We start from the raw sequence: 144,179 nt of genomic DNA on the forward strand, positions 1-144,179 counted from the left end.
CTTTATTAGTAAGTGTACTGAGACGATGGCGGAGCACTCAGCAAATTTCTTTTCCTGTGAATTCTGGTGGCGAGGCTGTGGCCAAGGCACAAAGGCAAAGGCATGAGAGCTTTCGGTTGGCCTAGTCTCGTGCACTGTGAGAAGGAACAGGAAAGCTAATTCATATTCAGGCAACATTAGTAGCGATAATGATGAGTGACCTTGACCATGGTTCACAAAGTCAGCTGACCCATGCAAGGCCAGTCAGAACACTTCACTAACACTTTTCAAATTGACACTGGGAAAGAGAGTGAGGCTTCATTAAGATGGAAGCCTTGGGGCTGGAGATATAGCTCAGTTGGTAAAGTGCTTGCCTCGCATGCACAAGGCCCTGGGTTCAATTCCCAGGACCAAAAAAAAAAAAAAAGATGGAAGCCTTGGGAAGCGAGGCAGGAAAACAGAGGGCAGGCTTGTTTCCCACCTGGTGGAGCAAGGTTCCACTGCAGGGACAGAATGGAGCTCACTGGCAAAAGACATGGAGCAGAGGAGAGGCTCAATGGTGTTGAGGCACCTGGATCCTGCTCTTCCTGCAGCCATGATGTGCCCACAGGAAGGGGTGGTCCAGCCCAACCTGAAGCCATGGGTCAGGTCATGTTCGGAGTGAATCTGACCAAATGGAAATGCAAAAGAAAGGAAATGCAGCCTAGGTCAGAAGGGCCAGTGGGCAGGAGCCTGAGCAGAGTTGGCAGTGAGGAGAGTCAGATGAATGGGGACAATGAGGAGAGTCAGGTGAATGGGGACAATGGCCGGGGAGGCGGGCCCAGGTCTGGCAGGAACCTGTAACTGGGCTAGGGAGTTTGAGTTTCATTCTGTAAGAACCGGGACCCATTGGTGAGTCCCAAATAGTGTTGCTGAGGACAAATCGAAGCATGGAAAGGTGGGAGCTGGGCACACAGATGGAAGGTGTGCAAAGGTCCATGGAGAGGGCAGGAGGCTCAAATGGTCAGGAAAAGTGACAGGAGGGTGCTGTCAAGTCCCTGTACTACCCACTCCAACCCTTCCCACCTCTGCATGGGCCAAACTTCTGGGTGGGGGGAGTGGCAATGCTAGACCCCTACCCGTCATGGTGGTCTCAGGCACAGCAGACTCCTGCATACGTATTCCAAGACCTCGGCAGAGCCGACAGGAACACCTCAGGCCTGTGGCTCCCAGGTCAGGACTCTCCATTCTGGACAGAGGCACAAAACCTATTGATCCCTGTCTGGACACATTCTTTGTCTATAGCATAAGCCATCCCGAATTCCTGTCCCCAGGGAGTCCCCCAAAGTGGAGGTGCTCACACCACATGGGGACCTGCCCCTAATTAAGGTTTGCTTTCTTGGTTTATCTCTATTTCGGAGCCATGGTGGGGAAATGAGGATCTGTTGCCAGGACAATGAAGAATGGCAGCCTTGAGCTGACCTGTTAACTCTGCACTTGGTCTGACTGACGCCATGTCCGTGGCCACCAGCAGAATGCAAACCATTGCCTTTGTCCAGCAATGTGGGTCAGCTTTTCATCGGTGTGACCAAAATACCTCACAAGAACAAGAAAGGATGAGGATTGTGGGGGCTCCCAGTTTCAGAGGTCTGGGTCCTGATTGGCGACTCCATCGCTGTGTGAGGTGGGGCAGAGCCTCAGGTGCAAGGGCACAGTGGAGGCAAGCTGTCTGCTCATGGCAGGAAGGAGGCAGAAGTAGAGCAAGGAGCCAAGGACTTAATCCCCCAGGAAACACCCCCACCTCCAGCCATGCCCACCTGCCTACGATGACCACCCAGTGTCCATTCAGATTACTAATCCACCAAATGGATTAACCCACTGACTCGGTTACAGCTCCCATTGTCCAATCATTTCACCTCTGTACATTCCTGTATTGCCTAACATGAGGTTTTCAGGGGACACCTCATATCCAAACCACAGCACCAGCCCACGCTGCCTCCTCTGGCTTCTTCCCCTTCATCTCATCCTCTCTCTCTGCTCCTCAAGGTCTCCCAGGTCAATATTTTTCTCCTGAATTTGCTCATTTAGCTTCTGGATCTCTAGCAAAATCGAGTGCACTCCTCCTCTTCCTCCTAATCCTAAGACCAATGTGCCCTGGACCGAAACCCTTCTGCCCAGATCTCCTACACGTCTGATAAGAGGCATTCTATGCTCTATGCCTGTCTAGAAAAGGAGTCAGATGTGATTTCCCCCCACCCACCCACCCCTTTGGTTACATTCTTCCCTCATATTGCTCTGGGCTAAAATATAATACCAATGAAACAGTGGTAGCTCTGCTAATGTGATTTTCTTTCTTTCTTACATTCTTTCTAATATTTTTTAGTTATCAATGGCCCTTTATTTTATTTATTTATTTGGTATTTTATTCATTTTTATTTGGTGCTGAGAACTGAACCCAGTGCCTCATACATGCGAGGCAAGCGCTCTGCCACTGAGCCACAACCCCAGTCCCTGATCTTCTTTATGATGCTATATAATCAACTCTGAGCCTCTTCTGGAGGGCAACCTCTCCTCTCCTCCAATTGCTTTAATGCAGAAACTTCTTTCTTTTCCACCACTGCAGGGAGAGGGCTTTGACTGGCTTCTTTGTCCCTTTGATCCATGTAGCTCATAACATCTGCCATTTGCCATAATGGTTTTTAAAGTGCTGTGTTGTCCATTGTAACTGTCGGCTGCTTTCCAGATGAGAAAGCAAGTTCCTGTTTTCCCTTGCATTTTCGGGGCCTTCTGGGATGTGAAGAGTGCAGTGCTTGAAAGCTCCTGTTCTGAGGGACAGGAACACATACCAGCCGCTTCAGAACACTCTGTGACTAGTGGCACCCTGGACAAAACTCTCCATAGAGAAGCTCCTCACACACCCATCCCCTAGTGACCTACCCTGGGGTCACCCTGGGATGGGGCACATGTTCTCCAACAGGGCCGGTGACAAACAGGCCTCTGGACTAAGGGGTTTCCACACAGCATCTTAGGACAAGCCTGTTGGGCCTTCCCACAGGTATCTTAGTTCTTCCCAGGGCCATTGCTTTAAGTCCCAGCTGAGAAGCGAGATGGGCTTTCATTTCCCTGCAGGGAAATGGGAAATGACCTTACTTCCTTTACCACTCTGTGCAGAACTGAGTGGGATCCAGCCCCACACCTGCTTCTGGCCCAGCTCTGCTATAGCATCCCAGATGATTGGTGGGACCCCTGTGACCTGGTGACTTTTTGCAATTGACACCAGCACTGCTCACCAGTGAGCTCACACGAGCCCCAGACACATTACTCAACGACCCTCCTCCTTTTACATGTTGTCTGCCCACAATGCAGCATCCTGTTGAAAACCACCCACCGGCCCCTGGAGTGTGGTCCAGTAGTCTCCTAGGTAAACGAGCAGAACTCAGGGGTCACACTTTTCCAAGGACTTCCTTGCCTGTTGTGACTCTTGGCTCAGTTTGCTGAGGTTGACTTCAGAGTGTGCCTTCCAGTGTCCCCTATCTGCAAAGAGACGTCCAAATCTCTCCCTAGGGCCCTTGGTACAGAGCCCAGGGGACTTGGCAAAAGATAAAAATGAAAGGGAAGAGCTTAGGAGATTATCAGCTCCTGAAGTTTTGCTTAAAACTCCTCTAATTTCCCACTTTGGCTCCATATTTGAATGTTTTCTCTTCTTTAAATCTGTTTTTTGCTTTTGCCAATCATTCCTTCCCATCCCTGTTCTGTGATCTAGTTTCCCTAAGGAACATGGAAATACCCATCCTACCTTAGTGCTCTTGGCCCATAATTCCTTAAATTCACCAAAATTTGGGGATAGCCCCCCCAAAAGGGAATCAAAGTAATATCCAAAGTCGTCTAAGAAATGTGACATGGCCGAGACTGTCCTGTGCTGCCCAAACTCCATCTCCTTTTTTCTCCTGCACACAAACTGGACCACATTTCCCAGGCTTTTGTGCAGTTTGGTGAGACGTGTGAACAGGCCTTGATAATTGGAATATGAGTGGAATAGTTGACCATGGCTTCTAAGTCTGCCCCTAAAATGCCTCTTTATGATCTTTCTTTCGCTATCTGCTGGCAGGGTGCAGAGGACCAGAACATAAAAGTTGAAAGGCCCACTTCTTGGAGGAAGCCTGGGTTCCTGAGTAACAGTATAGAGTCCGCTAAGCCCTGTCCTCTACCTCCCAATGACCATTACCGACCCACATTGGCCTGTGGCATGACCAAGAAATAAAATTCCACCGTACTAAGCCATGGCCACTTGGGAAATTTGTTACATCATTTAGTCGACCCCAAATTATACGTGTGCCAGCCAAAATAATATTGAGTCCTCCACCCAGAAAATGTGCACAGAACAACCTCCATAGCTCGTATCTTCCACCATATTGACTATGTCACATTCCTCAAGAATCAGCCCCCAAAAGGCAAAGATACAATTTGATTTTGACATGTCAGTTTCAATTCCATAGTCACCTTACATTTACATATTTCCCACTACCGTTATAAATAATTACGATATTTTTATGCCACACTAAAAAATTAAGTAAAAATTTAACATCACAATCACAGGAAGTTTGGGTGCAAATATCTAAAAATTTGGCTGAATGAACATGTGCCAGGTTCACACCCGTGATGCACCATGGCTCAGAGGCCTCTTTGTGAGCGGCTCTTGGTGAAGACATTTCTGCACGCTGACTCAGTGCTTGTCCAAGCCCAGCCCTCCCCCATCCTCTCTGGCCCATAGAGACAGGGCTCCTCAGCACAGTTAGGTCCCCCACAGTTAGTGTACCACCCTCGCCCAGTGCCAATCTGTGGGCAACTGGTACCTTTCTCCCAGGGACTTCTTGCTTACACAGGCACAGTAAGAAAATGCACTTTTGGATGTCACTTTCAGTTTGGTCTTGTCCTAAGTGACCACCTTAACTGCTGGCAGGTCCATGGTTGCCAACTTCACTGCTGGAGATTCCCCAGTGACTCCCACTCAAGAAATCCCTGAAATAAATGCATCCAGTTCAGATGCGTGGTCTAATACCCAGTTCTGACATTTTCCCGTCTCCCCTGGGTTTTGTTTCCTTTCCTCCTCCACTTCTTTCTCTCCTCAAGTTCAAGCTGAAATGCTGCATTTCTTCTGATTTTGTCAATCAAGGAAACTGTCAACTAATGTTTGACGTCTTTCCTACTGTCCTACTCGTGGATACCCTGCTCATCGACAGTTATCCTCATTCATGTTGAGAAAATAGGTTGTGTCAGAGAGGGACAGAAGAGGGACATCACCAGAGACCCAGCTAGAGGTAGTGCAGCCTTGTGCCCTCCCACACCTGGGCCTCCCTGGGCTTTGGCAAGGTAGGTCAGGGAGACTGTTCTGACCAGCTTGCTCCCACAGTCATCTCAAGAACACAGTGGGAGCAGCTCTGGAAAGGCCGGGATCCATGCCAGAGCTGCTGGGACTTGCCCAACCTCCTTGACCCTCTATTTTCTGATGCCCCCTAAAACTAGGAAGCCCCTCTCCAAGATATCATAGAAGGATCCTTGAGCCAAAGAGAACTGGAAGTGGTTGCCACATCATCTGCCCTTCTCCGGGTCTAACTTTCTTCACAAGATGCTTCAAAAACTGCTGGTGCAGTGACAGCCTCAGCTGTGACATTAACTATTTTGATGTTGATGTGACAATGGCAATGTTAATTAGGGCCTTTGGACTGACCCATTTCCAAGGTCTGTTCCTGTCTTGTAGCTGAACATGTTTTTAGCAAGCCAGGCGCTGTGGTCACATCATTTATTTCTCATTGAAATAATCTTATTAAAGTAGATAATATGAACACTTATTTGGTATATTACATAATTGGGGCCGAGAGAGATGAAGGAATGTGCCAAGTTAATACACGGCAGAGCCCGAATTGGAACCAAATCTTTTCATTATGCCACAGAGGCCTCCTACATAAAAGGAGAGAAGCCCTGAAGCCCTGTCCCCAAGGTTAGCACATGACTCACACTGTAGCCAAACCAGAACATTCCATGGCCTGACCAACCAGCCTGCTTTGCTCACAGTAAGGGGTTTCTGAAGACAAGGGACTTGCAGTAACAAGACTGCATGGCCCTGGGCAGGCAGGAATGGTTGGCCACATCCCTCCTGAGAGGGCCACTTTTGTCACCGATTTTGGATACTTTCTGATTCCCCTGTGATTTCTTCTCTAACTGATGCATTATTGAAAACTGTTGCTTCATTTTCAAACATTCGGAGACCCTCTGGGTTTCTTATTTCAAGTGTAATTCCATTTGGATTAGGGGATGTACTTCATATGATTTTAACCTTTCAAAAGTGATTAAGCTTTGTTTTGTGGCCCAGCATTTGGTGTGTCTTGGCAAATATCCCATTTGCATGGAAAAATGACAGTATGCGCTGCTGCCCCTAGCACAGGGCTCCCTGATGTCCGTGGGGTCAAGCTGGTTGCTAGCATGTGCACATCTTCCCACCGCTTTTGTCTACCAAAGATCCTTCGCTCTATCAACTGCTAAGAGAAATTTCCTATGAGAGTACATTCATCTCTACAATGTTGTTGTTTTTTGTTGTTGTTGTTGTTTGTTTCTTATTTCTCGGAGCTCTGTTATTAGGTACATGCACAGTTACAAATAATATGTCTCTTGATGGATTGGCTTTTTAAAAAAAATCATTATCAAGGGTCCCTCTATCTCTGCCAATATTCATTATTTTGAAGTCTAGGCTAAATCATAGGCTTCCTTATGACTCCAAAGAGATAAAGAAAAGGAAGCTTGTTTGTCCTGACTCATTGACAGTCACAGACATTTGTTGTCACTGTTCCCTTTCGCCAGGATTGATCTGGATGTTTAGAGCATCCTTTTGTGCAGAAACAAAGGGTCCATGTGGTTACAACCGTCCAGATGTGACTCCAGCTCTGCTGCCGGGGAAGCAGCTGCCGTTTCTGTCCCCAGGGCTGATGAGGCACTTTGTCTTGGGAGGAAGCAACAGCTCCTCAGACCTCTGATGCCCAGATCCCAGGGCTCCTGGATGACCGCACTGGTAAGGCAGATGCTCATGCTGCCCTTTGGAAGCCACAAGTGACCCTCTCGGGTAATGCCCTCCTTCCTCTGGGCTTGTATCAATCACCTACTTACCGAGGATGCTCACTATGATGCTAGGAGTTCAGAGGGGCCTCGGGATGTGAGTTGAAAAATAGAGATGGAACTCAGGGCCTCAGGCACACCAGGCAAATGCTCTACCACTGAGCCACACCCCCAGCCCTGGTGTGAGCGATTTATTTCACTACGGTACACTTCATGAACCGCGCAATGGTAATAAGCACCTAGTAGATGCTTAATACATATTTTTGGATGGTGCAATAAATGATGGAATGTAATTGCAGTCAGAGTGTGCTCTCAGAGAAAGGAAGAGAGGGAATAAATCAGAAGTCAAGGACTCCTCTCATTCAGGGATTCTATTGGCCTGGGTGCCCTTGCAGAGAATAGCAACCACCCTAGCTGGTTGAAGCAGAAGTGAATTTAATGCGGGTGTTTACAGAGTTATCAGAAGCGACAGAGGAAAAAGTCATCTCTAGGCTGAGAAGAGATTCCAGAGACACCCACAGAACTGGGCCACCAAAGGAGGGAGTTGCCACTTCTGCCCTAGTGCAGAAGCCAAGGACACAGGAAGCAGCAGAAGGCTCCAGGTCTGAGCCTCTGGTGGCCAGGGATCAGGAAGTGGACCCAAGGGCTGTTGGCTCCAGACCCATGTGGCATCTGCTGGAATCCACCAAAGAAGGCCAGTGATGTGATGCTCCCTACTTAACTCTCTTGAGAAGAGAGTCCCAAGCAGGCACATCTGCAGTGGCTCTGAAGCTCATCCAGAGCCACACCTGTGGGCTTGGGGAATCTCAGCTCTCCAGCCACCTCCAGACAGGAAGGGATCGTGTGAGGAGATTGGGACAGACGTGGAGGGAGCCAAACTACATTTCCACTTCAGACGCCAAGGAGGCATCAATGTGATTGGTGTAAGACAATGGGGTGGCACATGGTTCAAAATGCCTCAAGGACATCACTCTGGCCAGGTAAGACCCATCTCTGTCACATCTACCTCACAGTGAACATGAGGCTCCTAGTATAAACCAAGGTCAGAGAGACTGGGGCAGAACCTTTGGGGGAGCACACCAAGAGGGAAGGATGCAAGGAAGAGAGGCCCGGATGGGGAGCGGGAAAGGCCAGAGCATGGGATAGAAAACCCAGGGGTGTGGGAGTGAGGTCCATCAGCAGTGGGCCAGAAGGACCCCTGTGAGACGGAGAGCAGCACAGGAAGAGCTAGAGGGAGGGGGTAGAACAGAGGCAGCCACTGTAGCCGTGGTGTAGTGTGGCTCTTCCCTCCAAAGGTCCATATGCTCAAAGCTTTGTCCCTAGCCAGTGGCACTATGGGGAGTGCCGCAGTCCGGCTGCAGCAAAACAACCGGGGGGGTGAAGAACAACTTGTGTAGATTGATACAGCAGGAGTGGAAGCCGTTTATTGCAGGACAGGAGCGGTATTTATACATTCCACACAGCTTATCTAATTAACATAAAATAGATACATCAGTCAACCAATCAGGAATCTCCACACTTAATGGCTCGCTTTTGTTACTTCTCAAACCACTCCCTCTGGCATTTTGCCAGGCACCATCCAGACTTGTTTACGAACTCTAACATTCCCCTGGCAAAATGCCAGGTGTTATTTTGACTTGTTTACAGACTCTAACAGGGGAGGGAGGTGGTAGCACCTTTGAGAGGCAGAGCCTAGTGGAAGGAACCTGGGTCACTGAGACCCACCCCTTTCCCATCTCTCTCCTTGCTTCCCAGTCATCATGGGGTAAAGTCGGCCACAATGCACTGCCCACTGCAGGTCAAAGCGACGTGGTAAGTGACCGTGGGCTGACACCTCTAGGACAGTGAGCCACCATAAGCCTTATCTCAGGTATTTTTTCACAGCGATGGGGAACTAACAATCAAGGAGACTCAGGGAGACAGGTACAGACACAGCCTCACAGAATTGGGAGAAACAACCATCCGGCTGTCCACATGAGTCCTCCAAAGCAGAGCCTTCATGGAGGGACACTTGACAAGTCCAGGGAAGCATAAGCTGGTCCCTTATCCAAAATACTTGGGACCAGGAGGGTTTGGGAGTTGAACTTTTTCAGATTTGTGGATTTTTGTATATGTCTATATAAAAAGATATTGGGTTTTTGTTTGTTTGTTTTGTTTTGTTGTTTGGTAGTGCTGGAGATTGAACCCCAGGGCCTTGTGCATGCAAGGCAAGCATTCTACCAACTGAGCTATATTCCCAGCAAGAGATATTGTGAGAATGGGACCCAAGTCTAAACACAAAATTCACATGTTGCATATACACCTTATGCACATAGCTTGAAAGTCATTTTACACAATATTTTAAATAATTTTATGCACGAAACTGGATGCAGTGGTGCACGCCTGTAATCCCAGTGGTTCAGAAGGCTGAGGCAGGAGGTTCAAAAGTTCAAAGCCAACCTCAGCAACTTAGCAAGGCCCTAAGCAACTTAGTGAGGCCCTGCCTCAAAATGAAAAGGGCTGGGGATGTGGCCCAGTGGTTAAGCATCCCTAGGTTCAATCCTCAGTAGCAGTAATAATAATAATAATAATATTTTGTGAATGAAACAAAGTTTGTTGCAACTGAAAGGGGTCTGGAGGGATTTTCCCCTTGGGGATGCTGAACAAACCATGCTATGGTCTCTATTTTGACTGCAATCTATTGCAGGAGGACAGGTGTGGGATTTTCACATTAGTGCTCAAAAACTTTCAGATTTGGAAGCATTTCAAATACTTGGCTTAGGGATGCTCCACCTGCATGTGTGTGTATATCCCCAGCCTGTATATCAACATAGATTTCAAAAAACAAGATTGAGGGTCTGGGCTAGTGGCTCAGTGGTAGAGTACTCACCTAGCATGCATGAGGCACTGAGTTTGATCCTCAGCACCACATATAAATAAATTAAATAAATATATATTTTAAAAATGGGTGAAAAAAGCAAGATAATAGATGATACACATAGAATAATACAATTTGTGTCTTTTTTCCCCCTGGCAGTGCTGGGGATTGAACCAGTGCCTTGTGCATGTGAGGCACGCACTCTACCAACTGAGCTCTATATCCCTAGGCCCCTAGGGTGTCATTTTTAAAGCATGCACACAGACGTGAACCCTCCTAGTGGACACCTTGCATGTGTGTGCACGTGCGTGCGGGAGGCATGCTCAGTGCAGACGGGACGTGTCCACGGCAACCTCCTGAGGTTAACTGGCTCAGGGGCATTAGGGAACAAATGGAACTGGGCAACACGGCCTAAAAGGACTTTATCCCCATGGATAATAATTTTTTTTAAGCTTGTAGAAGAAAATAGGAATAAGATGTTAACAGCTATTAATTTAAGTGGCAACAATGATTATTGGTTAAATACTTTTTTGCGCTTTTCTATGAAATTTGATTTCTCATGATTTTTTTTTTTTAAAGAAAAGAGGATGAGTGCTTTTTCTTAAGAAAAGAGGATGAAGTGGTTTTGCACATTTAATGCAACTCAATGACCATCAGTTTCTTGCCGACACGTTTGCATCTGCTGTTCAGTAGGGCCCGGCCCAGCAAACGCTGCTCTCTTGAGGTCTAGCAAATTGACGCGGCTTCAGGCAGCTCATTCCGCAGACAGAGATGCAATTTTAAATCATCATGGCTCTGCTCTTATGGAGGAGAGCAGGTGGCCAGACTTGGCAGCTGAGGCAGGTGGGTGGGCACCACCCCGGTCCCTCAAGCCCAGCTACACCTCCCTAGCAGAAGGGAGGGACACCCTCAGGATCAGTGCCCCCTAAACTTTCCCCTCACCCTGCAAACTCAGAAGGAAGTGAAAATGGATCCCTAAGGAAAGGCAGTTGTGGTCTCCCAAGGAAGAGGTTAACCCAGGCAGGAGGTGGACAGTATCCACTATGGACAGGCCTCAGCTCACTAGGGAATGCCCACCGCACTTTGGTTGCTTGTCCATGTTCATGAATGCTGCTCTCCTGGGCAGAAATGGAGACAACCTGTTGCCTGGGTTCCCTCACATTCTGGGCTCTGAGTCAGGGTGTTATCCATGAAAAGGTTCCTCACTTTCCTGTCCCCCAGCAAGCCTGTGGGTGACTCAGGACTCTTGGTTGCAAGCAAGAGAAACATCCCAGAGAATGTAAGCAAGAGGAGTCTAGCCAAAGGAGACCAGGTAGCTCATGGAAGACAAGGTGGCAGGAGAAGTGCCATCAGAGGAGGCAGGAACTGGGCAGACCCCAGGCTCTGAAGAGCAGCCTCTCTAGAGTCTCAGCAGTGGGTGGCTGCCAGAATGAGGAGCCCTGATCATCCTAAGAATGTCTCTGGAATCACTCTGATGGGCCCAGTTTGGTTATGTGCTCACCTTGGCACCTGAGGGCAGGACACCTTGATTTCTACCCCTCAGGTTGTAAACAGTGAAGAAGGTGATTTCCCAAAAGATAATTAAGGAGCTGTTACCAAAAGAGGAAGAAAATATGTTGAACAGCCAATATCTTCCAAACATAGGAATATAATCGAACCCATTTTACAGATAAAGAAAACTAGTCATAGAGAGCTTAAATAATTTTCTTAGTGTCACAGAGTGCACAACTGAGATTCCAGCTCCATTTTGGATTCATCCCATTCACCATCCCCAAGTTTCCTCAGCCTGTGAGTAGGGCCAAGGAAAGAAACATCACCAACAGGGTGAAGGCCCGCCTGAGTTTTGCTTCGGTACACTGGTCATCTGAAAGCTGTAGCTTCCCAAATGTCTGTGTTTTTTCAACCCAGATGGAAATCAAGGTGTGACCAAGCTCAGGACTTGCCGCTGTGCTATGGGACACTGCTGGAATAATTGTCTTATTAGAGCAGGCCCAGAGACATTATTTCTCAAACTGTCTGAATGGAAACGTGCCTGGGAAGGACAAATGAAGATGCCCTTGGAGAGACTAATCAGATAATAAATGGCAGACACACTCCCAAGAGTCCTGGCTCCTGGGGAAGGAGCACTGGGTACAGTCAAGGACTCTGAGTCCTAGACACTGCCCTCAAGGCCGCCCTTCACAGGAGAGAAACCTCAGGACTGGGGGAGAGTATGGGGGTTATGGAGGCAGGAAATTGGGTTCTAAATGGGGAGCTTTCAGCATAAATAAAATGAGCTTGTTTGTTTCTTTCCTGAAGAGCCCCATTGATCATACTTGGAATAAAACATTTTAGATAAAATCCCCTGGTAATCTTGTCACCATGATAATAACTAATATTTAGGCTGCACTTTTCTCCCAGAAAGACTGGGAACAAGCAGGAAGGGTGGGCAGAGAGGAGGCAGTACTTGTAAAAACATCTCTGATTTGAGAATTACCTTGGGAACAGGAGGAGGCAGTTCAGAACTGGCCAGAATGTGTTTTGGGTGAAGTGGTGGCACCCGCTACACATTAAGTGACAATCTCATACTGAATCACTCTGGGTTAAGAGTGCAGGGGTACATGTGCACACATTCTGTAAGGTACTGGACAATCTCAAACAGGCAGGAAGCACCCAGCCTGGCAGGGAAGAACTCCCCACCCTCGGCACCATTGACAGTCTGTGCTGATGGCTCTCTGTTGGGGGCTGTCCTATGCATTGGAGGATGTTTGGTGGCATATTTCTTGTTCCTTTATCCTTCGGAAGCCACAGTCTGCCCATCTCACCAGCAACCCTGACAGCCTTGGTCCAAAACTGTGGGGCTATGTGCCAAATCAGGCCTGTTTCTTCTGGTTTGCTAATATTTTAAATTATTTAATTAGCATCTGGCAGAACAATTCTGATGTCCATCTCATCCTGATAATTCAGAAACATGGAAGAAGCTGAGCTGACTTCTCCTGTTGGGGCAGGTTAGAGCTTCCCAACACTGGTATCTGGTCACCATAGCAACCTCTCATCCCCCGCCCCACCCCCACACACCCACTCCCCTGACTGATGGGACCACCTCACCTCTTTGTCAATGCTGGGCCTGAAACCTCAAGCCCGGAGCCCCTCTGGAAGCCCCCCTCTAGACTAGAGGTGATCCTGAGGGTTTCACATGCTCCATAGCATTGTCTCCAACTCCCCTTTCTCCTATGGGGCCACTCTGGGCAGGGCACCTCACAACTTATGAAACTATTTCTTCATCTTTCTCATCTTCAGAATGGCCCTAGAAGGTGGCATGATCCTTCCTAGAGTACAGAAGGGGAAATTTTAGACCTCAAAGAAGTCATATCATTTACCCAAATGACTCAACTTATCAATGAAGGAGCTGGCAAGAGGCAGGGTCCTGGTGCAGGACTTGCTTCTGTTATGGGGTAAATTCATATGTTCAAACTCTAACTTCTAATATGGCCACGTTAGGAATGGAGTCCTCTAAGGAAATAAAGCAAATGAGGGCCTAAAGGTGGAGTCCTGGTGCAATAGGATTAGTGTCTTTACAAGAAAGTACAACAGAGAGCTCAAAATGTCCCTCTCAGCGCATGCACACGCAGCAGGGATGGCCACATGAACACATAGTCAGAGGCAGTGCCTGCAAGCCTGGATGAGAGCTTTCACCAGAATCCTCCATCTTGGATTTCCAGCCTCCCAAATTGTGCAAATGTTTATTGTTGAAGCCACCTGGTCTGTTGCAGGAAACTCCTACAGGCTAAGCTGTCCCTGAACACCCCTTGATGGAACATGTCTCTGCACTGCATTATAGAACAAATGCGCTTGCTTGCTGTCTGCCTTGCCCATTAGAATGTAAGATGAGGGAAGTTGCCCATCTGGTTGATCCCTGCATCCACAACAGTGTCCAGCACATAGTGGGTGCTTAACAGCTGACCTACTATGCTGTGTGGCTCATTAACTACAGAAATGTGTTTCTCACGGTCCTGGAGACTAGGAAGTCCAAGATCACCTGCAGATTCAGTGTCTGTGACAGCCTGCTTCCTCATCCTTACGTGTCCCCACATGGTGGAGGAGACAAGAGAGCTGTTTGGGGCCTCATGTATAAGGGCATTAATCCCGTCCATGAAGGCTTCACCCCCCCTGAGCTAATCACTAAATAAAAGCCTGACTTCCTAATGCCATCACTTCAGGGTTAGGCTGGTGTCTTCATGAGAAGAGGCAGAGATATCAGAGGTCTCACTCCCCTTGCACAGAGAAAAGGCCACAAGGGCACAGCAGAAAGTGGCTTCTGCAAGCTAGGAGGGAGGGCACTGTGATGCTGGATGTCCAGCCTCCAGAACTGTGAGAAAATAAACATCTGCTGTGCCAGTCTGTGGGATTCTGTTACAGCAGCCTGAGCAGACTAAATCACACTCTATGCATTATTTTACATTATAAACTGGATTTTTACTCACTAATAGTAGATGGCAGACATCCATTCCTATATGACTACATTTTCGTGTGTGTGTGTGTGTGTGTGTGTGTGTGTGTTAGTTACTGGGATTGTACCAGGGGCACTTTACCACTGAGCTACAACCCCAGCCCTTTTATATTTTATTTTGAGGCAAAGCCTTGCCAACTTGCCCAGGCTGGCCTCGAACTTGTGGTCCTTCTGCCTCAGTCTCCCGCATAAGTGGAATGACGGGCGCGCCCAGCTGCACCTGGCTAGGGTGCCCACCTTTAGCCGGATGCTAAATGTTTCTGAAATTGGGGCTTTTTGTGTGTCCAAGTGGACCTGTTCCGCCCTCGAGCACACACTCCCCGCAGCGGGCCCATCCTGACAGCTACATGGGCTGAGAAGTGAAGGCACCGCCGGCTGGGGACAGGTCTGGCACGCGACCCACCTGCGGTGCAAGCAGGTGCTGGCAGCGCCCTGGCCCCTCCGCGCTGGCGCTGCCGTGGGAGGTCGGCGCCTCCTCGGTGCGATCAGGGATAATGGCGCTGAGTCAGAGGAGGTCTGTTTTTCAGCTGTTTTTCAAATTAGGGTTGAGAAACCATTTCCACCCGCCCCCTCCCCGGGCTGGCTGCTAGCAGCCGCAGCCGCCTCTCAAAAATAGAGAACCCCAGCTCCAATTAGAGGGCAGGAGGCGCGACACCACCAGAGCCGCGGACGCCCGCTGGTGGCGAGACTGGCGTCCAAAGCCCTGCTCTGAGGATCTGAAGAAAACGTGATGCCAGCCACCTGCCACCCTGCTGGGCACCGCCTGCACCCCTGGCAGAGGTCCTCAGTCTTTGTCCTGTAGAATAGACAGGACTTCCCATAGAGACCGGCTCCCTGCCTGGGCTTCCTCCTCCCTGCAGTCTGGGGCCCTCGGATCTCCCCCACTTCCCCAGCACCATCCCTCCCGGCCCTGGAGGAGGAACCCCACCAAGCTCCTCCTCCTCTCCACTCCCAAAGGCAACCACAAAGACTGAACAGCTGTACCCCTCCCAAGCCTTTCAGACGCGTGGTCTCACTGAGGCTCAGCTTGTCTGGTTGCCTCGAGGCACCAGGCCGTGCTCCACAGAGAGGGGCAATGAGAAGCAGAGTCCCAGTAAACCGCCCACCAGGAAGTTGGAGCTGGGTTTGAGCCCAGATGGCCAGATCCTGAGCATGAGGCTAGTGTCTCATGGAGTGGTGTGGCCTGGACCCAGAGGGTGAAGGAGGAGCACCCCACCAGGGTGGGAGTGTGGTGCTCCAACCTCACCCTGTTGGACACTTGATTGGGTCAGTGGTTAGAACAGAGGGAGGTGCCCACACTCATCTGCTCTTGGGAGCACAGCAGTGACATACATCTGCCATGGGTCTCTGTACATCCACCTTGAGGCCTCATGCCAAGACACTACCTACAGAAAAGCTGGGAGGCTGTGACTACTCCCCCTGCCTATGCCCCCTTAGGGTTCTGGGCCCACAGTCTCATCATCACAAGCCTCCCCACCTAGGGAGCTGGGCTCTGAGGTGGGGGTAACGCCCAGCCCATGCCCTACAGCCTAGCAGTTGCTGCATTCCCCAAATTCCCAGCAGAAAGTTCCTGGTCATTTCCACTCTTAGCCCTCTCTCCTGCCTGTTCCTCATGTGGGGAGCAGGGGAGAGGAAAGGATGGTAAGATGGGAAGGACGCCTGGAGACAGTGGCCCAGCCCTGGCTCTCCAGCCCAATCATAAACCAGGCCAGTCTCCTCCTATAAAGCACTCACCTCCTGGGGCTGTTGCCTTCTCTCTGCAAGGACCATGAGTTCCTACCTGCCTGAAGGCAGAGGCCAGGACCAGATGACTTTCTGAATGTCCTGCCTGGGCTGGTTGCCAGGGCAGAGGCCCACAGGTGCACAGAGAAGGCTGCAGTCAATCCCACCTCCCCAAGTTCCTAGACAGGGCCTGGTGCTATCAGATAGTGAAGACACCTGTGCACCCTCCGCCCCCAGCTGCAGCAGGTCTGTGCCAGCTAAGAAAACTTCCCCAGGATGGGGGGCAGCCCCACCCACAGGATGGGTGCTGGTCCTCCCTGTGGCGCTCCTGGCTTCTCAACTCCTGCTTGTAGTGCTGCCGGGTGTTAGCACGGCTCAGGCTCAGTGGCCACTCACAGCTGCAGGCACATCGTCCGTCCCCTTTTGGAAACAGGGAAGCAGGGGAATGGCAGACTCTGGCATCTGTTCTCTGGCCTCTGAAGCCCTTGATGGTCCAAGTTTAAGAAGCACCCTTTTTTTGCCCCTGCCATGGAGGGAGATGGGGCTGGGGACTCCTTAGAGGAAGGCAGGGTTGTGGGGATTAAAAGGGAATGAATCCCCCCTCAGTCGGGGCTGCTTCTGGACTGTCAGCCAAGTGATCCCTCCCTGAGGAAGGTGAGCCTTGGGCATCAGAGGTTGCTGAGCCAGGGACCTGGCTCTGCCCCTGAGTTACCACTGCAGGACATAAAGCATCTATCTGGGCTGATTGACTGGGCTGTGCAATCTTGGGCAAATTGCTTAACTCACTGAGCTTCCTGTTTCTTGAATGTCAAATGCAACATTTTGATTAAAAAAAAAAAAGATCCAGCTTTCAAACACTTCTCATTGCAAATCACTCAATGTAAAAGAGGCGGAGGCAGAGCCTGATGGGTTTGAGAGGTTCTGAGAGAGTTGGGGGGCTCACCCAAAGAACTCCCTCTGTGGTCCTATTCCCTCAGCCCCCAAGCTGTGTGAGACTCCTCTATGGACTCCTTAAGCAGCGCATCATCGAGAATCATTCTGCCAAGTACCAAATTATTCAGATGAACTGAAAAATCTTACATACAAATTTTCATGCAAATATCTTACGTGAAAAGTTAGCATAAAGTCTATGCTGGTGAGAAAGTGGATGAGGGTTCCTCCTGTCTCTGGGCAAGAAGCTCCATCTGGCCCCACCGTCTGTGCCAGGTCAGTAGTGTGTCTTCAGTGAGGATTCTGGGCAGCTGTGAAGTGGCTTGGAGACTACTTGGGGTCTGCTGGCCAGAGGTCCTCCTCCTGGTCCCCTGCCCCACCTCCATAGAGTATCATCTCTCCTCCCCAGCTCTTGCTGTCCTCTGCTCTCACAAGCCAGTTGGGACCCTGAGTGCAGGCAGCGTGGAGAGTGCTGCATGGCAAGGCCCTCCCCAAAAGGTCCCAAGAACCTCATCAGGTTCTCCTGCCTCTCCTCCATGCCCTCCTAGCCCTTGAGCCCTCTTAGCAGGACACCGCCCAGGTCAATGGTCCATGCCTGGTCCTTGTATAACTGAGAATCACTGCTTCTAGCATGCAAGGCCCCTGAGGATGAGCCCTGCCCTCCTGTCCGGCCCACTGGCCTGGAGTCAGTGGCCTGGGATGCCCAGTCACACCTAAGTGCCCACCTGAACTGCTGTACTTTTTATCACGGTTTGACTTCATGCTGAGGGGCCAATAGAACCTTTAAAGTGACAACTCTCCTCAACCCACTTACCAGACTCACAGATTGCAAATATAAGGGCAAAACCAGAGATCCTACCAAGCTAAGCCTCCCTCCTCTGGATAACAAACAGGCCAGTCCTGGTTGCCAGAGTAACCATTCAAAATCCATCCATCTGAGGAAATCAAGAATCTTCTTTATGCCCATTAATCTAAGCCCTCAACTGTAGAGGGCACTGGGTGGGGGGCCCCATTGCAAAGCATACAGCCCATCATCAGCTAGCTGGACCCACCACCCTGGCTGAGCCAAAAGGCATCAGGATCCCAGGGCTGAGCAGCATCCGGATATGGCCACCCTACCTGAGCTCTGTGCAGCTCACTGAGGGAGAGGAGGCAGCCCTGACCAGGACTGCCTTGGGATCCCTGTCAGAGGTTGACATGCTCAGGCAGAGGGACAGCATGAATTCTGGCAGGGACCTGCATGCCCTGCCCTCTGGATCCCTGTCCATCAGAGCACTCAGCTTCTCGTGGCTGCTGCCAAGGGACAGGGACTATTCTGTGTCCATATCAGCCCTGCTCAAGTCCTCCACCACGTGCTCAGAGCACAGTGTCAGATCTGAATCAAAAGGTCACCCAAATCACGGTTCTAATTTTAGTCCAAGATCAGAAAACATGAAAGATAACTTAGGAATTAGCCTTCAACTACACGATATGGAAATTGGAAACTTGAGACCTGATCCAGTCTACATGTCCCTTGCATGACAGGTGACTGGGACATGAGGCTGAATGTGTGTGTCTGGGTCCTGCTGTAGATCTGCACAATCAGAATCTTGGGAGAGGGATCAGCAGGGCAGGAGAAACTGCATTACTGACAAGCCCCCTTAGTGCGAGTCCTGCACTCTGGGATCCCTTTTCTTGCCAGAGAGGAAATGGGGCGGCCAGGTGGCTAGGACCCAGGCAGGTAATGCCAAGACCTGGGGCCCAGCTCTAGCAGATGCTATTGGGGCTGGTCCAGCCCTTGATTTGTTTAAGAGGTGACACAAGGCCCTGGATTTTAGCGACAGATAATCTGTTGTCCCTCAGGGGACCTGGGCTCCTGGCAGGAAGCTCTTTTAATTAATGATGCAGTTGCCGAGCAGCAGAGCATCAGCAGGGTGGGGTCCTCAGGGAGAAACTTGGTCACTGTCTGGGGACTGGTTTCAGGTCCTGATTTGGATCTAGCCAACTCAACTCTGCTGCTGTGTGGGCCTGAGCATGTCCCTGAGCTCAGCTCCTTCTGGGAGGGCAGAGTAACCAGGGGTCTACTTCCCGAGGGATGGGCTGAGATGTGCAGGTTGCTGTTTGCCTCCCTCGTTCTCCCCAACTCTCTGGAGCTACATTCAAGGTCCCCACCCTCACCACTCCCTTTCTGAGCAGATAAGGGAGAGGGGGGTGGAACTCGTCCTCCTGCTCCACTCTCAGACCTAAGCATTGCACCCCATCCCGGGGACACAGCCCTCCCATCCCCTAGTTCACCAGCCTGACTCCTTGCTCTGGAAGGAGCAAGGTCAGGGGCTAACTTGTTCTCTGCTTTATTTGGCACATCTTTAACTGCCCACCAGGGCTACTTCAACCAGCATGAGACTCCCAGGGTTGCCACTTCCAGTGACCAGCACTTCAGCTCCAGCCAGAGGAAGCCACTGATTGGTAACCTTTACGGGTAAATGTCTGTTCCTGTGAAGTGTCCTGAAGTGCTGGGGGCTGGGGCTCAGCCCTTCTTCCAACTCGGACACTCTCTAGGTCTGTAACGGCCCAGGACCATGAGTACAAAACCTAGGAGGGTCAGACCCAAGTGGGATGCAGCTCTATCCCCTGGTAGTTGCGGTTACTGGCTTTCTCTGAATCACTCACCCAAGTGTAAACCGGGATTGCAAATGTTAGCGGGTCCCCCAGTGAGACCATCTTGGCAATCAGATGCCAGGCGTCTGCAGGACCGTAGCGCACAGCCTGACAACGGATGCGCTCAATAATTGAAAGCTATCGCTTCCACCCAAGGGCATCCTTTCAGGGACGCAGCTTGGACACAGGCCTAGGTATGGATTTAATAAGATGTGGGTGCTTTGAATTACCATGGAGATCGCCTAATACACGGAGGATGCCCAGTGGCTGTTGATTGAGTTAAAAGAAAACAAGAATCTAATTTTTGCCCCCAAAAGAGCAAGTTAAAAGACAACTTGAATAACGGGCTTTGGCTAGACAACATGTTAATAATTGCTGCTGTTTTTTCAATACTTACTAAGAACCGCTTTCCAGAAAACAGTCATTTCAACTCACTGTGCTTGTAGCTACCATCATTTTCCCCAGTGCTAGTCTAGCCGGGCTCCTACTAGGATGTGTCCTCAGGGTACTGTTGTAGTGGCAGAGCTTGGACACCCATGCTCCTAACTAGCACCTGCACCGAATGCTAGGAACATGATCCGAGAGCCTCTGGCTCCCACCCGTCAGCTCACTGATGAAGGGGAACAGACCCTTTCAGCTCTATCCTCTGGTAGTTGGGCTCTTTCTTTCAACACAGCCCCCCCAGGAGGTAGTCTCCCATGGCACCACCTGGGCCCAGATGTATGCAGGTGACAGCCCTGGGGAGCTGGGGGGGGACTGGAAATACATGTTGGGCCCCCAGTGCCACGGGTACCAGAAGCCTTATTAGGACCCAATAGCAGAACCTTGTAGAAAATGGAGCCGAGGAGCAAAGCACCTAGTTCCATTGCTCTGCGGGGCAACAGTGTGAAAAGGGCCCAGCACAGAGCAAGGGCTGCCTTGGTGGGGCCCCATCTGCAGAACCAATCTAGGCCTGCAGTTCAGTGTCTGCAGGACACTGAGGCTGCTGTGGCTCCCACCCGTCAAGGACTCATTCCAGCATTCCATGTGTCTGGTGGCAAACAGGCCACCTCTGTCATCACTAGCCTGCTGTGGGGGCAAGTGAGGCCTGATGCCCACCTACTCCCTCCCGGGACTGGCCTGGCTCCTGCCCTCCCAGGACATTCAGGCCAGGCTTGGGAGCACCTGCTGCTGCCTGGAGATGGCAAATGCATTTTTCACCCCATGGGGCTCCAGGGCAAAGGAAATTTACAGATGGTCAGCGGAGGAGAGACACAGCTGGAAGTGTTTGGCGGCTCATTAAACAGCGAAGAGCAGGGCTTCGAGACACCTGCCCAAACTGAGCAGAAGCATTTGCTCCCTCAGAGCCTGCTGGGAGGCTCAGCTTGGATGGGCAAGGGCCCTAGTGATGCCACGGCAGGGGCTGGTGACAGGGCTCTTGGATTTCTCTGCCAGTGGCTGATTAAGGCTCACTCTCAGGGACAGTATTGCTGGGTTCTCCACCCTGGGAATCCTGGACTGGGAACTGTTATTGTCTCCATCATAACTATGTTAGGGTTTAATTCCTCAGTGTGGCGGTGTTGGAAGATGGGCCCTTGAAAAGGTGATTAAGCCATGTCATTACAGGGGATTGATGCCCCTCTCATTCTCTCATGGAAATGGATTAGTTCTTGTGAGTGGGTTGCTGTAAAGAGGCTATCCCCACTTGATTGGTCCCTTCTACTTCTCTGCCATGAGCCAGTGGGTGCTAACACCAGAAGCCAAGCAGATGCTTGGGCCCTGGTCTTGAACTTCCCTTTCTCTGTACCTATGGATTAACTAAACCTCTTTTCTTGATACCTTTGCATTCTCTGGTATTTTGTTGTAGCAACACAGAATGGACAAAACCAGAAATCAACCTAGATAGTCTCTTCTTTCTTCCCAGAAAGGAGTGCAGAGGAAGGAATAAACTGTGTCACTGTCTTTTAAATATATTCATCTGTTAATATCTAGTTTAAAAAATGCCCCAAAGTGGCTAACAAAAACCCCACTTACAGGAAAAGGGTTACATGGAAAGCAAGAGCCCCCCGGAGATTCTTGGGGAGGGTGGCGAGTTCTTAAGGCAAGTGGCCTGAAAGCAACAAACACTGACCCTCACCCCTTAAGGTGAAGAAGGAAAGGTTGTGGTTGGTGGAACAATGCAGAGCTAAAGCCTTTGGGAGGGCAGGCGTCAGGCAGAACCATACCACAGCAGCAAGAGCCCCAGCAGCCTTGTGGAGTCTCTGCTCTTGGGAAGGCTGCTCCCACCTTCTGCAGACTGTGAGCTGCCTAGACACTTCCAGCTCCAGCAGAGGGCCTCATTGGCTTGGGTTACTCTCCTCTGGTGGTGTGAAGCAGGATCCCTTCACCAGCAGTCTCCCTAAGACCCTGTTGAACACAGGGACACTCTCCCAAGCAAAGTGAAGGAGAGCAAGTGAAGTTAAGCAGATCCAAACACCATGGGCCAGTTCCTTTTATTAAAAGACTGGAGGTTAAGAGCAGCTCACTGACTTGCTTGGTAAATGAATGGCAGAACTCAAAGTCCCAGTGATCCAGATTCTAGAATTCTCCCTGCCACAGTGTTCAGCCACCCCCAAGTATATCGGACTTTGGCTGGCATCCCTCCCTCTGATCAGCAAACAATGGTGCTTTCTTGTCTCATTGGTAGGACAGTCACTGTAGCTTAGGGATCTCTGGCCCTTCCTCTCCACGTGCCCTAGAAATATGGTCTTGCTCCTCCCACGTATTGGGGCACTTGGGCCATCTGTGGGCCCAAAGCTTAGGGCTCCTGTCCACCAAGGTGTGCTGCTGACATGGGGACAGCCACCAGAGCAAAGGGTCCGTCACTGCTGCCCCATGATGCCAGCAGCTAAGCGGTTGTGAAGCACACTCTGATGAAGTGTGACAAATTGTGACAAGTGTGTACTTCCTGGCACCTGCTCTGTGCTGGGCCATTGTGGCTGCATCCTGAAGCCTGACACCAACCCTTGACAGTGTGAGACTGTTAAGGACCAGCTGCTGCTACAGTTGGGTGATCTCAGGCAGGCCCCTTCACATCTGAGAGCTCTGGCTTTCACTGGAATGCAGGGCTGCTGTCAGGTTCACTGTGACAACAGGCAGAATGCTCTGCCAAGTTGCAGGGCATGCCGTGAGCAAGCAGTAAGGGTGTAAATAGGACCAGAAGCAGTGGTGGTGGCAATTCTGACACATGAAGGATGAGCAACCAGAAGGCAGTAAGCAGGAGTACTCTAGCTTTACAGTGGAGGAAAACTGGCATAGAAAGCTGAAGTGAGCTGCAGAGGGACCCATGCAGGACCAGGTGCCAGCTGGCCCCAAGATAGTTGAGTCTGAGGCTGGCATTTTTGCATTGCAGCGTGCTTCCACCCAGGAGTCCTGGTCAGCTAAACATGGCCAGGGCCTAATCTGACCCGCAGTCTGATCTCTTGAAATGCATTTACATCCAATCTTCCCCAGAGCACCTGTCCCTCATCCCTCCCAAGGACCTGCACTCTGACAGACTGGGACCCCACAGGGGAAAGCCTTCCTGCTTTTCATGTCATTCCCTGCATTAGCAGACAGATTCAGCACCTTTAATCTTCTCCTTGCCATTCTTGCAGTTTGGAAGCAATTCCTCACTTTCATGGCCACCAAGGATTAGCTTAATTGAGCATGGTTTTCAGTAGACTCAGGAACTTCATTTGTGAGGAGTGACTGTAACCAGGTCATTGTTGAAAAGTCTGAGCACAGAGAGTCCACTGTCAGAAGAGAACATTTTCCACGCCCAGAGAAGACTCCCAGCTGCAGGAAATCAGCTAACAAGGACTTCAAATGACCCTCTTCCAAGCTTCACCTGAATGACTGTGAGGACATTTTAGCTGAAGCTATACTAATTCAGTTAAATTCTCCAGTCCCTAACTGGAAGCCAAAAATGTACTGTGAAAGTTGGCAAGACAACGCTGTAAATAAAACACAGCTGAGTTCCTACACCAGGCTGAGTTCAACAGCTCAGACCCTTGATTTTAAGATAAACATTTAAATCTTCTCAAAACAAATGGCCCCATTCTCCTTCACAGTTACTAGTTTGGGGGTGTTCATGTATTCTGACTTCCCCAAATGGAAAGGGAAGGGAACAGTAGTGGGTGTCTGGGTAGTTTCACTGCTCCTTGAGGGATGCTGGGCAAGAGTGGCCCTCTTCTTCAACTGGCCTGACAAATGTAGCAATTAGGTGAAGGCCCAGGGGGAAGAAGCAACACAAGGACCGAGACAGAAGCTGGCCAGGCGGAAAGCTGCAAGAAACATGTTTCCAATGATGCCAATAATCTGGAGTTGCCCAATTCTTGGGACTTTCTCCTTATATTTTAAGTCAGCAGTCTCTGTAGTGAACAAGATGACCCACAGGAAGAAGCCACGAGTTACCTGTTTGAGTAAAGAAGCTTTACCAACACTGAATACCCTCTCAGTTCCCGTGCAGAGCGGCCAGGGGACACACACAGGTGAGGGATCCTCAGAAGACTGGGAGAGCTCTGCAGGACACTGTTCTCTTGCAGAATGCTGCGATCCCTGTGTCCACTGGACTTACAGATGTCATCATCTTACCTAAGAGCATATGGCAGTTCATGAGACAAGGATGTTTAAACCCCTGAAGAGGCAGGCTGCTTTTCTCACAGCAACATTCTTAAAATACTGTCAACCTAAAGATGTTCTGGGCAGGTTTTTACAGATTCAAAAAAGAGGCTTTATCTGACCCTTCAAGAAAAAGAAGGAAAAACTAAAAAGAAGAAAAAAAACCTTGTTCCAAAACAAATTTGCCTTAGGAGCCCTGTGAAAGGTTGGTTAAGTGTGTATTCTGCTTTATAAAAATATTTTGCCCCAAACTATCCCCCCAAAAAAGTATACTCTCTAACCTGGAAAACGAAATCTAAAAAACGTTTCAGTAGGTTTTCATCCCATTGATGGAGATGTTGAGAGCCACAGCCGAAGAGGCCCCAGCAAACTTCCAGCTGCCGGCTGATGATTGGCTCACAGCGGCCCCAGCAACATCTCTAGCTGATTGTTTGGGTACTAAAAATGTAAAAGTTTGATCAGGGGTAACTACTGCTGCTGTACCATTATTTGACCCATCAGTGAATATATTTGGAGCATTCATGATAGGTGTTTTTCTTGTCATTTTTGGAAAAATTACAGGATGCAATGACCAAAAAGACAATAAAGGATTAGATGGTAAGTGGTTATCAAATGAAACATTAGATTTGCACATGATTATTGCCCAAGTATTTAACTCATTAGCTAACTCATCAATTTGATTCATAGTATATGGAGTAATAATTTTATTGGGAGAAATTCCAAACACTCCCTTTGCTGCTTTTATTCCTTTGAGTATTAATTGTCCTACAGCCTCAGGATACCTAGTAAGAATAGTGTTAGGAGAATAAGATAAATGTATCCATAATAATGGACCTTCTTGCCAAAATACTCCTGTAGGAATATTTTTTGTTGGTAGTTCAATAAATAATAAAGGCAAACTTATATCAATTCTATCCAAATGCATATTTTCCATATATGTTTCAATGATTTTTAATGCCTTTCTTGCTTCAGGCGTTAACATTCGGGGTGAATTTGGATCTGATGGACCTTTTAGGATATCAAATAAAGGTCCCAACTCTCCTGTTGGTATACCTAAATAAGGCCTTATCCAATTTATGTCTCCTAATAACTTTTGAAAGTCATTAAGTGATTTGAGTTGATCTACTCGTATTTGAATTTTTGGTGGACGGACCATGGTTGAGGATAATAGAACTCCTAAATAATTAGTTGGAAAATTTAATTGTACTTTATCTATTGCTATCTCTAGATTATAATTTTTTAATAAGTTTGTAAGTGTGGCATAACATTCTAGCAATGTGTTTTTATCTTTGTGTGCTAATAATACATCATCCATATAGTGAAATATTTGTAGTTCAGGATTTTGATTTCTAAGTGGCTGGATTACTTTGTTAACATAAATTTGACACATAGTTGGGCTGTTAGCCATTCCTTGAGGGAGTACTTTCCATTCATATCTCTGATCAGGACCTTCACGATTCAGTGCAGGGATAGTAAATGCAAAACGTGGACTATCCTCAGGATGAATTGGAATTGAAAAAAAACAATCTTTAATATCTATAACTAAAACATACCAGGTTTTTGGCAAAGCAGACAACTGAGGAATCCCTGATTGAGCAGGTCCCATAATAACCATCTCATTATTAATGGCTCTTAAATCTTGCAATAATCTCCATTTACCAGATTTCTTTTTGATGACAAAAATGGGAGTATTATGGGGAGATACAGAAGGTTGTATATGTCCTTCTGCTAATTGTTGTTTGACCAGGTCATGGGCTGCTTGTATCTTTTCTTTAGTCAGGGGCCACTGAGGAACCCATACTGGTCTTTCTGATTTCCAAGTAATTTTTATTGTCTCAGTGGCCCTTTCTGAAAATCCAACCCATGTCTGTCTGTTCCTTGATCTATTTGTATTGGTGCTGCTATACCTTGTTCTTGTTTTTCTAATCTTTTTCCTTTCCTAAAACCTTGTCTAGTCATAATAGTGGGTGCATTTTGGTTGATGTTATTTGTTAATGTCAAACCTAATTGATCTAGGACATCTCGTCCCCATAAATTTATAGGAAGATGATCCAATACATATGGCTGTATAGTTCCTTCACATCCTTCAGGATCCTTCCAATCTAATACCATTGCACTTCTATGGGGATTAGTCGCCACTCCTAGGCCTCGAAGCGTTTGAGTGGCTTGTTTTAATGGCCAATGTTTTGGCCATTCTTGACGAGAGATGATGCTAAGGTCTGCACCTGTATCCAGTAGCCCATTAAATTCATGTCCTTGAATATTTAGTTTTAGCATGGGGCGAGAATCTAAATTTAAAGAAAGCATAGCCCAATCTACACCTGTGGAGCCTAATCCCTTGGAACCTCTTTCTACAGTACGACTGGAAAATTTATCATGTAGGCTGGGTATTATTAGTAACTGTGCTATTCTATCTCCTGGTGAAATTACTGATATACCCTTTGGAGAACTGGCTATAATTTTTATTTCACCTTCATAATCGGGATCAATTACCCCAGGACTTATCATAAGTCCTTTTAGAGTAGAAGAGCTGCGTCCCAATAATAAGCCTACTGTTCCTTTGGGAAGAGGTCCTTTCACCCCTGTGGGAATGATTTGAACTCCCATCTCTGGAGTTAGTACTGCTCTGGCGGAGGCGCAGATGTCCAACCCTGCGCTCCCTCTGGTTTGTCTGATGAGGGATCTGATGGACAATGTGTCCTGGGCACTACCCTGATGGGGTTGCTGGGTTCCTCCAGTGCTCCGTATATTTGTGGTTTTGGGCCCCGGAGCATTGGGCCCCCCTGTCCATTTTTTGGCAATGGAGCCCGATGCCTTTCTCCACGATATCGTGGATAAACACCTGGTCCTTGTTCGTTTTTTGATAATGGAGTACCCTCTATGGTGGTTTGAGAACGGCATTCATTAGCCCAATGTCTCCCTCTACGGCATCGTGGGCAAATACCTGGTATTCTACTCCTTTGATACCTAGTTTTGTTAAACCCTCCTCCAATGGGGCAATTCCTTTTAAAATGTCCTGTTTGTTCACAATTGTAGCATGTTCTTGGCCTGGCATCTAAAGCCTGTTTTACTGCAGCTGCCACAATTTGCCCTTGTTCATTAATGTCTCTGGCATCTAAAGCCTGTTTTACTGCAGCTGCCACGACTTGCTCTTGTTCATTAATGTCTCTACATAATTTAATATATGTGTTTAAATCTTCATGTTTCCATGGTCTAATGATATCTCTGCACCAACGATTCGCTTGCTCATAAGCCAGGTGTTTTAGTAATGGCATTGCTTGTTCTGTATTCCCAAAAACTCTGGTAGCTGTTTGAATAAGCCTATCTACAAATTCAGCATAAGGTTCATTAGCTCCTTGTATTACCTTAGATAACTGACCTTGTAAACCTCCATGTCCTTGTAAAGTCTTCCATGCCTTAATTGCATCTGCAGCAATTTGTGCGTATACACCAGGATCATATGCAATTTGTTGCTGCTGATCCTCATAAGGTCCCTTTCCTAACAACATATCTAGATTTCTCTGAGGATAACCAGCTGCTGCATTTCGCCTAGCCGTCTCCTTGCAAAATTCCTCATTGGCAACCTTCCATAACAGGTATTGTCCTCCATTTAGCACAGCTTTACACATATTAGCCCAATCTGCTGGCGTCATGTTCAAGTTGTTAATGGATTCGACCATGCTTACAGTGAAGGGTGCTTGAGGACCATAGGTTGTTACAGCCTCTTTTAGCTGCTTCACTGTTTTGAAATTTAAAACTTGGTAAAATCGCTGCCCTCCTGCCTCAAATACAGGGCATGTTAATATTTGAGATCTTGTCTCAGGATCCCAACTATCAACTGCGGGGGTTGGGGGCCTCCCAGCATATGGAGGTGGCGCTGTTGGTTGGACACTTACGCCCTCTGGTGATAGAAAGGTGTTAGTAGCAGTCTCCTGTAGAGGTGGTGCTGTTGGTTGGACACTTACACCCTCTGGTGATAGAAAGGTGTTAGTAGCAGTCTCCTGATGTAACTTTCCCCCTGATGGCTTTTTCTGTTTTACACTTTCTTTCTCTGTCTGACTAGCTTGAGAGGCCTTCTCTTTTACTTGAATCTTTTCCTCTGTCTGACTAACTTGAGAGACCTTCTCTTTTACTTGAATCATTATGTCTTCTTCTTCCTCTACCATTGTCTGAACTGAAGGCTTTGGACTAAGCAAACAAGATATGAACGTCCACAATGGCAATGTGCCATCTGGCAGAGTCCCTGGGCTTTTCTTTTCTATTCTTTTTAAATCTTCACCATGATGGTTCCATTGTGATATATTTAACAACTCCTCCTTAAAAAGCCATGGGCTACATTTTTGTATTGTATCAACGTATGCCCTGATTGTTCTTGATTTTACTGAGATGCCTCCTTCCTCTAACAATTTACTTAACACTCTTTCAGTTTGTTTTTTACTAATTTCTGATCCCGTATTTCTACTATAATACAACCCAACAAGATGACGCCAAACAAAACCGAAACAGAATGAAATAAAAAGGGAACAACAAAAAGTCATTATAGCCTTTCTATCCTCCTGACATGTGCATCCGTCCTTTCTCCCTATCTGTTCCTCAGACGTAAATAGTTTTTCCTCAGATGTGAGCGGTTTTTCTTCCGTCTCACTCATCTCCAGAGACAGGCAACTTAAAACAAAAGTGAAACAAAATAAAAGAGGAATCTTAAAATGGCTACCCATCCTCTCGCCCTGCCCTCAGGGGCGAGCAGTTTCACTTACCCTCAGTCGCTCCCCGTGCGAGCCACCAAATGCCACAGTCTGGCTGGGCACAATCAGGAGCCACTTGTCAAAAGAAACTAACTTTATTTTTAGAACCACACATGCCAAACAAAACAGCCTCTCAGGAAAAACCCTCAGAGCCTCAACTGCCAACACCGGCTTTCCACAAGCCTCTCTCTCCCACCCAAGCTTCTCTCCACCTCCCACAATCCTCCTGCTCTTGAGGCCGATTGGCTGGGTCACGTGGGCGGAGCCAAAAAAGTCCCCCAATGAGCAGCTCCGTGGTCTGAAAGGGCAGGGAAACAGCCCAATGAGCATCACCGCAGAGGAGCCAATCAGCTAGATGTTGCTGGGGCCGAGGAGCCAATCAGCTAGATGTTGCTGGGGCCGCTGTGAGCCAATCATCAGCCGGCAGCTGGAAGTTTGCTGGGGCCCCTTCGGCTGTGGCTCTCAACACAGTAGGTTTTCATCCCATTGATACCAATAGTAAAAATGCAACTCTGCTAATTATTCACCAAGAACAGTTACTGACACTGGGTAAGATGAAGCTCAAAAGATTTCTACATCTTTGTAAAACTGGCAGATGGAATAGAATAATTCTATTTAGAATTTAGAACACAAATATCAATGAAGTGGCCTTTTAAGTTACAATAGCCACTAAAATCAAGCAATAAAGTAAACCTACCTTAGGACCAACAAGAACTTGAGGTGTTCTCATACAGTGTTTAAACTAGGAGTTTCAAAAACAGAGAATATTTATAATCATGTGGCTTTAACGAAAGAAAAAACCTTTAGAAAGAAAAAGCAGGTTTAAATACAAAAATACCACCAACAGTATTGTAAAACATTTTAAACTCATTTAAAAAATGTTCTATTTCTTCTGTGAATTAGTAAGAGCATATATTCCAATTTAAGCATGAATTTTAAACACACATGTGGCCAGTATACACACACACACACACACACACACACACACACACATGCATGTTGGGGCGAGTGCTCCATGGATTTCAAAGGCAGGTGACTGTGCACAGGGTTGGGTCTCAGGCCATTGTTTGAGTTCTTAGAACAAACTTCTCTAACCCCAACAAAGAACTGTATTGTTTTCTATTTTTTATAATGCTTTTAAACTTAATTTTCTCCAGCAGTACCAGAACCTTTCATTGAATCACCATGGTCAGAATGATTTTTAAAAGATATCTTTAATGTACTCTAAATACTTAAAAGTAATTGAGTTCATTTCTATTTTTAAAACTGTTTTCCATTAACTTGCTATTTATACCAGTGTAGCCATTTTAATTGCGCTTTTAAAGAATGGGATGTTTGGTTCAGCAAGTTCCTTCTATTTTTTTCTTCTTTCAAGGAAGAGTTTCCTATTTTCATGTTTATACTTCTAGTAAATTTTTAAATTATATTTAAAAGTAGTCTTTGGTTTGGTTTTGTACTGAATTTATACAGTAACTCAAGGGGAACTGACATGCTAATAGGGTCAAAAGGTTATTATCAAGTTCTCATGAGCTTCTGGGCTCCTCTCTGAACTCATTCCCTCTACCGCCCCTTCCCCTAAGGAAATCATGATTCTGAATGATGTTAGTCATTTTCTTAGTAAATTTACTATTTGTGAATGAGTCCCTTAGTGATAATTCTGTTTTCTGATTTTGAACATTTGTATAAAGGTGCCCATGCTGGTTCTCCTTGGGCTTGCTTCCCTTACAGCTGTCTGATGCCCATCCTGCTCCACAGAGCTCCACTGCACAGAGACCTCTTTACCCACTGTATGGCAGGTGGGCACTGGATTCTTCCTTCCCTTCCTTCTTTTGTGGTGCTGGGGATGGAGCACAGGGCCCTGTGCATACCAGGCAAGCGCTTTACCACATATCTCTGGCCCCTGTGTAGCTCAGTTAACACTGATAGAGTTGCTCCTGCACATCTCCGGCACACATGTGCATGAGTTCTGAAGTGCAGAGGGGCTATCAGATGAACTGTGCAATTTCACCAGGCCACACTGTTCCTAAGTGGTGATCCAACTGTCACACCAATAGTAACAGAAGGTAGTCACTGTTGCCAAAATGTCTCTGAATGTTGGTATTTTCTGACGTTTTATAGTTTCTGTTAATTGGATGGCTAGAAAAATTTATGGTTTTAATGTGTTTCCTGAAGACTAAATAAGGCCAAACAGCTTTTCATGTTTATAAGCCACTTCTTCTTCTTCCTTGAAATTCCTGCCTGTTTGGTTCCATTTCTCCAGGGTGTTTTCAGTATGAATTTGCATCCAGGTGTTCTTTACCAGGGATGTATGTAAGTTTTCACTCTATGGCCTGTTTGGAAACAAAACTATTCACTATCAATGAAGCCAAATTTTTTCTGTTGACTGAGGCTTGTACTATCTTGTGCAGGAGATCCTTCCCCAACCCTAAGTCATTGTTTCAATCACTGCATTTACACTAAGTTTTACATTCCTACAGTGCTAGTTTATATTCCCCTCACACATCATTCTTTCTTAGAAACGTCTTGAGCATCCTTGGCCCTTTGGTCTTTCATTAAAATTTAAAATTGGTTTGTCAAGTTTTACAATGAAGACCACTGGGATTTCTTATTGAACTCCACAGAATCTATTGGCCAATTTGGAGAAAGAATTGGGATCTTGGTTAAGGTTAAATCAAGTCTTCTCATCCACCACTTTTTATCCATTTATGAAGATCCATAAAATTTTGCATTTGTTTAAATTGTCCCCTCATTAACACCATATACTTAAGATTTATGCTTAGGTACGAAATATTTTTTTGTTCCTCGTATGAATTGTACATAATTATGTCTTAAAAATTTTAAAACCATCCCTGTTTGTACCTGGTACCCGAAAATGAAACTGACACTTGCCTATTGATTTTGTCCCAGAAACCCTGATAAGCTTCAACGGGGGGGAAAAAAATCTACTTGCTTAGAAGCATTCACGTTTTCAATAAAAAAAGTTGTATTTACTTAGCACTCAGACTGTATTTTTTATAAAAAATTATATCTACTTAGAAGCAGTCAAGATTTTTAATTAAAAATAACTATAATCCTGATAAACTATTAACTATTCTATTTGCCTCATAGATTTCTTTTCTTTTGGTTTTTCTCTGGTTACTGGGGAAAGAACAGGAGCACTTTACCATTCAGCTATATCCCCAGTCCTTTTTCTTTCTAATTTTGAGACAGAGTCTTGCTAAATTGCTGAGGCTACCCTTGAATCACAATCCCTCCAACCTCAGACTTCCTGAGTTGCTGGGATTACAGGTTTGCAACATCATGCCTGGCCGCCTTGTGCATTCTTTAGATTTTCATAAACAATCTGATCTCATAACTACTACTACTACTTTTTTTTTTTTTTTGGTGATACTGGAAACAGAACTCAGGGGTGCTTTACCACTAAGCTACACCTCCAATCCTTTTTGAGACAAGATCTAAATTGCTGAGGCTGGACTTGAACTTTGCGATCCTCCTGTCTCAGCCCTGAGTTGCTAGGACTACAGGCATGTGCCGTATCCATGCCTGGCTTGATCATACAACTCTAATCTAGTAAATATCAACCACATTGATTTTCTAATATTAATCAAACTTGCATCCCTGAGATAAACCCAATTTGGTGACCAATTGTTGTACACTGTTAGATGTGGTTTACAAACAGTGCTTCCAATTAAAGGGTGCAATGTGTTTTACACAAACACCCCCCCCCCCCATAGGTCAAGTTATTAGCTGTGCTATTTGGTTTTCTGTGTCCTTACGTAATCTTAGTCACTGGGTCTTCTGCACCATCTGTTAGCTGCTGAGGGCAATGTACTGACATACCCACTGTGTTGGTAGCTTCGTCCACTTCCTGTAGTTGCATTCATTTTGAGGTATTTTATTAAAACATTTCAGTAACTAAGAAGTTTTAAATTGCTATACTCTCTAGGATATCACTAGCAATTTGGGGAGGTGAGGACTTAATATGGGGAAACGAAGATTCAAAATAATAACCCACCAGGAACACACAGAAGGGAGTGTTTAAATAGTTCCCTACTGGCTACAAGGAAATCAAAGGTAGCTGTCAGGCGATTCCAATGCAAAGAAAGAAAAAGTCAATGAAACCTGCTGTACCTGGTAACCAAAACATAAGATACTATCACAACAGGGCTTACATTAAAAAAAAAAAGGAGTGGTGGTGGTGGTGGTTTGGTGATGGTGAGAACTGGCATTCTTAGAACACTGTAGGAAAGGATACTTCTAAAGAAACAGCAAGAAAAACTACAATTGTGAAGTAAGGCTAAAAAACCTTCTACTGATTTCACAGCAGGAAAACAAAGCATTATACAGAAAGCATGGTAGAATCCATGCAAAAATTCCCAAGCCAGAGAGCCCTAAGGTCTACAAAAGAAACTTTTTTTTTTTAAAACTTGCTAGATATATACCTCTGCATGTACTCCATATGTCTACAGAATCTCCCCACCCCCACCCCCACCCCCCCAACATATTCACACAGAGTTTCCATCACTGGTGCAGGGAGAGTCAGGACTGACACCCTGTAGGCTGAGTAACTGTGGAAACAATGTGTGCAAAGTATGTGTCAGTCCTGATCTCTATACCAGAATTATTTTTTATAAGCAAAGATCAAATATCTATATTATAATAAAGTTCTAGTGACCCAGGTATCAAGGCTGGGGACCTCTGTACAAGATTTATAACATAACAAGGCCAAGGACATCTATACAAGATTTATTTCATTAACTACAATAGTATAGTATATACCCTAATACAGAAGGAGTGATTCAAAATCCACCAAGGGTTAAAGGTCAAAACCAAAGTCAATGACTTTGTATCAAGGTCAGTTAAGTATTTCACCCACTGTTTGGTTTTTCTTGGACTAATGAATGAGTTCACATGCACAGCACCTGCTCTGGCCTTGCCATGCCTTCTGACAACTAGCACCACCAGGGACAAGCCTTCATTGCCACATCCTTGTCCTGGCTGTCCTGGTAGGTGGCAAAGACCTTTTGCCTGCATTTCATCTCCAAATTACATAGACACATTTCTGTTTCTAGCCACAGCTCCCCCACAACTTCACCTGAATTGCATGGTTGTAATACTGACAAATAGGGCTCTTAAGTGAGTAAACTGCTGTCTTCTAAGTGACTATCCACAGACTTATTGCACAGGTACCCAGTCACAACACTGAAATGACTTATGAGATTCAATACAAAATATTTATTTTTTTCCAAACCACAGAATTCTCAGCCCCAAAGTCATCCTATAAATTTTCCAGATTTGTAATCCATTAACATTTTTCTGAACAATGCAGTCCAATCTGAAAGGAAGATAATTTCCAACTAGCAGGGGTGCAATGTATACTGGAGTCCCATGAGAAAAGATCTATGATTAGCATTTTCTTGACTTCTCCCCCAGCCGCCCCAGCAACACGAGCAGAAACAGCACCTATACTTGTGCCACTCGACTCTGGAGAGATGTTCAAAATAGGGTCTTGGAGAGTGGAGGAGGGAGGTGCCAGGGACTAGTTAATCAATACAGGGGAAGAAGAGGAATCATTTCCCTTGAGAAGAACAGAGCTCCTTTCATATATTATGGTGGCCAGAAACTCAGGCAAATTTTGACAGAGTAATGAAAGTAACAGGAAAGCTATTTCTCCACCAACTCCTATGACTTCCATTTTAGCTTCTGATAAAAATAAACTTCATCTTATACAAACTTATTGAAAACAATAATCACACCCAAAAAGGTCCTCTAAATCTGTTATAGGTTTCAAAGGATTCACATTCTGACCTTGAATTTCAAAGTCCCCTTAAGAGGTCTAGAATTGGATTAAAGTAAACATAATATCCCAAGCTTAAAGTTCAATGACACACACACAAAAATCAACTCAAAACATCCAAACAATGGCTAGATAGCTAAAGAAGGCTTTTTTGTTTTACTTTTTAATTGTAAATTTTTTGTTATCTCAGATTAGTGTATATCCATAAAACAATGCTCAGTTAGTTTAATAATAGCTGCTTATTGAACAATTGAATTTTAGCTCAAGGGCAATGCCTCTTTCTTAATAATCACAGAAATAATTAACTGCTATAAGACGGGGTGGGATGGGGGGAGAAAACACAGGCTGCCTCAATAAGAAGACAAAATATGGAAGGGCTATTTACTGTATACAGGGAGATTCAAGAGGATTATTTAAATACTACGGTACAAATGCTCCTGCTTACTTTATAACTGCAGAAACCAATTGGGTTTGCCAGATCACCATTACCTTTGCCAATAGGTGTACAGACCACTCTGAAGTTACCCTTTTGTGTTGAAAACCTTCAAATTCCTTGTTTGGTCAGTACAGAATATTGCGAGGTGATGCACGTGCAAACTCTTCCTGAGGAATTATTTATGTGTGCAAATTTGCAACCCAACAGAATGCCTGGTATACATACAGCAAGGGGAGTGGGGCTGCTGGGCAAGTCTGAGCACTGGAGACGTGTGCACTGTTCCTGGTCATGGGCATCCATTCCTTTGTAATCCCACCACCCACAAATTAGCTTCCATTCTAATGAAAGGGAGGAAAACTGCTATAATTTTTTAACAGGAACAGGAAAAAATGTGACTTTGCCATGAAAGTTATAAAGCAGGAGTCATACAACAGTTTGGTGCTTCTTTTCACTGATTCTGCCTAGGAACTATTGGGCTAAGAGTCACGACATCAGGTTTTGCTTTCTACCCCCAAAGAAAATGAAGCAGTACTTCCTGTCGGGTTAGGGTGCAGCAGTGACAACAGAATTCAAGAGATAGGACACTGTTACTGAGGCTTAAGGCTAACCTTTAAAATACGTACCATCTCTCTAATTATCACCCATTTACTTTTACATGTTATTAACTCAAGATGACTGACCCAGCTTTTTTGTTAAGGATCTAGTTTCAGGTTGCACATACATACTAGTCAGTTTTGCCAAATCAACTGCATGTGTTGTCTAACCAATCAACCAGCATGTACAATATTCTATCTTCAATGATTTGATACAAAAGCCAGTATTTAGCTGGCATGGAAAAACTATACACTGTGCTGGCAAGAAGAATACAAGGAAACATGAGAAGAACATACTTCCTGGCAAACCGTACACAGTCAATACAAAATGGAAGGGGCCAAGTTGTATTTCTTCATGCTGCAAACTAAAAAAAAAAAAAAATGTCAAGAATTTCAATTAATAAGCAAGGTCACTTTCAACTTAAAGTAATTTTTTTTTGTTTGTTTTTTTTTTTTTTACACTGCAACATACTTCAAGGGGCTAAAGATGTGTTCACCACCAAGACACATGCCTTGGGGAATGTGCACAGCCTTCCTGTATGCCTTCCAATAATGGCTTTGTGGTACCAAACCTTAACCCACAGCTGGCTGCAGCCATTGTGCAAAAATTAGAGAAACTAAATTCTGCAGACATTCCTTCACCTACTTTTTTGTTAACACATACACAACAATAAAAGGAATTAAAGTATTTTCCATTAACTTATAATGCAAAAACATCGTACATAAGATATTAATGCCAATTCCCATCATAATACAGTGCTGTCATAGGGAAAGTTCTGATCTTGGCCAAAAATGAATGCTCTCTCCCAGAAAAAAGCACTTGGTTATATTATCAGGATACTGAAGAATTCACCCATGTATAAAGAAATGCTTCAATTTTATTCCTTTGAGAAATATCATTAAAGCCACTCAGGAGAGACTTCAGTTCCAGGTATATTTATAAGCCTACGGAAAGCACTCGATTGAGAAAAGTAAAATTTGGGCTTCATGATAAAATGGAATTCTTTCTTGACACTAGAATGTTACTGGTGTAGCAAATCAAGCTATACAGGTCATAGTGAAGGCCTGTATGTGTTCTTACAGTAATTCAGTGTTCATTACACAATCTAAGATGCAAACAGAATGAAATGAGTCCAATTAAAGCCCTCCACAAAATCCACCCATTCTGGATGATAAGTACTTAAAAATATATCTGAGAACCTTCGCTTAATTTTACCCCTCTGCAGAATAATTTTTTACAAATCAAGGACTTTCTATTAGATAACATACCATGCGCCCAGTATGGCACTTCTAGCTCTTCCACCCATGACACTCCCCAAAAAAGGACATGCTGAACTGGCAGAGGCAGCTCTATGAAAAATTTGCAGATCAGGTGTGTCTTCTTTCCCTGCCAAGTTTTCTGGATAGATCAGGACCAGTGTGACTAGTCTGATAAGGCCCAGGAAAGTGAAGGCTACGTTTAATCTACATTTAAGAAAAACTGAGTAGAAAAATATTCTCCCCTTGCCACACTTTCTATTTTTATTTGACTTTCAAAGCCAAACAGAATTAGCTTCAGAGACTTTTATGAAGAACTAAACAGCCTTGCAGGTATGGTGAAACAGAGAACACGGCTTTGCTACAGCTGGAAGGGGACCTTAAAAAAGAGCAGAACTTCTTCCCTACTAAGCTCAAATGTCAAATATAATATTTAAAAGATGCAGAGCACAGATTCTACCTTTTTAAAGTACTTATCACCCATTAAAATGAAATGGTTCAGGAACTCCACACCATGGATTATATTTGGTTTTAATAACTATCACTTCCCAGAATGTCGTAGGAAGTAGCTCTTGCTGTTGGACAATCTCCACAATATTAAAAGGGGGCAGGGGCATTAGTACTGCAGGGCTGCCCACCCTTGAATTACGGCTGCCCATGCTAGAGCGGCTGGTGAAACAGGTAAGGTGATGGCAGGAATGCAAATGCTCTACAAGAGTTGGTCCCCACACAAACATGAACACGCCTGGTGCAGCAGGGGAAATCTGACCAATGTGCAACACGTTTCCATTCTCCCACTTAATTAGCATCCTATAAGTCACCCACCATCTTAGTGGGTTGGTTTGGAATACCATCACCTTCTCCAGGAAGTACTTGTGAGTTTGACAACACTGCCACACAGTTGCAAAGTGCACAAAGCTCAAGGCACAGAGTAGAAAGTTGTGAACTGATGAGGGAAAAGTTCTAATGAAAGTAGTTAGCATTCTCCTTGAACAAGACTTCCTAATACTAAACAAAGATCAACTCTTATTTTTAAAGGAGCTGTTTGGGTTATGGGTGAAAATACTGTATTGTAACCATTTGCTTGGTTTTAAAGCAAAAGATATCTTGACATGTGAAACCAATATGCTGTTAAGTCCCAAGTCCACAAATGAACAAAACAAGTGCTTAAAAAAAAAAAAAAAAGATTCTTCTGCCCTTATATTTTTGGAGGAAGCTGCTGATTTTGGCTGTCAGATTTCACTCAGCAATAGTCAATTTCCCCGAAGCTTGTTCCTCATAGAATCTGTAGATAAACTCATTAAAAGATTGTCCCATTTCAAAATCACCCCCAAGTCTAGCAGCAACTGTTTTCGTTTTTGTTTCTTGTTAGTTTTTTGTTTTTTTAAAATTACAAACCAAAGTAAGAAGTCCAGCATTCTCTCCCAAGAACAGCCTTGTGACAGAGCTCCTGAGTGTCGAAGGCCCCGCTGTGCTCAGAACACAGTCTCTGCAGCTCCAGTGTGTCCTCTCCTCGGGAGGAAAGTACATTCAACACATTCACTATCTGTATCCCCTGGAACTTGCACATGAAGATGAGCTGTCTGAAAAAAGGTCAGAACAGAAAAATGCATGAGGAGCAGACAGCATATGACGATGGCAGGAGTCTGTTTATCCAACTTATATGTCTTAATCCTCTCCCCCAAGAGGTCTTAGGAAAAATTCCCCATAAAATCATGGGGTTCTGAGTAAAGTCAAAAGGGGGCCAAGAGCATCAGAAACTGACCCTGGGTCATTGCCCCATCCTTGCAGATATTAAGGAATCCAGTGGCCTCCTGACAGCTGCCTCAATAGCCTGACCCTGGTCACACATGGCACCTTAGCACCCACCATTAAGAACACAAGGGACATGACACACTGTGTGGGTATCCTACTGGCTGCCCTAGCACAAGACCACCCAAAAAGGGAAGGAACTTTGCCACTTACTGTAAGCCAATTCATCCCCAGCTCTCTTCCGGGACTGGTCACCTCTGGGGAAAGGAAAAAGAAGGCAGTCAGCAGACCTGACTGATTTCTTGACACACCACAAGAGAATACACAAATCAGCACAATTCATAGCAAATATTTCAATTCTAACCCAACTACCTGTTATAAATAGACATTAGGGGCTGAAGGCCATAGCTCAGTGGCAGAGAGCTTGCAAAGCGCATATGGACCACTGGGTTCCATCCCCAGCAGCACCACATAATTAATACATAAATGTATTCTGTCCATCTACAACAAAAAATTATTTAAAAACAAAAACTAAACTAAAATATACATTAAACATAAGCTGATTTGTACCCTGAATGTTCTTAACTAAGGGTATAGTCTTTTAAATATGAAGAATCATCTATAAGAATGGTTTACACTGAGTTCTAAAAATAAGTTCATATTAAAATATCTTTGAAGGCAAATCTGGGTTCTGCTATCAACCTCCCTAGTGACGTGCATATACTAGGGCAAATTTCAAATATGAAATTTAAAATTTTAGCTATTCCCCATAAGCCCCACTGAACCAAAAACTCCTAAAGCCTTTGAAAACTCTCAGAACCCATGACTTTAAATCTTTCACAAGCCAGTGGCTTCCAGATTTAATATAAAGCACTGATCTCTGTTATTGTGTGGATATAAGGTATCCCTCAAAAGCTTGTGGGTCAGACAATGTAAAAATATTCCAGAAGTGAAATGATCAATCAGTGAATTAATCCCCTTGATGGGATTAACTGGTAGCTGGAGGCTGGGAGGGTGTGGCTGGATGAGGTGGGTCATTGGGATACATATTTTGTATCTAGAGAGTGGGTATCTCTCTCTCTCTCTCTCTCACTCACTCACTCACTCTCCTCCTTGATCATCATTTGAGCTGCTTCTCTTTGCCACACTCTTCATTTGTAAGCCCAACTGCCTCATCACCAGTATCTATGCACTGTAAATTGACCATGGCAGAAAACAGTGCCATTTCCACTCCATCCCCACCTCTTTCTCAGTTTCCATCTCAATAACACTACCATCCATCCCAGTTTCTCAGGCCAACAGTCGAGGTCATCCCTGATTTCTCTCTTCCCTTTACCCTGGGGTATTTTGCTCCACATACAATCCCAAGTCAAACACTGTCTCCAAGTCCACCGCTATAGCCTCAATCCAAGCCACTATCACCTCTCCTCCCCTCTGCAATTGCATGAGACTTACTAAGTTTAGACAAAAGCCACACTGGTCTTAGGTAAAAGCAAACCTAAGATTAGTTCACACCTTTGATTAAAGTCCTTTATGACTTCCCATTACAGTGAAAAATCAATTCCAATTCATTTTCCCAGCCTGGTGACATGGCTCCTGCCTGATTCTCCAACCTCATTTTTTACCTCTGTTCATTACATTACAGCCACCCTGGCTCTCTGTCCCTTTGGACATGTCAACACTTTTGTCCTTAGGATTTTCTCTATCTGCAACACTGCCCCCCTCAGGCAGTCACACAGCTGTCTCCTTTCTGCCCAGCTCCAACATCTCCCCTTCAGAGGACATTCCATTAGGTCAGTTGGAACAGCCTCTCATACTATCTCATTCCCTGTTTAATTTTCTTCACAGCACCTATTAGTACTTATATTTTATTATTTGCCTATAACATTAGAACAGAAATTCCAGAAAAGCTGGTACTTTTCCTATCTTATACACTCTAGTACCTAGAAGAATTATAGCACACAGAGACACTTAATATTTGTTGAACTAACAAATTAGTGAATGACATGAGCTCACAGATGGGACTATTAAAATGCTAGCCTGAGTATGTCTTACACCATCACTTCAATTACCCAAACAACGAAGCCTAATATTCCTAACACAAAGCCACTGCTACCAATTACTCTGAAAGACCACAGTAATGGAAGATTTCAAAGAATCTAAAAAGTATCCAAAGCCCCCCGCCCACACACACACACCCCTTCTTTCTCTGGTTGTTTTGGACAAGGGCAGACACCTCTTGGTAGGCTGGGTGAGGAGCCTTCATGATTGGCAAAGACCACACCACCTGATACCCAGAAGGTTCTCCTGCTGATCATTCAAGGAAAATCATGACCACCTTGGGCTAGCAGAGTTCTGAGCAGTCTGCCCTCACACCACTTTCTAAATAGTTTTGTTGCTAACCTAACACCTTGCCAAAGTCAGTAGAGTGACTTACACTGTTATTTATACTGGTAGCATTTGAGTACCATTCAACAAATATTCTAAAATAAATAAATTAATGCTAACTAAAAATGAAAACAAGTGATTTTATATATGGAAACTTAACTTCTACATGCAACCTTTATCACTACCCCTCAACAGTTAAATAAAAGCCAAACGTGCACAAACAACAGGAGAAAAATACAGATGTGAAAACAACAGCAGGCGGGAAGAAAGAACGTGAATTAATGTATGCCATCAATGTTATCTACTCCCATGAGTCTTCAAAGCTGTAAGATGCCCTCAAATCCAGATCCCTGCTACTAAACAAAAAGCCCAAATTTGGGGTGACCCTCTCAGCTAAAAGACGAGCAATACCTTTATAAGGTTCTACTTTGTTCCAGAAATGTGGGTAACCATGTCTCAGAATGAACATCTTATTTGCCTTTATAAACTCCCTGGAACACTCTCAGTAGGGGCTCATAGGTTGGTCTGGATGAGAATGCTCCTGCTGGGACCTGCATTTTTTAATATGTTCCCAAATAAGCCTATCTTCATGTGATTTTTGTTTGATAAGAGACACTGAATTTCTGCTTTTCCCCAATCAATTCAATTATTCATGTAAGAGAAAACTATTGCTTTGAGCTTATGTTAGTTCTAGCTTTGAAATAAGTATATCCTATAGTTCTTTTTTTAATATTTATTTTTTAGTTGTAGTTGGACACAATACCTTTATTTATTTTTATGTGGTGCTGAGGATGGAACTCAGGACCTCACATGTGCTAGGTGAGCGCTCTATACTGCTGAGCCACAAACCCAGCTAAACACCCTATATCATATTTCACAACAACTCCTGGTCAAATGAGAATCTGACCACTAACTGCAGAGGAGGATGTTTGACAACATTCTCATATTACTTCATGACATTTCAAAGACTTCCTCTGCACTGGTCACATTAAAGTTATGAGCTGTTTATTCAGGGATCCTAATCACATAAGTGGAACATCATCTTAAATGAAAAAGCAGTTTGTAACACCGAAACCAAAAAATGACTGCTCATGTCAGAATAACCAGTAACAGAATTTTTATTGATAGAAAAACATTTAAATAACATACCATCAGTGGACACTGTTTCTTCCAAAACAATCCTAGCCAAACACTGATCAAAGAAAGAATTAAATTTGACAGGACAGAATGTAGAAGGTGCATGAGCTCAAGAGTGGGGTACAAATACATGTATGAAGACACGAATTGGTGTGAATATACTTTGTATACAACCATGGATATAAATAATTGTGCTCTACATGTGAAATAAGAATTGTAATGCATTCCACTGTCATATATAAATAAAAAAATTAATTAAAAAAAGAGTGGGTACAAAATGTCAATTTTGTACTCTGTGCTAAGCACCTGTCAGAAATTTATGAACCACAGTTTAATCTTTATAGCAAGGCATAATAAAGTATTAATTAATTTATTTTTTGGTACTAGGCATTGAATCCATGGGTGCTTCACCACTGAGCTAAGTCCCCAGCCCTTTTTATCTTTTTATTATTTATTTTCAGACAGAGTCTCACTAAGTTCTCAGGGCCTCACTAATTTACTGAGGCTGAACTTGTGATTCTCCTGCTTCAGTCTCCTGAATTATGGGGATCAGAGCCACCATACCTGCCTATAAAGTGTTAATTTAACTATAAATGGTCCAATTAAGTTTGTAAAATAAAACATTTTAATTTTATCACCTTTTGGAATATTGCCTAATGTTTAAATCTCAACCAGAAGGTGCACCAAAGAATTCCACTAAGAGTAATAAAAATTCTAATTTAACACCAAAATCCAAGGCATTTCCCTGAACATGACCTGCTGACGTTGGCTGAATGGTGTTAAGTTCAAGTACTAAGGAATCAGTTGTCCATCTCATCACAAGCAAATGTGATCTAAGAGCTACTACACACCAAGCATTCCTAACTCTATTCTCTTGTTCCAGATTCAAAATTACAATTGGGAAATGCTTCTGGATATGTTTAAACAGTTCTACATCCTGTTCTGGAAGGTGAACTCAAGATGCTCAGAATTCCAAAACAGCTATATTCCTTTACTGCTTCACAAATATCAGTTTTCAGGAGACTGATCTTTTGGAAGATATTAATAAACTCATCTCTAAATCTAAAAATACTCAAAATATTTATAAATAGATCTTATCTTGGACTAAGCATCAGTTTATTTACTTCAGAAAGAGCTCCTAGAAATCAAGAAGAAAAAAAAATAAGACTAACAAATAGAAAAATAAGCTAAGGATATAAACTGACAAATGCAAACAAATATGCTTAGTTTTACTTATGAGAGAAAAACAAACTAAACCAATTCTGAGTAATTCTTTTTCATCTGCTAGACTGGCAAAAACTCAAAAGTGTTACAACAATACTGTACAAGCAAGGTCTTGGAGAATAAGCACTTTTAAACTTTGATGGTGGTAGATAGGCAAAAAAGTATACATCCCTTATGAAAGGCAACTGGCAAAATTAACCAAATTTATAACTGCATTTACCCTTAACCCAGCTTTCCCACTTCCAAGAATTCACTCTCTAGATATATATGTAACAGGTACAAAATTATACATGTACTAGGTTCTTCACTGTAGCATTGTCCCAAACTTCAAAAGACCAGAAATAATTCAAAGGCCAACTCCTAGGGACTGGTTAAATAAGCTATAGTATATTTAATACATCCACACAATGGAAAGTATAAAGAAATTAATAAAAATAAAGACATATTTTATGTTTTCTTATCTGTGTATTAAAAAAAAAAAAAACTGGAAGGAATTACAAGAAACCACAGAGTAAGAGTTACTAAACTAGGTGAGGTTAGATATGGGGACAAATGGGAGCCAAACTTCCCATTGTATACTTTCTGTATCATTTTTATTTTAAACCACATGAGTAAGATTAATATGTCATTTGACAGTCATGTTGTGTATAAACAAATAAAACCACCCTATTTCTGCCAGAAATACAATTAGTCAAATAATTCCAGATCCTTCAACATCAAAGAGAAACATTCCAGCAGTTCTCTCTGGTTCTTCCTTCCCCTAACTACAAGAAAGTCAGGTCAAGTCACACAGCTTCTCTGAGCCTCTATAGCGCAAGTGCCAGGGAAGAAGGTAGAGAACCAGTGAGTGACTCAGTGTCCCCATTACCACATAAATACAGATGCCATCAGGATAAAAATGGGGAATGTCAATCCATGGAATAACAAAGAAGAGTAACAAAAAAATTACCTGCTTTCTTTCCTAACCTGGGTTGAAACAGATATTGTAATAACAGTGATCCTGGTCAAGGCCAGTTTCTCTGAAATTTAGTTTGACCTTAGAACCTATGAAAGAGAAATGTCCCTCTCCAGCCCTCGAGAGACAAATGAGTCAACTCTCAACCTAATATGTGTGGACACAACTATGACTAAGACATCCACAAGTTTCTTCTTTAGTGCCAGGAATTCAAATATAGGAAGATACAGGAAAGTGCTAAGACTAAGAATTATGAAAATACAAGGTATCACTATGCTCTTAAACAATTTAGTGATATAACTAGGTGTTTTTCCACAGGGAAACCACAAAAATTTACATTTATGTTAGTTGAAAATGTACTTTCCAAGATTTTCTGAGGTATGGCCATGATAAAGCCTTGCAAAAATTTAAGAAAAACAAGCACAGTGTAAATGCCAAAAGCAAGAGAGGTAACTCTTCTGGACATGTATAAGGAGATACTGTACTTTTTAATAATAAACAATCTTACTTTAGAGAAAAAAACAAAAATCTGAATTGTAGGATTTAAAGCTTCTTCTCTAGTTAGTCATAAAAGTATATTATAACCAATCAAATTTCTACAATGTCTTTCCGTATGTCAAAAGCTAATGAATAAATTGGGAAGAGAGCTTGGAAGCTGTCCATCCTAATTGGCTACCCAGTCAGAAATCCCTTCTTCAAAAATGCATGTAGTGAAGAGTTAGTTTCCAAAGGCTCAAAATCCAACCTTGATAACTGTGCCAACAAGGAGCTAACTACTTAATCAGACAGCAGTGCCTTGGCTCCTAGAAAGTAACTTTATCTTTTAAGCCCTTGGCATCCCTCCCCCACCACACCAGAGCAGTCTAAGGACGTATTTTGTCACCAAATTAAAAAAACAACTTGCCTTGTGAAACCATTCTGTATAAGCTCTCTTTGAAGTTTCTGATCTTGAGCAGCATATTCAGAAAGTTCAGATTCCACTGCCGGAGGGAGAATGTTTGGAATAAATTTAGAAAATAGAGTTGGAGCCATCTGAACCCACTCTGTGAGGGAAGAAAAAAAGATTCATTAAGGAAATCACATAGATAAATGAAAAAGTGAAAATTTTCTTTCATTTAAAGAACAAAATATATATTAAACCAAATATGAAACATGGCAGGGTGGGAGGAACAATTCAATCCTGTTCTGGTAAAGAACATACACAGTGGTTAAATCTTTTTCCTAAAAAGAATGCACAGCACTGGGGTTGGGGGTCAGTGGTAGAGCACTTGCCTAGCATGTGTAGGCACTGGGCTTGATTCTCAGCACCACATAAAAAAAGAATAATTAAATAAATAAGTTATTTTAAAAATAAAGAGAATTTACAGTATGAAGAAAGCTGGCATTTTTACATTTTACTGATTTATCAGAATTTAATGAAAATCTCTAGGAAGTTTTTTAATGATCTTGTAAAAATTTCTAAATATGGAGAAAACACAGATGAGAATTCCAAACAATTCTGATTCAAAGGGGACTTGGAGACAAGGGACTGGGAAGATATACCAGCCCTGTTAGCCAAATAACTAATATTAAAATGATATACTGGCTGGAGAATAAAACACTAAAGAGAAAAATAGACATAAAAAAGGGGTGGAGAGAATGAAAATTTGATCAGTGGGCTAGAGATAACTGGTCACTACTTAGGAAAAAAATCGTTTTTGACTCAACATTAAATTGTAACAAACTTACAAACAATTATTGTGTGTGTATGTAAATATAAACAATAAAAGAAGTGGGTATCAAGTTATTAAGAAAAGGTCATGAGAATAATCTATAGGGGGAAAAAAAGGCAAATATAAGCCACAGGAAAATATTTGCACTAGACATAACAAAAATGATTTTAGTACCTTTATAAATATAAAGTATTTGTACAAATTAGTAAGACCAGATAAAGGAGTGAAAGATAGGAATGGTAATTCTTGGAGGTGGGGGCAGGGAGAACAGAATTAGGTAGTCTTGTTAATATTCAGAAAAATTGAAGTTAAAAAGAACCACTCTGTTCCCCATGTTCAGCCAACATTAAATAGAAATAATGCCCACCTGTCTCAAGGGCACCATGAAACCACTACTCCCTTCCCTGGTGGTGGTGCTCAGTGACAACTCTGTTAGCCCTTTCCAACTGTTTTAATCTAGCACTTTCAAAATTTCCCCGTTGTAAAGCACTGTGGCTGTCTGCATCAAAAAACATTAAAATGTCAATGTTCATTAAGCCAGCAAGCTCTCTTTAAAAGTGCAACCTAAGTAAATAATTCTAAATCTGAAAAAGCCACATCTGATGCTATGTGATGCTGGATCAACATAGTTAAAAAAAAAAAAAAAGTGAAAGTAAACAACATCAATATAGTTTTAAAAAAAAGTGAAAGTAAACAACATCCAGCAGAGAACAGTTAAGCTACAGATGGGAACTAAGCAAGCATTGTAAATGATACAAAGGCCAATCCATCAGCCCTTGCACAAACTTAAGGCAAAATGTTCTCAATAGAGTCCCTACTGCCAGCCCGGCTCAAATCTGGCTTTAAAAAGAGCATCACTGTCATGCTCTGAGGAAGTACTAACCAGTCAGAGAGGATGCAAGTCATATCTCTCTGCCACTTATGGAACTTTAGGTAGTGATTTTTTACAATAAAGATGAAGAAACAAACAAAGGTATTAAATGGAAAAAGGCAAGGTGAGACTGCCCAACTATTTCCAGAATGAGCTTCTGAAACGATGGAAACACAGCAACAAGGGTTAAGTCCTCACAACCTTCTACAATAGGTCTGTGGATCTAGTTAGAAACCTTCAGAGGTATTCAGATACAGCAGCATAAAAGACCAGCATCTGAGAGACCTTACAACTGAAGAAATTTTTACCTTTAAAATTCAACTTTTAAAATATTCTAACCTTAATCTGTCAGTTGAATAAAACTGCTTTAATAAACTAGGAATATAACCAGGAACCAAGACCTGTAAATGTCAAAATATGCTTAAAAGGGACTCTGAAAATGCATAGGGCAGCAAAAGGTTGGTCTGTGATAAAATTCACCTTTTGAAAAGGACAATTCTCAAATGCAGAATCCTCCTCATAAGTAGTATAAATCCTATTACAACAGCTCGAATCTGGATAAAATAGCATTTAGATAAACATGTAACTACAATATTTTCTACCCATAGTGATTAGCTTTATTATGCAATTTTGTTACTTCTGACAAAAGCCAGAACTGATAGAGCTGCCTACTTGGGAGGCAGAATTTGTCATACTGCACTTGGAAGCCTTCCAAACATAAAAGAAAAAAATAAATTCATAAACTAGCATACAAAAACATTTCATGAGCCATTTTCACCACACTGAGGCAAAATGAAATTCAAATGTCTGAAAAACTAGAAAACGAAAAATATCAGTTTACTGGATACATGCAATGGAATCTTTCTGCAGCTTTACACCAGTACTTCCTGTTAGAAGTTATAAATAGAGCTCAAGACCTGACCCAAATTTAAATCACAATAAATTTGTATATTCCAGATATCATTAAAGGTTTAAAGTAGCCTGAGAAAGAAGGTATTTTGGAATCAGTCTATTTCTGTGATTCCACGGTTTCCACCTGGTTTCCATTTCATCAAGCTAAATTCTGACATGTTTTAAAAATTAATTAACCAATCAAGTCATCAATTAAATAAAATGACAAGCTCAAATGAATAGTAGCAAAAGCAGTTTTTGCACGCCTATTATGTTATCAGGTACTGTGTTAAGCTCTTTACGTCATGCTTTATTTCATTTAATCCTCAAACAAAATAATTTCACAAAAAGGTAATTACTGTTAAAAAGGCACCCTTTATGCTTACAGATTAGGGAACAATATTCTACCCTGAGAAGTTCTGCAATCTCTCTCCCTTCAGTATTTTTTAATTGGCTAAAAAACTTTATGACAAATTTGACATTCTGATTTACAAACAGGAAGATGCTTACAAAGGCTCCTTGGGATTTCTTTAAATCTACTGTTTTTATTCTAAAATACATTAGGATAATTTACAAATCAAGCTCTGAATGCCATGTACTTTGATTGTATATCTTCTCAAAACGTCCTTATGAATTGACTGGTAACTGCACCAACTCTACATTCCCTGCCAATTAGAACCCAGGCCTAAGAAGATGAGTTGTGAGTGTGTGTGGCAGGGCACATGTGCATCATGGGGTGGGAAGTAAAGGAGGAACTCTTTAAAATTAAGGCCAAACATGAGATTCAATTTTATTCAAAATGTATCCCACAATAATTTCTTGTTTTTCCCCCTTACAGATACTACAAAAACCAAACTAGTTGGTTCTCACCACAAGAGAGTTCTAAGTGAGCTCTGAGTTTTACACTGCACATTGATAAATAGCTACTCAATATTTTTGCTATAGGAAACCCAAATATCATTAGGCATCACAAAGTACATAAAGAACTACTGCCCTCTTGGATAAGGCTGTAATAAAACAAATAAACAGGTCCAATCCCAATGAAAATGACAGGTGTTTACCTGGTCTGAGAGTATACAGGCCTTTCACAATATTTGCCATAGTTGAAGGTGTGACCTGAAATGGTGTTGACTGGGCTTCTAAAAGTAAAGCTGAAATAAGAGAACAGGTTAAAAAACACATAATGCTGATTATCAAGATTTCTATTTTATTTCTCTCAAAGCTGAAGGGTAAACAAGTACAAGAAAACAATAGCACAAGAGAACAAAATCAAGAGTTTATATACTAAGAATTTTTTTAAAAAATCCCTGTAGTAGCTCAGTTGCACAGGTAATATGTGAAGGTCTGCTAGAGCACCAAGGGAAATGAACCAACTCGGGCAAATTATGGAAAGAGGTAAGCCTTCTAAAAGCAACAGCATCATGGCCCTTGGTAAGTGAGCTGAAAGTGCTCCCATTACATCTGGGGAGTAAAATGTAAGTTAAACTTCTTCAATCATTTCTTCTTCCCTTCAAAATATCATATTTAAAGCTCTTTACATGTAAAGGTTAAGCACCCCTTAACAGAAACACTTAGCAATCAGTGTTTCAGATTTCAGAGTTTTGTTTTTTGGGTTTTGTTTTTTTGGATTTTGGAATACTTGTATAGATTTTATTGGTTAAGCATCTCTGTAAAAATCTGAAATGCTCTAAAACTTATCATGCCTAAAAAAGTTTCAGATTTCAGAGAATTTTAGATTTTCCAATTGAGGATCCTCACCCTATAGTAATTTTAATAACTTGATTATAGGCAGAAACTTACTTTCCCGATGCCTAGCTCCATCTACTTTCTTCTTAGAAAAGCTAAGGTTCAAGAGATGATGGATGATTCATTCATCTTTCTCATGTTTATGACTTTGGTTAACAACATAACCCTGACACTAAACATCACAACACAGTCAGTTTTCCCAGGGTCATTTACACTGTTCTATGACAGTTTATTAACATTTTTAAATAAACAGAAATAATTCCTCTAGATAAAACATCACTAACAGATTCAAACAAATTGCATTATTTAGTGGACCGAACAGATATTACTGACCTAAAGTTATTTTTCTAATTTATCTCTCAAACACCTGTAATTTACTAACAACAAATAAACAATAATTTTTAAATCTGCATATTTTACTCAAGCCAGGTTTGTAATCAACCATTTTCCCCTCTACATCTTTCTAAAAGTGGAAACAACATCTTACTTAGGTAACCTTATGAGAACTAAATAAATTAATATCTGTAAAGTATGTGGAGTAGGTCTTAACACACATAAGCAGTATGTGTGTTTGAAATCTTTTTGATGATCACCCACAAAACACCGTTAAACATTTACAGAGTCCCTTGTTCTGGATCCAAACCAGTGTGACTAGTGTTCACATTTTGTATATACCTCACTAAGTATAATCCCTAGTAATTTCTCAATAAATATGATAAATTATGTTTTATTCAATTTACAAAGGCTTAAGGGCCCTTTCAGTTTACTTGGGGGGGAAAAAAAAGGCATGTCTATCATTAAGTGTGATTTTTATTGAAAACCAGAGTATACAAGAAACAAAAGAAGTAATCTGTTTATGTTTTCTCTCTCACCAAATTTGGTATATTTTCTTTTCTTTTTCTTTTAAATATTTTTTATATACCCCATTTGAAACAAATGTATGATATATGATATGTCAAGATCAATGTAATGTTTTGAGCAACTAATAAATTTCTGATGTTTAAAAAAAATATTTTTTATTTGTGTTTATTAGATGGATATAATACCTATATTTATTTATTTATTTATCTTTATGTGGTGCTGAGGATTAAACCCAGGGCCTCACACATGTGCTAGGCAAGCACTCTACTAACCAAGCTATATCCCTAGCCCTGTATTTTCTTTGGATTATCATTTTTTTATATGTTCAATAAAATTGATTTCCAAAGTGCTAGTAAATAGAAAAACATTTATAAAGGAAAGAGGACTTTCTACCAGATGGTAGCATTTCTCCATAGAATTTTAACAGAAAAAAAAATATTGTGCTAAATTTTGGAACAAAAGAAAATGTCAACATAGCTGAAAATATGTAAATGGCTATAATTAATAGCTGGAATTATCTCATGAGGTAATGTTCAAAGATGTTTGTAAACATCTATCCAGTCTTTTGTTTTTAAAGCAAGTCATATGCTCAAGATTCTGGGCCTCCATTCTGGAATCTCTTGGGAATATAATAATAAAACATGTCTTATCATCATCTACACTATTATTTGAAAACCCTGTCTCTAAAAGAAACTGACCCTAAGTTTAGCAATTTCTCAATAAAAAAAAAAAAATGAAAAAACGTTTGTGGTCAAATTTGGAAAAATTCTGGTAAAAGTTCAATGTGGTAGCAACTAATTATGACTAATGTGAAAGCAAAAAATATATACTGCAAATCCAAATATGTGTCAAATTCTTTAAAAATGATTTTATGTGTACTGCATAAAATATGAGCTTTTAAAGGATGCTGAGACATGAGGTGATAGGGGCTTCCTAACTCACTTGGAGAGGGATATTCTTTTAGGGAAGGCAGGATGAGATGCCACCTACTGTGAGCGGGCAGGCAACCTGGGAAGGAGAAAAAGGCAAAACTCATTTGTTTATTTAATCAAGTGCATAGCCAAGTTAAATATTTTACAAGTCTTAATTCACAAACAGAAAATGCAGACCACAAGAGGCTAAGAAGCTTGCCTATCACACAGTCACTAAGTGACAGCCAGACTAAAGAAGGGTTGCTGCACCAAACAGTAAAAACGAAAGGATTCTGCACTAACATTTCAAAGACACAACACAGCACTCCTTCTAGAGTCACTGGTAGGAAAGTCAGGGATGAAACTCCTAAAATCTCTCCCTTGCCACAAGAGAATTTAAAAAGGCACCAAGTATCAGGCAAAACACAAGACATGTTCAATGACCTGGCTAAGCTGTTCCCAGTTCAATGACCAACCCAGAAATAACATCTGCACTCCTCAGCTTCTATCACTATAGAACAGAGCAGGCTTCAACGCTTCCTACTGTCTGGTTCAGAAGATGTCAAGATTGAGTTTTTATAGGAAGGGAGGAAGGGAAAGAAAACATCATTGTTAGTAGTCTCTCACCCTCATAATAAATTTAATTACTTACGCATCAGGCTGTAAATGTGCTTTTCTGCAACATGTTCCGTAAACAGCTTTATAAGGTCATCTTTTAAGTCTCTATTAAGCTTGGTTTCGATGTAAAACTTATTCTGAAAAAGAAATTATTTTTCGTGTATCAACTGGGGGATATAATTAGTCTTGTGAACTGAAGCACTAAATAATATTTTAGGAGACATGCATAAAGTCATCAATTAAAAAAAAAGATCAAATAAGAGCCCACCACTATGAGTTCCATGTCTTTCTGGCATGAGGTTGAAAAGTAAGAAGATCAAGAACTGTTTCCAAAGACCAATGGAAGATCTCAAACATCAACTCAACCGAAATGTAGAGACTTTATGGAATCACCATGTAATATTCCCTTTAAAATCCTACATCATCATCTGAAGACAACACTGGGAAACACTCATTAAAGGCACCTCATTTACTAATGAGATAGGCTAAGAGCAGGCACAGGTGACTCCCTAGCACACATGCCATTTCATCACTAGCCAGTCAGCTTCTGGATTCCATGGAGACCATCTTTGCTTAAGAGGTAGACACACCCAGAGTAGCCTAATCAGACTGTGAAAAAGTAGGCTTGAGTTGAGGGCAAGAGTCGTAGTCAGGACCACAAGAAGAACAAGATAAAATAGATGTGGTGGTCAGCAAAGAGACAAAAAAGAACTACGGATTCAAAATGCCTGGAGACTGCCTCCTTTCTACAGTTCTATTACAGGACACAATGCTTTTCCTTATGTATTTAAAATTCACAGACCGAGGTTGAATCAAGTTTTCTGTTTCTTGCAGCTGAATGACTATAGTGACTGGCAAGTCAAAAAAGATCAAATTTGTTCATGCTTTAATATAAATGACCAAGAGTGGAAAACACAAAGAAAAATGTTAAGAACTTGCTCATTGATTCTAAATTCTTAATGGTTTCTCTTCTTAAAAAAATTATAGGGCTGGGATTGTGGCTCAGCAGTAGAGCACTCGCTTAGCACGGGTGGGACCTGGGTTCGATTCTCAGTACCACATAAAAAATAAAGGCATTGTGTTGTGTCCATCTACAAAAAAAAAAAAAAAAAAAAAAAAAAAGACTTATATTCTCTCTCTCTTTAAAAAAATATAAAAATAAGATGTATATGGTTAAAAAACAAAAGCATGCAAAAATATGCAATAAAAATAAGTCTCCTATTGAAAACCTTCTGTCCTACTCACAAAGGTCCCACTCTGTATTGGGGAAATTATTGTCTATTCTTTCTAAAATGTTCCTCATATAAGTAGATATGTTCTCTTTTTCACCTAAATAGAAAACACTTGCTAATGAGGAAACATTACACACTGCTTTGTACCTTGCTTCTTCACACCAATGTTGTGTACTGCAAAATTTTTCCGGAAAAGAACATACAGACATCATTATCTTTACACATTTCCTACTTTCTTATTAAATAGTCCTCACTGATAATAATCAGGTTCCCCCCCCAATACTGCATAATTCTTACATATGTACAGTATTTTACATATGTTTATGAGTTTATTTATGATAAATTCCTAGAGATATAATTTCTGAGTTCCTCCAAAGAGATTTTACAAATTTATATTTCTAACAAAAGCGTGAGCTTGTTTTCCTAAATATTCACCAGATGCACACTCTAAATATTTAAGATCTTAATGCACAGCATCTTAATGTTCTCTTCCTACTCCTTTTTTTAATATTTATTTTTTAGTTATAAGTGAACACAATGTCTTTATTTTTATTTTTATGTGGTACTGAGGATCGAACCCAGTGCTTCACGCAGTAGGCAAGCACTCTACCTCTGAGCCACAACCCCAGCCCTCTCCCTAATCTTTAGTAAGTAACCAGACTCATTCAACAGAAGTAGTACGAAAACTTCAGAAGTACTAAGAAACTCTTAAGTTATTTTACCTCTTTATTTAAATAACAAGTTATTTGACTTTTTTGTACAATACTGTTAAGTTTCAATATCCTAAACAAAAATACATAATATCTTTATTTGATTCTATGTCTTTCAACAAGAATCTTCACTATTAATAGTGACTTAGACACAATCCATATTCTAATAACTTCATTTCTTAAAATAGTCATATAGAATTCTAAGATAATAGTGTTGACAAGTAACACTATTATGATTATGTTTCCAACAGGTTAACATTTCAAACTATTATTTAAATAATATACTCTTTTCAACAAAGGAGTACCAAAGTTTAAAATTTTTAAAAATAAATTAAACAAATTTTCACAAATAACCAGAAAGCAAATTCAAATTCTTAAGCTAAATGAAAAGGTATAGTTAAAACTTTTTAATTTTACAATATCGTATCCTGTATTAGAATTTTGCTAGGTAGAAGAGTGTGAAGTTCATTTATTCTTTCTTGATACAATCTTCTTATATGCCAAGATCCTACCATAAAGTTTTAAGAAAGCAATAATGGCAGCGTAGACAGACAAGTATACCACTTTCTTGCCTTTTTTTTTTTAAACAAATTAGCTATCAGTTTTGATTCGAAATCCAAGTTATGCTCATTTAGTTCTATTTTTATTTCTAACCCACCTAGCCAATATGCTTACTGGGAAATGCCATGTAAATGGCAGACATGGAGGTAAATAAACCTACTCATCTACCCTTATCTCCCCTTTTTCACAACTAGGCCTGAGGCTCTATCCTTCATGCTCTGATTTCACTCATCATTTCTACTGAAAATTTTAGAACAGCAGAAATAAGGAATTTACTAGAATGGGAATGAAATATCTACTATACCTAACAAATACTCCTGATGAATAACCCTAGAGAATTTCACCAAAATGATACGTGGCTGTCTCCCAGACTTTCTGACCCTTCCCAAGAATTAACCCAGCCAACCCAGGTGACTAATACTATTAACTATGTGTGTCTGTGTTTGTGGAGGAGGTACTAGGGATTGAACCCAGGGTATGATACATGCTAAGCAAGTACGCCCCACTGGGCTATATCCCCACTTCTTTTCTGAAGTCTTTCTTTGAGACAGGGTCTCACTGAAGTGTTGCCAAGCTGGCCTCAAACTTGTGGTCCTCTTGCCTTAGCCCTTTAAATAGTTGGAATTACAGGTATGTAACACTTCAGCCAGCTAATATTTTTGACTAGTATCATGATTCATAAAGAAGTTCTGGCACTTAAACCAAAAGCAAAGCCTCTTTATCACTTTCTCCTAAGATAAAGTCTTTGTAAAACAACAGGCAAATATAAGCTTCTTCTGCATTAACTATAAACCCTTATTAACTTTTACAATTGTTATCAGTACAAAAAGAATAATTTAATTCAAATGAAAATCTTGAAGTACAAGATCTTTTGGAAAATACCTTCTAAATCAGAAATAACTAGAGGTAGCTTTGTTTTCGTTTTAAATAAAGTACATTTTATGAAAAATAAGTCACTTTTAAGACTTATATTCCATACACAGCAATATATATGCTACAGAATGCAGAAACAACCAAATATGTCCCATTCCCTAATCTAACAAAGAAGAGTTGGAATAATGATTTCTAGGGCTCTCCCCATTTAGGAACACTAACATTAAATGATTCTATATTTAAAAGAAGGAAAAAATTAATCAACAAGTACAGTCTACAAATTATACTTCTGGCATAACTCTCCAAGCAAAAGAGAACATCAGATTGGAAGCATTTTATTTTTCCACTTTTTATGGAATGACTTAACTTGGCATTTTTCATACATCATATTTTTAGATACATGTTTTAACTGCTTTCTAAGGACAAGAAATCTTATGTATCTTTTTTTTTTCCCAGGACCAAGCACAGTCCATTCCACATGACCAGAAATACAATGAATACAATCATTGGATGACTGCTAATTACTAATACCTAGGTGACTATTCAAGCAATTGTTACTTAGGGAATTTCAAAACAGACAAAGGGAAAAATAAATAATTCTTCTATGTTAACAACTATTAAACATTACTGAATTAATTTTCATTTACAGTATGAAAATTCCACAAAATAGTTTTTTTTTAAAAAGCTGGAACATGTTTATCTCTGCTTCTTTTGGAAAGGATAAAACAACTCAAACTTACCATATATATGAAAAGAGGCACAATACTCTGCAATGCTCCCATATATTGTCCAAGAGCTATATTAAATCTTTCAATATAGAGATCTGGAGGGCTGGCCTGTGAGAAAGAACACAAACGTGATCATTCTAGCAAACCATTTTTAAGATCGATATTCCACACATAGTTATACATATGCTACAGAATGCAGAAACAACCATAATCTGAAATGCAAACAAGCTTCAAAGGAATCCAAAATTCATACTGAGATTCACAAGAAAGAAAAGGAGAGACACTTACTTACACTCTGAAATTTGGTTAAGACTTTGTTTCAAAGTCTGCTATATAAACTGAGCTTTGGCTTAGTTATCTTTAAAAATCATATAACCCTAACACATTAATTAAAACGCCTGCTCTCATAAAAAGGTGCAATCAAAATGAAGTATGATTTGAAAAATTAACATTGAATTATTTAGACATTTTTTATATGAACCACTGGATGGTTGGATGAGATTCAAGAAAGTAGTAGAGGCTCAATACGTTATTAGAAATAAATAGACAGAGTAACATTTAAAGTTCTATGCCAGCTGGGTTCTAAACAGCTTCTGAAGCTAACCAGTTATAAAATTATTAGAGAAAGCAGGAACTATATATTCCACATATATCTGCAGCTCTGGAAAGTAGTAAAATTATAATGCATGTGTCCTATTTAACTCTCCTTGTTATAAAATATCAAGTCACAAAGCCATCAAGAGAGTACTTCCAACTTAATATATTGTGTTCAGGACTGAATGTGTTTTTCCTTCCAAAATTACATATTGAAGCCCTAGTCCCCCAGTGTAGCTGAATTTGGAATGAGGATATAATTAACGTTACATGAGGTCATAAGGTGGGTCCCTATTCCTATAGAATTAGTGTCCTTACAAGAAGAAACACCAAAGAGTTTGCTATTCCTTACCTTTGTTCCTTCAACATGGCTCAGAGGACTGGCTATGTGGGGGCTTCTGAGGGGACAGCCATCTCTCAGCCAAGAGGGGAATCCTCACAAGGCACTGAATCAACTAGCACTTTACAGTGGATGTCCCAGCCTCCAGAACAGTAAGAAAGAAACTTAGAGCTGGGTATGGTGGCACATGCCTGTGATCCCACTGGCTTGGAAGACTGAGCCAGGAGGATCTTGAGTTCAAAGCCAGCCTCAGCAACTTAGTGAGGCCCTAACCAACTCAGTGAGACACTATCTCTAGATAAAATATAAAAAAGGGCTGGGGATATGACTCAGTGGTTAAGCACCCCTGGGATTCAATCCTCAGTACCAAAAGAAACAAACTTGGACTTGGTGAAATCACCCATCTGTGGCTTTTAAATATAAATCCCTATTTCACTATTTAACAAAGCTATCTGGCATTGGGCAAATCATTTAGCCTTCTGAATTTCAATTTTCATTTTAAATAGAAAAAACACCAACTGTGCTACTTCCAAGATGCGCTTAGAATCAAAGAAAATAATGTGGAAGTGCTTAGGAAAATGTCAAGTACTTACTGTACATGTATATATAACTAGGCAGAGTAAATAAAACTCATTTCCAATTAACTTCACACAGGCCCAATTCTTTAGAAAGATCCATTAACATTTTAAAAAGCATTAAAATGGTTCCATATTATAGGCAAACTTGAAACTACCATTAATAAAACAATCACAATATCATCTTTTAAACCGATTCAAAGAACTCTGGAAATGATATTTTAGCATTCAAAGAAATAAATTTAGAAGTATTATGTGAGAAAAGAAAATCTAAAAGCTATTACATTAAAATAATTTTCCCTTTTCATAAAAGGACATTTTATCCAAAAGTTATAAGGCACATTTAACAGCAGGCAGCACAAATAAAATTGAGTTCCTCAGTTATTTTTTTTCAAGAATTTCCAAAGCCTCAAAGGTTCTGAGTATTAAAAAGTACTTTTTGTATTGAATCAATGTTAGAATACTTACTTTCTTTCCACATTTCATGCAGCACTTATTCAAAACCTTTTAAATGACAAGACTAGAAATTTTAAGTCTTCTAAAGTAAACTCAAACTTTTCCAGAAACCTAGAAATGAATGCCATTTTAAAAAGTCTACCCAAATTGTTTTTCCTTCAAACTTAAGTTCAGCATACCTCAGGCCCCATTAACTGTTACCTAGTTGATTTACATTATTTCAACATAACAATATTTGGCTTGGACATTAAATTATTTTCTCAAATAAAACAAGAAAAAGCAAGCTGCCAGAAAAACTAATAATCATTATCCCAAAGTTGCCCCAACATTTCATAATATGCCTAGATTCTCTGAAATGAATAACATAGCTGAGTAGGAATGCTTTTTTCTTTCACGTGTGTTCATGCCTGAGGGTGGAGGTTACACATTCACTTGGTTTAAAATTAGTTCAAATGGGTTTAGAGTTTTACTTTTTTTCTTAACATTCATAATTGGTTTTATTTTCTTTTCACATGACAGTATATTTTGAAATATGTATTTACATACATAGAGTAAGTATAACTTGTTCCAATTATGATACCATTACTGTCAGACAAGTAGAGTTTTACTTTTAACTCCTTTCTCCCTAAAGCAACTACCACTTAATTCTTTCGTAACCTTCCAGGAGAATTTCATGCCATACAAGAAAATCAGTGCTTCATTTATAGCTCTTGTGGCACAAATACAAGGTGTAACCACACTGATCCACATTTTTCCTAACAATGTATCTTGATGTCAATGTTATTCTAGAATTCACAAACATTTTGTTCTTTGAAATCTTTTGCACTTTTAAAGATAATTCAAGGTCCAAAAAGCTTTTCTTGACATGTGAGTTCTATGGATGACTATGAGAAATTTAGCCAGGTATAGTGGTATGCACCTGTAATCTGAGGTGCTGGGGATGCTGAAGAGGGAAGATCATTTGAACCCAGAAGTGTGAGATCCCATCTCAAAAATAAATAAGACCTTAAAAATATGTATTAATTCTTTCTAACCTTTCAATAATAATGAGATTATTATTATATCTTAACATGTGTTACATCACATCTTAAAATTTTTTAATTTTTTTTTTAGTTGAAATGGACACTTTACCTTTGTTTTACTAATTTATTTATTTTATGTGGTGCTGAGGATCGAGCCCAGTGCCTCACGTGTTCAAGGAAAGCGCTCTACTCCTGAGCCACAAACCCAGCCCCACATCTTAACATTTTTATTAAAAATTATTTACACACAAAAAAAAGGAAATTCAATTAAGGTATCATTACTCTGACATTTTGGCAAGTCTTGTTAGAGCTAGTTTAAGAAGACACCTGGATTTTCATATCTGCTTCAGTATTAGATCAACTCCATGTGTCATCTTGAAGTAAATGAAGAAAATTTAGCCTCATACAGATATGTAGAGGGGAAGAAAAGGCTTATTTTAATAAATAGCCTTTCCAGATAATTATATTTTTCTCTGAAAGTTGGTTAGTGGTAGTTTCTTAAAGGTTAGTTGCCATATGAAATCTAAAACTGTTAGAATTTTTTTATACTTTACTATTTTTTTTAACTTCCCATATTTTTATTAGCTGCACATAATGGTAGGATTCATTATATATTCATAAATGCACACAATATAACAATGTCATTTAGCCAATACCATACCCCAACTTTTACCCTTTCCCCTCCTCCCTGGTCCCTTTCCTCTACTGTACAGATCCCCCTTCAATTTTTCTGAGACCCTCCCCCAACCCAACATTTCTTTTCCTGTTTACTTTCTTGCTTCCATTTAACAGAAAAACAACCCTTGACTTTTGAGTTTGGCTTATTTTACTTAATATAATGTTCTCAAATTCCATCCATTTTCCTGCAAATGACATTAATTTCATTATTCTCTGTGGGTGAATAAAACTTCTTTGTGTATATATACCACATTTTCTTTATCCCTTCATGCATCAGTGGACACCGAGGCTGGTTCCATAGTTTGGCTATTGTGAATTGTGCTGCTATAAATATGGATATGCCTATATCATGATGATTTTAATTATTTAGGATAAATACAGAGGAATGGTATAGCTGGGTCATATGGTAGGTCCAACCCAAGTCTTTTGAGAAACCTCTGTATTGATTTTCATGGTGGCTGTACTAATTTACAATCCCACCAACAGTGTAAAAGTATTCCTTTTTTTCCCACATCCTTCCCATATATATTATTGTTCATATTCTTGATGGTTACCATTCTAACTAGAGTTGAAATTTCAGTATAGTTTTGATTTGCATTTCCCTAACTGTTGAAACCTTTTTTTTTTTCCTTCATGTATTTGTTGGCCATTTGTATTTCTTCTTTTGAAAAATATCTTTTTTAGTTCATTTGCCCATTTATTAACTGGGTTTTTTGGTTTGTGAGTTCTTGTTTTGTTTTTTGTTTGCGGGGAGGTGTTTGGTGTTGAGTTTGAATTCTTTATATATTCTAGATGTTAACCCTCCGTCAGAAGAATAACTGACAAAGAATTTCTCCCATTCTGCAAGTTCTCTCTTCACATTCCTAATTGTTTCATTTGAGGTGCAGAAGCTTTTTAACTTGATGCCAACTATTTATTAACTCTTGGTGTTATTTACTGAGCTTCAGGGGTCCTATTGAGAAAACTGTTGCCTGTGCCTATATATTGATGTGTTTTCTACAAGGAGCTCCAGTTTCTAATTTCTAGGTCTTTGATCCATTTTGAGTTGACTTTTGAGCAGGGTAAGAGAGAAGGATCTAATTTCATTCTTCTACATATGGATAGCTGGTTTTCCCAGCACTTGGTTAAAAAGGCTCTCTCTTCTCCAATGTATGTTTTTGTCACCTTTGTCAAGAATGAGATGATTGTCTGTGTGGGTTTGTCTGTCTTCTATTTTATACCACTGATCTACTGTTCTCTGCTCTTATACTAGTACCATGCAGTTTTTGTTGTTACAGCTCTGTAGTATAATTTGAATTCATATATTGTCATGCCTCCAGCACTGCTTTTTTGGCTTAGAATTGCTTTGGCTTCTCTGGGTCTTTTATTCTTCCAAATGAATTTTAGGACATCCCCAATTCTGTGAAAAATGTCACTGACATTTTGATAGGGATCATACTGTATATTGCTTTTGGCAGAATGGCTATTTTAACAATATTAATTCTGCTTATCTATGAACATGGGAGGTCTTCCCATCTTCCTTATTCTACAATTTCTTTCTTCAATGTTCTACAGTTTTCATTGTAAAGGTCTTTTACCTCCTTGGATAGATTTATTCCAAGGTATTTTATTTGGGATGGAGGTTATTGTGAATGGGATTATTTTCCTGATTTCTTTCTCAACAGGTTCATTTTTAGTGTTATACTTAATTGCATTAAAACTCTGCTTTATTTTCTACTTTGAACAGTTTTTAACACACCTATTTTCTACCATTATGCAATGGTCATTTGAAAAAGACTGATTCACTGAGTTGTACAAATCTTGTAACTGAAGGCACATTTCATTATACAATATCAACAAGAAGATACATTTTTAATATTACCACCATCTCATCAGCTAAGTCTTTTTTAAATACTCAGAAGTTATTAAGCTCACAGCAGTAGATAAACTAAAATTCTAATATTGGTCATAAATATTGTCCATTATTTTCCTTGAACAGAGTTATTCCACCCATTTTTGAGAAAATGTTGGTCAAATACCTAAGTCTAAATAACCACAGTTTGTCAGTCATTCAAGTAAAAATGGTATTTCATGGGGCAGAGCAAGACGGGTGCTAGTTTACTCAAAACTCATATAACTATACAAGGGCTTCTTCTCAAAACCACCACTAGACATTGGTGGTTTTCCATTTCTTCACATTGATATACTTTAAAAAAAGACTCTTAAGTCATAATTTTCACTGCTTCATCTAGGCGTTCATATAAGTAAAACTGGCTTTTCCACACACATACACCCTTTCTGGCTAATACAAACGCATGGAAGTAAAGATTTGTACTAAGGCCCCACAGTTTTATTCTCACTACTTCTGCACCATCAGTTTAAATGTCAACATAATAGAAAGCACAAATAATATCCAAATAAAAGTAGAAAAAGAGTTGATTCTTCTGACCCTCTGAAAGGATTTCAGTATCTCAGAGGATCCTGAAAAACATATATTGTCTAATCATATGCATCATTATATAAAAAGATAATTTTAGTGTTTATTTTTAAGTAAGTCAATCTATTAAATACAATGAAAAATGTACACCTTGACAGTATATCGGTAATCATGAGAAATGCCTTAAAGCAAGAAAGGAAAGGTCTGACTTGATGCACCCCACCGTACTGTCACAGGAAGGAAGGGAACAGAAAGCTTATCACCTTTATTATCTAAAGCTAAATAAGGAAATTTGGGTGGCTAGTCCCTCTCACTGGATGTATGTTAATTTTAAAAGAGGATAACTTATTTAAGTAACATTACTAGACAAGAACCTTAAATACACCAAGATTTAGGTCAGTACTATCCAATGAAACTCTATCTCCACTATTCAATATGGTAACCACTACCATCTATGCCTATTAAGCATTTAAAATATGCTTAATGAAACCAATAAACCAATTTTTACTTCATTTTAATAAATTTTAACTTTTAACAGTGGATAACTGAACACTATAGATATAAAATATAAACAGGTTCCACAAGTTCATATTTATATCCTTCTCCTATGCATATCCCTTCAGTTACCCTCCTATCCCACACCAAAATGAAGCATAAAAAAAAAGCTTTAAATATACATTTTTTTAATCTGAACAAAAGCATTCTGGTTATCTTCAAATAAATAAAAGACATCTGTCTGTTCAAGTGAAGTAAAGGGGACCTTTATAAACATAACAAGGTCACTAACATAAACCTTTGAAAAAGTAACATAGTTCACTGAAATTTTAAAAAGTTAAAAAAAATTAACTATAGCCAGATGCAGTGATGCATGCCTATAATCCCAGCAAGCTTGGGAAGCAGAGGCAGGAGGATCATGAGTTCAAAGCCAGCCTTAGCAAAAGCGAGGTTTAAGCAACTCAGTGAGATCCTGTCTCTAAATAAAATAGAAAATAGGCTGGGGATGTGGCTCAGTGGTCTAGTAACCCTGAGTTCAATCCCTGGTACCCCCCGCCCAAATTTAACTACAGGAAAATAATCACTACCAACACTAGAGATAACCACCATTAACATTTGTGCATTTTCTGTTTGTTGTGTGCCTATCTTTCAACAAATATGAATTATTCTGAAGCCTGCTTTAATTGCTTAGCTAAGTCTCACCAACATCTCTCCCATGTCTAAGTTCTTTCTGCAACAAAACTTTACCAACTGTCTGGACACATCATTGTCTTCTTCAGTCCCTCACCACTGGATGCTGAGGCTGCTCCTTGCTGTTTATTGTATCCAGGTTTGTGCAGATTCTTCTAAACACAGACCAATACTGCAATGGTGCAAAGGTGTTGAGGGGCTTCAGCAACACCATCTTAGCAACACCAAACATTAAGATACTTTGCAATCCCTGCCTCAGAAAAAAGAGACACGGTTCAGAAACAAGATATATTTACAACAGAAAAGTGGACCTCAAAGATCGTCACTCTGCAAATCATCTGAAATGTTTGTGAATGGTAAAGATTCTGGGCCATACTCTATAAAATCTTGACTCTGAAACTTTCCAGAGGTTCCTGTTTTTAATGAGAACATAAGGGATGCTGTAAACAGCTGGCCAAGCAGCTGTTTAGAAGCCTCTACCTAAGGCCTCTTAAGCCCTGTGGGAAGGAAGTCTGGAGATCCCAGGCAGGTGGGCAGGCCCTACCCATGCAGCACAAGGTATCCAATGCACGATGAGAGGTCATCAAACGCAGACCACACTGTGACTAGAAAGACAGGGTCCAATGACACCCTAACACTCGTCATTAGACTAAGGTGAATTTTCTTTTAAATTTAACAGCTTCTTAACCAATATCAAATTCAGGGATTATAAAGTTAGTAAAATGTACCATGAGGTTCTACCTCAGCTTAGAATGCAGAAATCTAAGAGAACATCATTGCCACCATTTTTTTTTAATTATGAGAAAAAGCTGATTCACCTAAATAATTATTTTTTTCCAGCTAATTAGACACCTAAGATGAAGATATTTATTTACTAAAATCTACCAATCCCTGTTCAGGACTCTCAACTTAGGAGAAAAAGTCATCTGCAACTACGATGGGGAGAAGGAAGGTGGGAGCACTTACACAGCACCCTCACCTAAGCCAAGCTCAGGGACACAAGTACTACCTACGACTGAGGCAGGAGCAAAAGAATGAAAATTTCCACATAGACATAACTTGCCCTGCCAGCCTAGCTCTTGCACCAAACAATAAAAACTACCCATTGCGGAGGGAGGGACAATGATGCAACAAAAGACATATCCCCCCCCCCCCCCCATGAAACAGGGCCTGCTAAGACTTGAGGGAAGAGCAGAGCACTGAAAAGAATCCTTCTGGATCACTCTGGAACAAGCTAGCCACAGCCCACCACTAAAGGAATCAGAAGTTGTAGCAACAACTGAACTCAAACCCAACTCAACTACTGACAGTGAGATTTAACTCCCCACACTAGCAGCCTGCTAGAAGACAAGCACACCTATTTCTAGGCATAAGTATCATGCATGCAGGTCTATACTGGTTTTCCAAACACAATATCTAACATTCAATCAAATCCTAAGAAACACCAACAAACAAAATAAACCCTACAATCTGTTGTCAAGAATTAAACATTCAACAGTCCAGAAGCAAAGACCCCATGTGATGAAATTATCAGAGCCTTTTAAAATAACTGTGATTGATATACACAGTGACCCAGTGTTACAGTGTGAATCTGGAATGTCCCCAAAGCCTTATATATAAAAGGCCTGGTCCTAGCTGGAGGAGCTCTTGGGAGACAGGGAACTTTAGGAGGCAGGGCATAATTAGAGGACATAATTCAGTGAAGGGCAGCCTTGAAGGGTATATTGGGACCTGGATCCCGTCCTCTCCCTCTTCTCTCTTTGTGCCTTCTGGCCGCCATGCCGCTTTGCTCTGCCATAATGTTCTGCTTCACAACAGACCCAGACTGGAGCCAAGTGACCGTGAACTGAAACCTTTGAAACCATAAACCAAAATACATCTTTTCTTCCTCTAAGTTGATATTCTCAGGTCCTGTTTTATCATCGTGACAGAAAGCTAACATACCTAATAAACAACACTCACAAAAAGATGACAGTTTTCAGCAGAGAAATCAAAACTATTTTGAAAAAAAAATAAACAAAAAACTGAAATAGAAATGCTAAACATTCTCAAATAATTTCTTCACAATCTTTAAATATTGATATCTATATTACCAAGGACAACTTCAGCATTTTGTATACTGTACAAATGGACCCAGATGCCATCTCACAGATTCTTCATATTTTCTGAATCAAACTAGGTATTCCTTTTTTTAAAAAAATCTGCCCCTATATGACTAACTTTGGCAAAAACAACTTGTGTATAATATGGTTTTAGTCTAACTAGCTTATCCTATCACTGTGAGAATAAGATATTGCCATGGGCAGACCTGTCAGGGCTCTAAAAGTAACACCCAGTGTAATGAAGCTTACAGATATGCTATATAAAAATGGAATTTCTTCCTAAACAGACAAATACATCTGACATTACGTTCTCATTGCATTCCCATTCTTGCTGGACAGGTATTATTTCTGTATAACAATGTCCAAAAAATATATGTTATACAGAAGGTAAACAAACCTTAGGAATATCAAATACTTACGACATTAGATACTCTTAAGGGAAGCTATATGGTTTTCAATAAAAGCCTACATAGAGAAAGCCAAGTGTGTCTAGCAGAAGAGAGCAGAAGACTTTGCTATTTTCACTTAGTCTCAATGCTCTGACTTAAGTGCCATTGTTGTTACTACCACCATATGGAAAACTGTTCTGATTTCTAATATAAGAGTTACTCATTTCCAAATACTATTTGGATTTGAATAATAAAATGAGTTAAAGCCTGGCTTCTATGATCCTGGATTCTTGTAGCTTATCCGCATAGGCATGAAGTAATCTACCTTTTAACTAGCTGGGTGACATGGGACAGTTACAAAGACTGAAGGATTAGTTAATAGAGAAAACATCCACAGAAGCCAGAGAGACTATCAGATGTGTCACTTTTCTATACATTTGAGCTGATAACACTTGAGAACTTCCTACTTTATGCTTATGTACTTAGTCTTCCTTATCTTTTGAAATTTAAGTACACAGCACTTTCCCCAAATATTTTTAAAAATACAATTCATAATTTTACTCTGTACACTCTGATAACAAATGCAAACAACTTCCCATTATTGAAGTGACTTTACTCTCTTGTTAATGACAAATTCCATTTAATTTTTTTTTTTTGGGGGGGGGGTTCCAAACTCAGGATACTATTTCAACTAGAATAAGGAGACGCCTCTAAGCCACTTCCACTGTAAAGCAACAGGCTTTCTACAGACTTACTTTACTGAATCTCTACTTGAGGGCTGGTCTTTGTCAAACCCTATGAAGGCACATGTGAAAGACAACACAGTCCCTGGCTTCAAAGGCTGACAGTAAACATTAAAACTGTGGTCTGAATGAGATCTGATGGCATGACTGAGGGTCAGGATGTCTCTCACTAGCAGATTCTCTGAGATAAGAACAATAGTAACAATAGTTGAAGTTCTAGTTTGGATTTAAAAATCGGTCTCCAAAAAAATCATCCAGAAAAACTCAAAACACAAGTGAAGACTTAATTCACCAGCTGGGGAATGATATTTGTTTTACTTGCAACTATGAAAAAAGGGTACCAGGCAATTTCTTATTATTTACATTTTTTCTCTCTCTCATCAGGAGTAATAGTAAAAAGTATATTTGAGGGAAGAAAGTGTTTTTTTCTTCTTTTTAAAAACACTTTGTAGTTCAAAAGATATAGAAATTAAAACCTTAAAAACACACCCATCAAAAAATTTCAAAGACCATGAAACAAGACAACTAGGTTGAGTTACACTGCCACCCACTGGATAGAAAATAGATAGCAAAGCAATACTAATTTTAAATACTGAGACATTCAGTTTACCAGCCCTTTGGCAGAGCTTTTGTATGCAATCTGCTGTCTGTAAAGACTGAATCATAGATAGTAATATTGACTAATTCTGGCTTAGTTTCCATTAACTTCCATTACTAATTGGTTTGAGAGCCAAATTATATATTTAACTTGAAGCTAAGATATATTCTGCTTAAAATATATCAAATGAATTTTATTAAAAGGATTTAAATGTAATTTGCTAACTTCCTCTAAATTAAACAGTTGACAAATACTTCTTTAGGTTATTGTAAATTCAGCCACATTTGAGCTAAAAACCTCTAGCATTTTCCTCCTCCTCCATTTTTGTGGTCTCTCCTCATCATAATACCCTGAACTCAGGTATTATCAGTGCTTTTCCTCACACTTGAATGTTATTATCTTGGCCTGAAAACCAAGTCTCTGTTGAAACACTGTTGACTTAGAGTAATGAAGTGTTAAGTTCCAAAACACTGAAAAAAACACTTGTTAATGGGTATTGACTATAAAACTATTACATCAAAATCAAAATATTCATTTGGTGAAAGTGAAAATATACTCTAAATTCAATAAAATGCATAAAGATGTACAATACATTTATTTATGTTACTTGGGGAAAATGCCTCCCAATTGTTTCAGTGGATTCTCAATTCAATACGTATTTAAAAAAGGAAAGTCAACAGTGGGAATGTCATTAAGACAGCTTTAAGAGTAAAAAATTTTGGACCCATTAAATTCAACTGCCCACATTATAGTGGGGCAAAACAGTATATTCTAAATGTTGTCATTTAAAATACTTATTGTATCACTCAAAGAAACAAACAAACCACATCAAAATCCCAGTGATTTCTAAAGCTTAGAAAAATGTGATATAGCCACACAATGGAGTATTATTCAGCCATTAAAAAAAGGAATGAAGTGATAATCATGCTACAATATGAGTGGGCCTTGTAAAATTATGCTAAGTGAGACATAAAAGGCCATATATCACGATTCCACTTGCGTGAAATGTCCAACATAGGCAAATCCACAAAACAGAAAGCAGATTAGTGGTTGAGAGGGTCTAAGGAAAGGAAAGAATAGGGAGTGACTGCTAATGAGTACTAAGTTTTTCTTTAGGTGATTAAGATGTTCTGAAATTAGTGGTAATGGCTATACAACTTTGTGACTATACTAAAAAACCACCAAGCAATAATATATCAAAAAGGTTTAGGGTGTATGAAATGAAAAATGCATTCCAAAAATAGATTAATAAAAATATAGCATGGGTTCTCTCTCACTCTTGTGCTATGCCTCTCTTGAGGGTCTGTTCTGTTATCCTCGGGGGGAAACGAACCTCTGCCATCTGGAACACGGTGGCAGAGCAGATCCTAAAGGCTCTTTGGATACATACTCTTCTTTTTTTTTTTAATATTTATTTTTTAGTTGTAGTTGGACACAGTGTCTTTATTTGTGTTTATGTGGTGCTGAGGATCGAACCCAGGGCCTCGCGCTTGCTAGGCAGGCGCACTACCTCTGAGCCACAACACCAGCCCTGGATACATACTCTTATTTCACTCATAATTCATGTGTCAAAGCAAATTACCTGACCAAGTCCAAACTTCAATGGGTTGGAGAAGTACAATCCCACCAAGTATCAGAAAGAAGGGAACTGGAAACATCTGTCAAGAGCACTATGACCAGCACATTTATCTACCTAGTACTTAAACTTAATTCAAACCTATGACAGGCCAAAAGAAGCCAACATTAGTAAGCCAGCATCCTTGTCCGCAAGGAGCTCACAGGATTGCAAAGATGACATCCTGACTGGTAATTAAATATGCACCAAGGTGCTATACTAAGCACTCAGTAACAACAGAAAGTGCTACAGAAGCAAAGAAGAAAATACGATTAATTAAACCTGCCTGGAATAGGTAAATTAAAAGCTGGGCAAACCCTAACAAATAGAATGCCTCCCTTCCAGATGGAGAGGAGGAAAAAAGTGGTGGCCAAAGAAACTGAGAAAAGACATAAGATGGAAAAACAGTCACCTTAATTTCAAAAGACAAAATGCTGTTGCTGCATTATTTTGCTGAGTACAGAGTGTAAAGAGCCTTGAAAGTTATTAAGGAGCACAGTGTTTGCTCTTTAGGTAAATGGACAGTCAAAAGGTCAAGAAAACAGGTGACAAATTGTGAGCACATTCAACAAAATGGATTGGGGAAGGTGCAGAGCCTAGAAATAAGGTAGCAATCTTCTCCTCTGTCCAGACAATTACCCGAGGATTTAAACTGGCAAGGCAGCAGAAATAAATGAGACATTCCACAAGAGGAAAATTTAGCAAGACTTACAACTCATTTCTTATTCCTATCCTATCACCCATCACATCCAATCTATTAAAACTATCATTACACCTCCCCCCCACTAAAAGGTGCTAAAAAATAAAGCTGTATGCCACTTTTTCTGTGCCCTTAGCATCTAGCATCCTGGCAGCACATGGCACATTGCTTGTTAAATTAAACATTCTCAAACTACTATCATTATCCTTTCCTGCTCAAGTCCCCTCTAGTAAACTCCTAACATTTCTATTGAAACCAAAGTGATCTTTGTATCCTGTAACCCTACCTCTCTTTCTAACCATGAAGTTACTGTCTGACACTGTCTCATCATCTCCTCAATGCATCCCCAAATTTCCTTTTCCCTGTTCATTACCATCAGGTCCACAGTTCCTGATCCAAGACTCCTGCAGTCATACGTGTGACCCTTAATTTTGAACTTTTAAAATTTAGAAGGTATTATGGTACACGTGCCCTATATTATGCTCCAGTCCCACTAGGCACAGAAACAACACACTAATATTTCTGGGATAAAGTATAGGAACATTCCCATCAAGTTCCTCGAGTGTTTAGATCATATTTTACTACCACATGAGTTTGGGAACCAAATTTATGAAAAAACATTCCTTTTTCAGACTTTTTTTTTTTTTTTTTGGAACTGCAGATGAGGGACTATGTAGCTGCTGTAACTCACCTAGTCTACCACAATTGCCATCTCCCTACATCTCCTCCTCTTCTACTCTAATACATCTTATATTCTTTTGCCACACTAAAATTCCTGACATTTCAGGGATTTTACATTTTGGCTCCAATCTGCCTTTTCTCCTCCCAGTCTCCCTGGAATACACTATCAGAGAGTCTGCCCAGGTTTTTCCTGGACAGCCTCTGTGCACCACGTTCCCCCATGCACTCCCTCAGGCCCTGCCATTGCTGATACTGCCTCCCCTTCAACCTGGTACCTGACTGAGCTCATCCACCTTTGCTTAACAAAGACAATTTCCTCACTGTGCTCTGAAAAGCTCTTCTTGTGGTCTACTAGAAGGGATTGTGATTTAATTTCCTCTTTGAATTTCTACTATTATTCTTTTTCTAATTTCCTGAGATAAATGTAAAAGTTATTGATTTTCTAACATGAATTTTAGAGTTTTGACTTTTTCCAAAAAGACTTTGGCTTAATCCCACAAGGCCTGACAGAAAATAGTAACATTATCATTCAGTTGGAAATAGGCACAACAGGTGCTTACTGACACTACAATTTTCTCTATCACACAGTGGTTTCTGGAAGTAGAGTTTTACACGTTCAATCATATCAAGCTTTTTTTTTTTTTTTTAAAGTTTCCACTATCAGCTTCTAACTGAATTCTGTTGTTAAGCCAAAGAACATACTCTGCATGATTTAAATTCTTTAAAATGTGTGAGGACTTACATTATGAGCAGCATATATAATCATCTTTATAAGTGACCTAGGTTTACTTGAACAGAATGTATATTCTACAATCAACATATACTGACTTCTAAATAAGCCAAGTTTATTACTCATATAGTTCAAATCTTCTATACTCCTACTGTCTTTTGTTTATTTTGTCTGCTGAGAGAGAGAGAGAGAGATTAATTTCTCACCACAGTGTTACATTTTCTCCTTTGGGGTCTATTAATCTTTGTGGCTATTATTCGGTGCATACAAATGTAGAATTGTTATCTTCCTAGTAACTAAACTTTCTGTCACAATTGAAAGTTCTCTTTATAGCCAATAATACCTCTTGTTCTAAATCTATTTTTTTCTGATATCAGTATAACTGTGTCATCTTCCTTTCGGCTAATGTTTTTGCAACTTGCACTTTCAATGTTTCTGTATTCCTATAGACAGGCTAGCAACCTTCAGAGGGTTGCAGAATTGTCTAGTCTGATTACTGATTTACTTTTTTTAATGCAACATTTAGTTTTTAACATTTCATATAAAATGTGATATGCTGAAGTTTAAATTTATTATCCTATTTGTCTTCTACTTGTCCCATCTGTTCTCTGTATCTTTTTCTATTCTTTCTTGACTGTTATTTTTAGATGATCCAATTTTCACCTTCTATTATCTTACTAGTTACATTTCCTTGTGCTGTTCCTTTAGAAGTTACCCTAAGACTATAGACTAAACTCTTGCCTTATCATAGACTAAAATAAATTAGGACTATGGTACTTTCTGAATAAACCAAGGGCTTTAGAACATTTTAAGTCAATTTTCTCCGACCTACACACTACTGTTATGAGTTCTGATTATATATTTTTATACCCTACAAGAAATTAACTCTATTGATCTATACTCACATATTTACCTTTTCTAATTTCCAACTTTTCATTGAGAAACTTTTTCTATCTAAGGAATATCTCTTCCTTTTAAGTGAGGAGACTATTGGTGATGAATTATCTCAATTCATGTCTCCTAGCTTTACAATCCCTTAAATCCCCTACCATGACTAGTTATTTGTGATTGAGTGCCGGACATTGTTTATGAAAAATTACTGAACAACTATAGGCCTATGATAATGTTATCTTTCTCCGGAGAGAATTCACTTTTTCTTCTAAGTGACCAGAGGATCCAGCTAATCCAAACCATCTTAATCTCATCAGGAATGAAGTTTCAGTTACTAAGAAAAATAGTATATGTAGTGGGATAGAATCCTTTGGGTTGATAGGTCTTGATTTCCAATTTTATCACCATATTTACACAGGTATACCAAAGTTCTACTAAAGCTCACAGCCTGTTAGACTCCTCAAAAGAAGTAACCCTGTAACGAAATGACTCAAATGTTAGGCTCTCCTCTTGAATTTCCTTCTTCCAGACCTTGGCCCTATAATTTTGTTGTTGTTGTCATAATTTCCTTGTTATGTCTAGTTTTTTTCATTATTCTCAGCAGGAGGGGTGATCCAAATTAACAAGTCTTATATACCCACTCCTCTTCCTAAGAAAGAACCTTGCATATTTGAATAGAAAAGTGCTAGCTGCTACAGGCTTTCCACCAGGAATCCTTGCAACCAACCAACAAGTTTTTTGTTTTTGTTTTTTAAGACCAAGAAATCAACTGCGATTAACTGAGGCAACAGGGAGTCTTTAGGAAACTAGTATGCCTAAAAAATAAGGATTTTCAGAAGACTATTTGAGCCAAAAGAAGAGGCAACTCAAGAGAATGACAGAAATGGGAATGAAAAGAGGTCAGAAGCAAAATACAATACAATATTACATCAACTATGACTAACACCTGACAAGAAAAGAGTGAGAGATGGATATGAAATCTCAAACCTGAAGAAAAAACTAAATTGGGTGAAGAAGAATTTAGACTTAATCATAAATATCTTCTAGTAATAAACCAAGTTTAACAGGTAACTGAAGGTCCTGATTTGAGACCTCACCAACAGTATGGTGATTTCTAAGTTTCAACAGAATTTTCTAACTAATCAGAATACTATTTACTAAATTGCTAAAATGATATTCTCTCTATAATTACCTATTTACATTCATTTGTATATTGAAAAAATCAGAATTAGAAATCCAGAAACTTTGAAAAGGAAAAAAAAAATAAATACAGAATTTCATTATCACAATGACAGAGAAAAAAGTTAAGGTTAAAGGGAAAGGGAGAATGTTTAAAAAGAAGGCTGGGCTGAAGGTACAGCTCAGTGCATGGATGCTTACCCAGCACGCTTAAGACCCTGGGTTTGACCCCTGGCACCACCCACTCACCCACACACACAGTCAAAATAGCTGGGATTGTGGCTCAGTGGTAGAGTGTTCACCTAGCATGTGTGAGGCACTAGGTTCGATCCTCAGTGCCACATAAAAATAAATAAATAAAATAAAGGTATTGTGTCCATCTAGAACTAATACACACACACACACACACACACACACACACACATACATATATTTAAAAACAAAAAAAGTAAAAATATACTATATCACAGTTCAAGAAATCCAGCAATAAAGAAAAAGGTACAGATATACATTCAGTGAAATATAATAGTAAGGAAAATACTAAGTGGGTTTAGCTATTTGCCAAGGGTTTTATTAATTCTACAAAAATAACAAAAAATACTTTTTAAAGTTACTGAGGTGGTGGAAAAGTCACTCTTTCCAAGATGAAAGAAATATGATCTTTTAAAAAGAGGCACAAATTAGATTATACAGTCATTTAAAATATTTTAGTTCGATAAATAAACATAATCTATTAAAATCTCTGCAAACATAATATCTAGGTTTTAGATCAACACCAAAAATAACTAGGGAATATGGAACATTATTTCATATAATACTCTTCAGTATTTCCAACAGGATACATCTTTAGATATGATAAATAAGTCAACTGACAAACTATACAATCCAGCAGCTATTTTAAGATCCAACTCATTGATTTATAAACTCAACAACTAAAGCTCTGATTACCTGCCAAATGCAGCTCTATCCCATGCCTATGTTTTGGCTCTAAAAATTCATTTAAAAATCAGAGCTGCAAACAAAATGGCTCTACCCAAATATAACGTTTCATTTCTGACTCATGAGATCTGGCAAGTACTCCTGTTCTGTCCCCCATGAAAACTACCTTTAGTTTTCTATAAAACAGAGATGACACAGAGTAATAAAATGCTCAAGCATCTGAAGAACATAAAGATTAGCAATCACAGGACACTAATTATGCTGCTCTTTTCACTGGAACAGGTCAGACTTAGCTGCTGAGCATAAACATTTGCTGACTTATAGTTGTACCAGACACTTAAGGATAAAAAGAGAAACGAGATGGAGTCCCCACCCTCAAGGGGGGCCTGTGAAGCAGTATAAACTAAAAATTATAACATAATCATTGCCCTAATAGAGTTGTTATTTCCAAGATGCTACAGGGTTATAAACAAAGAAACACCAACTATTTGTTCTGGTCTGTTCAAGGAGAGTGCAAGAGTTCCAGGAAGGCTTCACATATAGGAATCAGAAGAAAAAAAAAAGCCTTACAACTTAGTGTAAAGGGACCACATATTTTAGTAAAGCTATTTGGTTTTAAAATTGAGAAAATTTACAAAACAATGTTAGCATGTTTAATCAAGAGGCACATAAGTGCTAAGTGGCAGAGTTGAGCTCTAGGTCTTCAGGTTTTGAACCATTCCTTCTTGCTATTTAATAATGATTACAGACTTCATAATCTTACAAAAAAGAGATAATTTTGAAGCTAGTTTTTTTTTTTTTTTTAAACAGGACTATACTGTTGAACTCAAAGTGGGACATACAGTGACTTAAAAAATAACTAAACTCCCCAAATCATGTTAACTTTACATTTAATAATACACTTGTTTTTTAAATACTAACATTAAAAGAGACATAACCCTTATCTAGTTTTAATCTTTAATAAGAACCATTCCTCTGCTAAAAATGATTTGGTTTCATAACATGCAAGGAAAACACACTCTGATACATAGATGACTAGAGTGTAACTTAGTAACACTTTAATGACCCTCTAGGTGGATGTGGTAAATGATGTTACTTACAAGACTAATAATTCACTGTAGCATTGTTAGTAATAAAACAACTAAATATTCATTATTTAGAGTGGTTAAATGAATTAAGGTACACAATAAAGTATGGAAGAGCAACCAGCTGAGATGAGCATTGTAGTAAAACACTGGAGAGATAACGTGACCAAAACCAGGAGATTGGCAAATGCCCAGAATAGTCAGAGTCCAGAGAGAGGTAAAAAGTAAATGGGTTTTGGCAATAACTTGGATTCAGGTGAGAATCCAGGGCCTGGGTGGTGTCAAGAATTAGCCAATCATTCAAAGTTTTAATGCACAGGTCTTGGGTTTCCTCTACAATTTATATGCAATGCCTAGGCACTAAATATATCTGTTAAATGAAGATTTTATATTTTCTACCAAACAATTTTACACTAGTAAGAAGAAAAGTATACATTTGACTAAAATAAAATTTAGCTCTGGTGATAATTTTTAAAAAGCTATTTAATACAACAACTGTTTGAAGTAAATAAGATACCTCAGACCACAAGGTAAGTGAGGAACATTATCCAAGTGAGAGTCTACCCCAGCACTTACCAGAAAATGTGCTTTATTTCACAATTGTTGGAGTAGTTCCTAGTTGTACAGCAATTCCTGATACTCTACTGCTAAAGGACTTTCTAGATATCATGTTATTTCTACTCCAGAACTAAAGTAGTATCTGACCCTGACTGACCTTCAAGCACTGGAAGCTATGCTGAGGCAGGCCAGTAAAGAGGAAAGGTGAGGACCAGAAGGCCAACCTCTTAAACTGAACATTTCCTACAGCCCTCTCACCCTAGAATGTAAGAACCAGCATGCTGTTTATTTACTACAGGAAGTTTATCAATAGTCAACTTCAGTTTTCACATTGGCAAGTAAAAGAAATTAGGCAAACTACTCGTAAAATAATAAAAGTTCCAGAAAAAAATATACAAACTATTGTGTACATTTATGCTATAAAAGTCACTAAACATTAAAGAGAAAAATAAGATTTTTATCTGAAAAAATGTTGACATAGTAATAACTGGGATCACTTAAGGTCTGAAATATACTCCATCTAAAAATATCTATAATTTACGTCATATTTTCAAAGAATCTACTCTAAAGATTTGATCAATAATCATCTAGGGAATATTTATAAATTTATATCATAAGAAAATGAACAAGATCCCAAATATTAAACAGTCTAATTTCAACCAGCTAGAAAAACCCAAAGAAACAAAAATCAACACAATCAGTTCTTTACCTGCAGCTCCTTTGAAACTCTCTCTAAGTGATTAGTTATCTTTTTAATCAGGTCACTATACATCTGTTCCGAGTGTTGCTGGCATACACACTTATACACACAACTGTAAAACCGAACAAAAAACCAAGTTAATGAAGATGCACTTAACTCAATCTAAGGTGAAAGAACATTTTTAATATATTACCACTAATCAAATAATTCAGATTTGAAACCAGTGACTGACCACAACTTTTAATAAAAATTTGCCCTCCCCAATCAATGTCTGGATGGAAAAGATATTACCACTAACTGCAAATAATCTTGAGTAGAGTGCATTCCAGCACTAGCTATTCCAATACTGGTGATGATCCAAGGGTCTGTATATGATAACTCCTTAAAAGTCAGGTTCTCTCTTGCTTTTTTTTTTTTTTTAAATAAATCAATCTCAAAATAAGGAAGAAAGCAATAATCAGTAGAAAGAAAGTGTCTAACTGACAAAAATGTCTGCAATATAATCTCTTTGTACATTAGTTGTGTGAAACAACATAGTTGTTATTTCTTCTTCCTGTCACTGTGCTGATTTTCCACACCAGACACTTCAGTCATTCTAGTCTCCTTGGAGACCTCCAGTTTCTTCATTATCTATGGTGGATGTAGCAGGCTGAGGTAGCAGAAGTCTTGATTTGAAAACCACTTTTGAATCAAAAAGTATAAATCAAACATCCAATCCACAAGTGTGGAATACATAAATACTTAAGAGTCTCACTTTGTGTATTTTATATATCACATGCTGTCATAACTCAAAGTTGCCCTGAACCTCAATAAACCCTTTCAAACCCAAGCAAATTAAATCTTGACTTACCTGTATATCTGTTCATAGGATATGGGGATATAGTCACCAGGACTCTGGGTTAAAAGTTGATCTATGGCACCATCCAATTTTGGCCAGTATGTGCTCTTATAATCTTCAATAGTTATAACATTCATTACTACAAGTAAAAAGTAAAATAAGTATTACTATGTGCCACATAAAATGAACACAAATCATAGCAATTTTGTACTCACAAATTCATTCTTTTATTAACTACCCATCACATTTCAATTAAAAGGGAAAAATACCTGGTCAGAGAAGTTAAGCAGCTACGAATCTGTCCATCTTTAAAAATAACAAAACAAGTATTACTGGTTTCTTTCCCAGTTTTCTGTACGCTTCTGCCATCAATGAAGTATTTTCAAACATGCTGACCCTTAAAAGACTTTGTCAATTATAAGTGGCCTATCAGTGAATCACAAGAAGGTTCTAGGAAACAATAAACAGCAACAATATTTATAGATATTCCTGGGAAAATCTACCTAATGATAGGACTACAGGTATTAAGGTCTAAATGCTAACAGTAATCAAAGAGGCTGCCAGAAAATGTGTTTAGCTTTATGGTGCTGCAAGTACCTTTTAGTTATCACCAGAACTCTAACTTGGGCTCTTACCATGTGCAACTTGACAAGCCCACCTGAAAACCTGTGTGTGTTCTGGAGCCTGACATCAAAGTCTTACCTTATTCCTTCAGACAGACTCATTCATTATAAAGCATTTGTAATAGCTGGTCTTAACAATTTTGAGATCCAGGGGTGACAACCGCTTCACAATGGAATGTGAATGCTAATATTAAATGGAACAATGGAAAGCTAATACTAAAAAAGAGCTACTTGAAGAATATGAGATAACCTGCGACATAGGAGCTTACAAACACTGAATCAGTATTTTGCTGTTTATTTCACCAGAAACTGGAGAGCAGAAAGGTTAGGTGGCTTCCCCCAAGAACACATGGTTAAGTACTGGCAGAAGTACCAAGTAAAGGAAAGTCTATCACATTAGTGACTTCCAACCTTGGTCATTCAGGTTCAAGATTTTTTTTTTTTTTTTTAGTTTTTGGCAAACACAACATCTTTCTTTGTATATGGTGCTGAGGATCGAACCTGGGCCACACGCATGCCAGGTGAGCGCACTACCGCTTGAGCCACTTCCCCAGCAAGATTTTTTTTAATCTATCAATTTTATTCATCTTTATTTAATATTTTCTTTAATCCAATTCAATTTCATCTTCACTTAACTTATTTTAAAGGACACTTGAGAAATGATCTACTGAATCATAAAACAATATAGTATAACCTTAAAAATATTTTTTTGGGTCTGGGAATGTAGCTCAGCAGTACAGCACCTGCTTAGCATATGTGAAGCCCTGGATTTATTCCCCAACACAGAAAAAAAAACAAAAAACATTTTCTTAAGTTAAAGAAGCCAGACCCAAAAGGATCCATATTTTGAATCCCACTTATATGACATTAATAAAGGCAAAACTATAGGAAGAAAAACATATTACTGATTCCCAAGGGCTGGGTGGTAAAGGATTATCTATAAAAAGGTATCATGGGGAAATTTTTAGGGCAATGAATTATTTTGTATGGAACTGTGGTATTAGATACCACATCCATGCATTTGTCAAAACCAACAACACTGTATGCCTAGTGAATTCACTGTCAAAAAAAAAAAAAAGAAGAAGAAGAAATCAACAAGGCTATACTAGTAAAAATGAAATCCCAACTGTGACCAAATAATTTACAAATCAGAACTCACAATGAAGAGAATGGAGAGGAAAAGAGTATTGGATTAAATGTAAAACTAAAGACAAAAAGAACTGTGTGCACATATGCACACACACACAACTAAGAGGCTGCCATATCACACAGGGCCTTCTGGATCACTTAAAAACTGAGTAAGATGGGAGCCTCTGGAGGGTGATCTGACGTACATTTTGTATGGGACCATTCCTGCTGCTGTGTTAAGAGTAAACTAATTTAGGAAGCTGTGATTTGGGGGAGAGGGTAGGGTTGGGGCCAAGTGGTGGCCTTGAAGATTATAGAGAAAAGTCAGATTCTGAATATATTTTATAGGCAAAGCCAGTAAGAATTGCTAACGGACTGGATGAGAAATCTAAAAGAACGTTCAAGGATAACTCCCAAGTTTTTGGCCTGAGCACCAAAAGTCAGGGCTGCTGTTTACTAAGAGGAGGAGCAGAAAAAGCTTAGCTTATCTGCAGGTGTAGCAGATGCTGCTGGTGCCTCACCCATTTACTATTATGGTATTGAGAGCCACAGCCGAAGGGGCCCCAGCAAACTTCCAGCTGCCAGCAAACTTCCAGCTGCCGGCTGATGATTGGCTCACAGCGGCCCCAGCAACATCTAGCTGATTGGCTCCTCGGCCCCAGCAACATCTAGCTGATTGGCTCCTCTGCAGTGATGCTCATTGGGCTGTTTCCCTGCCCTTTCAGACCACGGAGCTGCTCATTGGGGGACTTTTTTGGCTCCGCCCACGTGACCCAGCCAATCGGCCTCAAGAGCAGGAGGATTGTGGGAGGTGGAGAGAAGCTTGGGTGGGAGAGTCAGGCTTGTGGAAAGCCGGTGGTGGCAGTTGAGGCTCTGAGGGTTTTTCCTGAGAGGCTGTTTTGTTTGGCGTGTGTGGTTCTAAAAATAAAGTTAGTTTCTTTTGACAAGTGGCTCCTGATTGTGCCCAGCCAGACTGCGGCATTATGGTTTGATCTTAAATGTTCACCCAAACCTCATGAGTTGAAGAGTTGGACCCCAACATAGCAGTCTTCAGGGCTTTGGGGAGGTGACTGGATCATGAGGGCTCCAACCTGAGGAATGAATTTATGGATTCATAGCTTAATGGAGGGGGACTTTGTTATAAAAACAAACTCTTTGCTTCCCAGCTGCCATGTGATAAGCCGCTTTGTTCTATCACAAGCTTCTCACCATGATGTTCTGTCTTGCCAGAGGTCCAAAGCAATGGGGTCATGCAATCATGGACTGAAACCTCTGAACCTATAAGCCAAAATAAATCTTTCTCCCCTTTAGGTTGTTTTGCTCTGATATTTTGTCACAGCAACGGAAATCAACATACCCTTGTCCACAAAGGCCAACTGTCAACACCTACAATTACTTGCCTCAGTGTTCTGTCTAGCTGCCATAACTTGCTCTAGAGAGGAGAGAGGCAGGTTGGGAGCGGTAGAGAAGTAGCCATACTCTCCAGCTACTTTCAATCAATGGCTAATGAGGATTCAGCCTCATTACCTCAGTAGATCCCTCTGCTGTCAGGTGAGATAACTGAGACATGGATGCTATACTAATACCCAGAGTTCCCTACAGGGATTGGGCTCAGAGTGGTGACCGACTCTGCCAGCTTCCTTACCTTCTCTATCTCACTTCCTCAACTCCCTTACAAGTGCTTCCTGGTCTCATTACCTTGTACTTAAACTATTTGTGCTTTTTAAAAAAGAAAAAGGGGAAGGAAGGTCTCTTAAAAACAGAAAATCCACATTGCTTGCCATTAAACAGATGGCAATATACAAACAATACGATGTTGTCAAATTCTAGTGAGGTCCTGCTGCCTGTCAAGTGTTCTGAGCCTGAAGTTGGCTTTCCCTGTTAAAGAGATTGGCAGATGTTGAAAAGTGTTACACACTACATTTGTGCTCATGTAATCTAAAGGATTCAAAGAAAACTGAAAAGGAAATTATATTCTATGTGATACTGTTAGTGAATCACTTATCAGTATACCACCAAAAGCACACTCTACACCAAAAGCTGATACCTGAAGAACAGGAGTGTAATGCTCAAAGAGAAGGCTGCCAGTTCCACAAAGCCAAGACCCCACACACTAGTCCTTGGGCTCCTGGCCTGCTGAGCTCAACAAACCACACCACGTGGCCACAGGTGGGGAGTGCGCCTACTTCTCAAGCACAGGAGTCAGACCTCAACAAGTCACCGAGTCAAAGACATGAAGGAGGAGGAGAAAGGAACTAAAATATAAAGTCCTCTAGCTATTACAAGTGTGTGTGTGTGTGTGTAAATAATTAAAAAATAAAAATAAAAAATAAAAAAGTCCTCTAGCTATTGGGACAGAATGGAGACCAACTTTGAAAGCAGAAACCACTGATGCCACTCAGGTATCTTTCTTATTTTTTAAAGAAATTTGTATTTGATTTTTACTTATTTTTTTTTCCTTTTTTTTTTTTTTTTTTTTTGGTGGTGGTGCTGGGGACTGAACCCAGGGCCTTGTGCATGGGAGGCAAGCACTATACCAACTGAGCTATATTCCTAGCCCTGTTTGATTTTTTTTTAATGCTCTGCTTTTAAAAGGTCTTTGAAAAGGGGCATTTTTTAAAAAAAATGACGACAACCCAAGGAACATTAAAGAATCTTTAAGCCTCTTTCCACATACAGAAAAAAAAGAGTTACATCTATTTCCACACACATATATAATATGCACCTATTTTCAAATACATTTTATTTAAAAATCAGATGAAGAAGTCAATTCAGCTGGCCTCACATGCTAACAAATGTAACCTTTTTCTCAGGCCAGCCAATCCTCACCAGTGGCAAGAGAAGCAGAACTTGGGCGAGTATGGGCAGAGCCAGAGGAGGCCTGAAGAGTGAGTATAAGCTGGTCTAAGGAGGGCTCCTCACACACTCCTCGGTCCACATTTATGATGACAATGCAGGGAACTTTAAGATACTGGTTATTTCTTTGCTAATACCAACCCATTCCTGATTTAAAAAAACAAAAACCATCAGCAGTTTATTCAGTTTATTAGCAGTTTAAACACATAGCCTCATGTGTATAGGTATGCAGCCTTGAACTTATTAGATCTGCTGATTAAAGAAATGAAATCCCTTTAAACTTTCACCATTGAAAAAATGTGGACTGACCAGAAGAAACTACAGTCAAAATTCATGCAATAAACAAAACAACTAGTTTACCAATTTAAAAAGGCAACATGCAGTGCTATAGGACAGAGTGCAGACCACATTGAGAAATCTCAGAAGACTAACAAAGCCAAATAAATTAGACAATATTTTTCAATTTTCTGTCTTGATTTTAGTAGTTCAGCATTAAGTATATATTAGAAAACAAAAGCAAAAAAGAAAAATCACTCATAATTCCCCACCAATACACGGTGCATACCAGTCTTTTTTTTCAACATACATGTCTGTGGTTAAAAGATTTCCAGTGAGCTAAGAAATTCTTGAATTCTACCTTTTAAATTCCTTTTCTGGATATGATATGCAACATCAACAACTGTGAATCCAAATGAAAACACAGAATCTTGGGGCTGGGGTTGTAGCTCAGTGGTAGAGCACTTGCCTAGCATGTGTGAGGCAATGGATTCAATCCTCAGCACTAGATAAAAATAAGTAAATAAATAAAGGTATTGTGTTCATTAAAATCACACACACACATAATCCAGATAAAATTGAAATCACCATTAAATTACTAAATTTTATCTAAGATTTTCCACTTGAAAATAATGGATTACTTTTTAAGTCAATTTTAAAAAGCACTATAAGACCAAGCATAGTGTTGCATGACTGCAGTCCTAGTTACTTGGCAGGCTGAAGTAGGAGGATCACTTGAGCCCAGGAGTCCCAAAACAGGCTGGACAACCTGGCAGGACTCCAAATCCTTAAAAAATAAAAAAGGCGGTGGGGCAGGGGGGCTAGTTCTACAAAATCAGATGCCTACAAAGCTAGGCCAGTAAACACAAGTTGATAAATCAAGTTTGATACAAGAATTTTACAAAAGAATGAACTGTATATGTCTTCTAGAAACATTCACATTAAAAAAAAAAATTAAAGATCTGTGGTGTAAGCCTCAAAGATCATGTTATACAAGGCTTAAACCTAGAAACAGATAACAAGTTCATATGATCTAAATCCTACTGAGAAGACAGTTTAACCAAACTTTAGTAAAGTAAAATGAAACAAAGTCTAAAACACATGGAATAGCTGGAACCTAAGGTTTAAGAAATACCAGGCTGCTAATAAACAGGAAACTATTCGAGATGTATAACTCATACCAGGCAGTAATAAACACTCATCCTTTTTTTGACCAAATAATTTATCAAAACTCAACTTATTTACTTATTATTGTTGATCCATTTCACACTAAACATAAGCCCCATGGAGAAGAAATTCACCAACAGAGTACCAACTCCAAACAAATGGTAGGTATTCAATATTAAGTCTGAAGTGGACTAATTTAGTATTAAAATGAATGCCCACTAGAAAAAGTTCAAGGCATACTACTACTTAGTATTTGTTTTAGAATTAAGGCTTAAATCATATTTGATTTCACACAGGCTAAAGTAAATCAGGTTAATCCTACTAAACAATCCTTTGGATGATTTTTGGTGTTATTTCCTTGAATTTATTCAAGAGGGGAATAATTCAGAAATTACAATAAGCTTGGTCTACTGCAAAGGCTGATCACTACCTGCTTTCGGTGGTTCTCAAAAGTGACCTCCAGAGCAGTATCAGCAACAGTATCACCTGAAAACTGCTGCAAAAGCAAACTGCCAGGCTAGATTCTAGGTGGGACCCTAGATCTAATAAGCCTTGCTCCAGCTTGTCAAAGACAGCTCAAGCTTGAGAATCACTAACTAATGCCACTGCATCGGTAGCTTAGGACAGCCAGGGGGTCACATTAAAGTTTCTCTTCTGTGTACTGACAATAAGGGGTTTGTCAGTTGTCAACAATTTGAATTAGTCAAATAACAGTATATATTAAAGACAATGTTAAAAGAGTAGCCAGAACTGTTTCACATCAGACTCTATAAGTGCTACTCTATATCCCTATTCCATACCCCCCCAAAAGTTAATTTCAGTTAAAATTGACTACAATAAAAAGACTACAATAATGGCAATTCTAAAATAAATAATTAAGTCAAATTTAATAAGCTAAATTATGTCTGAAATAAACTTTTTAGATGAACTAAAATTATAAATTTGGTAATTAGAATGGAGTAGGAGGGCTGAGGTTGTGGCTCAGTGGTGGAGCGCCTGCCTAGCACGTGAGAGGCCCTGGGTTTGATCCTCAGCACTACATAAAAATAAATAAATAAAGGTATTGTGACCAACTACAACTAAAAAATAAATATTAAAAAAAAAAAAGAACGGAGTAGGCAAAAAGAACTCTAGTTTATCTAACTCTAGCCAGCATATACTTTGTAGAAGAAAATTTGTGATTTTCTTGTGATCATGTGTACCCAGCAGTCAATAACCACTTAGTATATCTGTGTTGTCCAAGACATTACCACTGGGCACAATATTCTGCTCCCTGCAGCACACAAGTATGACTGAACTCTTACAAGAATGAAGCTAACGTTCAAGAACAAAACTTTCAGAAAGGGAGAAGGCCTTGGCAATCAAGAAAGGGCATGGTCAGAGTGGAAGAGGAGAACCCCGAAGCTGAACCAGGCAGTTTATCTAATAAGTGGGGGGAGGTAAGTTTTATTTAAGACAGAAAAATCCTAGCTAATATTTTCTCAAAAGGAAAGTAACTCTGATACAAATAAAACAGTGATACTTAGTTGATCCTCAGAGAAACTGATCAGCTTAAAAAAATAGTAAAAGAAGTTACTGAAATCTTTAAATATCCTTTTCCTTATTAGAATAAAACAAAACCTGCATCGCCTACTTGGGTATACTTTGATTTGCCAATAAAAGAAGGTAGCTAATGTTAATTCCTAGTTGAAGCACTTGTTTTTTTAAGTGGGGTAAATCCTTTCAAAAACCTGTGAGTTTTAGGTGTTTGGGAAACTTCTAGGTATTAAGGTCTGTGGTCTGCACAATTCAACTGAAACACTGGACAATTTAAAATATCTGTGATCATTATGAAGTCATTCTTCCTAACAACAATATATCAAATATATCTAATGTGTCATTTTATATAGGTCCTCATTAACACATTCTTTAAGGGTTCTATGCTACCAACCCCTCACCCTACATAAAAACAAAAACAAAACCATAATAAACAAAAAGTATTTTGGTCCAGGTAAGGTTATAACTGTACCAATATCTGACACTATCTAACCTGTCTGGCCTTTGTATCAAATGAAGTACCTCTTCTCCCATTGTAAACTTTAAAACTTATATGGGAAATACATTGTTACTCTTTTACTGCTTAGGAATTCACACATTTTCTAACTTGAGAAAATGTAATAGAATAGCAGAAACTTCCTTTACTACTACTATCTCAAAACAAAAACAAAAACACTACCTAGCTATTAGGGCAACCAGGAAGAACTGAGATCTCCATTCTTTTAGAATGGTAACTGCACAACACTGTACTACAATTTAATTATCTTGAACCTATGACACAGTTCCTAACATGAACATGTTATAACAATATGAAATGGCCAAGGACTACCAAGCCATCCATTATGGTACCAAGTTCACCTAATCCAAAATTTTAAAAAATTCAAAGTTATTCAAACTTCAAAGTATTATCAACTGAGATTATATAGGTATAAACTGCTGGTTACAGGTCTGCCATGGTTTTAAAATTCTCTGATGTCTTCCAAGATTTAAACAGGTCAATCTCTCCTTGGCATGAAGACCAAGAACATATGAATTTTGAAGGAATCACAAAAGGCAAGTGCTGACATGTATCCCAACAGAAAGGGAGCCATTCTTGCTCTGCCAGACCTGCAAGGTTCAGGATTTGAGGACAGGATACAATGAGGAAGAGATGGAAAGGGGTGAGAGGTGGAATGGAGATTGACTGCAAAAGTCTGTAGGCTAAAAAATAGAAAGAAGCTGGAAAAGTGTTATTCTGTGAAGAAACTGGAAGACAAAGTATTAAGACTTGGGAGGCACAGATACATGCAAAGCAGGGGTGGGATGTGTGAAGCACAGGGCTGGTGAAGCAAGAGTCAAACATCAGCACAAGAAACACTCCTGGATTGGCCTCACGGAGCCCCATGGAGGGAGTGTGTTCCCGGAAGTGTGTGTAGAGTGCGGGTGAGAGTTCGGGAATAAAGGTTGCTGTTTGAACCTAAAAAAAAAAAAAAAAAAAAAGAAACACTCCTGCATCTACCTTGCTCCTTTTCTTCCTGTTCCATCTCCCACCCCTACCTTTTTTTAGAAGATCCTTTTCTACAAAACTCAATGGTTCAGAGAAAAGATGTTTGTTCACATATGAATACTCAGAAGTTCCTCAACAAAATGCAGCTCTGCCTTTAATCAGCTAATTAAATGCAGCTCTGCATTTAATCAGCAAAAGGTGAAGACCAACTAAGCTTGACAAGGCCATCTATACACACAGAACTGCTTATTAGCCTTTTTCGGTTTTAAATATGAATAGATGGCTAAGGATTTCCAAAGATTTACACAAAGTCTTAGAGATGGAAGACCAAAAAAAAAAAAAAAAAAAGTTGACAAGCTAAAACAAAGATAATTTAAGTAGAACAAACTTTTTCTTAAAAAAACAAACAAACAAACAAAAAACACACTATAATTGTTACTCTAAGATAAAAATCAAGATCACTATTAAGAAAAAGTAGTAATCTGCCAGTGTTTAAAATCCAGGGATGAAGAAAAAAGAAAACATCCAGGAACTCTCTCAGAGCATTAAGAGAAACAGTATATAGCAAAAGTTAAAAGATTTAGAAGATCAAAACAGGAAATTCAACATTTCACTACCATGTTCTACAAACTACCATATTTACCACCAACAATTTGAGAGAAAGGGATAATAGAGAAAATGTACAGAGAAATATTGACATGCTACTATAAGAAAATATCACACAAATTTTCTCAAAGGGGAAAAAAATGTCACAGAACAAGAATTAAAATGTTACCTGACTCCTTCATTCATTGTAGCATGCTAGTTTAAAGTAAATGAAACAACACTTAACAAAATTCTAAGGGAAATTTCACTTAAGAATCTTATACCTGAATTGTTAATAAAGTATAAAAACAATATTAAGATACTTTCTTTCTGTACAGCTGGGCATGGTGGGGCTCAGGAGGCTGAGGCAGGAGGATTATAAGTTGGAAGCCAGCCTCAGTGACTTACTGAGGCCCTATGCAAATGAGATCCTGTCTCAAAAAAAAAAAAAAAAAAGAGACTGGGGATGTGGCTCAGTGGTTAAGTGCCCTGGGTTTAATCACTGGTACCAAAAAAAGATATGTTACACACACACACACACACACACACACATTCACCAACAAAAAGGACAATATAAAGAAGCAATCATTCCCATCTACATGGGAAGTTGCCGACAATGCACGGCCCCAAGGAATAAGCAGGAACAAGAGGACAGCTTCACAAGCAGACAGTAAAACAAACTGATTTGTTTGAGCATTTCAAAATTACCAGTCATCAGATGGTCAATCTATGAAGCTGCTAAAACTTTTAAGACTATATCTAATAAGAATTATGTAAATACAAATAAGGCAACTAATAGCATAGTTCTAGGTGAAAGAAAATGTGAGGATCTGAATATACTTTTGGCCCTTCAGGGATCATTTACATAGCTATAATATAAATGTGTTTTTTATTAAACCAAAAATTGTGGTATTAAAAGAACTGGAGAGGTGAGGTGTGTAGAAATATAAAAGAACTAAATTCTCATCTTAAATCACAGGAAATCAATAACATATAAGCATGATAAAGTAAGCAATAACAATACATTAACACACTGAGATATGTGGATAAATGCCGGAAGAAACATCTAAATCAATTATAGTCAAATGATTGACTTTAGGTAACAGTTTATTGTATGTCTTTTCCTATAAATTGAACTTTTAAATTAAAACCCCCGCACTATTCTACTAAGCTCAAAGCTTTGTTTCTTTGTTTGTTTGATGCTGGGGATCCAACCCAGGGCCTTGTGCATGTAAGGCAAGCACTCTACCAACTGAACTACATCCCCAGCCCCAGCTTTATTCCTTTTTAAAGCCAAAGTTTGGTGAATCTCAAATTCTTAAAAATGGGGAAAAAAAAAAAATCTATCATAATTAAATTTTTGTTTCAGGATATCCAATATTCTAAGGCATAGGAGAAAAGAAAGCCCAGGATTTACCAACTGCCCCTTGACCGCTCTACCTGAATGTTCTTAAAAGAAACATTTACACTCAAAACCTTTATTCTTTCCATACCTGTGTCAAAGTCGGGGCCAGTTTCAGTCATCCAACATCAATCCTGAGTCTTTATTCTCCCTCTCTGGCACATTTCTGTAGATTCTAGTCACTAAATATCTATAAAATCTGAAACCTCCTTGCTTCCAAAACTTTATTTGTTCAGACCTCCAATTGTGGAGACTTAATTATAACCCACCACTAGTCTCCAGGCTTCACTCTCTCTACTCTCACACCAAGACATAGCAAGTAGACTTCCTTCCTTAACATCCTTCAGGGCCCCATGCCTAGAAGAAATCCTCCTTCTAACATGGCAAGTCCTTCACAATCCAGTTCCTTCTACCTACCCAGTTTTAATTTGTGCCACTGCACAAATGTTCCAGAAGTCATTTTAACTACAGGCCTCTCAAAGCTCAATTCCCCCCACCCACCTCCTCCTGGCAACGTGTCTTCATATTCACAGGTATTCTTTCTTCTAGGCTACCAAGTATGTACATAACTTTACTATAGCATTTAATCATAATGTACCATTAATCTTTGTCTATCGCCTCCCATATTAAAAAGATCAACTTGGCATACAATAAATAAATACTTCTTAAGTAAAAAAAAGACATTCAGATGTCTAATCAGCACACCTACAACTACATATTACAGATCTACAGAGGTTAACAGCCAAATGTCCACAAAAGTAGAAAGTAAAAGAGAGGCCAATTTGCCCTGCCAAGTCACACTACAAAGGGATAGCTACAGTAAATTTTTACATAGCACAGAACAGTTTACAATGTGGTTATATATGGTGCACAGTTTATAGAGAAAGAACAGCATTGATTTTCTTTAGGAATTTGACCTGGGCTTACATAAACACTAAAATGGCTTTCTCTTACAGTTTCATTGATGACATTTTACGTGATAAGTGTTTAAATAAAAAAAAAGCAAGACCGGATCCCCGTAAGATCTTGATGGCTCAGTGTCTTCATCTGGGAGAGAGAACCATTAGTGACTGGGTTGAGATAATAAGTCTCCTCTGATCATGGAACATCATCATCAATCAGTGCAAGATCCTTCACTGGGTGTTTATGTAGCCAGGTAGCCCCAGGCCTACATGCCCTCCTTCCCCACACATACAGAAAGCCATTCTATTCTGTTAAACACATATGGAACATAAGCACATGTGGCATTCTGATGTGATACATCAGATGTGCTAATCTGCGCTTAAAAGCTTTAAAAACCACATATGTTTCTATTTCTTCTCTACCTCTTCCAAGAATGGCAAGGTCCAGAAAAGAGTTGCCTGCTCTTTACAATGAGATGGCATATGGAGAGCCGCAGCCAGCTCTCAGCCACTAATGTAACATAAGCAAGAAATAAACCTTTGTTATATAAATTCCTGAGATTTGGTGGTTATTTTCATAGTATGCTGACTAATGTGGAATGGAAAGTTACACTAAAAATTATACTTTCCGGTTGGGCATGGTAGCGCACACCTATAATCCCAGTGACTTGGAAAGCTGATGCAGGAGGACTGCAAGTCCGAGGCCAACGTCAGCAACTTAGCAAGACCCTGTTCTCCAAATAAAAACTAAAAAGGGCTAAGAATGTAGCTCACTAGTAAAGCACCCCTGGGTTCAATTTCCAGCACCACTCCCTAAAAAACAATTAGGTTCCACCAAGAGAACACATTTAAGTGATATTTGGAAGACCAAATCAAAACAAAAAAAACATTATTACTGTTGCCAATTTTCCTGCAAAGTAGAGACATGATTTGGAGCATTAAAACTCCAAATCTCTATGGCTTCTTGCTTTAGATACCTAGAATGGTTTCTTGCAGTGAACTGTGACTGACAAAGTATTTGCTATTAGAACAGTTACAGGAAACAGACTCCTAAGGGCTAAAAGTTATCTTTGGTTTTCTGATCTAGATGGATTGAAAGGCAGTGATGACACAGTGTTCCAGTAATGCATGGCACTACTGCAGCAGCCAAGTGTTACTTAACTATCAATGATGAATAATTGGAATAAAGTTCTTGAAAAAAACAATTTGGCTGTGATAATTATGATGGAAATAGGAAATGCGAAGACAATGGAGTGGCTATTTGACCTGATGACAGTGCAAAACTTAATGAAAATGATCCGATCAATGAACAGAAAAGTATCTATGGTTGCCATCAACACAGATGCATATGATGCACATATCTTAAAAGAAGACAGAAATAAGAAGACCTATTACAAAGATAGAAACAAAGATAAGATTATTCCAACATTTATCATAAGAAATAATGCAGGTCAAAAAACAATGGAGGGGCTGGGGTTGTGTCTCAGTGGTATAGCACTCATCTAGCACCCATGAAGCACTGGTTTGCTCCTCGGTACCACATAAAAATAAATATATTGTGTCCATCTACAACTAAAAAATATATATTTAAAAAAAGAAAATGGAAATATCTATAAAGTATTGACAGGAAAAACAAAGCAGAATAAAAAAGGCTGTGTATGTAGAATGCTATATCCAGCGAAAATCACCTTATAAGATGAAAGTAAAATAAAGATAGACAAAAGCTGAATAAATTCAAAGCCAACAGAACTATAAGAAATATTAAAGGAAGTTCTTGAGGTAAAAGAAAAACAGATAAGGAAACTTGGATCAAAGGCTAACTATTTAGGTAAAAGATTTCTTTTCCAGCTTCTGATTATTTAAAAAATAAATTTCACATCTTATGATTCCATTCATATGAAAAATCCAAAATAGGTAAACCTACAGAGAAGGTACGCAGATGGGGGAATGCCAGGAGCTGGGGGAGGGAAGAACACATACCAATTGCTCAATGGGTATAAAATATTATCACAGTGTGATAAAAATGTTTAATAAAAATCTTTAAACTTGATAGAGGAATAGTTATACAATCCTGTGAATGTACTAAATGCCACTGGATTGTTCACTCTAAAATGGTTAATTTTGCTGGGTATAAGACCCTGTCTCAAAATTTTAGAAAATATATAAAAAGGGTTGGGGTTGTAGCTCAGGGGTAGAACAACCCTGGGTTTAATGCGCAGGACTGCAAATACATGCATACATACATACATACATAAATAAATAAATAAAACAGCTAGCTTGATGTTGTGAATTTCAATTTCTAAAAAACATAAATGACTTTAAAAAAATTTTTTAGTTGTAGATGGACATTATCTTTATTTACTTACTTATTTTTATGTGGTGCTGAGGATTGAACCCAGTGCCTCAAATGTGCAAGGCAAGCGCTCTACCACTGAGCTACAGCCCCAGCCACAATAAATGACTTTTTAAAGCAAAATTAATAACGTGTATTTGAGGGGTTATGACATATACAGAAGTAAAGCAATATATAATATCATAAAAGACAGGATGGAAGAAATGGAAGTATTCTGACATTAAGTTTTTATATTTTATATATAAAGCAGTCCAAATTATTTGAAGGTAAACTGTTATAAGTTAAATTTTCATATTGTAAATCCTAGAATAACCAACAAGGGCAAAAGAGTATGTTAAGAAGCCAAACTGGAGACAAAACTAAGTCATTAAAAGATGTGGAAAAAATTTAAAAAAAAAAAAGAATAACAGATGAACTAAGTGAATTCAAACGGCAAAACAATAGATTCAAACCCTACTATACGGGTAATTACATTAAATGTTAAACAAGGCCATTAGAAGGTAGAAGTTGCTAGACTGGATTTTTAAAAAAGCAAGATCCAATCACATGTTGTCTATAAGAAATATACTTTACAGAGAGAAGTTAAAACAAAAGAACTGGGGAAGTCGTACCATGTAAAAATAATCCTGATAAACCTAGAATGCCTATCAGAAAAAGTACTCTTCGGAGTAAGATAGACAGCAATATAGACAGACATTCTATAATGATAAAATACCAAGAAGAAATAAGAATCTTAAACATGATGTACCAAATAAAGGATTAATGGATAGAACTAAAGATATATATATATATATATATATATATATATATATATATATATATATATACACAGACACACACACACACACACAGGTAGATGATAGGTATAGATAGATATACACACACAGATATACATATATATGGTCAGGTTTTTTGTTTTTGTATTGTTTGGGATTTTGAGAAAAAGGAAAAAGAAAAGTTTATTGTTTTGCTAGCAAACGAGAAACACAGGGGACTCCTGTCCCAAAGGCTGTGATTTTAATAAAGTTGCCAAAGTCAGTATGGAAAGGATGGGCTTTTTCAACAAATAGTGCTGATATAACTACACATCCATATGAAAGAAAGGAAGTTCTGTCTTTATCTCACACTACACACATACATCAACTCATAATTCAGATCACAGATCTAAACTTCAAAGCTAAAACCATATAACTTCTAGAAGAAAATGCAAAAAAAATTTTCCTGACTTTGGGATATGCAAATACTTCTTAGGATACAAAAAGCACAAGCCATAGAAAAAAGCTGATAAGTTGGTTAACCAACATCACTGTTAACCACAACTAAATAGCACTTACTTACCCACTAGAAAATCAACTTAGAAGACTGACATTCAAGAAAATGAAACCTGGCCTGTACAATTATCAATAAGTATTTGAAGCAACTGGCACTGTCATATATTGCTGGTGGGAATGCACAATAGTGCAACCACTTTGAAAAACAATTCGACAGTTTCTCACAAAGTTAAAAAATAGCCAACATTATACCAAGAAATTCCACTTGTAGATTCTTATTTGACAATCTATCTTCATACAAACCTAGCAGCTTTATGCAAAATAGCCAAAACTGAAGACAACTCAAATGATGAATAGATGAATGAACAATGTATGATAGATATAGCTATAAAAGGGAATAAATAATTGATACATGCAAGAACATGGAATATCTCAAAAACAGAATGAGGGAAAGAAGTCAAACACAAAATAATAAAAATTGTATGATTACACTTACAAAATCCTCTAGTTACAGAGAGCAGATCAGTAGGTGGCTGGGGTGAAGGCAGGGTTACTAACTGCAAAGAAGCATAAGGTGTATTTTAGAGTGGTGAAATAAGTCATCTCTTGATTAATGCAGTGGTTACCGTAGGAAGCAAAGTCCTCCTTGGGCCTCATGCATTCCCCTGCAGGGCTCAGTGTGCCAAGACTACAAGGCCCTGAGCAACCCTTCCTAAACCTTTGCTATTCTGTATTTGGTAACCTTGAAAGATGAGGCAGTCTCCCCGCTAAACAAACAGCTGATTTGCTTTCGGCTTTCTATAAAAGCAGTGGATTCCCCCAAATTCAGTGTTCTTCAGCTGTGAAACACACACTGAAAAAAAGCATCCATAGTACTAATGTATCATCCTTGTGGAATTTGGAAGGAAGGGGAACTTAAGAAAATATGGTGATTCTTATGTTGTTTGCTGTGCTGTAATACATTCCTTATCTCCAACCCAGGAAATCTCCCACTTCAGTCAGCATCTAGTAATAACAGTAACAGGCTAGCTTTTAACTTGCAAGTAGAGAAAAATCAAATCTCAGACCAGAAACATGAGTTAAAATTCAAACTACTCACCTAAAATGGGTACACTTTACTAAGGAGGAGGGAGAAGAAACAGACAAGGAAGAAAATGAGGGAGAAGAAAAAAGAGGTAGGGAAGAGGAGATTAGGACATCAGAAATTCCTTAGTATGTAAGAGAAGGAATCCAGACTTATGAATGACCGGAATTATAAAGTGTATTTATCCTATCTGACCCCCTCACCCCACCCCAACAAACTATGTTCTGAGAAGGACTTCACTAAGGAATTGAGAAGAATATTGGTGAGGGAGGCACTAATATAGGGATGGGGTGGGGGGTAGCTGTTCTTTGTAGTTCTGGGTAAAGATGAGCAAAACTGCCACTAAAGAGGGCTCTCTGATTTCAATGGGATAGTTCAATTTCCATAATGACAAAAGATAAGTAGAAATAACTCCCAGATTATAAAGTAAGCATGATTATTTTAATGAGTAGCAGGGTCAAGAGTGATTATCAGGATGGCTTGGATCTCTAGTGGCAGCTAATTATGGTGTCTTAAAAAAAAAATAAGCAGGCAGTATACCAAGATGTTACTTGATCTGTATAATGAGAGCTGGATACTCTTTAAATATAACAAAGGTCTCACTTGAGTGACCACAATGGAGAGCCATGAGAAATCTCACCTAATACCCAGATTGAACCTGTTCAGACATAGAACCCCTGGAACAAAGGAGAGAATGAATTCCAAAACTGCTTCAAAAACATACCTAAGCCTTCCTTCTAGCCTGTTCCAGTGGAACACATGGCTATCTGTTAGAGAGACAGTGCAGTTGGGAATGGAAATCACTCAGATTTTTCAAGGATTACAGAACACTGGCTCTAACCCTCAGGGACCAGCATGTCACTATAGTAAACCAGTAAGATCAGGGACTTATGGACATCACAAGATAAATGGCATTTTGGCTTCAATCCATCTCATGAGGGGCCCAATGGATCCAAGGTTCCACCCTATAATTTCCTCAGTTCCTGAACACACAGGTTAACTGCTCCCTGGAGGTAGGGCTATAGTCGAGGAAGGGCCAATGACCCAATGTGTGCCCCATCCTGTGAAAACTAACAAACCCCACAGTGACAAACAGTACATCTGTGTGGGAACAATAGAGAATACTACCAACTTCAAAGACTTGATGGTGATTGTTATGACATTCCAATTTCACCAGTCTATCTGGCCTGAGCAGGAGATAAATCTTGGAGAATGACTATATTATGGTAAATCACACCTAGTAGTGACTTCAATTGCAGTTGCTCTTCCAGATATGGCCTGATCACTGAGAGAAACCAACCATCCCCAGCACTCAGTGTATATTCATCAAGTTTCCTATTTCAAAAAAACACCAACAATTGTTTTCTCCATCACTGTTTTGGTTCAGGACCACATCAACAACACTTGGGCTATTTTTCACTATCTGGTCCACAGAGACTTTGAACATCTCATAAGCACACAAGTCCACTAAAACTGTCTACCCACAGGTATGAGTTTTCATGTATCCCCATGTCCCCACCTACACTAGCACTACCTAGCTTTTTAATATGTCAATCTAATAGGTGAAAAAAAGACATTCCATTACTGTTTTAATTTGCATGTCTCAGATCAGTAATACCTTCATCCCTTCTTATTCTTAAGATGTTCTATTTTGTAAACTACTTACCAATATCCTTTGCCTACTTTTTAGATGTAGCTGCCCTCTTACTATTGATGTACAGTTCTTTAATCTAGTCAAATCCCTTACCAATTTTAGGCTCTTTAAATATCTTCTCTCATTCTTTCATCTGTCTTTTAATAAATGAAAATTCTTAATTTTTGTACAACCAAAGCCACTGATTTTTCATCTGTGTAAGCTTTTGAATCTTTAAGAAGTCCTCCCCTGTCCCTATGGAAAGAGCTTCTTCAACGGTTCCTCTTAACTTTGTAGTTCTTTCCACATTTGGGTCTTTAATTCATTCAGAGTCCATCCTATTTATGTTGTCATTTGGTTTTTTATCTATATACTGAGCCATTCAAAAACCTATGACTTCTTTAACTAGTGATTTATAATGCCACCGTTATCTTAAGTTCCCAAATATAAATAGGTAATTCTCTGCTCTCTAATTTGTTCCCTGGGTCTATATTTCTGTTCTTACACTTAACACCAGTTGTTATTACTATAGCTCTGAAATATTATCTTAACTTCTGATAACACAAGCCCACCCAACAAAACAAATCTTTAAGACTGATTTAGTTATTTACAATCTTTATTCCATCTACCATGTAAATTTGAGGTTTTAGGTAAACGAGTTTGTCAAACCAAATATTTTGAAAGCACTTAAACTGAATCTCTAAATTAAATTGGAGAGAACTGACATTCTTATAATATCCAATTTGACCCAAGAACATGGAAACTTATACAATTTATTTAGACCCTCCTCTAATTCCTAATTAAAGTTTTTCCTTAAAGATTTCATGTATTGAGTTACTTCCTAGAGACTTTAGAAGGACTGTTGATCATCATCACCCTACAAAAATAGCATTTACACAAACTAGTAAAGGTAGTCAGAAGTAGATATATACAAGAGTAGTAACAAAACTATAAACTCCTACTAGTTCTGTTTCTCTAATTTAATGGTTTTTCTTGGTAACTGATTAAATTATCTGCAAGTTATTGGTTTTATCACTTCCCTTCCAGACTTTATACTTTTTCTCTTAAGTATTAGCCGGGACTTTCCTACCATGTTGAAATTGTGACAGGGAACATCCTTAATTTGTCTTAAAGTAAACATATCTAATTTTTTTCCATTAACTATTATATATGTACCCTATGTTTTTGGTAATGACTTTTATCTAGTTACCTTGTACTTCCAGCTTGCTAAGAGTTTTTATCATAAATAGGTGCTGGATTTTATCAAATGATTTTTATGGCATCAAGTGGTTTTATGGAAAAAAATCATGGTTTTTCTTCTTTGTCTACTAATGAGATAAACTACATTAATAGATTAACATTACAGATGTTAATCTTTCACTAAAGCAGTGTCTTGAAGGCAAATAACTAAGATTTTGTGCTCTTCTCATAAGAATTTTTTTGTTTAAGGTTGTGACTACATATGTGCATCAAAGCAAATATTTTCTCTGCACAGCTAAGTGGACAATTAATGGTACTGCTTGATAAAATTAGTAACTAGAAATGAAATCTCCAGTTGCTTTACCAGATGCCATTAAAACTTGCAGTCATTAACAGGAGAGAAAACCTGGCTGTGATGCTCACATTCATTTTCTTCACCACCACCAGCACGAGGAGCACTACCACCACCGAGGCGGGGGCAGGGGACACTCAAACCAAAGCACTTTCTTTCCCTACCTATGAAGCATACATCCTAGTTGGGGTCAGTTCTGGATTACAAAACAGACTTTTGGTCTTAAATCTTTCTGCCTGCAACTGAGTGTTAAGGCTGATCACTAACATAACAAAGTTCAACATGCAACAAACTTTTGCGTTTGGACACATGCTGAATTGCTTAGTTTTATGAGCAAAGGCTCTGGAAAGTGATTTTATACACTAGCTTCAAAACGGATGTCGCCCCTCCCACTGCATTAGGAAGCAACTCACAACATTTCCCTAGCAGGAGGCAAAGTGTACAGAGAAGTGGAAGAATGCGGTGTAGATATAGGACAACTTTCGATCCCTAACTTGTTCAACGTACACAGATGGGCTAAAAGCACAGCAACACGAGTTGCCAGATTTCTTTTTTCTCTCTGGCTGCAGAAAGGACTGAAAGCCTCTTCTAACGAAACTCAGGCAGGCTTATTTTCCCCTCACCTCGAAGGGCGAAACTTTAAGAGGGTACAGATGAGAAAAGAGCTTGCTAATGCTGACAGACCGCCAGTGGCGATAAGGATGGCGTCCGTGGCAGAACTTGGGGTGGCGTACGTACCAGGCTGCTTCCCTAGGCCAGGTAACACAAGAAGCCAGGCCCGCTCAGGCGCTGGCCGCGGGCACAGCCGAGGGGGAGGGGGCGGGAGGGGGGGAGAGGAGACCCAGGCCTGGAACAAAGGAAGCGGGGCTGCTCCAGGAGGGGGGTGGATTCGGCGTCCGGGTGGGGAGGAGAGAAGCCGAGCTGCCGGGGAAAGGCTGGACTCACAGAACTTGGAGGTGGAGGTGTTGATGTTGATGGTGGAGCCGGGGGTGGGGGCGGGGGCCGCCTTGGCCACGGCGGCCGCGTCGCAGCTCTTCAGCATCATGATCACCCCATTGGCCTCCGGCCCCAGCGGGAGCCCCTCCTTGGGGCCTTTCCTGTCCACGGAGACGGCGGGCACGGCCAGCAGCTGGCCCCCCGGAGGCTCTCGAGCGGGGACTGGCATCGACGAGGGGGGCGGAGGGGGGGGCGGGGGCTGCCGGAAGCCGTCCACGGCGGCCTCCCAGTTGTTATGGTTCTGGTCGTCCATCATCGCCTCGTAGATTAGTACCTCTTCCTCCTCCATGCTCTCCTCCATCCTGCTGTCCCCCAGCACCCGTCCGCCTCACAGGCACCTGCCGCCCGCCTCAACCCCCGGGCCAGGGGGCACCGTAGGCTCCTCGAGCTCACATCGCCGGGGACCGGAACGGGGAAACCACAGCTGGAAGAGCAGTGCCACACCGGGTCTCCCGCTCTGCTCCGGGCCGACGCTCCTAGAGACACAGCTGACGGCGGTGGGCGCTCCGGGGCTCTACTTCAGGGAGAGGCAGCCGTAAAGCGGCAGCGCCACTCACGCCATTTTACGGCAGCTTCCAACAGGCGGTTGGAAAGAGCGCTGGGGGAGCGGCCAGAAGGGCACGTGGTGCAAGTGAAGAGCCTTGGAGAAAGCAGAGCGAAAAGGGGCGGGAGCTGAGTCTATCCCACGCAATAGGTGAAGGTTCGCCCCGCCTCGGCGGGGCTCTGAGAGGGGTGGGGCGACGGGTGCCGGTGAGCCTCGCCCACCCCGCCCCCGGGCCGGCCTCACGTGATAAGGGAGTTTGGCCCGCGCATGCGCGGTCGCAGTATGGTTACCAGGACGACCAGGATCCGAAAGGCATTGGAAGACTAGAGCCAAGCCGACGTCTTTGCGGTAGCCCGAGTGCTTGGCGGTTTTCCTACGCCCACTTGCGTCTCCCAGACCTTAGTACCTTGGAGTGCCTCGCAGCCGCGGCCTTAGTGGAGACAGTGGTGTGAGGCCACGAGAAGCTTCAGGGTGCAGGTTATAAACGTGTCGGACGGCTTGTGCGGACTGCTCACGGATCATTCCTCAACCTTGGAGACCCAAAAGCGAGAATGAAAACCGAATCACTGCAGGGAGGCGAGAAAATTAATGCGTTCGAGATATTGATGCGTTTTGGTGTTGCTGCCAGGGATTGAACTCGGCTGAGCCGCTCCCTCGCCCCGTGGGCGTGTCGTCCAGTTCTTTAACTCTTCTGCGCTGCGGACGCATTTTTTTTTTAACGCCAAACTTCCTGCACTGCTCCACAAAACTATCACCTGGAGGTGTGTCTTGAGGCCCACGGACGAAAATTACGTGAATCTAATTTCCTTCATTGCTCACAGTAAAATTGCATTCTCAAAATTATAGCAATAGTGGTAGTAATTGAGAATATGTTTTATACTTTTTTTTTCCTTGTGGAGCTTAGTCTAGCCACTGATGGAATAAGGACGTTGTCTAGGAAAACCCTATTTAGTAGATAATGAGTCTACTTCCACAAGATAAGTTATTAGTGTCAAAGAACTGCTTCAGCAAGTTGTTACTTATGATGTATTTAAGTATCTACTTTCATTTCAGTTTCCCTATGAATATTTCCCCACTTTGTTCTGAACTATGCTTAATGGAACTTTTTTAATATTATTTTTTAGTTGTACACAGTACCTTTATTTATTTTTATGTGGTGCTGAGGATCCAACCCAGGTCCTCGCGGGTACTAGGCGAGCGCTCTACCTCTGAGCCACAACCCCAGCCCCTAATGGAATTTTTTTTACCAATCATTTTGGAATGGTTTAATTTAAGACAATGATTTTTTTTTTTTTTTTTTTTTTTTTTGGTACCGGGGTTTGAACTCAGGGGCACTCAACCGCTGAGCCACATCTTCAGCCCTATTTTGTATTTTATTTAGAGACAGTGTCTCACTGAGTCACTTAGCGCCTCGGTTTTGCTGAAGCTGACTTTGAACTTGCCATCCTCCAGCCTCCGCCATGTGAGCCCCTGGGATTACAGGCGTGTGCCAGCACGCGCCCAGCGACTTTTTTCTTTTTTCAGCTGCATATGTTTTAATTCTCTGACCTTGGATCATTTGGGAATTTTTTTAAAAAATTAAGTAGAAGAGATTTAAATGAAATAATAAGAAAACATAAACTTAGAATCACAGACCCAATGTTTTAAAAATGGAAAAAGAAGCTAAATCATATCTTTTTAAGATAAACAACTCATAGTTTTGTCATCAATAGACTCTTTCTGGATAGATGATGGGTGGAGTGGTCCAAAGATAGAGTTCCAATACACAGATAAAATATAAAAAATCCAATGCACAGGGAAGATATGAACATTATATCTCTCATATCACAGCAACAAAACATACAAAGCAAAAATTTGACATAAGTACAAGAAAAAAGAAAAACCTGCTATCAGAGTAGGTGATTTTATACATATATCTAAGATTGCAGCAGGTTGAAAATAGCCCCACAAAATATGGTTCCATGTCTTGATCCCTGGAACTTGTGAATGTGAGCATATTGGGGAAAAGAATTTTTGCAAATGTAATTAAGTCCTTGATACGTGGAAATCATCCTGGATTATCCCAGTGGGCCATAAAACCAATGAAAATGGTCCTTAAAAGAAAAAGGCAGAGGGAGATTTGTTAGGTATACAAAACATGGGAAAGAGGAGGCAGTAATGGGACGCAAAAGCAGGGATTGGAGTAATGTAGCCACAGTCAAGGAATGTCAACAGCCACTCAAAGCTTAAACAGGCAAAGAATGAATTCTCTAGACCCTCCTGAGGGAGTGCAAACCTGCCAACACCTTAATTTCAATTTTAAAGTGTATTATACTTCAATAGTTTTTGACTTAAAAATCTAGCTTCTAGAACTGCAAGAGAATACATTTCTTCTGTTTTAAGCCATCTGTTTGTAGTAACTTCTTACAAAAACCACAGGAAACTAAGACGTAGGTCAAAAGGACCAAAAAAAATTTTTTAAAGGACTAGGAGAATTAATAACATGAATTACTAAGCTGAATGTAGTGGTTATGTATAGAATATTGCCTAAAAACTATAGAATACACATTCCTTCCAAGAATATATGACATATTTTCAAAAGTCAAACATACTGGGCCCTAAAGCAAGTCTCCATCTAAGAATTGCTATAGCAACTGCAATCTCTGACCAGTCTGCAATTAAATTAGATGCCAATAACCAAAAGACAACTAGTAAGTCCCCACATTTCTGTTCTTCCTGTGAACTCACGGGTCAGAAAAAAACAATGAGAATTTGAAAACATTCAAAACTGAAGGGATTGGCATAACAATATAACTTTCATCCTAATAAAGCTCTGTTCCAGGAATTTTCATGAACGCTGATGAATACTGAACCCATTATGTGTGTACTTTCAAGATAATCAATATAAGACATCTATTTTAAAGTGTATTGTACTTCAATAGTTTTTGACTTAAAATCTTTGATGATTTGTTCCTGGGTGTGGAGTTAGGATATATCATTATTAGCAACACTGACAGTGGATACAGTTAAAATGACAACCTTCCACATTCCCAGATATTCATCTATTGAATTTTTATTTGTTTCTATTTCCCACTAGGTTGTGAGTTTCTTTAAAATTATACATGTAAATTATACTTGTAAAGTTTGATACAAAAAGAAGACTAGTTTAAAACATCGGTAATAGTTTTCAAGAGATAATGGAATTTGCATGGTTTCGTTCAATGTTTTCTTTGTTCTCTACAATGAGCTTGATTATTTTTATTATCAAACATACCAAACCTTAAAGTTTAAAAATAAAAATAACATTAAGGAAATATAAATTGGGATATCATAGGTTAAAATGCTTTGGCTTTCAGAAACAGAACTCCCAAGTAAAAATTGCTCAAAACTCAAAATATTCATGGTTAACAGACCCATGGGGTCTAGGCAAGAAGAGGTGAGGTACAGTTCAGCCAGGCCTCTAGTTCTGCCCTCTGCCATGTTTTTCATACCCCTTCCCAGGCTTCATCTCAGAGTATCAGGAAAACAGCCGCCTCAACCAGGCCTCATTAAATGTGGATAACAAAGTCAAGATGAAGAACACCCATGAATTCTGGTTGCTCTCTATCAGCAATTTTTTTTTTCCCAGAAGCCCTCAGCAAACTTCCTCTCAGTGTCTCATTGTCTCATTCCTGAGCCAATTACCTGACACTTGGGCCGGGATTCCAGGACCTTGTACTAGAAAGAACATGGAGTTACTCTGGAAAATAGGCCCACCCTTGGAACTCAGAGCAGGATCAGTTTCTCCTTTAGTACATTGGCAAAGAGGGAAGGGACAGATAACAGGAACAAATATTGGGGTCAATTTGGGAGGTTTCAATGGGTGTCAGGCAGCCAACAATGCCCATTACAGGCCCAAGTACCTAATCCCCTGGAACCATCCATGACCTAACCTTGTCCCAGCCTTTCCACTTACCTCCCCCTTAATGCCCCCTAATCAATAGAGTTGTGCAGAATTGTGCATGTACTGATTAGAATCAAAAAAGAGACTGGGGTTGTGGCTCAGTGGTAGAGCGCTCGCCTAGCACATGTGAGGCCCTGGGTTCCATCCTCAGCACCACATAAAAATAAAGATATTGTGTCCAACTAAAAAATATTTAATAAAAAAGAAAAAGACATGCTTATTTAATTACCAAATTCATATGTGACTAATTATCTAAAATAAATTTAAGACTTAGGAATATGGAGACTTTATCACTAAGAATTAGTATTTGTATGACTTTAAATACGTTAATGTCACTTTTCCACAGAGTATTTCATCACAATTATTCAGTATTTCTCAATGAATAAATACATGATCAGCCTAAATCTACTTGTCATCTTATTTCATATCAAGTGGGTTTTTTTGGTAGTCAGCTCTTAAAACATAGCCTTTACTGAGATAAGTTTTTTCCCAAGAAAAAGTTTTATAATTGCAATTTTTACATCCCTTTATCTATCCTATTCACCTAATTCTTGCATTATTAATAAATGATGAAATTGCTCAGAGATAAGCACGAAGAGCAGAAAAAATATATATGAAAAAATCCACAAACCATAGTTGCCTCTTTTGAGTAGTGAAGTAAGACCTAATTAAGTCAGAGAAGACCAGTAAACCATGTGCAAACATAGATTATTTCTTTTAATTGCCATTTCATTTTAAATTACTATTAATTATGTAAAGGAATTAGCATGGAAAACTTTAAAAATGCAACTTTTGTAAAGATAAACTATATTAGGATAAAGAAAAATGAATATTTCTTTAATCTCTAGGTGATTATAAGTTACCAATACAGCACTGACAAAGAAATGATTTCTGAATGTATGATGCAGTTGGGAATCTAAGTGCAAAGCTACTGGAATGTTCTTGATTAGAAGGTAAGAGGATTAGAGACATGTAAATAACTCAAGTCTCAATAGTTGCACACTGAGATTATTGCTTACAATGAAGATGTGTAGCCACTCGGGGGAGTATTCTCTATTCCTGTTTCTTTCCATGTTGGATTTTCTTTCTTTCATTTATAAAAATCCTAGCATCTGAATCTGAAAGTCCATCCTAGCAGGGGAACTGAGATACTGATGCACATTCTATTGTAAACCTGATGAGTTTAGGAGCTGAGAGAAATTACTTTAAGCTATTGGAGGCTGGGGGTGGGGCTTTCCCCAGCACCTGTTTAGGCCTGTCCCTTTCACTCATTCACAGGTATTTCTGTGGTGCTGATGGCTGGAATAGTATGCTTTTCCCTTTGTGGAGTTTCCATCGAGGTGTCAGGCATCAAGCAGTTAACCACAGCACGACAAGCACCATGAAGGAAAATACATCACAGAACAGTACTGAGGACATCACAGAAAAAAATTATTTTATTTTAGGAGAACAAGGAAAACCTCTCTGAAAATATTTCTGCTAAGATGAAAAGGTAGATAGGAGTTAATCAGACAACAAGTTAGGCAGAGAACATTCCAGGCCAAAGAAACATGACAGAAGGTATTTGGCACTGTCCAGGCACTGAAGAAAGAAATGAGAACCACGTGGAATGAAGGGGAGAGCAGGGGGCTCAGCACACAACGGATAAGTGGGCTATGGGTGGGTTATGTATGTCCCTGTAAGTCCTTTTGAGGATCCTGTGTTTCCATTTGAATGCTAAAGAGGCAGAGAAGTGGCATATGATGTGCCCTAACATTTTATAAGGACACCTAAATGTCTGTCCTGAGGCAAGTGGCATATAGGAAAAGAAAGAGTGAAGACAGAACCCAAGCAGGGGGCTGTGACAATACTTCAGGCAGCAGAAAATGATGGCTTGGACTAGGGAGACGGCTGTGGACACAGGAAGAAGGGGTAGACTGCACATTTGTTTTCACTTTAGGATCAATGGGACTCGACTTCAACATTGAGGATGAAGAAAGAAATTTCCGCTGGTGTCGACCTACCGACCTACCGTGGATATAGTGGAGATTTGTTTTGGTTTTTGTTTTGCTTCCAAGCACCTGATTTCCTTCCTATTTGGACACTCACATTTTGCATTCTTTAGTGAGAAGCAAGTCCCCACCTACCACTGTGCAGGAAGCCTAAGGGTGCCAGACATCTCTTTCCCCACATGCTATCATCCACAGCAAGGTCGCACAACCTACGCGCAGCCAACCTTCTTGACAAGGGACTCAAGTGTGGAGACAATGACTCGAAGCCAAAGGAATCACTGGAAATAATGAATGACATCTGCAGAGCCTGAGTCTCACAGCAAGGGCGGCACTTGAGGCAATATGTTAAGCACCAGCTCCCTCTGGCATGACCTCGGCGGCGTTCTCAGAGACCCAGCTACACCTGGCTTCTGCCTGTGTTCCAGGCCAGGTTCCCCAACCTTCTTGTTGATTCCATAAGCTGCTCAACGTCCTTCCAGTAAATTCCTCTTCTACTTTAGAGTTGTTTTCTGTTTAACCAAAAATACAGAAAGATACAATGGGACTGTGGAAGGGGTTCACCAACATGGAAAAGAAGCAAAAGCCTCTGGAAGTGAGACCTCACCTCCAAAGAAGCCACTGCCCTGGGCCCCACAGTTCAGAGAGCTCTGTATAACACAAACACACACATCAGGTTTATCAAAGGCCATGTGGGCACCTCTGCCACTTGGGCTTTCATGCTCAGTGTGTATGGCTTGGCCACCACCAAAACATTAAGACAACCAGCTCCTCTCGGCTTCCTACAAGTGCGTCCCTAGGCTCTGTGTCCTCAAAACAAAAAGCAAGCACAAACTGGCTGCCATGAAGTTTTCTGGGTGGTGTCCACCACAGACACAAAGACAGCTTCAGAATGCAGGAAGGGGCTGAGCAGCATAAGCACTTAACAGAGAAAACAAATTAATTAACTTCTCAAATCCTTTCCACTTGGCATTAATGTGATAGATTCTTGCATAACGAAATATCATTTCCCAGTTGTGCCAAGTGTCCAATTTTGTGTTCTAATTCATGGTCCTGGAGCTACTCACTGTGTTAAAGCAATTTGATTTAATTTAGACAAGACGGATGAGATGCCTTGGAAGAGTTAAGTGAAAACAATGGAAGATTCTCAAATGTGAGTGAATTGTGGTCCTTAGTGGAAAATGAAATTACTTTAGTATTTGCACCATCCACATTATATGGAGTGAACTTTATGAAAGAAAAGCAGAGTTTTAAGTTTGTTTCACCTTTTAAAAGATTATTTTTTAACTGTTAAAGAAAAATTTAAAGGAAAAAACGCATTTGCATGACTGCAACGAAGATTTGGATATAATCTTCCCCAAATTGTCTTGAATTACTATAGAGACTATATTTTGGCCATTAACATTAAGAGGCATTTTGGAGGAGAAAGATTTTAACAAATAGAATAACATGCTGCTGTTGATGATGATGATTTTCTTTTTTCTTTCTTTCTTTTTTTTTTTGGTATGGGGGATTGAATTCAGGGGCCCTTAACCACTGAGCCATGTCCGCACCCCTTTTCATATTTTATTTTGAGACAGGGTCTTGCTAAGTTGCTTAGGGCCTCGTTCAGTTGCCTACACTGGCTTTGAACTTGCGATTCTCCTGCCTCAGCCTCCTGAGCCACCACCATGCCCAGCTGTTGATTTTCTTCTTAGTTTCTAGCACTGGAGATTTGAAAGGAAAATACTTGAAAATACTCTATGGATCTTGATATTGCTTTAAGAAACAGTAAAATTCATTATATTAGTGACATCAACTTATATAATGACATTAAAATATTTTGTTCTATTTTCTGTGACAGTAACTGGTCACATACACCCTCACCCTATTAAAATGTCTATGCATTGCTACGGTTTGAATATGATTTCAGTGTGTCCCCCAGGAGCTCCTGTGCTGGAAACTTGATCTTCAGTGCAGAATTGTAAGAGGAATCTTTAAAAAGTGGGGCCACTACTGGAAGGTGATTGGGACATTGGGGCATTGGCCCAGCACAAAGAAGGGATTAATGTAGTTCTACAAGACCCCAGTTAGGCCTCTCAAAAGTAAGTTGTTTTAGAAAAGATTGGCCCCTCCCTGGTCTCAGGCTTCCTGTCTCACCATTGTAATTTCTCTCTTGCACACACTTCCACTGTGATGTCACCCACTGTGTTGTGATGTAGTCTGGGGGGATCCTCACTGAGCTGGGCAGAAGTCAGAGCCAGATCCTTGGAGCTCCAAAAGCTATGAGCCAAAATAAACCTCTTTTCTTTAACAAAGTACTCAGTCTCAGATATTTCATTATAGCAATGGAGAATGGACTTATACAAGCAGGATATATCAAATCCATGGTTCATTTATGATCTAAATATTGCACTAATAATGAAGTTAACAATTTCAGTTGCTCTGATCTCAGCAAAACATAGTTCCTCCATTTCAAAATTAATGATAAACACCCTAAGAACTACAATGTCCCCAGAAAAGTTGTCTAATCTGTCATTACTCTCAATAGAACACAAATTATGTGAAAGTCTTGATTATAACAACATAATTAGTAATTTACTTAGGAGAAGGCAAGAAAATTAACTTTCATGAAATAAATATAATTTATGAATTATGCATGACTTTATGACTTATCCAACTCATCAAAAGAGCATCCAAACATAATAATAGTTATAGCCAGTCATCTTCAATATTTTACCATGAATAGCACATGTTCTCATACATATTTTTTATTTTGTCACAATTTAAAAGTATATTTAATAGAGGAGAACAGAACATATGTTTAACCATTTATTAACTGGTATGTAACATTTGACTATTTGGACATACAGATGAGCCTCCGTTGGGATTCTTACTACAGTTATTAGAACCCAGCCTGGTGAGGAGGCCAGAGAAGAGGCCAGAGGTTGGAAGGGTCACTCATACGGATGTGAAGTTTCCTCAGGAGAATGCTGGTAGGAGTCGGAGGGGAGATCAAGGTATTCCAGAAATGAAGGTGAAGGGGTAACAGTGACCAGGGGACAGAAGAGAGGCACTCTGAGGAGGTGGTGGGCGCCTCTGTGGAGCTCACCAGGGCAAGAGAAGGAATGGGATGGAAGCAGCTGTGGGAAAAGGAAGACACCATCACCTCCTCCCTATGGGGGGATACTGGGTGTGAGAACTAGGCGTCCCCTCAGAGGACACAGGACGCCGTGCTCAGAGGGAGCTGAACTCAGGTGAAGGCAGGGAGTATTTGAAGGAAAAGGTACATAAAGAATAACCCGATCATGGAGCAAGAGTTCTAGAAGGCAGGGAAGGATGGGATTGTGCAGGGTCCGAGGATTACAGAGAAGTTTAGAGGCAAGAATTTGGAATCCAGTGCATTCAACCCCAATGGAGTCTGAGAGGAACAGGGAACCTGGGCCTCATATAGTTCAGCTGTGGCCTGCAAGGGACACCCTGCCTGGAGTTGAAAGGCAGCACTGGCCCTCTGCCACCACCCAGCACTGGCAGGTACCATGGCATATCTGGGGTTGGCAGCAGTGAGCACAAGACACCTGGTTTTTCATGGCCAGTCAATCTGAACAATTCTCACTGGCATTCCAGGTGCCTGGACCAAGATACTTCATGAGCTTGGCACCAACAACCTCTCTCCATGGATTAACCCTGGGTAGAGGCCCAGGTGCCTTTTAAGGCCACGCTGATTATCCAGGAACTGATACCAGTGATTTTTTTTTAATTGTTGATGAACCTTTTATTTTATTTATTTGTATGTGGTGCTGAGAATTGAACTCAGTGCCTTACACATGCTAGGCAAGCACTCTACCACTGAGCCACAGCCCCAGCACCCAGTGATCTTTTAAAAAACTATAAAGGTACTCCAGTGTAGACACAAGTAGAAACCACTAGGAGTAAGGCAAGCAGGATTGTGACCTCTATCTGTCATTCGCTGGACTTGAGTCAGTGGTCACTCATGTCTTCAGCTGTAAAGAACAAAATTAAGTTCAAAGGCAACAAATTACTGCCAAGGACTGTCTAAAAGGACTATTGTAATTGAGGATTATATAATTGCTTTAGCTTTCTGAGAATGTCCACCCTCTTACAACCATGCAGAGCCGTTATTCAACTTCCATACATTCACATGTCCCAACATGTTGAGGGACCCGTGCTGTACGGAGCAGAGGCCCGCCTGCTGTGCAGTCCCTGGAGCTTGAGAACAGAAGCCTCTTTCCCGGAGCGCCATGTCTGCAGCTTAAGCATCATCCTTGAGGATTTACAGGAAACAAAATGGGGAGGTCATTGACATGGTTCTAAGTTAGGAAAGGTGATTAATAGTTACTGTGTACCTACTGTGTGCCAGACACATACCAAGGATTTTTGCCATCTACCATGGGCTGCCCTTCTTCTAGCCCCAGATCTACCCTATGAATCAATGCCAAGAAAAGGAGTCTGAGGGTCATGAGACCCAAAGAATTTGCCAGCTTCTCCAAGTGCCCAGAATACCATGGATGATAACATTAGCAGTACCTAGGTTATAACATCGATGATAATAACAACATCCACTGTACGCAAACTCCATGCCAGACATCGTACTAATCAGGTTCTAGGGATTATTCTTTTTAATCCCCACAGGAAGCCTTGAGTAGAGTTTTTACAGTTAAGGAAGCTGAGGCTAAGAGAGTGTAAGGAAATTCCCAAGATCAATGGTAAGAGGCGCAGGAATGTAAGCACAGGGAGCTGGACCCCAGGCCTATCCACTTGTTCACCTGCTCCACTCCAGAAGAGGGCCACACAGGGCAGCATCGGGAAGCAGGGCTGGCCCTGGGGAAGTTGCAGGTGGCTGGCTGACTAGAAGATGGTTGCTGCTGGAGGCAGCCTTGTGCAATGGAATAATAGTCTGGGTCAGATACTCCCTACCTCAAGGACTGCCGGGAGGGTTACCTGAGGTGCTGGGGGCCAGTCTCCCTCTCTCTGACACCCTCTTTCCAAGAGGCAGATCTCAATATTCCCCACAGCCCAGGTCCTCTTCTTCCAATGGGCTCATTTCTTTCATCATCTTCTAGAAGGTTCTCTCTTCCCTTCTTTTTTCCATCCTTTTCAAACCCTACCTAAGTGTACTGCCAACAGCACCCCATGCCAACACAGGGATGCAGCCCTCTGATGGGGAGTCAGAAAGCAAACGTCAGCACCTGGATTCATTTGCAGCCTGGGGCTGCGTCAGACAGGCACACCTAGGCCAGGGTCACATTGGTTCCAGGTGGGGACTGTTGATAGCCAAGCCAACAACTACTCTCTGTCCCTACAGCCTGAGATTCATTTGCTGGCAGGAAACCACTGTCTCCAAGAAGGACCCGTCTTGAATCTTGGTTTGCCCAAGCTAATCTTGGTGACCCCTTGGGAACAGCAATTGGCTTGAAACTAGTCTGAGCTGCAAACCTGGTCAAAGAGCAATGGGAGTTCTCCTGGAGGCTGAGGGATGTGAGAAAGGGGAGGGGGAAGCTAGGGCCTGCAGCAACCACCACACAGCCAGAAGGGACTAGCCTGAGGACAAAATCCAACAGGAGAAGTTGGCAGAGCAGGGAGAAGAAGTCTGGGTCCTTAAGGATGTGTTGAAAGCAAACCCTGGAAATGTCTTACCTCTGTTCTTCTCATCATGAGACTCTAACCCTCTTGGGGTTGGAGCCACTTTTCAGTTGGTTCCTCCATTACATACAGCCAAAGCCCCCAATGCAACAACCGGCAGCATCTGGTGGTCTTTGCCCCCAATGGGGTAAGTACCAGGTCAAATCTGCGCCAGACTGAGTGTGCCCTAGGAACTTTAGTCCAGTTCCTACCACCCCAACCTGTAGGCAAAATGAAAGGGAGTAAGTAGGAAGTTACGCATATAATGAACTTTCCTGGAGGCGGGGGAGAAGTGTCAAAGTACTTTACAATCAAGCCTAATTGAAAATAACAGCTCTTTAATCTAAATTTACAACATAATCAGCCTTCTGGTTACCTAATTATAATTAAATTAGATTGGCAGTGTATTTCATATATGCTAATTAAAAGCACCAAAAGGAAAAGCTGCATTTGGTAACTGCCGGGCTGTTGGCTCCCTGCTGGATCCAGGTGTGGAACAGCTCCCTGGGCTGCAAATCTGAAGACCCAGGTTCTAGACCCGCCTCTGCTCACAGTGGCTGCATGACCTAATGAGTCACTTATTCCCTCTGAGTCTGTCACATTTCAATCAAAAGATTCTTTTGGGCAAGGTACTTGGCATTATTCCAAGTGTCCACATTGATTTGTTCTGCCTGTTCTTGAACCTCATATAACTAAACCTTACAGTATGTACTTTCTGTATCTAGTAAGAAGGCTACTACGCTTTCAAGGATGTTTTATGGCCAAAGAATTGATGAGCCCAAAGCAGGAATAGTTTTGACCGTTCAAGCATTCAACAACCCTTGGACTCCCAACTTCACACAGGCAGGAAGTCACCTTATACAAGCCGTGCACCCTCAAAGTGGGGCAAACTCCCCACCTCTCCCTTTTGTTCTGGCCCAGGAGATATTCGTCAACAGGAAATCTCCCCAAGGGTGATGTCAGGGCCATAAAGACCAATGGACCCAGGAGCTCCTCCCAGAAATCAGCATGGGTCTCATGGAGAGATGCCAACCTGTGGACACACCTACTCTGTGCCTGACGAGCAGATCTCGTGACTGCAGTGGCCCCACCAGGCCTGCGGAGCCCTGGGGAGGCGACAGGCCCGTGGAGCCCTAGGGAGGGGAGTGTGCTGCACAGCCTCAGCTTTGAGCTGGACGTGCTGACTTGAAAGAGAAGTGAATGGCGGGCATCCTAGGGGCTGTGAGGGGGGCTTAGAAATGTGCTCACAGATATATTGAGCCAGTCACCAAAGATATATTTCCCTTCTAAAGTGTGGGTTGTCACTAGGAAGCAAGCAGCAGCTGTCCAGCCAGGGACTACATTTCCCAGTTCCTCTTGCATTTTTTAAAAGATTGAGGGGAAATTCACGTAACACAAAATTAACCATTTTAAAATGTACCCTTTAGTGGCATCTGGTACATTCCCAGTGTTATGCAGTCACCCTTACATCAAGTTCCAAACCCCTTTCATTCCACTAAAGGAAAACCCTGTACCTATTAAGCTAATCAATTGCTCCCCATTCCTCCCTCCCTTCAGCTTCTGGCAACCCCCAAACTGCTTTCTCTGTCTATGGATTTACTTATTTTGGACATTTTTTAAGAGAAGGAATCATTCAACATGTGGCCTTTTGTGTCTGGATTTTTTTTTTTTTTTTTTACTTAGCCTAATGTCTTCCAGATTCATCCATATTATAGCATGAAGCAGTATTTCTTTCCTGTTTATGACTAAGTAATATTCCATTGGATGGATATACCACAATTTGTTTAATCATTCAACCATTGATAGACATTTGAACTGTTTCCACCTTTGGACTACCAGGAACAAGGCTGCTACAAACGTTTGTGTCCAAGTATTGTTTGAATACTTGTTTTCAATTCTTTAGGGTACATATTTAGGAGCAGAACCACTGGGTCAGATAGTAATTAAGGAATAGCCATATTGTTTCCCACAGCATGGGCCCCCTTGTATTTTGGTGAGATTGTGTGACTCATTCTTACCATTGGAAATGACACCAGGGAACTTTGTGACATTTGGGCAGGTGTGCTTCTCCACAGGTGCAACCTATTCATGGTCTAATGCTAAGGATGCCACAGACACACAGGAGGGAGAAGCCACAAGATAGAAGGATTCTGATCTTGGATGAAGGCTGCCTGAGGAACAAGGTTTAAACAATAAATAAAATCATACATATCATGTTAAGGCCCTAAGGTTTTATCTGTCACAGCATCTGGCATTAACTAATACATTCCCTCTCTTCATTCTGAGTTTCCTAGTAGAGTTCAACATGTAGGAGCCACGTGCACATCTCAAGTTGCCCATACAAGAAACCATACTCATCATCTCTACTTTGGATAGGGATTTGATGGTTACAAAGATGGGAAACACTCAACCTAACTGAAACACAAGAAGCTGAAGTCACACAAAATGCCTGAGAGCTCATGAATTTTGGAGTCAGGAAACACAGTGCCTCTGAGCCTTCTGCAAACTCAGAGGCACAGTGAAGGGGACAGGGGGAGGAGACATGCCCCTGAGTGCCAGTTGAGGGGGCACCACAAAGATAGAAGTAGAAAATTTCTACTATTTTGGTTTTGCACTGAGTTGCTATGTTTAGATAATGCTGAACTTGAAGCCTCTCGTTTGCTATGTGTTTGGTATTCATTTCCAGGAAAATCCTGGTCCCCAGGCTCCCTTTCCCTCTCTGCCCTGGGATAAGGATTCTGATGTCCTGCCACTATATGCAAAAGCAAGTGCTGTCTCCCCCTTCAGGCCCAGGCAGCCTCTGGTCTCTGCTTCTCTCTGGGCAACAGCTGCAGGCTCTGCTGCCGACTGTCCTCCTCTCTGAGCCTCTGCTCTGCTGGCCTGGCCTCTCTGCTGCAGATGGCCCAGCCGACCCAACAGAATACGCAGGCCTCTCTCACCTATCTCTCCTCTGAAATCTGAAATTGGGCCTGGTCCACTCCCACTCGTCACCTGGAATTTAATGCCTTCCGTGGCCAGCTCCCTTTTTAGCGTTTGCCTTTCTCATCTCGGGGCAGAGGGAGGGACGGCAGTTTCAGGCGGCTCCACCACGTGGCACCTTGTGAGCTCGAACAATGATTTAATCTCGCTGCCTCGCAATCACCTCAGCTAGGAATGGGTAGGTGGATAATACCCACCTGGGTGTCCTTACGAGAATCATATTTTTAAAAAGATAATACAGGCAAAGTGCTTGGAGGGAATGGAGACTCGCCCTCAATACCTGTGGTTCTGACCCCCACCTCCATCCAGCAGGTATCAGGGAGGAGCAGGTACGAGCACTGGGCTCTCCCATCAGGGGTTCTCTGACCTTCCGATGATCACAGTGTTTTAGGAAATGTTCCTGGCCCCAAACCCCATGCCACTAGATGACCATCCCAGGGTTGGGTTTGTGAATCTGAGACTCTAATGACCAGCCGGTCTTGCCACCCTCAGGGAGACCCCACCAGGCTGGCTAGGCCCCCTCCAGTGGAGGGTCGAGGAATCCAATGTCCTGACACCTCTTTCCCACGCAGGACAGGACTCCTTCCCAGCCCACAGGCCTTGTTCGGTGGCCCCTCGTCTGAGCGGTGGCCTCCTCAACACTCCGCTCCTCAGCCGGCACACGTTCCTTTCACATCATCTGCCCCTTTCGCTCCTTGACATGGGCAGACACACCTGCTGGTGCCCTGCACAGAGGAACCGTGAGCTCATGTGGTCACTGGCTGACCAGGCCTCCCGCTGCCTTCTCCATTGCTTACCAAGCCCCTGGGCAGACCTGAGCTGTCCCCTCTGGGCAGGTGCAGGTATGTGTCTGCCTGGACTCAAGAGCCTCCCCTTGCCTGGCTTCCTGATGTGAGCTACCTGGTTCCACTCCTCCTGCCTGAGCTGCCCACCCTGGTGATTACACCCACAGCCACAGGGTGCTAGGGCCTTCACCTGGAGGCAGCCACCTCCCATCATCATCCTGGATGCCGAGGGGACTTGCATGTGTGACGTCCAGGACCACGCATGGTGAATAGTGGCCTGCCCCGGGCAGCCCTCTGCCCTGCCCTCCTTTTTCAGCTCAATGGGGCCTGTCCTGAGATGAGCACACCCAGAGCCTGGGCTCCACCTGACTGGAATGGAGTGTACCCGTTCCCTCCAGCAGGCAACTCCCAATCTTTCTGAGGAATTCTTTCCCCTTCATTGGCTTTGGTGGCACAATGAGGGGAGCAGCCGCTCCCACTATGAACCCCAGGAGGGAAACGAAATTGTCTCTCCCATACAAGGTCCAAAGCAGAGTGACTCCCTGTCCCTATCCTAAGTCAAGGGGCAAGTCCCACTTTACAGCCTGTTCAACAACAAAGCACCTCTGATTTTCTGATCAAAGCTTCCAGCCTGGAGACTCTGCCAAGTGCAACGAGCCCACAGACTTTGTGACAGCCAGGCTCTTGTTGCAACGATAGGAACAAATTATTGCGTCCTTCTTCAAGTCCTCTAGTAGCTGAAGGAATATGAAGTGAATTATTGCATATGACTTCCAGGAAGTCACCCTTAACTAAAGAGGTGGGAACTTCCTTCTTTCTGATGACAAGAAGTTAAGCATGATGACTGGAGCTGCAGCAGCTATCTTGGGCTATACTGTAAACTCTGTAGATAAGGGTGTCAGAGCAACCGAGGAAGATTCCTAGGTTCCTGACAATCATGCGGCCCCAGGCCTCCTACCTCAGGTTCATTTACACGAGATGAACATGCCTTATCTCATTACACCACTCTTTCCCAGCTTTCTGCCTCTTACAACCAACCCTCTTGTTGACAGTCTGCCTCCGTGCCTAAAGCATGTTTTTTCTTGGAAAAAGTATTTTCTTAAGATTATCAGGACCAAAAGATATGTAAGGGGTTGGGAGGGGGAGCATAGGAGGATTGGACAAACTCTAGATAGGGCAAAGGGGTGCGAGGGGAAGGGAGAGAGCAGGGGGGTAAACAAGATGGTGGAATGAGATGGACATCATTACCCTAAGTACATGTATGAAGACACGAATGGTGTGAATATACTTTGTGTACAACCAGAGATAGGAAAAATTGTGCTCTATATGTGTAATATGAATGGTAATGCATTCTGTCATATATTAAATTAGAATAAGAAATAAATTAAAAAGAAAGATACGTAGAATAGAAATGTTCGCACTATAATTCAATATTCTCTAAACATATGTGAGCGCCACTTACATGGCCACTCTTACCATGGGGTGGTCGCCAAACTCCAGTTAGAATTTTGTTGCTAAGATTTATTAGCCGAGCAACCTTAAGCAAGTTACCCAACGTTTCTGAACTTTAGTTTCCTGCTTTAAAACATAATGATGATAATGTCTGTTTTCAAGAATTCATGATATATATGAATATAACACATATATCATGAATTATTCCAGCCACCTAACATATTTTTATTGTACATGTGCTGTCTGCATGACATTGTGCTGAGGACATCAGAGAAAATGACAGGCACGACGTCAACCTTCATGGAGCGTGGGGGAGAGATGGTCAAAACTCAAAGAAGCCAATAGAACCATCACAGTGAATGGCACACTGATGGAGAGCAGCCAGGGCCCACTGGGAACGGGACATCCTCCTCCTCGAGTCCTGAGAGGATGACCTGTGTAATGATGCTCTGGACACTGGCCAGTTACCATGGAGTCCTCCCCTGAAGCGGCCAGTCTGCTCCCCTTTGACAAAGCCCAGTGGCCCCACAGGCAGCTCGTGTGCAGACCCCACGCGGCTAATCCAATCTGTGCTTCTTCTGTCCATCTGAGCGCAGATGGAGGCCAGGCTGGATGGATAGAAGGCCTCACGAAGACTGCTACCAGAAAAGCGATTGGCCATAGAGGCCCTGCCTGGCACAGACCCTCCGCTGAGCTGGCCTTGTTCCCTCCCATAATGGGCACCACCTGGGTCCCAGGGAATGCAACTGGAATCAATTAGTTCTCATTGAGCCCAGACTGGAGCAGTACCCTGGCTCCCCTCCCAGGTACTGTTACTGGAAGCAGCCAGCTCCTGGCTGGGCATCTTTTACTCCTAACAACCTGCATTGGTGACCTCCTCTCAGCCAATCAGAGCCCACTAGGCCCACAGCTGCCACCATCATGCGAAACCTGGTTCCCAGGACTAAGAAACCAGACCCAACCACGCACCGCTGTGCACGGAGGGGCTGATGACTGAGGCCGACTCAGCAACAAGACGGCAAAGTCTGCATCTGCTTCCCTTCCTAGAATCTCCTTCCATGGGGAATGACGTCAGCCTAGAGCGGAAGGCTGCGTGGAGCCTGCGCAGCTGCTGCAAGGACAGGCAGTGAGCCCATCCCTGCTCCTATGTCCCCAGTGGTCTGATCTTGGGCAAGTGCCTGAGCTTCTCTCAGCCCATGGGTATGATACTCATGGTACTTACCTCATATCTGGGGCAAACGATTAAAGGAAAATGACCCATGTACATACAGATGGATCAAAGCTGGAAGGGCCACTGGAACGCATCTCGTCTGAGGACTGCCTGTTGTTCAGGATGCAGTGTGTTTGACACAGAGAGCAGATCTCAGGCTGTACCCACACCAGACATTACTTAACTTTTGCTGTGTAACAACAACCCACCCAAACTCAGTGGCTTCGAGCAATATCTCGCAACTCTGCAAGTGACCTGGGCAGTTCTTGTGGTCTGGGTCAGGCTAGCCAGTGCCGGGGGTTCTAGGATGGCCTTGTGCACTCGTCCTGGGCCTGGGCCTCAGCAGAGATGTGTGCAGTCACACTTGCCTTGATCTCTCAACCCCCAAGAGGCTGTGGTGGGTTTGTTCAGCAGGTAGCAGAAGGCCCACAGTAAGGAGGCAACTCCAACTCCCAGGCCCCTTCCACGCCTCTGCCTGGGTTCAGGGGCCTCTGCTGCCTCCACGGCCCAAAGCACATCACAAACCCAGGTGAGAGTTCTCTGGCGGGCAGCCCCCAAGGGCATGGAACCTGGGAAGCATGAACAAAGTGGAGGGGTACGGGTTTGTAGCTCAGTGATAGAGCACTTGCCTAGTACGTGTGAGGTGCTGGGCTAGATTCCCAGCATGGCATATAAATAAATTTTAAAAATAAATAAAGGTCCATTGACAACTAAAAAAATACTTAAAAAAAAAAAGAACAAATTGGGTGGGGGAGGTTCGGCAGTCTCAGTCACCCTCACTGTGCCCTTCCTAAATGTTTTGGGTCACATAGCCTTGTATTATGGATCTTGGGCTGCCATAGCAAGATAATAGGCTAAGTGGCTTAAACATTAGAAATTCACTTTCTTACAGCCCTGGAGCCTGGAAGTCCAAGCTCAAGATAACAGCATGGTTAGGGTCTGGTGAGGGCTCTCTTCCTGGCTTACAAAGGGCCACTTTCTCATTGTGTTATCACATGGCCTTTCCTCCGCAGATGTATGTGGAGAGAGATCTCTCTTCCTCTCTTTATGAGGCCATCAAACCAATCATGTTAGGACCCCACCTTTATGAACTTATTTAACTTTCATTAAGTCCCAAAATCCCTATCTCCAAATATAGCCACATTAGGAATTAAGGCTTCACACATGAATTTGGGGGTATCACAATTCAGTGCATAGAAACCCCTAATTTTTAAAATTCTGCATCTCCAGTATATACATATTTATGTAGGTATTGTCTACATATTCTATTACAATGTTTAAGTAGACATAGAGTTGAAGATTGAAAGTAATACATTAAGTATTAACTTTTGTCTTTTTACTGTTAGTAACTAATATTCCAAGGATAGTTAACATTGAGAGTGAGCTCTCACATGGATGTAAGTCCATCTTTCAAGTCCACCTGCATGGAAGTCCATTTCTGGATCATTTTACTCTGAAGGGCAGGGGAGCTGTCTTCCTGTTGGATCTCTCATTTTTAGCCCATCATGTATAGACATGGAGCACATACTGAGCACATCAGCTCTGATAATTTCTTATTTTCTAAAAATAAGAAAATATGTTAAAAGAAAATATGTTAAAACTGTTTTTCTGCTTTATAAGGAGGAGTCTAGTAATGTCGATGGTGTGTGTGTAAACCCACTTGCCCAAGGGCACGTAGACCTCAATGCCCAAATCCCCTGGGCATTGAGGCAGGGGGTGGTGAGGTTACCCCCTGGTGACCCCACATTGTAGAGCTTCCAGGGTGAACCTGTGCTGTGGTGATGGGGGACCCTCTACACACTGAAGGAAGCCACTAGTGTCAATCTGAATCTTTGTGGGTTGGGAAAGCACAAGTGCTGTCTTATTTTTTAGCTCCCAAATGATATTTTCCCTACAATGTAGTGAATTTGTTGAACACCCCTCTTGGAGACCCCTGATTTGTTTTGTCAAAGAAAAATACCCAGATGCAGTTTTGCACATATTAAAATGTGAAATAATCTCTTATGCCAACATTAGAAATAATAATTGAATATTTTATATAAAAGTGGTATGTAGAGCTTTTTTGTTTCTTTTTGTTGTTGTTTGCTTGCTTTTTGGTTTGGGGTTTTTTGTTTATTTTGTTTGTTTGTTACCAGGGATTGAACCCAGGGTCACCTAACCACTGAGCCACATCCCCAGGCCTTTTTACTTTTTATTTTACTTAGGGTCTCGCTAGGTTGCCTAGGCTGGCCTTGAACTTGCCCTCCTCCTGCCTCAGGTTCCCGCCTTGCTGGGATTACAGGTGTACACCACTGAGCCTGGAAAGGGCTTGCTCTTAACGTAAAATTGGAGGCCTATGGGATTGTGGGTTATTTTCTCATACGAATCCAAAAGGGGTTTCACATCTGTATCAGTTTGTGGCCCCTCTTGAGGACCTTCTCAGCATCTCCTCCACCCCCAGTCCCCACTCCTGGGCTGCGCTTTAGGACTCTGGTCCTATGTCTTATAGGCTCCTATAGCTGTCATATATGACCACAAACTGGGTTGCTTGAAATGGCAGAAATCTGTCCTCGGACGGCTCCGGGGGGTTGTCACCAGCTCTGCACTCCCTAGGGAGGACCCTTCCTTGATCCTTCTAGCCCCTAGTGCTGCCAGCATCCCTCAGCTTGTGACGCTCTGCTACGTCTTCATGCTGCCCTCTCCTCCACGAGTCTGTCATCTCCTCTGCCTGTCCAGGTGTCTTTGGCTTCCTAGGGGAAGTGGACCCAGGATGATCTCACCTCAAAATCCCCAGTTATATCTATAAAGATCCCATTTCCATATAAGGTCAACTCTCAACCCACTGCCCATGTCCTTCCATAACCTTCACACATGGAATGGGGCCCAGAAGGAGAGTCATAGTCCCTACTATGGAGGGAAACACTCTCTTCCTGTGTTTCTCAGTAGCAATGGCTCCACATGCTTGAGACTTGGAAAAAAGCACCATAAGGGCCATTACAGCTCCTTCTCCCTGTCTTCCGACCACTGTTTCCATGCATCTCTCTCCTCGAGGGATTCTTCAAGGCACCCTCCAGGGTGGCAGGGAAGGGGGCAGCTGTTTGGGATCTTGTCATGTCAGCACAAGGGCAGCAAAGCCTGGCAGCCCAGCGGTAGAGCCAGCTGGGGAGATTTTCTCCTGGCTTCAGAGTCTGACCACTTCCACGTTTAGCAGGGTGTTTGTCCATGATTAGAGTTGCTGAATTAGCAAATAAGAATACAAGGGTCCTGCTGAATTTGCTTGTGGTGTTTTTGTATGTCTTATTTAATATTTTAAAACCTATGATGTAATATTCAGCATCTTCTCCACCCCCAGGCCCCCTCCTGGACTGGGCTTTAGCACTCTGGTCCTATGTCCTGTAGCTTCCTATAGCTGTCATAAATGACCACAAACTGTATCCTCAGGAATTCAAGTTTAACTAGGTGTCCTGCATAAGGACTCTCCTTCCTTTGCACCCTCTTCTTCTTTCCTTCCTTTGTCCTTCCTCCCTCTCTCCCTCACTTCCTTCCTTCTCCCTTCAAAAACATCATTGTTATGAGACTACAATCTGCCGGGTCCTATTGTAGGCACAAATAAAGCATCACGTTTTCCTTCAAGGTATTCAGAGCATAGGGAAGGGGGTAAGCTGGGGCCAAATGCCTTCAGCACAAAGTGACCTCCCACCACAACCATGAAGGTCCATACAGTTTCCAGGCTTGCGGAGAAAGGACCGATGAATTATTCAGAGTAGAGAAGGATGCAGTAGAGGAAAGAGCTTGGGAGGAGGTGCAGGGGAGAGAGCCCTTGAGCCCACCCTTGAGGGACAGGTGAAAAGAATAGAGAGCTATTCCGGCTGAGGGTGGGCTCTGGTGAAGACAGGCGGGAGAAAGACATGCTCTGCTCTGGGACCTTGAAGCTCTGTCGTGGCTGCGTTGGCGAGGCAGAGCGGGCTGTGTCTTGGATGGTGGTGGTGCAGATGTCAGGAGGTGGGGCCAGAAGTTTGGGTGTCAAGGGTAAAGAGCTCTTTACACCATGCTAAGGAGCCCGAGATGGGTTTTGAGAGACTGAATATAAAAACAGACAAGGGTCAGACCCGAGGTGACAGCAGATCTCTGCCCCACAACCTGTGCTGCAATCTGCCCAAAGCCACACCACAGCAATTAATCGGCCAGAGATGGGCCTTACCAGCAACTGACTTTTGCTCCCACTTCCAACTCAGGATCCATCACATAAAATGCTCCACTTCTAGCTAGCTCACCTCAGCTTCTCCAGGCCAACCACCTCCAGCCAGAGCACATCTGAAGCTTCCTGTTTCTTCACCACAAAGCATCCCCGCCTGCCTGCCTGCCTGCCTGCCTTTGAGTTTCTGCTCTAAATAAATAGCTAGCATGTTCTTATGTGAGTGGTTTTCATTTATTTTCTCATTTATATGGACTGGACACATTGCTTTTTAAGAAGGAGAGAGGGGGCAAATAGCCTATCTATAGCACTAATATAACAACAGATAGTGATGGCATTTGGAGTTAGACAACTCTGCTTTTGGGACTCTTTGCATTCTACACACAAATTTGTGCACAAATGTGGGTATTTGAATACCCAAATACCCATGTGCACCTGAATATACCCAAATTATTTTAGATACTGAAGAAAGGGCTGGTCACTTAAAGTGCTGTTTTTAAAAAAATCATTAAAGTTACCCTTTTCTTTTTGATTCACTATTTTGTTTCCTCTTGTGGTAAATTGTATATTGACCCCAAATCTTCCCCCGTGCATATCATCCATGCCCTTAGCCATTCAACTCCACAGTGTGTCCCACTACATGGGAAGAGTATGGTTTCCTGTCCCTTGATGCTGAGGGTCCCAGGAGACCTGGTTTGGACGATGGGCTGTTGACAGACATGCTGTAAGCACAGGCTGGAAGCAAGCTCACACTGGGATTGGGCCTTAATTTCGCTCCTATCACCATGAGAAGAACATGCCCAAGCTGGTCCCACTGGCCACAGGAGGGGGATGAGAATCAGGTGAAGCCGAACCATCTCTGGCCAATCATTTTTTCCATTAGGCAGTGACAAGTTGACCCAAAACTAATGAACTGAATCTATGGCTTTTTGTCTATGCTTTTGAAATCTTTGTGGCTGTTTGTTATGCAGCACTCCTGTGCCAATAACTATTACACCTTTGATTTCAGAATTTTAAGAAATATTTCATTATCATTTGTAAGTGATTAGTAATAACAGATCTTATTGGTTGCTACCCAAATCCATTCTTTCCTACTGGTAGAGCCTTGACTTTTTCACCCTCTGCCCAGTCTGGAAACATGTTCTCTTCAATCCCAGAGGTCAAATCTTCATGAGCGCAAACCAACTTCGTTTTTTGGCAATGGGTGGAGGACAGAGCATATATCAGTTATACCCATTTGAGATGTGAGCAGTCTGCTGAGGGTTTTCTGTGAAGGTTCCCTTCCTCTTATAAAACAGTCTGTGAGGCATTTGACTTTCGGAACTCTCTTGGGACCACAATTAGCAAGCCTCAGAGTTGCCCCAACTCAGGGCCACTTGGTACACATCCCTGCTGCTCTGTGCCAATTCTTCTAAGCTGATACAGATAACTTCTCAGAAGAGGAAAAACCCAAGTTGGAGGGAGGGATGTATTGGTTTTCTTTTCTTTCTCATGTTTTTATCCAAGTGACTCATCAAGGGGACAGAAATTCTAACAAAAGTTTTAAAGATGAACATAAAACCCAGTGGATGACTGACATTTAATTTTCAGAGCTCCATTGTGGCTTTAAAGTGAAATGGCTCTGGCATCTCTATATGGCTCTGGACGTCTTGCCCAGTGATGGGGGAACCCCTTGAGGACAACTTCAGAACTCTGGATTAATCCACAAATGCCGGAAGAAGTTCAACAATCATAGGTCCCTTGGTAATGATCCATCCTTCTAAAGAAAGACTCCCAGAATCTGTCGCTGCGGAGGTGCTTTTGGTGGCCTAGGGGAAGTGGACCCTTCTTATAAGGTGGCAGCTGAACTCCGAAAAGCAAATTCAGTCCACAAGAAGGATCTATCTCTGGCACACGGAGCAAACTCTCCCATATGACGCATTTGAATTCTGTAGACAGTACCTCCAGGATACACATTAAAATGTCATTAGATTTCATCTAAACCTGCAGATCATTTAGATAACTTAATTATCCCCTCCTCCCATCCTGTGCTGAACAGGGATAAGCTAGGGCCAGGTTAGCTTTTGCTTTGCTAGAGACGCCTTCCACCACATAAAAAAAATGAGATCTGGGAGTGTTCAGACAACTGAACCTCAGGCTACTTTCTCCACCCACCAACTTTCTGCCGCCACTTCCCTGAGTCTTTTTGCCCCTGGGTCATCTCTCTCCCAATGGCTGCCTGGCAAACTCCTTATTGTCCAGCAACTGCAAAGCTCATGTGCTGAAGAGAGGGGTGGTTGAAGTCAGGTCAACCTGATTGTGCCTCTGCTCTGTCCCCAGTTAGTAGGGTGACCTCAGCTTTTCTGAGCCAAGTCTTGGTTTCTCACCTGTAAAATATAAATCCAAAATATGAATCATGATTGCCCCGCCTTGGGCCTGTGCTGAGGAGAAAATGTGCTAACATAAGAGGCCCTGGCATGGACCGAAGGCCTTGATCTATGTTGGCTGTTGTTCCAGAACAGCTCACCACAGAATCATAAAGCTTCATAGCCAGAGGGACGCAGAGTAGCTCTCCTGCCAGGTGCAAATGGACCACCTGGGGACACTGTCAGAATGCAGGTTCTGAATCAGAAGTTCTGGGGTACACCTCAGCTTGGGTGTTTTGTTTTGTTTTGTTTTTGGTTGTTTTGGATTTCTTACAAGTTCCAGGGCATGCAGCTGCTGCTGGCCCTGTGACCACACTTGGAATAGCAAGGCTTTAGGAGACTTCCTAACTGTTTGGTGGAACAGGAGGAAGCCCCAAGAGGGGCTACTCCTAGCCCAGGGAGATCCGAAACCTGCTGAGAAAAGCAACCCAGAACAGTCTGCCTGGTGGAAAGAGTCAAAGCCCCTGCCAATCAGAAACAACCAAGGGAGGGTTATCTGTAAGTGGTGAATGCGCTTCCTCCACCCTAAAGGCCAACGCTCCAGTGGCTGAACAAGGGAAGCTGTGTTCCTGACTCTCAGATGGGAAGAAAACCGGGCCATCGGCACAAAGCATAGCTGAGAAGGCACAGCCTAGGACACTACTTCTCTCAGAATATCCTAAAAAAAAAAAATCAAGATTTCCGGGAGACTCGGGGAGGGCTCAGGAATAGTCAGTTCTTTTCTGATAGAAGATATTACTAGATTTCCTATGTGATGAAGCACACAGGTCGTTCCTCTCTGGTGAGGCACTGGGCTGCGCGGCTCTGCTGGGTGGCCCTACAGTTTCCCTAGTGTAGCATTCCTTAATTAAGAGGACAGTCCATTCTGTGGCACCACCTGTGGCACTGTCCCCCTGCCCGCCCCCCCCCCCCCAGTCTCATGGCTCATCATCATGGACTCTACTTCCCCACACCGGCTCTGTCTCCTATTTAGCTCATGCTGAGCTCAGCTCATGCTCCCAGGCACAGCGAGAAAGGGACCTACTAAAGAAACACACTGGGGACTGGGGTTGTGGCTCAGAGGTAGAGCGCTCGCCGACCATGTGTGAGACACTGGGTTCAATCCTCAGCACCACATAAAAATAAAATAAAGATATTGTGTCCACCTATAACTAAAATAATAAATATTAAAAAAGAAAGAAAGAAAAACACACTGTTCATGGAAAGAGCTAGAACCTGCCATCCCCTGATGCCGTTGTTTTGAGGAGGCTCAGCTGGGTCCTAAGACAGCTGCATAATAAGCTCCATGAGCAGCCACCCCATTGAAGGTCAGCACAGCTTTTCCCGTCAAGTTCTGGAAGTGGGAGCAAGACAGTCACCAGGTGTCACTTATACCCAAAGGGCCTCAGGAGCCCAGAGATGTAAATACATCAATTCTTCGTATTACGACAATGATTCCAGCAATTCTTGTCATTTTTTTAAATATTTATTTTTTAGTTGTACACAATACCTTTATTTTTTGTATTTATTTTTATGTGTTGCTGAGGCTCGAACCCAGGGCCTTGCACATGCTAGGCGAGCGCTCTACCGCTGAGCCACAAGCCCAGCCCCAATTCTTGTCATTTTTCTATCAAAGCAAAACCAGCAGACATGTGAAGACGAAAGTAGAGACAAAGAGACAGCAGCAGCTCCTGTCCTCAGAGCCGACAACAGTCTAGCAGAAGGAAGAGGAAGCAGTCCAGAGAGCCAGGGAACAAATGCGGAAGGACTTCTGGAGGAGGGAAAGCAAGCCCTGCTCTTGCCCTGTGGGCAATTTTTCATAGTTAACTTCGTGTCCTCTGTTCTCAACTTCCCTGGGAGTGTATGAAGCCCAGGACAAATCTTCTAATATGAACAGGAAGTACTGGATCACATGCAGGCCATCCTCTGCTTTTATAAACATGAAAACATGTATCATAGTAACTGTATGGAAGGAGAGCAAACAACTTACACATGATAAGTGGTTGCTCTATCCGAGGCAGCGCTGTCCTATTGAGTGGGTTGTGTATTGTACAAGGACATCTGGCCAAGGATTAAGTGGGGACTGACATCCAGCTGGATTGTATTTATCTAGGAAAAAAGGCGTCCCTTTTCCCAATTTGTACAGGACACCATTCAGCCATGAGTTAGTGGTCCTGAACCTGAGAGGTCGAAAGTACTTTTACAATCAAGTGTTTACAGGGTAGCCTTTTCTTTCCTGATGTCCTTTCCCTTTACCAACTAAGTCTTCCACTTAGTCCAAGGAGCATCCAACTGAGGGCAAAGATCCTCAACTGAGCTCCATCTCAGAAACAATTGCATTAGGCACAGAAAGAGTAAGCCCTTCATCCCTAACATTAACACTTTCTCTCTCTTTTTTTTCCTTCTACTTTCCACCAGTTTTGGGGGGTTTTTTGTTTGTTTGTTTGTTTGTTTTTTGGGTGTTTTTTTTTTTTTTTGTAAAGTAACTTGGGCAAAATTCAATAGAATTTTCCAACAGTGGTGCATGCATGTACTGTTTAGCAAAAGGAGCCGCTGACGGCAGCAAGCTGTGGCTGCAGGTGGCACCATTTAGGGGCAGCTTAGATTCTCTTTTCCAGCGCCTGGCGTGTGACAGCACTGGTCACCACAGGAAGGCAGACTGGGGGTGTCTGTGCACAAAATGTTTACATGTCTCCAGCTGAGGACAGCACTGCACTTGAACCAGTGTTCCACAGTGCATGGTCTGGGTAAGTGTCCCCTGCCAAAAGCCCCAGTGTTAAAGTGTGCTCCCAGACGGGGGTGCTGTTGGGAGGTGCTGGAGCTTTAGGGAGTTGGGCCAGCGGGAGCTTTAGGCCAGGAGGGATATACCTCGGAGGGAGTGGAATCCTGGCCCCTTCCCCTCTCTTCCTTCCACTGCCCAGCCGTGAGGCGTGCGGCTATGCCCAGCATGTGCCCCTCACCATGGTGTGCTGCCCTGCCACAGGCCCAGAAGCAACGGGCTAATTAACCATGGGCTGGAATCTCCAAAACTGTGTGCCCAAGTAAACCTCTCCTGTTTATCAGCTGATTATCTCAGGTTACAGTGATGGGAAGCAGATTCTCACAAGCGGGTGGATTTCTGCTGGGTGCTAAGATTTCTTGTACCTCCCTGGGTTCAACCACTAATGCGCTTTCCCTTCCCACTGGTCAGAGGCCTGGGCTCCCATCCCCTCTGTTGCTCACCATTTCTCTCTTGGTCTCTTTGGCCTTGCTGGGAGCAGCCAGGACCCAGCTCTCAGCTCTAATTCTGCAGACCCACCTGCCTCCTACTGGCTCTACCTCCAAGGACTAGGGTCTCCCAGGTCACTTGTGGCAGCGGCTGGGGTGGCCTGTTTTACCCCAGAGGCCAACACTCCTCTCTGGTGCTACCTGGTAGAGAGACGCATTGTCACCACAGCTGCCCACTAACCTCTTCCTCCCCCTCGCTCTCCTCATTCAGCCTTTCACTTGCAGGTGCACGCAGCAGTCCAAAACGTGGGCTCAGGACTTCTTGCACCAGGCTCTGTGCTGGGCACCTGCAGGCACCAGTGGGCACAGTACTGGGCCAATGCCTCAGTACTGGGGAAGGCAGTCAGTGGGCAGAACACACAAACACACGATGGCAAACTGGGGCTGTGAAGGGACCCATAGAGTGTCCTTCAGAACAGCAGGCAGAGGGCCTGCGCCTGGGCAGAGTGAGGGAGAGGGGCTGGAGAGAGGCAGAGCACGGGGAAGGTCACGGGCCTAACCACCCACCTGGAAGAACCATAGAGTCACGACATGGTGGGGGGGTGCAGGTGCTGGAGAGGCCACACAGGCAGCCACAGCCTGTCTCCTGGGGTCCTTTATCCCTGTGGGGCTTGCAGGGAATTCCATGCTCACCTAGCCCGAATCCCGGCCTGCCCGCCTTCCTCCCATGGTCCATCCTGCCATGCTCGGGTGCAGGCAGCCCTCTCCACCAAGGTGGTACAACTGCTCCAGATGAAGATCTCTTCCTCTCTCCAGCTCAGATGCTATGAGGTACGGCAACTTAGACATCCCAGCAGATCACCCTGAAAGGAGCTCCCCAAGTCAGGCAAATTCTGAGCATCTTGGTGCCAGGCATCAAGCTTGTCGGAAGCGTCAACTTTCGCCTGGTGGCTGGGCAGCCCAAAGGCCTGACCAGAGATGGAGCTGAGGCAAGACGGGAGGAGGCAGAGGGGGGCCTGGAAAACAGCTCCCAACAGCTCAGGACAAGGGCCAAGCATGTTGTGGGTGCCCAGTGGACGTTTTACATGCAGGTAACCTTTGACTCGGCACTTGCCTAGCTAGACACCCCCTCTGGATGCACTCATAAAGGAACATCAAGATATGCCCAAGTAATTGTAACCCAAGATGCTGCAGAAACCTGAATGATTCCGCTGTTGGCCACATTATATAGGTTCCTCCACGTAATAGACGACTCCTCTGCAAAGTGTCAGAACATGGCAGCCAGGTTCTGGGGCCCGAGAGCAGAAGCCCTTGAGGACATATCATTAAATGTGGAAAAAAGCCAAAGACTGGGTGTGTGTGCTCTGCTCCCCTTATGTCATTGTTTAAAATTATATGCCATTACTTACGTGCAGATATACGCACTTTATTTTTTTGCTGGTGGGCTATGTAGGAAAATTTGGACCCTACCTTCTAGTCTTTTTTATTTTCCTTCTGGGAGAAAGGAAGGAGAAGGAGGAAGGAGGGAGACAGTGTGGCCTCGGGGCTCTCCTTGCTGCCAGCTCACTGCTGGGGAAGGGGGAAGTTTCTAAGGGCAGCAGGTCTTTGGCCAGCATTGGACTTCCAGGGCATTAGGACACCAGCTGCCTGGGGACCGGACCTCATGAAGGCAGACTCTTCATACAGACTCTCAGCTCCATCCAGCCAGCCATCTATTGAGGACCCACTATGTGCCAAGACCACGCCAAAGCAGGGGAAAGAATAGACACAGATGCAGTTTAGCTCCTGCCCAAGGCGAACCTCACAAGGCAGATGAGGGAGAGGTGCTAGAGGGGAGGGGTGAAGTGGCTCAGGAGGAAGAGAGCTTCCCTGTGGCCAGAGGGACAAGGAAGGTTTCCATCAGGCCACCAAGGTCCACCAGGGACAGCCCCAGGCAGGAACAGCTTGATCAGCTTGAACAAAGATCAGGAAGTGAAAGAGAAAAGGGCTTTTGGGAAGGAGGAGGAGGAGAAATAGGAACCCAGAAGGCAGGTGGGGGAGGGGAAGGCAAGAGGGTAGGCCTGAGCTGCTGAGCTCCAGCACCTGAGCCTGTGAACACCTGAGTCGGGGACACAAGGGTCAGGGCTGAGTTTGAAGCTGATTGTTGATGACTGGTTTGTCAAAGTCAATGCCATCCCTGCAAAACACAGAAGTGCCACTGTAGCCAGTGCTGGCATGCAGGGCGGACAGGGACTCCGTGAACAGCACTGCCTTGCTGTGGGCCCGACCCAGCTCTGTCCTAGGCCTCAGCTGATGCTCACCAGGAGCCTGGACGAGAGTCCCCACCTCCCCCTAGATACAGTTCTAGATACTCAGCTGCCCCCAGCCCAGAACCAGCCATCCCCATCCTTTTCCTGGGAAGGGCCGTCCATGACCTCAGGCAGAGAGGACACCAGGCCCACAAATGAGCTCCAACTTTTAAAAACAAAAAATTAACTTTTAAGTAAACAGATTTCCTATTTGCCTCTCTGAAGAGGAACTTTCCTGTAACTTCTCCAATCTCTGCACCCCAGCCCTGGCTCTTCTCTTTGGAAACCCACAGTCTCGCCCACATCTCAAAGTTTCCATTTCTGCAGTTAAACACCCAAGTCCAACTTTTGAATAGCTGTTTCCAGCCAACAGTCTCCTCTCCTCTTTCCAGCCCCAAGAGCACAGGACAATAGAGGCAAATTAGAAGGTGCCATTGCCCAGAAGACCACCATATTCTGAGTCTCTCAAGAGTAGGGTCCTCTAACCCAGTTTCTTATTCCAGGCAGCCCTCTGGGGGACAGGGGGACAGGCCAGAGAGACTGCAGGGTTCCTCTTTCAGTTCCACTATTTGCAGGTTGTATGTCCTTGGGCAAGTTAATGAACCTCTCTGAGCCTTAGGAATATATTGTTTCCTACTTTACAAGGTTTCTGAGGACTGAGTTCATTAGAAATTTCTGAAAATGTATGTCTACCCAAAACTTGTTCATAAATGTTCTTAACAGCCAGAAAGTAGAAATAAATAACTCAAATGCCCAACAACTGATGAATGCACACATGAAATATGATATATCCATACAAGAGAATATTATTTGGCAACAAAAAAGGAATGAAGTAATGATATACGTTGAGAATGAGCCTTGAAAACATCATACTGAGTGAAAAAAGCCAATCACAAAAATCCTCCTTCCCAGGGCATGATTCTACTTACAGGAAATGTACAGAACAGGGAAATCGGAAGGCAGAAAGTAGACTAGTGGTGGGTGGGGCTGGAGGAAGCAGGTAGGACCACTAATGGATACAGCATCTCCTTTTTGGGCAATAAGAATGTTGTAAAATTTACTGTGTTGGTAGCACAACTCTGTAAATATGCTAAAAGATACTGAATTGTGTACTTTAAATTGATGAACTGGATGGTATGTGAATTATACCTCAATAAAACTGTTTTTAAAATTTCTACAAGGCCTGGCACTCATTAAGCACTAAATAACAGTTAGCTACTGCTATTTGGTGCTAGGGAAACAGAAGTAGAAAAGATAGACAGATGCTGTGGTATGCATGTCTGCATGCCCCCCACCCCATTCATATGTTGAAATCCTAACCCCCAAGGTGGTGGCATTGAGGAGCAAGGACTTGGGCAAAGCTCCCACAAATAGGATGAGTGCCCTTATAAGAGAGGTCTGAGAGAAACCCCTGGTCCCTCCGACCCTGTGAGGATACAGCAAAAAGACAGCCATCCACGAACCAAGAAGTGACCCTCTCCAGAAAAGATCTGCCAGCATCTTGGTCTTAGACTTCCCAGTTTGCAGAACTGTGAGAAATAAACTCCCACTGTTTACAAGGCACCCAGGTTATGGACTTTGTTGTATTAGGCTGAATAGACTGCGAAAGCTAATGCCCGCCTGGGCTCACAGGATTCCCTTCCACAGTGCCACTGTCCACTAGACTTTGTGTCCACTAGAACTTTACCCAGTCCAGGGCATCCTATGTGGATGGGTGACTGGTCACCATTGGTCAAGGCTGTCTACCTGGCTCTTCTTGTCTCTCAACAGGGATTATCCAGATAGGTTTCAAGATGGTGGAATAGAAGCAGTCACTTCTCTGGCTGCTCTGTGGCATGACCAAGAAAGCAGATAGGCAACTTCTCAGCTATGTGGGTGAAGGAAAAGGGAGGGGTGGGACTTTACTGGGAATTAATACTGGATACTCAAAGCAGATCGGGACTCAGGAGGTTGGATATAATAAAATAAGGAAGAAATCCCCAGTGCCACCCGCCCCCTGGCAGCACAAGCCAGAGTTGTTCCTCCACAAGCAAAGTGGAGGGATAAGGGAATTAAAAAGAACCCGCATTTTTAGGAGGCTTGTGGTGTTTCTGGGTATGGAGAAATCAGAAATCAAAGACATTTGCAAACTTAGTGATTTTACTGTGGATAATAACTGATCACATCATTTCAGTTTATTGTAATAATTAACATTGTGTATGTCATAGCAGGAATTATTTGGTTTAATGCTGTATATTGCTCGCATTGGTTGTTGTTATTATTTGTCTCCCCCTAAATTGTGAGGTACTGGAAACCTTTATGGACACTATAAGTCACAGCATAGAAACTCCACTGCCTCAGATCCATATTTATAGATGGGTAAACACACAAACAACATGAAAAATCAAGAGAACAAATCACCCAAAACAAACCAGATACTCTAATAACAGAATCTATCAACACCATAGTGGAAGAAATATCAGAGAAGGAGTTTAGAATGTACATAGTTAAACTGATCTGTGAGGTAAAGGACAATGTAAGAAGTGAAATCAAAGAGAAAATACAGGAAGTGAAAGATCGTTTCCATAGAGGTAGAGATTCTGAAAAAATATCAAGCAGAAATCCTCAAAATGAAGGAATCAATAAACCAAATTAAAAGTTCAATGGAAAGCATCACCAACAGATTAGATCACTTGGAAGACAGGCTTTCAGGTAACAAACACAAAATATGTAATCTTGAAAGTAGAGTTGACCAGGGAGAAAAAAAATATTAAAAGACATGAACAGGACTTCCAAGAAATGTGGGATAACATGAAAAGACCAAACATAAGATTTATTGGGGGAGATGAAGGCTTGAAAATATAAACTAAAGGAACGCACAATCTTTTCAATGAAATAAAATCAGAAAAATTCTCAAACCTTAAGAATGAAATAAAAAATCAAATATAAGAGGCTTACAGGACCCCAAATATACAAAATTACAACAGGCTCACAACAAGGCACTTTATTATGAAAATGCCTAACATATAAAACAAGGATAGAATTTTAAAGGCTTCTAGAAAAAAAAAATGACAGGTCACATTTAGAGGAAAACCAATTCAGCTAATTTCTCAACCCAGACCTTCGATGCTAAGAGGTCTTGGAATAAGTTTTGAAAAAAAAAAATGGATGCCAACCAAAAATACTATACCCAGAAAATTAAGCTTCAGTATTGACAATGAAATAAGAACCTTCCATGATAAACAAAAGAATTCACAACTAGAAATCCTGTACTACAAAACACACTCAATAAAATATTTCATGAAGAAAAAATTTTTGAAAAGTGAAAACCAGCAAAAGAAGGAGCTACAATAGAAGAATAGTCAATCAAAGGAGAAACTAATTCAAACGAAAAACCAGAAATAAATCAAGATGACAGGAAATAAAAATCATTTCTCAATAATAACACATATTGTAAATGGCCTAAACTCATCAATAAAAAGACATAGACTAGGGCTATGGCTCAGTGGTAGCATACTTGCCTTGCAAGTGGTGAGGCACTAGGTTCAATTCTCAGCACCACACCAAATAAAATAAAGGTCTATCAACAAGTAAAAACAATATTTTTTAAAAAGACCTAGACTGGCAGATTGGATTATAAAACAAGACCCAACAATACACTGTCCCCAAGAGACTCACCTTATAGGTAAAGACATCCACGGATGGAAGGCAAAATAACGGGAGAAAATATATTACTCACATGGATCTTGTAAACAAACAGGAGGTTCTATCAGATAAACGGGGTTCTATCAGATAAAGTGGACTTCAAGCCAAAGTTAATCCAAAGGGACAAAGAAGGTCATTTCATACTGCTTAAGGGAATTATACATCAACAAGATATAACAGTTGTAAATATTTATGCCCCAAATAATGGAGCATCTACGTATATCAAATAATACCTTCTCAATTTCAAGAATCAGATAGCCCACAACACAATAATAATGGTGACTCTAATATGCCTCTCTCATTGCTAGAGGGATCTTCCAAACAAAAAATAAAGAAAGGAGCTATAGAACCAAAAAATACAGTTAGTAATTTAGACTTAACAGACATATATAGACTATTTAATCCATCACTGACTTAATGCACTTTCTTCTCAGCAGTATAGGGACATTTTCTGAAATACACCATATCTTAGGCCACAAGCAACAGTTGGCTAATAAAAAAAATTAGAGCTAATACCTTGCATTCTATCAGATCATAATGGAATGAAATTAGAAATCAATGAGAAAATAAAAAATAGAAGCTACCATAACACCTGGAGATTATATGCTATTAAATGAACAATAAATAGCAAAAGAAATCAGGTGTCAGATGAAAAAAAAATACTTACAGGTAAATGAATATAGCAACACAACATATCAAAATCTCTGGGACACCATGAAGGCAGTTCTAAGAGGAAAGTTCATTGCATTGAGCTCATTCATTGAAGAAATAGAAAGTCACCAATAAATAAATAAATGAATAACCTAATATTACATCTCAAAGCCATAGAAAAAGAACAACAAATAAACACCGAAAGCAATAGAAGACAGGAAATAATAAAAAATAAGAGCCAAAATCCATGAAATTGAAACAACAACAAAATAATTTCAAAAAATCAACAAAACAAAAAGTTGATTCTTTGAAAAAATAAATAAAATTGATAAGCCCTTAGCCAAGCTAACTGAGAAAAATAGGGAAAAAACTCAAATTACTAAAATCCTGGGAGAAAAAGAAAATGCGAAAATGCCCTCAAAAGCCTACCAACAAAGAGAAGCCAGACAAATTCTCAGTTGAGTTCTTCCAGACCTTCAAAGAAGAATTGACACCAATCCTCAAATTATTCCATGAAATAGAAAAGGAGGGAAACCTTCCAAACTCATTCTATGAAGCTAGTATCACCCTGATACCAAAACCAGACAAAGACACACCAAGGAAAGAAAACTTCAGACCAATATCCCAGATGAGCATAGATACAAAAATTCTTAATAAAATACTGGAAATTTGCATACAAAAACACATTTCAAAAGACAGTGCACCATGATCAAGTGAGTTTCATCCCAGGGATGCAAGGTTGGTTCAACACACAGAAATCAATAAATGTAATTCGTCACATCATGATTACCTCAATAGATGCTGAAAAGGCATTTGACAAAATTCAGCATCCATTCATGCTCAAAACACGGGAAAAACTAGGGGTCATAGGAACATACCTCAACATGGTAAAAGCTATATATGTTAAACCCAAGGTCAACATCATACTAAATGGAAAAAAATTGAAAGCGTTCCCTCTAAAAACTGTATCAAGACAGAGATGCACTCTTTCACCACTTCTATTCAACATAGTCCTTGAAATGCTACCCAGAACAAGTAGGCAAAAGAAATAAAGGGATACAGACAGGAAAAGAAGAGCTCAAACTATCCCTATTTGTTGACGACATGATCCTACATTTAGCAGACCCAAAAATTCTACCAAGAAACTTTTGGAACTCATAAATAAATTTAGCGAAGTATCAAGGATATAAAATTAACAGCCATAAATTAATTGCATTTCTATACATCAGTGATGAATCCACAGAAAGAGAAATTAGGAAAACTATCCCATTTACAATAGCCTTAAAAAAAAGAAAAGAAAGAAAAAAACACTTGAGAATCAATTTAACAAAAGAGATGAAAAACCTCCACAATGAAAACTATGAAACACTAAAGAAAGAAATTGAATCAGACCTTAGAAGATGGAAAGATCTCCCATGTTCTTGGATTGGCAGAATTAATATTGTCAAAATGGCTATACTACCAAAAGCACTATTAAAATTCCAATGATTTTCTTCTTCAAAATAGAAAAAGCAGTTGTGAAATTCTTTTGGAAAAACAAGGAATCCAGAATAGCCAAAGCAATTTTTAGTGAGAAAAGTAAAGCAGGAGGCATCACAATACCTGACCTTAAATTTATTGGCACCAAAACAGACACAAAGACCAATGGAACAGAATAGAAGACACAACGACAAACCACATAAATATAGTTATCTCACATTAGACAAAGGCACCATAAACATATGCTGGAGAAAAAGACAGCCTCTTCAACAAATGGTGATGGGAAAACTGGAAATCCATATGTAGCAGAATGATTTTTAACCCCTGTATCTCACCCTTCACAAAACTCAAGTCAAAGTGGATCAAGGACCTAGGCTTTAGACCAGAGACCCTGCAGCTACTAGAAGACAATGTAGGCCCAACTCTCCATCATGTCAGCTTAGGAACCAACTTTCTCAACAAGAGTCCTAAAGTGCAAGAAATAAAATTAAGGATCAATAAATGAGATGTTATCAAACTCAAAAGCTTCTTCACAGCAAAGGAAACAATGAGGAGCGTAAGGAGAATATTACTCAGCCTTAAAAAACAATGACTTTTTGACTTTTGCTGGTAAATGGATGCCTGCTAAGTGAAATAAGCCAATTCCAAAAACCCACAGGCTGAATGTTCTCTTTGATATGCGGATGCTAACACACAACAAGTTCATTGGATTAGACAGAGGGGAAGGGAAGAGGATGGGAATAGGAAAGACAGTAGAATAATCTTTTTATTAGAATAAATCATACATAACTTTCCTATGTTCATACATGAATTCACAACCAGTGAAACTCGACATCATGTACAAGAACAAGTTATTCTCTGTGTATGTATAATGTGTCAAAATACACTCTACTGTCATGTCTGTCTAAAAATAATCTGTAAAATAAAGAAAAAACAAGAATCGTCTCATGGTCCAGCCAGGAGCGCACCATCAAGTGGAGCTTCCCAGCAGCCCCTGGGTTCTTGTTTGCACTAGTTTTGTTCATGGATTGTTCTCAATTCCGGACCTTCTCACTTTGTCCCACCTTCTCTGAAGTCCTTCACTCTCTCGCCCTTAAACTTGACAATGCCTCTCAGGTTTGGACCTTCTGCACCCATGGAAAGGCTTCTCCCCATCACCCCTGCTTCACTTGGAGATGGGGTGATGTTAGTGACATGGGCCACCCCATCCTCAGGGCTCACAGTCACCAGTTCTTAGAACATGGACTTCCCATGGAGACTCCCAGTAGGGGGACAGGTGAAGAACAGACCTTGTCCCCAGGAGCCACACCTGGGCTCCCTACCAAGCTCCTTCCTGGACAGGCTCAGGGAGCAGGGGAGGCAGCCCAGTCCTCCCAGAAGGCCAGGCACCCCGCTCGCCCACTCCCTGGAGCCCCTCGTCCCAGGATCTCTTCCCAGAGCTCGGTGGCAGGGGAGCTCTCCCACCACAGGTCCCAGGGGAGTCAGTGACTCTCCACCGCAGCCCCCTGCTCCTCCTCCTCGTCTTTCTCCAAACCCGGTGACAGATAGGGTGGAACCAGTAATGACAGCAACTGGCCAACGGCAGAAGGCCTGAGCCGGGCAGCTAGCGCTCCTGGTGCTGCAAGACTGGACCTCGCTTGTGTCCATGAGAGGCTGAGATCACAGAGCAGAGGAGCCAGGAGACAGCCCGCGGTGCCCCTGCCCAGGCAGTGGGAGGCCCTGCTGGAGCCAGCCAGGAGGCCCAGGTGATAGCTGAATGCACGGGAGGACCAGGGAATCCGTCCTCCAGGGACTGGACCCGCCTTCAGCCTATCTACGACTGCCTCGCTTGCCCTTGTCAGCCCCCCTCTGAACCTCTGTGTCACACACCTGCCTGGGTGACAGTGATCATCCATCTTCCAGTGCCCGTGGCCCATGGTCATTAGGTGGAGCGAAGCTGGCAGAAGGCAGGCAGGTGGCCTCAGCTGCAGGCTGGGGCCATCAGGCCAGCACAGGGGACTCTCAGCACCGTGGATTTGGGAATGATGACCTGGCACAGGAGCCCACAGTGAGAACCACTGCTGTGTGGACCTCCCAGGTCCCCCACGGCTTTCCCTGGCCAGCCTCCCCATCCGGAAGGGATGGGTCACAGGTGTGATCTCACAACAGGCCAGGACTGTCAGGAACAGGCGCCCACAGAGGCAAGCTGAACCTCCAGCACCGGAGCAGAGCGGCGGGCAGCTGTGACCCCTCTGCACCCCCAGGGGCCTTACCTCTGCCTCAGGGCCAGCGTCAGGGAAGAGGAGCCTTCCTGGCTGCGGGGGGCCATGTGGGCTTTGTCTCTTCCTCCTCTGTCTCTGCAGAGGCCCAGCGGGGGACTGGGTAGCACTGTGGGCCCTAGATGGACATCTCTTACCAGGACTCCCAACATGGGCTTCTGGTGGGACAATGCCAGCTGCCATATCCCAGGCAGGGTACCAAAGACATGACCGGTCAGTGGATCTCACTGTGGTCAGGTAAGGGAGGGGGAAGAACAGGAAAGAGGAGTGGAGTGGGGAGAGGACAGACCCCAGGGGCTGAGAGGCACAGAGAGGAGACAGCCAGGGCTGGGGCTTCAGAGCAAGACGCACCTGCTCTAATAGCTCCTGATGTGCTCCGCCCTGTGTGGGCGGCCCACGTTCACTGGGGCCAGACCAGGCCAGACCTGAGGTCATTCGTGATGTCGCAGGATGTCCTCTGGCAAAGTGTGGGAGACCAACCTCACATGTGATTGAGTTAACTGCCTGCTGGGTGATGTGGAGTCAGGCACATCTGCTGCCAGACTGCCCCGATCTTCTAGGGTTCAAGTGACTGTGCCTTTGTGTCCAGGTGTGGCTTCCTACAGCCCCATAGGTGGAGCTACACTCACCTGTTCCTTTGTAACATAACCCCTTGCCCTGTTTAGGATAGAATCTTCCATGGAAGTGCCTTGTGTGTGTCCCCTCCTCTTACTGTGTCCTTGGGTGTGGCCTACCCAGGTGTCCGTCAACCTGCTGACAGTGGACATCATGATAGACTCAGCCCCCTGAAACCTGACCCCTTGCCTCATTTGAATAGCTTCTCCTCAATAAAAGGGGTCAGCAGGTGCTCCCTCTCTCTCTCTCTCTCTCTCTCTCTCTCTCTCTCTCTCTCTCTCTTTCTGCGGACCCTTAAGGTCAGAGGAGCTGTCACAGCAACCCCAAAGAAAAAGGTATTTGTGTCTCTTGTGTGGTTATTTCGTGCAGCCCAGTTAGCCCAGTTTAACTGGAGTGACCCCTGAGTGTTTTAGTCGTGAACGAAACCCGGCAGCAAAGGACTATTTTCAATCCCCAGCACTCCTGGGGACAACTAGAGAAAGCACCACCCTGGGAGTCTCATCAGATGTCAGGGTTAGAGTCGGGCGCCTCTGTTACTTGCTCTGTGAGTCTGAGCAAATTACTTCCTCTCTCTGATTTTTCACCTGTAAAAATGGAGTGTGAAACCCCCAACATGCTATATTGGCTGACAGAAAACACATAAAATGCTCCATCCAGAGCCTGGCACATAGCAGGGCTCAGTAATGACTGATGGCTCATTGACACCATTGAAAAATTCCCACACAGGAACTGAAGCCATGACCCCTGACATTCAGGTGTGGAGGGAAACAGGTAGGCTCCAGGTAGGTCACTGGTGTGTAGGGCATCCTCCAGCTCAGGTAACACAACTACTCCCTGATCCCACACTAAGGAGGGATCCCCTTAAGGTTCTCAAACGCTTTTTAAACATGACAGTTATTGACACTTTAGCATAAAGTCCTGCAGCAGGTTATCTGGTTCTTCCCTCCCAAGCCCTAGATGACACCAGTCCTGAGATGTCCTTGGAGAACAGATCTGGAGGTGGGACCTCTATGAAGCCACGACCCTGGGGTGGGTGGGTTCTCTTCACCCCTTCTCACCTGAATTTCCTTCCCTGCTCCCCCCGGCTAGAATCCCTGCACCCAGCTCCAGTCCAGCACTGCGCACCTGAGACCATCATGCTGGGCAGCAAGAGCCCCACACCCTAGGTAGTGCCACCCCCTGGGGCTGTGATAACGATTCTTCCTGCCCACGGGCCTAAGGCTGTATGGCCAGGTCACCCAGAGGGTCACAAGCCTGCATGTGCACCCCGGGGTTGCTCCAGCAAGAAGGACAAGCTTCCTGCCTCAGTTTCCCAGCCCAGCACGCCCTCCATCACTCCCCAGTGAGCCCCGCTCGACTTCCCCTGTGGGCTTAGTGGAGACCTGATGGCCTCCCGAGCTTCTCCAGCCCCTCCTGACTTCCCAGACTTCCCAGGGCCTGATTCACCTGCTGGGCCCTGACAGTGGGCCCTTCAGGTGGCCCAGCCAGGACCGCCCCTGTCCCTTTCCCTTCTCCCTTCCCACCAGTCCATCAGCTGGTATCACTATGGTCCCTAGAGGCCTTGCACTTGAACTTGTCTCTTTCCTCCCTTCTCTTCCGCATTCATTGGGTGGACTATGTCTCGGTGGCTAGACAATGCGGTCATTTCCTTATTGAAGGCCGAGACAAGAAGAGCCCCAGTGTCCCTCAGTGAGACCGGTGTTGCTGTCAGGGGCCTTGGAGCAGAGCAAGGAGGGGGCACGAAGAAGAGCTCAGAGGAGGCCCTCACAAATGCAAACACAGTCTTTCAAAATGATTGCCTGTCTGTTAAATGTCCATGCTCTGGACTCCAGCTACCCAGATTCAAATAATCCTGGGTGATCTTAGGTCAATTTCTCCATCCCTCTGAGAGTCATCTGAATTTCCTCATCTGAAGAATAGTGATAATGAGACCTGGAGGGGTTGCAGTAAGAATCAAGAGACAGGGCTGGGGGTGTGGCTCGGGGGTAGAGCACTTGCCTAGCATGTGTGAGGCCCTGGGTTGGATCTGCAGTATTGGAAAAAAAAAAGAAAAGAATTAAGTAAGACAGCATATAGACTGCCTGGCATACAGTAGACACTGTAGAAATAAGCACTGTTTTATTGGACACTAAAGACATCCTGCTTTGGGTATAGGAACACTGCCTCCAGGAAGCCCTCAAGGCTTTCTTTCAAATTTCTAGTGTATGGAGATGGGGAGAGAAGGGGTTGCGCTGGGCATCAAGATAAGGAACAGGAATATGCATGCATTTGGCACCTACCTGGGGCCAGGCCCTCTCCTAGACCCTTGATGTACTACCTCATTCTACCAACCCTGCAGCCCAAGAAACCTCAGCTAGGGGCAAGGGTTCGGGGGACTGGCATGGAGAGGAAGCCCTCTTTTCCCAGGCTGCAGGGTTGTGAGCATCAGAACTTTGCACCCTCAGCAGGGTGAGGGCAAAGCTATTCCCAGGTAGACAGAAAGCAAGAGCACATGCCTATCGAAGGTGAGGCATCTCCGCTTGATGCAAGTGACAGACTTGGTTCTGTCACTGTGCTGGGTCCCACTGCAGGATAAGTGGGGTGGGGCTCTGGTTCTGGAATGATCCGCGTGGCTCTCCATGAAAGGCTGTTTGCCATGGCAACAGGCACTGCAGAGATCCTGAGGCTGCTCCCGGGGAAATCTGCTCTTCAGGGACATTTCAAAGCTCTTCCCCTGGTTTTGTGGGAGCAAGCTCTTATCAGGATGTACCCGGGCAGACAGGGGCCTGTGCTCCCCACGTCCTTCTTAGAGCCAGCCGCTCTGCCCCACTTTCCAGGATCCACAGGACAACAGGTGTGGAGGGGGGAAACACACGGCATAGAATCTGGGCGGACCAGCCTCAGCATCGCCGGCCATCCAGGCCCGGCAGCAGAAGTCAGCAAGCCCAGGCCCTCGGATGTGGCCCATCTCCTCACCCTCTGCCGAGTCAAGCAGCTCTTCAGCCCTGCACCCAATCCACAGGCTTTCACGGCAGAGATTAAAGCGGAGACTGTTCCCCAGGTGGAGCCATCCTGTGGGAGCTCAACTGGGAAGAGGCCAGGTGTCCACAGGGAAGGGTCCCCCATCTCACCACTGCTGAGTCCAGTTTCCACTTATCCAGGCCACACCATGGATCTGGGCCCTCCCTGCCCTCACACCACATCCAGCCCACCAGTCTGTCCTCTGACTCTACCTTCAAACTCTAGGGAGCATGCTGCCTCTTCCTGCACCCCATTGCCTCGGCCTCTGAGCCGGCCTCTGCCTCCCTCCACCTGTCAACCCTTGTCTGTGACTTCCCATCTCACTTGGAGGACAAGCCACTTCCCTGACTTCTAAGGCCCTACAGGACCTGGTGGCTGCCACTCCTCAGACTTCTTTCTTAGCTCTGTCACCTCCCCAGTCTGCTCTAGTCACAGGGACCTTGTGGCCCCAGGCCCTACAGTGGAGGCTGCAATGATCCACCAAGGTGAGCCTTCAGGAATTGACAAACAAACACAGTCCCCATCAGGATAAAGGACGGCTCTCTGTAGCCAGCCCCTCTGGGAATGGCCTCAGCTAAAGGAGATGCCCTCACCAGAGGTCATGCCTCCTCCCCTGATGGCTCAGGTCCGGGTACCCAGGCTGACCCTCTCAACCCAAACTCAAACAGCTCCATCTTAGTGATTTGGGCTGCTATAGCATAAATCATGGATGGCTTGTAAACAATGGAAATTTATTCCTTACAGTTGTGAAAGCAAGACAGTTCAGGGTTAAGACACTAGTTGATCCGGTGTCTGGTGAGGACAGCTTCATGGGTGACATCTTCTCCTGTGTCTTTGCATGGTAGAAGGGGGGGGGGTCTCTCCAGCTTCTTTCACAGGGCAGTCATCCTGTGCCCCTACAACCAAACCACCTCCCAATGCTCCACATCCTGACACCATGCCCTCAGGGGTGAGGATTTCAACACAGGGAGGGCAGGCACAGATAAACATTCAGGCCTGGGCAAGCCCTCAAGGACTCAGAACTCCCCGGGGGAAGCCAAGGCCTCCCCACTTCTTCCTCAGCCTGGTCCTGCTGTCCTCCCGCCTCCTGCCACCGCAGCTCAGATCAGCCTTCCAAGATAAACAGCAGCGCTGCTGCACAGGGCTCACTGAACACCCTCCACAGGGAAGCTTCTGTGCCAAACTGACAAGTCCCAGTAAGTCCCAGTCCCCATCCTCACCGGCCACGCAACTCTGAGCAAGTACATCGCCTCTCTCTCAGCAGACAGGGGTGATAACAGTGGTATCTACCTCATGGGGCTGCTGTGACCATTAAGTCAACATTTAATCAATAAGAAGAAGAATGTAAGTATCAAGTCAAGATTTATTAATCCCTTCGAGTTGTGCCTGGTATGTGGTAAGTACCAGAAATATAAAGAGATTACTTCTTAGCTCCCCTATCCCCCAAAACTCCATGCTCCAGAGCAGAGCTTGCTTTCTCCCCTTGCCACTGTCACCGGGGCCACAGTCCTTACCCATGCGTGTGTATCCTGGCTTCACATAAGTCTGCAGGCTTGCAGGGGCCATCCTCACCGGGCCAAAGAGAAAGAAAGAGTTTGGACAGGGCTGCAAGTCCAAGAGCAGGGTGGGCTCTGTCCAAGGATGCAGGTGCCTTCCAGCAGAGCTGGGCGGGGATTCCAGAGCACAGAGGTACCACCCCGGGGAAAAGCTTAGGTTCTCAGTCGGCTCTGGATTTCAGTCCCGACCCTGACACTACAGGGTCAAGTGATGATAGTTCTATGATCCCCAGTGTCTGCATCTCAAGGGAGGGATAGCAGTGGGGCCTGCCTTTCTGTTTTAAGAACATGTATGAGTTCATGCCTGTGAAATATCTGCCTGTAAAAACAGGAGGGAGGGGCTGGGGTTGTGGCTCAGCGGTAGAGGCCCTGGGTTCGGTCGTCAGCACCACATACAAATAAGTAAAAATAAAGGTATTGTGTGTCCAACTACAACTAAAAAAATAAATATAAAAAAACTAGGTGGGAATGTTCTCCTGCCACCCATGTATTAGTCCATCATGACTGCGTAATGCACACTCCCAAATTTCACAGCTTAGAGGAGCAACATATTTCTGTCTCACACCACACTGTGGCCTTTTCTTTGACAAGTGAGCTGCTGGGCTCAGCAGAGGCAGCTCATCTCTGCTCCATTGGGCATCAGCTGGGACAACTTGAATGCTGGGAGCGGAGTCCCCTGAAGTCTCCCTCCCTCCGTGTGTGATGCCCGGATTGGGACCCTGCAGCACTCGGGCTCCACGCTTCTCTTGCTCTAACTCTTGCTGGTCTCTCCAGCATGATGGCTTCAGAGCCTCTTGCCTGGGTGCTGGGGGCTCCAGGTACCTGTCCTGAGAAGGAGAAAAACAGGCAGAAGCTTGCTGCCTTTCATGGGCTAGCCTAAGAAGTCACTTTATCCAATTTCCTTGCTCCGGGCAGCTACAAATGTCTGCCAAGTTTCAAGGGAAAGGAGCATAGGCCCCTCCCCTCAGTCACCAACATCATGCTGTAAGAAGAGCATGGAGTGGGGTATATATGGAAAATATGATCTGCCCCACACCCCACAGAGCATGGTTCCATGCTAGCATCTGTCCCCCCAAAGGCCTAGACAAACGCTGCTGCAGCCTGGCCTCCCCAGCAGGGCCTCTCCCTTTGCAGCTGAAGCTGAAAGAGCACATCTGGGTCTTAAGCTCCTCCTTCCTTAGCCCCTGTGGCCCTGCAGGAGCTAAGAACCCCTGGGTCAGCTCCTTTCCTTGCTGCCAAGTTGAACCTCATCCTCTGCTGAGCAAAACCAGGTGGCTGAGCTTCCAGAACCATTTGCACCTAAGCCGGTCCCTGGCCCCAGATCCATGTCCCCTGCCCTAAAGTCATAGCAATTCTTTGAATTTTCGAGTTCTGCCATTCATTCCCCATCAGTGGAGATAAAATAAGCAGAATGAAAGAAACAATCGGATGCCCCAGCTCCTCCTCTGATGCCCAGAAGGGTGATGTGTGCCCACCGAAAACCCTCTGCCCCACCAGACAGAGATCCGGACTGCAGACTCAACGTTTTAAAAGCCAGTGAGGCATAGATGCTGGAATTGGCCAGAAACCTGCCAGGAAGACAGGTCAGCATCCCCAGAGCAAGCCACCATCCACCCACCATCAGCTCAGTGCCCAAAGCCATTTGTCCAAAGTCTCCCTGCCCCTTAAGATCTAGACACCGAATGACAGTAGAGGGGGTAGAGAGAGAAGAGGGGAGGGGAGGGGAGGGGAGGGGGGATAGTAGAGGATAGGAAAGGCAGCAGAATACAACAGACACTAGTATGGCGATATGTAAATCAATGGATGCGTAACCGATGTGATTCTGCAATCTGTATACGGGGTAAAAATGGGAGTTCATAACCCACTTGAATCAAAGTGTGAAATATGATATATCAAGAACTATGTAATGTTTTGAACAACCAACAATAAAAATTAAAAACAAAAGATCTAGACACCATTGCCTCTGCCCCTTCTCACAGCCCAGCCCAGTGCTCCCCAAAGTGTCACATTTCTGCAGTCCCCCAGCTCGGCTTCCGCCCTCCCCTGAGTCCCACTGCCTGTTCTGTGTTCCCTGGAAGCTGTGTGCTCACGGTTACCACCCAACCACAGGGCACAGACCCCAACACCCACCCCAGGCCTGAGCAGAAAACTGTACTGGTGACTTGGAAGCAAGGCAGGACAAAGAATCCACAGGACAAG

At 42.1% G+C, this 144,179-nt stretch overlaps 1 protein-coding gene across 2 annotated transcripts; it reads right to left on the reverse strand.

Annotated features, from left to right (window-relative positions):
* Positions 1–34,277: 34,277 nt before the first annotated feature.
* Positions 34,278–98,776, reverse strand: Cacul1 (CDK2 associated cullin domain 1). 2 transcript variants are annotated; one of them, XM_058581331.1, is made up of 10 exons: positions 98,132–98,776; positions 77,345–77,471; positions 76,504–76,606; positions 56,331–56,426; positions 52,249–52,351; positions 51,628–51,693; positions 49,140–49,229; positions 45,509–45,647; positions 39,114–39,157; positions 34,278–38,731 (listed from the first exon to the last, which is right to left on the reverse strand). In XM_058581331.1, exons 1-10 carry the CDS (start codon positions 98,481–98,483, stop codon positions 38,691–38,693), a joined length of 1,161 nt encoding a protein of 386 aa, XP_058437314.1. In that variant the 5' UTR covers positions 98,484–98,776; the 3' UTR covers positions 34,278–38,690. The 2 variants fall into 2 exon arrangements, with proteins under 2 accessions (XP_058437314.1, XP_046306222.1); XM_046450266.2 differs by lacking the exon at positions 51,628–51,693 and having other exon boundaries at positions 98,132–98,767.
* Positions 98,777–144,179: the final 45,403 nt, after the last annotated feature.

This window comes from Marmota monax, unplaced genomic scaffold, assembly GCF_021218885.2.
Source record: "Marmota monax isolate L192 unplaced genomic scaffold, Marmota_monax_Labrador192_F-V1.1 WCK01_AAM20220418_F8-fsc00004, whole genome shotgun sequence".
Lineage (NCBI taxonomy): Eukaryota > Metazoa > Chordata > Mammalia > Rodentia > Sciuridae > Marmota > Marmota monax.

Bases quoted from the DNA above. Each gene is read 5' to 3' on its own strand.
- Cacul1 (XM_058581331.1), bottom strand. From the start codon at position 98,483: ATGGAGGAGAGCATGGAGGAGGAAGAGGTACTAATCTACGAGGCGATG. The intron at 51,694-52,248 runs GTAAGTAATTAA...TCTCCTTCCCAG, and splicing joins GCACATTTACAGCCTGATGC to GTTGCCTGCCCGCTCACAGT. The intron at 39,158-45,508 runs GCAAGTTGTTTT...TCCTTTCCCCAG, and splicing joins ATACAGAATGGTTTCACAAG to AGGTGACCAGTCCCGGAAGA.